The following is a 144,179-nucleotide window of genomic DNA, read 5'->3' as shown; positions in this document are numbered from 1 at the left end:
CCCGGACAGTGAGACTTGCACAAATATACATCTGTATGGGGGTCCGTTAGCTATATAACATGTTCGTTTCAGTAAACAGTGAATGGTATTCATCGTACTATAAGCCAAGGAGAAGGAGAGGGGTTAGGGAGGAGGAAAGAGTAGGGGAAGAGGGGGGTGGATAATAGGGGGGGAGGATAGTGGGTTCAACTCCGCTGCCCTTAGTCAGATGTAGGGGGTGGGGAGAACAATGCGATGGGCGGGAGGATTGTGCGATATTGTAACCCTATGTTAGTTTAAATTGGTGGAAGCTTCGGGGACAAGGGAATTCTGATATATTTCTAATGAGGGGGAATGTAGTAAAGGGAGGTTAATCAAGTTGGTGTAAAAGAAGGTCAAAGAGAATAGGACGCAAGATGAGACGTAGGGTGCGAGTCCAGTCCTGTCAGTTGAACTAGTTGGTGTGTGTTGTAATGCGGTCAAAGTCTGATGTGGTTAAGAAATGTTTCCAACATGCCCATTTTGACCCATAAGTACTTGGTTTGTCTTTGGTTATGTGAATTAGTTCTTCCATGTCCGCTATCCTTTGCATTTTCAGAAGCCAGGTGTGGACGGTAGGGACAGTGCGGGATTTCCAGTGGATCGGAATACATTGCTTAGCAGCATTGATCATATGTATTATAATGGATTTGCGATAGGTAGATTGTGACAGAGTAGTGTGGTGTAAAAGGAATTGAGCAGGGCAGTAAGGTACCTCATAGGTCGTTATGGTTTTTATCAATTGATGTATGGTTGTCCAGAATGGTTGGAGAGAGGGGCAAGTCCACCAAACGTGGAGTAGGGTGCCTTGGTTTTGTTGGCATCTCCAGCATGTTTCTGAAATGGATGAATCCCATTTGTGTAGTCTCTCTGGTGTTTTATACCAACGGGAGAGAAGTTTGTACCCCGTTTCTTGAACGGATACATTTGTGGAGCCCTTATGGATATTACGAAATATATTGTCCCAGTCATCTTCTGTAAGTGTAAGGTTTAGGTTTTGTTCCCAAGCTGTACAAGTTCGAAGGTCGTTAGATTTGCAATCACCAAATAAGAGAGAATGAGTTTGGGAGATAAGGTGTGTGTGGGGTGAATCTGCGGTGCAGAGTTGTTCAAAGGGCGTTAATTGTCTCGAAAGGTCAGTCACATTCCCCAGTTTTTTGAGGAAGTGGGATATTTGCATTTCACTAGCTAATTGGGAGGATGATTTAGGGCGTCCATTGTTATAAAAGTGTTGTAAAAGGATACGTGGTTGCGACCAATGGCCTTGGAGGAAGTTGGGGTACATTCCAGGCGGGAAGTCAGGGTTTAATTTAAGTGGAGTTAGAGGGCTCGTGATGGAAGAGATTGAGGATTGTGTGCATAGTTTACGAAAACATCGCAAAGTCGGAACTATGAGTGGGTGTAATTTGATTTCCTTTTGGGAAAGCGAAGACTGAATCCAAGGGAGGGATTCGAGTGGCAGTATAGTGCATGAGGATTCTAGGGATATCCAATCTTTGTTAGTCGACTGGGTATTCCAATCTACAATTCTAGAAAGTTGAACTGCATGATAATAGTTCAACAGGTCTGGAAGGCCTATGCCACCAAGATGTTTGGGACGGGTCAGGGAGGTGAATTTGATCCTCGGTCTGCGGGAGCCCCAGAGAAATCTGGAGCATATGCTTCTGTAGGATTGGAAGAACGATCGTGGGAGATGTATGGGGATCGTCTGAAGTATGTATAAAAGTCTCGGTAGAACATTAATTTTTAATATGGCGGCTCTGCCGAACCACGAGAATATTGGCTTATCCCAACGCTTCAGGTCGGAAATAATGTTTTGTAATATGGCATGGAAGTTTCTTATGTATAGGTCTTTTAGATGAGACGTCAGTTGTATGCCCAGGTAGGTAATGGAGTGGTCATTCCAATGGAATGGGAAGTTTGCTTTACAGTGGAGTACGTCTGCAGAGGGGAGGGAAACATTGAGGGCATATGATTTAGAGAAATTAATTTTCAGGTTGGAAAGTATGTTGAAATTTTTAAATTCGTTCAGTAAAATCGGAATTGATGTATGCGGGCGAGTAAGGAAGAGTAGGATATCGTCTGCAAAGGCAGCAAGTTTGTATTCTTTGGTAGTGGTCTTGATTCCTGATATATCGGGGTTTTGTCTAATGCTGTTAAGAAGGGGTTCAAGGGTGAGAATAAAGAGAATAGGAGACAGGGGGCATCCCTGTCTGGTTCCATTGGATATGGAGAAGGCATCCGACAGGGCACCATTAACACGGACCTTGGCCGTTGGGTTGTGGTATAGGGAGTTAACTAGGATGGAAAATTGTGGACCAAAGCCAAAGGATTGTAAGACAGCTTGCATATAGTCCCATGCTACCCTGTCGAATGCCTTCTCCGCATCAAGGGACAGGAAGAATCCCTTACTTTTGGAAGTTGTGATAATGTGATGTAAGTTTATAGCTTTGAGAGTGTTATCTCTAGCTTCACGATTGGGAACAAATCCCACTTGGTCTTTAGCAACGAGGGAGGGCAGAATGGGGAGTATCCTATTGGCCAAGATTTTGGCGAAGAGTTTGACGTCCGCATTAAGTAGGGATATTGGTCTGTAGCTAGCTGGTTGTGTGGGGTCTTTGTCATCTTTGGGTAAAACCACTATATGAGCTTCAAGCATCTCCTTATGCATGTGAGTCGTGTCAGAAAGAGAGTTGAAAGCTGATAAGAATGGTTTATGTAAAATATCTGCGAAAGTTTTGTAGTAGACTGCAGGCAATCCGTCCGGACCTGGGCTTTTACCTGATTTCGTTTGTTTAAGTGCTTTGTCCCATTCAGCTTGGGTAATGGGGCCTTCCAGGTCAGCTAGAAGGTCCTGTGTTAAGAGTTTTGGGCAATATTTATTTAGAAATTCCGTCATGTGTCGTAGTCTAGTTTGGGAAGGGGGTGGATGGTTATCAGATCCTTTTAAATTGTATAGTTTAGCATAGAATTGCTCAAACTCCCGTGCAATCTCATCATTTTTGGTGTGTTTAATTCCCGTTGGGGAGTTTAAGCAGTGAACGGTGGAGTCAGTCTTTTTAGAACGGAGTGCCCTTGCTAACATTTTACTGCTTTTGTTCCCGAATTCGTAAAAGTATCTTTGGGACAGCATGTATCGTTTCCTAATGTGCTTGCCTAGTTCCTCCTGTATTTGAGTCCTGGTAGCTTGAAGGTCTTGGAGCGTTTGAGAGGCTAGGGTACGTTTATGGGTCGCCTCTAGTATTTTGAGTTTGTCAAATAATTGTTGAAGATACTTCTGTCTGTCTCTTTTAGCTTTGGCTGATATAGAGATCATTTTCCCTCTGATAACGCACTTATGGGCAGCCCATTGTGTCAGAAAAGAGGTGTCAGGTGTGTCATTCTCTTTAAAATAGTCGTTCAAGTAAGTTCTGAGATCCGCTACGTTCCCTACGTCTGAGAGGATAGCGGGGTCTAGTCTCCAAATTTGGGTACGAGTTAGTTTGTCGGGAAGTGTCAGCGTCGCCGTAATGGGGTGATGGTCTGAGTGAGTCATCGGTTCTATTGTTGCATTTGTCAGATAGGCAAGATCAGGTTGAGTCAAGAATAAGTAGTCAATCCGTGAGTACTTGTTGTGAGGGGATGAGTAAAAGGTGAAGTCTTTCGTTGTAGGATGTGTTGTGCGCCATGTGTCATGGAGAGAAAGTTTTTGGAGGCAAAGCTTAATCTGACGAAGTGCTCTATAAGGAAGAGAAGAAGAGCCCGTGGACGTGTCCACCAAAGGGTCTAGGGGGACATTGAAGTCACCACCCAGGAGCAAAATACCTGATTGGAATTCCTGTAGTTTGGTGGAGACGGCACGAAAAAAGGATACTTGGGTTTTGTTTGGGCTATATAAATTGGCCAAAGTTATAGGTTTGTTGTGCCAAGTACCTTTGAGAAAGATGTATCTACCCTGTTCGTCCTGAAGTATATCAGAGATCTGTATAGAGGCATGTTTGGATAACAGGATAGATACACCCTTGGTTTTAGAGGTTGGGGATGTAGCGTGGTAGTGGGTAGGGTAGAAATCCGAAGCTAATTTGGGAATTTTCGGGGAGTGAAAGTGTGTTTCCTGTAGGAATACCACATCTGCTTTCAATCGTTGCATGCTTAATAATATCGATTTTCTTTTTTCTGGGATATTTAGACCTTTTACGTTAAGAGAAGCTATTTTGAGCGAGGGGAAGTTGGTTTTGGAGTTTACGGTGGTCATCATGGGAATTTTTCTAGGCATAAGTGGAGTGTCAGAATGAGGTGGTGTACCTCTGGGGCGAAGAGGGCAGCGGAGAGGAACCCAAACGTCTATAGGTGTGTGAAGAAGAGGGGAAAGGGTAAGGGTAAGAGTAGGCAAAAAAGGGGGGACGGTAAGGGGGGGGGGGGGTAGGACGGGAGAACTCTGGAAGTTAGGGCTTGTGTAGCTGCGTGTATTGGGGGGATACACAGCAAAGTTAAGTTAGAAACTTATATACTGGGGTCAGGTGTAATTCTAAATCACACCCAACTGAGGTAAATCCAGTAAAGGTCAGATCACTCTCAAAGGAGGTCTCTGTGGGTGAGGGTGGAAGGTGTCGAAGTGATATGAGATAGGATCTCGAGGTCCTGAAAGGTCTCGAAGCCTAAGATTAAAACTTACATCAAAATGAATCGTTTCTAAGAGGGGATGCTGGATAGCGTATGGAATTCAGCTAAACAATTAGAATAAAGGGCGGAAGGGCCAAGCAGGATATAAGGTTAATAACAGAGGAGTTGTGTGGTCACCAAAAGTAAGCATATCTCAATCAGGACGGAGTGAGAGGGTAAAAAATCAGACCTGTGAGTGGATGCATTCGGATATGGATTTAACAGGTAGATAACAAAGGAGGACAAGTGGGACAGCTACTACAAACGTAAGTAAATATATGTTACCGGCTGTGTTGGCGCCAATAGGCTGTTCGTCTGCAAGCGTTAGCTGACCAGTATAGCAGGAGTCTGCCTGGTGGGTCATGCAACTTAACAAGGTAAAATCAAACCGTTGAATAAAGTAATAACGAAATATAGAACAATAAAATGGGCAGGGCTGGGAGAGAAACCCCTGTGTCAGCTTGTAGTAGAACCCCGGCTCAAAAATTAAAATAGCATAATCCTAAGCAAACATCAAACATCAAACATCAACCCCCCTGTAGCGGAACATGTTCATATTATTGATTCCCAAAGGTAAGGAGTAAAATAAGGTACATAGATTATAGAGACCATGGCATATATAACATATTTGCATAACATGCTCACATGGCGATCGATCAAATTTAAAGGGGGGGGAAACAAGTGGCCTACTTTTCTATCAGGAGAGGGTATGATGCGAGGTGGGGATCAATAGATGTGGTACCAAAGAGTCTCGGAATTTGGCCTAAAACAATCAGCTAGAAAATCATGATAGGGTAATGCAAATTATTCAGGGAGGGCGGAGAATTTCTAGAAGCAGGGTATTGCGGAACTGAGGTATCGAACGCCATGGGAGTCATACTTAAAATAAGAAATAAACATGAAGACAAGGAGGGGGAAAGAAAGAGAGAAAAGAAAAAGAAAAAGAGAAGATCGAGAAAAAGAAGAAGAAGGAAGAAAAAGAGAGAAAGAAAGGGAGAAAGAGATAATAAAAGAGGGGAAGAGGAGGAGAAAAAGAGAAAGAAGAATAAAGAGGAAGGAAAGGCAGTGGGTGCAAGGAAGACAAGCGTTTAGCATGAGTATACGTAAAGTGAACCCAATAATTTGTAAAAGCATAGAAGGTGGAGTTGTGGGTATGCAGTCTGTAATGAAAGAGGATCATAGCGTTGGAAATCTAAGGCATAGTCACAATTGCTCTGCGGGGTCTGGTGGGGCGATCAACAGGGTATCCGGGTAAAGACAACAAATTCGCCGGAGCTCTGAAAGGGATGTGTGGACTCAGCAAACATAAAGATCGGTGTCCTGTAGAGGGTATAGACAGTTACTCACCAGACCCGTTGATCTCGTAAAAGCGCGTCAAGGCAGGAAGTGAGGGAAGATGACCAGTGAGACAAGAAGGGAAGCGTGTCACCACATGTAGGTTGCAATTACCAGTGAGTCTTGGAGGGGCATGTGGGGGAAACGGAACATAAAGGTTCAGTAGAAAAATAGAAAAATAAAAAGGGGTAGCGTCATGAGATCCGGGGTTCAATAAGATGATGGTCATGAGTAATTAATAGGGAAAGGTGTCAAGCCAGTCAGGCTCTTCGTTGTCTCCGGTAGTCCGGGGATGCTGTGGGGCTATTATTTCTCACATTGCCTGCTGCGCGTGGAGAAGCAGGTGCAGGAGGAGGGTACGCTCTCCGACGGCGGCTGATGCTGAAGTTCCCTGCTTCCGCTATGCCGTCCATGAGCTCCGCTCTGTGCATGGTGGGTAAACGAAATTCGCTGTACCAATCAGGTACTTCAACGATCGGTAGATTGAGTGTCGAGCAGAAATGTTCCATGTCCTCGGGAACTCTGAGGTTCGCTGTGTGCCCATTGGCAGAAGCTGAGAGACAAAACGGATATTTCCATCTGTATGTGACTGCTCTGTCACGAAGGACATCCAAGAGGGGCCTTAGTTCTCTTCTCCTCTGCAGGGTAATGGAAGAAAGGTCTTGAAAGATTTTTATCTCAGATCCTTGATAAATGATTCTTCCTTTGGCTCTCGCCCTTCTCATTATTTCCTCTTTTAAAATAAAATCTGTGAGGCAGCATATTATGTCCCTTGGTGGGTCCGCTTCTCTCCCCCTAGGGCGAAGCGCTCTATGTATTCGCTCAAAGGGTATCTCGGTGTCCAGGGGTCTGTCCAACAGATCATTAAAGATGGATGCCACGGCTTGAGCGATGTGTGGGGGATCCACAGATTCGGGGAGGCCTCTCACTCTCACATTTCGTCGTCTGCCTCTATTGTCGAGGTCCTCCAAATGACGATTTACCTCCCTGAGGTGGATCGCATGTGATTCTGAAATCTGCTGGACTTGGCATAGTGAGGCGTCGTGTCGGGCCTGCGTGTCTTCAACCTCATCTAACCGCGCTGTCATGGCTTGGAAATCCGAGCGCAGTTCCGAGATGGCTGCGGATAGCGTGTTTTTGATGTCCGCAGCTACCGCCCGTAGGTCTGCGAGGCTGAGGGCGGGAGACATCGGAGGATCGAATGCCTGGGCTGGCGGGCTGCGGCTCCGAGATCTGAGGCGTCTGCTGGCAGAGGGGGCCTCGTGCGCCGCGGCCTGGATTTGGGCCTCTTGCGAAGCTCCTCTGGCGCGAGACCGGAATATCTCCGGTATATGCGGGCTTGGCGGAGGGTCTTGGCTCCTGGGCGTACGAGCACTTGCTGGGGGGACGTTTTGTTGTGTGCTCCCCATGGTAGGTAGCTGTGGGTAAGCTTTAGCCGATGATAGCAGGACCTCTCAGGACGGGAGAGAAGGATCAGGCGTCCATCGTCTTCAGGCTCCAAGCCACGCCCCTTCTACAAACTAATGCCGCGTACACACGGGCGGACTGTATGGCCTACTTAGTCCGCCGAAACACATTTCAGCGGACAGTCCGCTCGTGTGTGGGCTTCAGCGGACTTTTTCAGCGTGCAGTCTGGCGTACTAAGTATTTCGGATTTTTGGAAATTCTGTCCGTCGTACTTTGGTTTCAGCGGACAATCCGCTCGTCAGTAGGCTAGTTCGACGGACTAAGAATGGCGCATGCTCAGAAAGGATTTACACGGCGGAAAGGTGCTTTGCTGTGTATTGGACTTCCTATTTCTAGTCCCGTCGTACGTGCTGTACACGTCATCGCGCAAGCTTTCGTCGGACTGTTTGGCTATCCGTGTGTGGTCAAGTCCGTTCAGTGGAAAGTATGACGGACTGTCCGTCGGATTGTATGACGGACTAAGTACGCCATACAATCCGCTCGTGTGTACGCGGCATAAGGTACATTTTCTGGAATTTATTTACGCAGCTTTTAGTTTATGACTATCTCATTTCTTGAGGTGCTAAAATGGCAGGGCAGTACAAACTGCCTCCAAATTACCCCGTTTTGGAAAGTAGACACTCTAAGGAAATTGATAAGAGGCATGTTGAGCCCATTGAATATTTTTTTTTTTGCCTCAAGCGATTGAATAATGACAAAAAAAAATATTTTTCTTTTACAAAAAGTTGTCACTAAATGATATATTGCTCACAAATGCCATGGTTATATGTGGAATTGTACCCCAAAATACATTCTGCTGCTTCTCCTGAGTACGGGGATACCACATGTGGTCGACTTTTTGGGAGCCTAGCCGCGTATGGGGCCCCGAAAGCCAAGCACCGCCTTCAGGATTTCTAAGGGCATACATTTGAAATTTCACTCTTCACTACCTATCACAGTTTTGAAGGTCATAAAATGCCAAGATGGCACAAAACCCCCACAAATGACCCCATTTTAGAATGTAGACACCCCAAGCTATTTGCTGAGAGGCATGTTTAGTCCATGGAAAATTTTATATTTTGCCACAAGTTGCGAGAAAAGTACAAACTTTTTTTAGTTTTTTCACAAAGTTGTCACTAAATGATATATTGCTCACACATGCTATGGGCATATGTGAAATTAAACCCCAAAATAAATTCTGCTGCTTCTCCTGAGTATGGGGATACCACATGTGTGGGACTTTTTGGGAGCCTAGCCGTGTATGGGGCCCCGAAAGCCAAGCACCGCCTTCAGGCTTTCTAAGGGCGAAAAATTTTTGATTTCACTCCTCACCACCTATTACAGTTTTGAAGGCCATAAAATGCCAAGATGGCACGACCCCCCCCCCCCCCCAAATGACCCCATTTTAGAAAGTAGACACCCCGAGCTATATGCTGAGAGGCATGTTGAGTCCATGGAATATTTTATATTTTGCCACAAGTTGCGGGAATATGACAAACGTTTTTTTTCCCAAAATGGTCACTAAATGATATATTGCTCACACATTCCGTGAGAATATGTGGAAATACACCCCAAAATAAATTCAGCTGCTTCTCCTGAGTACGGGGATACCACATGTGTGGGACTTTTTGGGAGCCTAGCCACGTATGGGGCCCCGAAAACCAAGCACTGCCTTCAGGATTTCTAAGGGCGTAAATTTTTGATTTCACGTCTCACTACCTATCACAGTTTTGAAGGCCATAAAATGCCAAGATGGCACAAACCCCCCCCCAAATTACCCTATTTTGAAAAGTAGACACCCCAAGCTATTTGCTGAGAGGCATGTTGAGTCCATGAAATATTTTATATTTTGCCACAAGTTGCGGGAATATTACAAACTTTTTTTTTTGCCCAAAATGGTCACTAAATGATATATTGCTCACACATTCCGTGGGCATATGTGGAATTACACCCCAAAATAAATTCAGCTGCTTTACCTTACCTTACCTCTTGCCAAATAGCTTGGGGTGTCTCCTTTCCAAAATGGGATCACTTGGGGGGATTTTGTGCTATCTGGGCATTCCATGGCTTCCGAAACTGTGAAAGGCAGTGAAGAATGAAATCAAAAATGTACACCCTTAGAAAGCCTGAAGGTGGTGCTTGGATTTTGGGGTACCGTACGCGGTTAGGCTCCCAAAAGGTCTCACACTTGTGGTATCCCCATACTCAGGAGAAGCAACAGAATATATTTTGGGGTGTAATTTCACATATAACCATGGCATGTTTGAGCAATATATCATTTAATGACAACTTTGTGCAAAAAAATAATAATAGTAATGTATTTTTTCCACAACTTTTGTCAAAATATAAAATATTCCATGGACTTGACATGCCTCTCAGCAAATAGCTTGGGGTGTCTACTTTCTAAAATGGGGTCATTTGGGGGGGGGGGGGGGGTTTGAACTGTCCTGGCATTTTATGCACACCATTTAGAAGCTTATATCACACATCACCCACCCTTCTAACCATTTGAAGACAAAGCCCTTTTTGTTTGAAAAAATATTTTTTTTGCAAGAAAATTACTTTGAACCCCCAAACATGAAGTATTTTTTTTAAAGCAAAGGCCCTACAGATTAAAATGGTGGGTGTTTAATTTTTTTTCACACGGTATTTGCGCAGCGATTTTTCAAACACATTTTTTGGGGAATGCACTAAAAATCACTATATTGCCCAAAATGTTTGATGAAATAAAAAATATGATCTTAGGCCGAGTACATGGATACCAAACACGACATGCTTTAAAATTGCGCAGAAACGTGCAGCGGCGACAAACTATGTGCATTTTTAAAAGCCTTTAAACACCTTTACAGATGACCACTTTAGATTTACAGAGGAGGTCTACTGCTAAAATTAGTACCCTCGATTTGACCTTCACGGTGATACCTCACATGCATGGTGCAATTGCTGTTTACATATGACGCCAGACCGACACTTGCGTTCGACGTTGCGCCTTAGCAGGGGGGGGCAGGGGTGTTTTTTTATTATTATTATTATTATTATTTATTTTGCTTTTTTTATTTTATTTTGAAACTGTTCATTTCATTTATATATATTTTTTATCATTTGTATTGTTATCTCAGGGAATGTAAATATCCCCTATGATTGCAATAGGTAGTGACAGGTACTCTTTTTTGAAAAAAATGAGGGTCTATCAGACCCTAGATCTCTCCTCTGCCCTCAAAGCATCTGACCACACCAAGATTGGTGTGATAAAATGCTTTCCCAATGGCGCTGTTTACATCCCGCAAAAATCGAAGTCATGAAATGCTCGTAGCTTCCGGTTTCTTAGGCCATAGAGATGATTGGAGCCATTCTGGTCTCTGATCAGCTCTATGGTCAGCTGGCGGAACCACTGGCTGCATTCTCAGGTTCCCTGTTGGGACAGGAGAGCCTGAGAAAACCATGGAAGACGGTGGGGGGACATTCCCTCCCACTGCTTGTAAAAGCAGTCTAGAGGCTAATTAGCCACTAGGATTGCTTTTACATAAAAGCCGACTGCTGATGAAAAGAATGATACCAAGATGATACCTAAACCTGCAGGCATCATTCTGGTATAAGCACTCAAAGTCCAGCAACATACCAATACGTTGCTGGAACTGGTTGGGCATATATTGTAATTTTTTTTTTCATGCAGCCTGTGGGCTGAACGAAAAAAAGTTATTGATCGGTGGGTATGCCCACCATTAGAATACCTCCCTTCATCCACCCACTTCTAATGGTGGACATACATGCACCATTTATATATGCCGAAGCATGGGGGCATCCTCCCGCAAAAGTTAGGAGCAAATCGCTCCTCCACCCCTTCTGCCCCCATGCTTCGGCATATATGCTCTTTTTTTTAACTGTGGTGGTGAAATCACCTCCGACAGTGCTGGAGTCACAGCTTTATGTATTGTGGGAGCAAAACGCTGTTGCTGTCAAGATAAATAAATCCGTGCTGCAGCTGAATGGCGTACCTGAAAACAAAAAATGGTTAACAATAAAACATTGCAGAATAGAATACAGTACAAAGGAGCAGAACAATAGAGAGAGAATAGAGAGAGAGAGAGAGAACAATAAAACGACAACTAATTTGTTTAGTTTTTTTTATTTATTTATTTATTTATTTTTACTTTTTTTTTTTTTTACACTTTTTTATGTAACTTTAACACTTCTGTTGTAACGTTTCCAGTGGTTTGGGTCTCTCAAAATGCGATGGCATCTTGGGAGACCCTGTGAACGTGTGCCTAGCCTGTGCAATGCTGTACCCTACGCTAATACTCAATTAGTTCATGGTAGCATTCAAAACATTCACCAATGCAAATACCAGGATTGTCAGGACAGAGGGGACAATAATGACAGGTGTCACGCCTATATCCGCGCTTTCTGCAGACACGACATTTTCTTTGGGGGGCTCGTTGGGTAGGGGTACTCGGGAGGACATAAGGATAATGTCTCTCATGCAGCCGGCTTACTGCATTTGGTTGGGGAAGGTGAGGTGGAGCACCGTCTGGATACAGAAGGGCTCTGACGATCTCTTCCTGGAATTTAAGGAAGGATCCAGTCCGTCCTGAAGCTTTGTGTAGCACATAAGCATTCAGCATAGCCAACTGGAATAAATAAACAGACACTTTTTTGTACCAGTGTCTGGCCTTATGGGCAACTAGGTACGGTGCCAACAACTGGTCATTGAGGTCCACCCCTCCCATATTAAGGTTATATTTGTGGACACAGGGGGGTTTCTCCACAACACCAGTCGCCGTAGGAATTAGGTCCGTCGTGTCTGCATGAAGGGAGGTAAGAACGAAAACATTCTTATTATCCCTCCACTTCATAGCGAGCAAATTATTACATCGCAAGCAGGCTCTCTCCCCCAGCCTAAGATGGGAATCTACAAGCCGCTGGGGAAAGCCCCGGCAATTAGGTCGCACGGTGCCACATGCTCCAATCTGCTGATCAAACAAGTGACTAAACAGTGGCACGCTCGTGTAATAATTGTCCATGTACAAGTGGTACCCCTTTCCGAATAAGGGTGACACCATGTCCCACACATCTTGCCAGCGCTTCCTATGTAGTCAGGGCAGTTCTCCGGCTCTACGTGACTATCTTTACCCTCATAAACCATAAAACTACGTGTATAGCCTGCGGCCCTGTCACAGAGCTTATACATCTTGACCCCGTATCTGGAACGCTTGTTGGGAACGTATTGTTTGAATGACAAGCGACCAGAAAACTTAATCAGGGACTCATCAACGCAGACAACTTGATGGGGAGTAAACAAGTCAGCAAAACGTTGGTTGAAGTGGTTTATGAGGGGGCGAATTTTGTAGAGCCAATCGTATGCAGGGTCTCCACGAGGACGACAGAGTTCATTGTCGCTGAAGTGCATGAACCGCAAAATCTGCTCGTATCGTTTCCTGGACATGGAAGCAGAGAACACGCGCATATGGTGAATTGGGTCAGTGGACCAATATGACCGCAACTCACTCTTTTTGGTTATGGCCATGTTGAGGGAAATGCCCAGAAAGATCTTAAATTCGGAAACCGTAATTGGTTTCCAATGTCTGGCAAGGGAGGACTGGGGAATAGGGGCGATGTGTTGACCAGCGTACAAATTGCTTCGGTCCTTAATAGATCTATAGAGATCTTCGGTGAAAAACAGTGAGTAAAAATCAAGTGGCATAAAATCAACTGTTTCCACGTTAATGCCGGGTTGGCCAGTGAATGGGGGAAGTACGGGTTCTGCAGAAGTGGTGGGCACCCAATCAGGATTGGCGAATTCTGCAGGAAGGGAACTATGGGAACAACGGGCCTGTCTTTGTCTTCTTGGTGGCAGCGGGACACTACTTGTGTTTGCCACCTCGCCAGCTTGAACTGCACTTATGGGACTCGCCACGTCACCACGTGCTACTGCAGTGCTGGATGTACGTCCAGGGTGTACTAGGCCGATGGTGCTTGCCAGTTCACCAGAAGGATGAGCGGCTCTAGTACGTCTCTGCTCCATACGAGGGACCTGCGGTTCTTGCACCTCAACAACAGAAAAAGTTCGGGATCTGGTACACCTGCCCTTAACAGGGACCTCATCTCCGTTGTCAGAGCTATCTGTCATTGAGCCACTGTCCTCTACAGGATCGTATTCTGAGCCTGAATCTGACAGATCAGTGACTTCCTCTTCACTATCTGTCATGCTCAGAATTGTGTAGGCCTCTTCACTAGTGTACCTTCGCTTTGCCATTTTGGGCTCTAAATTTAGGGGTACACTAGTGAGACTCACAGGTAAAAAAGCACCTAGGCTGTCAGCGACTGTATCAAAACGCTACAAAAAAAATGTTAGCGATCGCAGGGATCAGGCCTGATTCTGCGAATGCTGCAGTTATGTGTTTAGTGTTTTGTAAATGACAGTGATCGATCGATACTGCACTTGGGTGGGCTGGGCTGGGCGGAGGGGCTAAACGCAGGTGCTAGCAGGTATCTGGGCTGATCCCGCTAACAATGCCTTTTTGGGAAACCTAAACTGCTGAGGACGCTAATATAGATCTGATCAGATCAGATATTGATCCGTTCAGATACTATACCACTAAGGGAGGTGTATGCTTTGCGCATGGGTGTTAGCGGTACTGGCACTAACCTGACGCTGCCTGGGGTGACGCAGAGCCTATCTGACCCTAAAACCTAACTTATATCACCTGCCGGGTGATCAGGGGGTTAAACCTTTATTAGGTAATAAATGGCGGGTGCCCTGAAACTATAAAAAAATAACTAACTAACCAGCGTCACCCATAACAGTTATATGGTGATCACTGGTGAAAGGGTTAACTAGGGGGCAATAAGGGGTTTAAAACCTTTATGCGGTAGTATATGGGGGTCCCAACGCTAAAAAAAGCTGCAGCGAACCTGTGTTTACATTACAGGATAGGAAGTGATGTAATGGAAGATTTCTATTCGATCGCGAGGGGGTGGCCATGAATGAATGGCTGCCCCCTCATCCTGGATCACTCCTGAACGGAATCCGACCGCCGCTAGCACAGGGGGGGGGGGGGGGCGATCGGCATGGACGTACAGGTACGCCCATTTGCCTGTCCATGCCATTCTGCCAACGTACATCGGCGTGCGGTGGTCGGCAACTGGTTAATATCCATACAAGACCCAAAGGGCCTGGTAATGGATGGGGGGGGGTACCCATGCCGTTTGTCTCACTGATTTTCATCCATATTGCCGGGACCAGACATTACATTAAAGCTGCAAGCAGTTTTAAAAGACTTTTATTCCTTTAATAATGTCATTTTGTGCAGGGACATGGGAAACACGCGTCACTTTACATGCATACTATAGACACCCCCAAGGTACGATATTTAAAGGAATATTTCACTTTTTTCTCAATTGAAGCATCATTAAAATCAGTGCTCCCGAAAAAACGTCCATTTCTAAAACTTTTTTTTTAAATTGATTAATGTCCCCTGGGGCAGGAGTCAGATCCCCAAACCCTTTTAGGACAATAACTTGCATATTAGCCTTTAAAATTAGCATTTTTGCTATTTTCTAACGTTCGAGTCCCATAGACTTTAACAGGGTTCTAAAGTTTGCGCAAATTTTCAGTCTGTTCGCAGGTTCTGGTGCGAACCGAACCAGGGGGTGTTCGGCTCATCCCTAGTGGAAGTCTAGTGAGAGACTAGGCTCAGTGAGTGAAGATCTACAATGGGATACTGTGAGATAAGTAAAGGACTGTTCTGTGTTACCAAAAGGTATGTACAATTATGCAGAGATGGTATTCAGCTGGAGGCTATTCCCTTTATAGCTGTCTACCTATAGAAGTCTCAGAGTCCTCAATTCAGCAATGTATCTACCTAAGGGTGTCCTGGCCCTAACCCTCTCTCCCACAGTTCTGTTAAGAGACAATAAATCTCTTGTTCGCATTCAAAAATGACTGGCACCCATCATTTCTTCTTGCATCACATCCACCATGCCTTGTAACCCACTCTACAAAGAAGGATGTCAGCTATCCCTGACTCTGGAAGTCACCATTAGGCCTCTAGGGTTCGGGGCCCTTGCTACATAAATATCAACCAACCTACAACCTGACCCATATCTCATCCATAGTGCTGAGCTACACCAAAAAGTAATGTACTGAAAAAGTACCTGATGTCTGATAGACCGCTTTACCTACAAATATGAAACCCACTGCTCTACATGTACTAAAAATATAATAATAATAATACAATCCTAATATCTACAGAACTGCATAAGCTTCCCCTTCTTCGTGGTCAGGTAAAGACAAAATTAGATGACCTCCTGATTTCTCACATATTAAAAGCAGTAGACATAGTTCTACAGACAGAGATTTTACATCCTCAGACCACGATGAGGAACACGGAAGATCTGCAGATGGAGATGAGTAAGATTTACATATGTGATTTTAATACTTTAAATGAGGCGGGATACATTTTTAGATAAGGAGAAGAATGAGACTAAAGTCTGTTACTTTCATCTAGCTATTTGTAAGCATTTGTAAGCATACTGTGGAATTTTATGGTACAGCCAGACATGTTATGGGGAGGTGGGCTTGAAGGAAACAAAAACAAAGTAGCGTATTCTTTTAGCAAAAGATACCCATGTGAGATATCCTAAACTTCCATCACAGGATTAAAAAAAAAGGATGTATTTCTAATTTTAATATAATGGGTGGAACTATGCAGATCAATGAACTTGATAGATCACAGCTAAGCAGTCCTGAATGTTCTTCAGATAATCCTCCCTGGCTGCCATTCACATGGATACAAATCATGGTGTTCCTGGGTAACTCCAAGTGTATAAAGGTTTCATCTATTATCGTCTTGGATCCTGTGCTACATGTGGATGAAGTTCTAAAAATGTGTCCTCCCAATTCACAAAGGAACTTGTTGTTATGGGTGAAATCTTAATCCAACCTACCTGATTTGCTCACCCCGTGTAAATTGTTTGCAACAGTTGACGCCGAAAGGTGTTTGACTGAATTAACTGGACATTCTTAAACTTAACCCTGGAGCAGATTGGTTTAGGTCCCTGGCTGAGCTCAAAAATGCTGTCACTTATTCATCCCTGTCAACCTACCTTTTAATAAAAGTGCAAGTAAACCCTCCTATCGTGTTCAGCCAAAGAAGCTGCCATCTTGGCCTCTGTTTAATTTTCAACTGCCATGATGCTGCACATGTCAGACCATTGGATAATTTGACAGTTTGGTTGAGAGCACAACCAATGAGAGTGTTACATTTCGTTTTTTGAAACTGTTAATGGATGGGTTTACTTCTGCTTTAATGGTAACCGATCTTCATGATTTCTAATGGTACGAGGCAAGGCTGTCCCTTACCGCCTCTATTTGTTTTGGAAATTACACAGTGGCCCAAGCCATAAGAAAAAAACTATTCTGTTATAGGGATTCCCATGCCCTCTGTCCATCATTAGTGATGGACGAACTTCCGACTGGACGTTCTGCGAATGTGACCAAAAGTTTGCGAACCGCGAGGTTCGTGGTGGACCCCATTGACTTTAATGGCAGGCGAAACTTAAAAACCTCCAGGTCATATTTTCAGCCACAAAATACTTACTAGCTGTGCACACATAGTCCCACCACATGGACACTGACATAACAAAAGTATTTTTTTTTTTTTCTGTGAAATTTTGACAATTCAGGAGCGCATGAAGGCCATGGAGGAGAGGCAAGGTCAGGGCAGGCTATGAAGGGGGTGCAGGAGATGATTAGTGCCACAGTCAGGGCAGCGCAGTCCTGTGCCAATGCCCCAGTGTGCCAACCTGTGCTTGAGCCCCTCCCTCTGCCCGGTCCTTACCCCCATCTATGCAGGGCTCCTCTGTGGTGGTCCGGAGGTGCCAGTCCAGTGCTGATCCTCAGCCATGGTGCTGGCACTGCCTGCTGATTGGCTTCTCCGCTGCTATCTCCCTCACTGTCTGAAACCAGAACCGCGTTAGAGACTGAGCACTGACACCAGCACCGTGATAGAGACTAAGCACTGACACCAGCACCGAGATAGAGAGCACTGACACCAGCACTGTGATAGAGAGAACTGACACCAGCACCATGATAGAGAGCACTGACACCAGCACCGTTTGAGCACTGACACCAGCACCATGATAGAGAACACTGAGGCCACACCAGCACCAAGATAGAGAGCACTGACACCAGCCCCGTGATAGAGAGCACTGACACCAGCACTGTGAGAGCACTGACACCAGCACCGAGATAGAGAGCACTGACACCACACCAGCACTGAGATAGAGAGCACTGACACCAGCACTGACATAAAGAGCACTGACACTACATCAGCACCGTGATAGTGAGCACTGACACCACACCAGCACTGTGATAGAGAGCACTGACATAGAGAGCACTGACATCAGCGATGAGATAGAGAGCACTGACACCAGCACCGTGATAGAGAGCACTGACACCAGCACCGAGATAGAGAGAGAGCACTGACATCAGCACCTTGATAGAGAGCACTGACACCACACCAGCCCCGAGATAGAGAGCACTGACACCTGCACTGATACCAGCGACTCGCTGCGGGACCCAAAAATATGACACCACTCAACCTCTTCAAACAGGAGGGTACGGGCATATAGCACGGTGTGCTTTTTTTGTACAAGGAAGTGAGCCAAAGGTAGAAAAAAGGTCTGTGTGCGAGATCAAATAAATAGTTTATAGAGTTATGCATATACATGGTCTACTGGTCACATGTGTTGAATTCCTCTGAGATCCATGCCTCATTAATTTTTATAAATGTGAGGTAGTCAACACTGTTGTGAGCTAGGCGAGTGCGCTCATCGGTCACAATCCCCCCTGCTGCGCTAAATGTCCTTTCGGACAGGACACTGGATGAGGTTCAAGCCAACAGTTCCATTGAAAATTGGGCAAGCTCTGGCCAGAGGTCAAGCCTGCCCACCCAGTAGCCCAGGGGTTCATCACTTCTCAGAGGGTCCACATCGGCTGTTAACCTGGTGTAGTAGGGCACCTGTCGGTCTAGGCGTTCCCTGATGCTGGATCCGGATGAGACCTGTCGATGGGTCGGCTGAAAGAATGATCTCATATCAGAAGTCACCAACACATCTTCAAACCGCCCTCTTCTTGCAGGCGCTGTTGGATTGGTACCCGCAACTCTCTCTGGGAGTAGGAATTCCTCCTCTGCCACTGCACGCAAAAGCAGAATGCAGCATTTCTCAAAGCAATACCTGGAAGTGCTCCATTCTGACAGCCCTCTGTGATGGTGGTAACATTTCCGCCATTTTGTGTTTGTACTGGGGGTCTAAGTACGTTGCCACCCAGTACTGGTCCTTGACCCTTATGCTTTTTATACGGGGGTCCTTATTAAAACACTGGAGCATGAAGGCCCCCATTTGCACTAAAGTGGAAGCGGTGTGGTGGCCTGGCTCCTGCTCATCATCCAGGATAATGTCGTCCTCCTCGTTCTCCTCTCCCCATCCACGCACAACAACAGGGATCCCAGAAAGGTTTAAAGCATGCTCTTCTTGCTCCTCCTCATCCGCCCCGGCACCATCCTCCTCTGACTCCTCTTCAGACTCCTGTTGTTGACTTGTCTCAGATAGAGTAGCCCCCCCTGGGAATTCATCCAGCATTGCGACTTCCTCATCTTCCTGCTCCTGCTCCTCCACGGCTTGATCAATGACACAATGCAATGCATGCTCCATAAAGAAGGCATAAGGTACGATGTCACTGATGGCGCCATAGCTGCGACTGACCAGTTTGGTGATCTCATCAAATGGCCGCAGAAGTCTGCATGCGTCGCGCATGAGCAGCCACTGGCGCGGTGAAAAAAAAACAAGCTCCCAGAACCTGTTCTGCTGCAGGGTTCGTACAGGTAGTCGTTAACTGCACGTTTCTGCTGGAGCAGCCTATCAAGGATATAAAAAGTTGAGTTCCATTGCGTTGGGCAATCGCAAATAAGACGTCTGACTGGCAGATTGTGTTGCCGCTGAATGTCAGCAAGGCGAGCCATGGCCGTGTAAGATCTTCTGAAATGGGCCGAGATTTTCCTTGCCTGCCGCAAGATGTCCTGGACCCCAGGGTATTTGACAACGAATCTCTGCACGACCAAGTTTAAGACGTGTGCCATGCATGGCACGTGTATAATTTTACCCTGTTTCAATGCGCTAAGCAGATTGGCACCGTTTTCACACACCACTTTACCAACTGTCAAATTGAGCGGTGTTAGCCACTGATCTGCCTGTGAACGCAAAGCTGAAAGGAGTGCCGGGCCAGTGTGGCTCTTGGCTTCCAGGCACAAGAGACGCAGCACAGCATGGCAACGTCTCACCTGGCATGTCAAATAGGTTCTGGGGATCTTGGGTGGCGCAGTGGAAGAGATGCTAGCAGCGGAAAGGAGGAGTCAGCCAAGGAGGAGAGTGAGGATGGAGTAGGAGGAGGATAAGAAGAGGCAGGCCTGCATGCAATCCGTGGCGGTAAAAGCAAATCTACACGAGTGCCACGGGTTACATGCTTAAAGGCCGTCAGAAGGTTCGGCCAGTGGGCAGTAAAAGTTATATACCTTCCCTGCCCGTGTTTGCTAGACCACGTGTCTGTGGTCAGATGTATCTTGGCACCGACATTGTGTGCCAGAGATACATTCACTTGCAGCTAAACATGGCCATATAGCTCTGGGATGCCCTTCTGTGAGAAATACTTCCTTCCTGGGACCTTCCATTGTGGTGTTCCAATGGCCACAAATTTTCGAAAGGCCTCAGAGTCCACCAGTTTATATGGCAGTAGTTGGCAGGCTATCAGTTCTGACAAGCCAGCTGTCATCCATTGGGCAAGAGGGTTATCCGGTGTCATAATTTTTTTACGCTTGAACATTTGGCCCACGGAAGCCTGCCTTTTCCAGAAAAACGTGAGGACAGCATGATGGAAGGTGGAGTGGAGGACAATTGTGAGGAGAGAGGAGAAGTAGAAGTAGAAGACGAGGCTGGACGGTGAGAGCCTGGAGTGTGGCTTTGTGGGTTCCGTTGTTCCCACTGGGCTCGGTGATGGCAGCTCATGTGCCTTCTTAAGGCGGTCATCCCTAGGTGAGTTTTGGGCTTACTGCGACTTATGCGTTGACTGCAAAGGCTGCAGATGGCAACATTATTGTCAGCAGCGGACACGTTACAAAAAAGCCCACACTGCAGAGCCATGAGCCGGCGTCCTGGGAGCGCCAGATGTGACCGTACATGGTCGATGACTCGCTCCTGATACATTAGCAGTCTGCTTTGTCCCTCCTGTGCAATCTAAGTTCCACCTGCTTCTCCTCCCTATCTGCTGGTCCATATCTCCCTCTAAACTCCCCTCCTCTTCCTCTCTTGTGGACACCCACATGACATAACTAGACACATCATCATCGACCTCACCTTCCCCACCGCTATAGTTAGAGATCTCGGCATAGGCAGCAACACCAGGGAACAACCTCCTCCTTGGGCTGATCTGGGTACTGTCGTCAGACTGCTGAGTGGCGGTTGTTGCAACCTCCTCTTCCTGATCCAATGCCAAGAGTGGCTGCGCATCGGCAATGTCTTGTGATGGATCAAAAAATAATTCCTGTGACTCAAGCGGAGGGTATATGGTGGTGGTGTTGGTGGTAGTGTCTTTGGGGGTGCACATAGCAGAGAGTGAAGAAGAGGGTGCAGATCGAGAGGATGAGGAAGGTGCAGAAGAGTAAGGCTTAGTGAGCCACTCAACCAAGTCTGGTGCGTCCTTTGATGTAATCGAACCCACCTTCTGCAATTTGCCACTTTGGCTCAAGCCTGTTGCACCTGCCCTACCACTACCACCCCTGTGGAAGGGCCTGCCTCTTCCTCTGCCTGTCATTTTTTAAATGACCCTGTGACAAAAGTCTCTAGAGAAATGCAGTATGTATGTGGAAGAAGGTAAATAACACCCCGCTTCAATCTGTCATTTTGGGGGGCCACTGGTCTATCACACCAGTTATAATACTTTTTTCTAACTGTGTTTGTCACTCTTTGTAGTATCGCTGCAGAACCGCTCAGCACAGTGGAAATGCACTATACTATGCTTTCTATATTTGCAAGTATTTTATGTGCATTACACCCCTATATATTGCACATCAAATAGTACACCTATACCAGTCCTTAAAAGGACCGTTGTGGAGCTAATACCCTGTTTCCCCTAAAATAAGACCTAGTGTGATTGTCGGTGATAGCTGCAATAAAAGCCCTACCCCCCAAATAAGCCCTAGTTAAAGTCCTTGTAGGTCTTCTTTTCAGGGTAGGGCTTATTTTTGAGGAAACAGACTAGGTCTTATTTGGGTGGTAGGGCTTATATTGCAGCCAACACCGACAATCACGCTAGGTCTTATTTTAGGGGAAACAGGGTAGTAGCTAGCTAGTAGCTAGTGAATTGCAGACTGTCCCTCCTCCAAAAAACAAACTGTCCCTCCCTACACTGAGAAACGACAGCTGCAGAATTGGTCAGCAGCACAGCAGTGCAGTGCACTATAATATGCTTTCTATATTTGAAAGAAAGTATATTATACGTGTATTACAACCCTATATACCGTACACCTATACCAGTCCTTAAAAGGACCTTTGTGGACCTAGTAGCTAGTGATTTGCAGACTGTCCCTGCTCCAAACACCAAACTGTCCCTCAGTTCCTACACTGATAAAAGACAGCTGCAGAATCGGTCAGCACTCAGGAGCACAGCAGTGAGCAGTGCACCATAATATACTTTCTATATTTGAAAGACAGTATATTATACGTGTACAACCCTATATACTGTACACCTATACTAGTCCTTAAAAGCAGTGGTCATCAACCCTATCGTCAGGGCCCACTAACAGGCCAGGCTTGAAAGATAACTGAAATACATCACAGGTGATATAATTTGCTGCTCAGCAGTTGCAGAATTCTAGTCTGCATCTCCCAAGGTAATACATAAAACCTGGCCTGTTAGTGGGCCCTGAGGACAGGGTTGATGACCACTGCTTAAACGGACATTTGTGGACCTAGTAGCTAGTGATTTGCAGACTGTCTCTGCTCCAAACACCAAACTGTCTCTCAGTCCCTACACTGATAAACGACAGCTGCAGAATCGGTCAGCACTCAGCAGCACAGCAGTCAGCAGTGCACCATAATATACTTTCTATATTTGAAAGAAAGTATATTATACGTGTATTACAACCCTATATACTGTACACCTATACCAGTCCTTAAAAGGACTTTTGTGGACCTAAGAGATAATAGCTAATTAGCTAAGCTAGTGATTAGACTGACTGTCCCTGATCCACACAGCATCCTTTCCCTACACTGACAAAAGACAGAATGTAAAATGGCCGCCAGATCAGGTCTATTTATAAGGTAGGGGTTACGTCCAATTGTCCATGTGCTGAAATGTCTCAATTGGCTGTCCTGTACCCCATGATGGATGTGTCATGGGTCAAAGTTCTTCACAATGTAAACGAATATGGCTGCCACGAACAGCACCAGAAGTCCGCCGGTTTGGTGAATCACGAACGAGCAAAGTTCACCGCGGACCAACCGCCAGGCGAACCGCAAGGCCATCTCTATCCATCATAAGCTCTCGCTTTTTGTGGACAACCTACTGTTATATATTCAATTCAGTCATTTTAGTGTTGAAAATATATTTATTGAACATTTCAAGTAAAAACAATAAAAGACAGTAACCGTCATGAGGCAAATACAAGCAGGAACAGTAACAGGACTACATTTATGAATGGACGGCTAACGACTATCAACCACAGTCGGTCCCGTCGGAAAGTTTGGAAAACAGGGAAAACAGCCTGTTCCCGATCCACAAGGCCACAGTAGGGAAAAAATACTCATGGGTTACTACATGAGACAACGTGTAATTAGCATTACGAAGAAGACAGAAAGAAAGAGAGAAAAGAAAGGGAAGAGAGGAGCAAAAGAAAGAGGAACAGAGTGATACAGGAAAAAATGAATATCAAGATGAGAGGAGAGGGAAAAGGGGGGAAGGGGAAGGGATACGGGTGGGGGGGAGGAAGGGTAGGAGAGAGCCCACAGCGTCCCTATGCATTCAAAATTTGTTCCATTAGGGTGTCAGAGGAAGAGAAGTGGAGCCAGATCGACCATTGAGATATAAACTTGGTGTAAGTGTCATTGTCCAGTGCCAACATCTCCTCCATTCTCATGGTGTCATTCATAATGGATACCCACCGTGACAATGGGGGGGTAGTCGTCGTCTTCCAATAAGCAGGTATCAGCTGCCTAGCAGAGGACATAAAAAAACGAAGCAATCTTTGTCTCTGCGATTTAATAGACCCGGGCAGTATTGAGAGTAATGCAATTTTCGGAGAGATAGGAACTGGAGTATCAGCTAGAAGATTATAACATTCAAAAACCTGTGTCCAGAAGGGGCGGATCCTCTCACAGTCCCACCAGACATGTAGATAGGTTCCGACTGAGGCTTCCCAGCGCCAGCAGGTGGCTGGCGTAGACGGGAAGATTTTGTGTAAAGTAGCAGGGTCTCTGTACCATCTGGACAGCAGCTTATAGTTCTTCTCTTGAGAGTAGCAGGAGATGGTCGACTTGTGTGTGAAGTGGAAAGAAGTTTGCCAGTCCGGCACAGAGATGTCTTCACCCAAATCCGCAGACCACAGCCTAGTATAAGGTGGGAGCTGATCCAATTCAGTCATTTTAAATCAAACATGGCTAAAACAGAAGCTCTGGTCACTTCTCTATCCTTTTCTTGTTAATCACTTTTGCGCTCTAACTTCTCCTTTCAATGGAAACATTCCTATTTTACTTAAGAGGAGGTTCAGCCTCCTTCAGAAAATAAAAGTCAGCAGTTACAAATACTGACACTTACCTGTCCAGGGATCCCACAATGTCAGCACCCCAGCCGATTTTTCCATCCACTCTCAGGTGCTGCCATTGCCATTTCTTCTTAGGGAAACTGGCAGCAAAGCCTTGCAGCTTCACAGTCAGTTACCTACTGCACATGCGCGAAGTGCGCTGCGTTTTATGAATGGCCTGGCGGCAGGGAAAGGAGAAGGGGTGCTGAGCTTTTGCTGGATCTCGCTGCAGCAAGGTCTCCTGGAAGTGGGAACAGGTACCCATCAACATGGGCGTCCGCAGAACTTTTTCCAAGGGGGGGCATCATTTCAAGGCCACTCATGCTCCGCCCCTTTTCAACAATCTCATGAAAATCTTTACACTGGTAATACATATGTGTTATATAACAGATAATTCATCTTCACTTTGTATTGGAAGTTACTCTGACCGCTGTGTTCCATGCCCATATAGCCTAGAGAATGTACATCTTTTTACATTGCAATACATCTGTTGTGGCCATATTTTGATCTCATACTGTCACTGTATAGACTGTTTTCATCAAGATAAAAATATGGCAACAACAGATGCATTGCAATGTAAAAAGATGTACATTCTCTAGGCTATATGGGCATGGTACGCAGCCACCTGAGTAACCTTGCGGACGCCCATGCTTTCAAAAACCAGCCCTGGAAAAAATGTCATACCAGCCTCACAGCATTATTATACCAGCCCAAAAACGTCATTATTTTCTTGTTCATGAAAGGGAAAAACCATACATTTTAAAGCACATTTGATGAAGAGAGTATTAGATATAGATATGAAATCACATAGGGCTTTATATATATATATATATATATATATATATATATATATATATATATATATATATATATATTCAAATTCCAGTTAATAGTGGTAAGTGATCAATCATCAAGGGGGACCCCAGAAACTCAGAACGTGGGGGGGGGAATCACCTTCTGCAGAAAGAATACTCTAAGGTAAGGGGGGTGGGATTTCTAATATAAGGAGGAAACCCTTTATATCAGTGCCCCTTACATTATCGTATTCACTCCCCCCTTACATCAGTGACCCCCGACTGGCCTGGCGGTGCTTTCACTGACCTCCTCTCAGGTGCATTGTGCAGGGCTCAGTCAGTCGGCTCCAGCTTGGAGGTTTTATCCTATAGTCTCCTATCCACAGTCCACACAAGTCTGACTTCTCCCATGACCCCCATCCCGGCGGTGCTCCCACTTTTGACTCCTCTCCAGACTCCCTCAGAGACTTCAGACATGCTACAGGAGATGGACAGAGACTGCAGACTTGATGCAAGAGCTCAATGCAGCCTCACCAGTGCCCATCAAATTCAGCCTCACTGTGCCCATCAATGCAGCCTCACTGTGCCCACCAAATGCAGCCTCACTGTGCCAATCAAATGCAGCCTCACTGTGCCCACCAAATGCAGCCTCACTGTGCCCACCAAATGCAGCCTCACTGTGCCCTTCAAATGCAGCCTCACTGTGTCCATCAAATGCAGCCTCACCGTGTCTATAAAATGCAGCTTTACTGTTCCGTGAATGCAGTCTCACTGTGCACATCATTGCAGCCCCTCCTGTGCCCCATGTCCCAGTCTACAGTCCCTGCCTGTGGGAAGGTGTGTTGTTGATGCTTGGTACAGTACCTTGCATGCCAGCAGGATATCCATGACGGCCAGCAGCAGGCAGGGTCTGTTCTCGTTTTGGATGGGGACGGTGCTCCTTCCAGAGGATCTGTCTGCTGTGAGATGGAGTGGTCCCTGGCCACCTGCACCTTCAGCCGTCCTCATTTTCTGGCCCCAGTCAGCCTGCCCTCTGGTCCTGGGGAAGTGGACAGCACTGAGTGGGAGTTGGAGAGAAGGGGGAGCAAAGAGTACTGGCGGGGTTGGAGAACACATGGGTGGGGGCAAAGAGTGAGGGGGAGTGGAGATCACAGGGGTGGGGAGCGGAGAGCGCTTGGGGGGAACTTGAGAGCACTGGGGGGGGGCCAACAAGAACAGGGGTAGAGAGCACGGTAGGCTGAGAGCACTGGGGGGGCTAAGAGTGGGGGGTGGTGAAGAACATTGGGGGGGGCACAAAGAGCAGGGGTGAGTGGAGAGCAATGGGGGGGAGCTTGAGAGCACCAGTGGGGGCCAGAAAGAACAGGGGTGGAAAGCACGGGGGACTGGAGAGCACTATGGGGGGTGGAGAGCACATGGGTGGGCGCAAAATGCAGGGGGAGAGGAGAGTACAGGGGTGGGGAGTGGAGGGTGCTAAGGGGGAGCCAAAAAGAACAGGGGTGGAGAGCACGGAGGGTAGAGAGCACGGGGGGGGGGGCTGGAGAGCACCAGGGGGGCAGATAGAACAGGGGTGGGGAGTAAGGAGGGCTGGAGAGCACTGGGGTGGGGGCTAGAGAGTGATGGGGAGAGCTGAAGAGCACTGGGGGGGGGGAAAGAACAGGGGGGGAGCATTGGGGGGAGGGGAGAGCACTGAGGGGAGAGCACTGGAGGGGAAAGAACAGGGGGAGAGAGGAGAGCACTGGGGGGAGTGGAGGGCACGGGGGGGAGAGCACTGGGGGGAACAGGGGCGGAGAGCACTGGAGGGGAAAGCACTGGGATGGTGGCTAGAGAAGGATGGGGAGAGCTGGAGAGCAGCAAGAATAGGGGAGGAGAAAACTGGGGGGGAGGGGGGGCAGGAGAGTGTGGTGGTGGTGGAGGAGAGCACTGTGGGGGGGGCAGGAGAGTGTGGTGGTGGAGGAGAGCACTGGAGGGGGTGGCAGGAGAGTGTGGTGGTGATGGAGACCACTGGGGGGGGCAGGAGAGTGTGGCGGTGGAGAAGAGCACTGGGGGGAGGCAGGAGAGTGTGGTGGTGGAGGAGATCACTGGAGGGGGTGGCAGGAGAGTGTGGTGGTGGAGGAGAGCACTGGAGGGGGTGGCAGGAGAGTGTGGTGGTAGAGGAGACCACTGGGGGGGGGCAGGAGAGTGTGGTGGTGGAGGAGAGCACTGGGGGGCAGGAGAGTGCGGTGGTGGAGGAGAGCACTGGGGGGAGGCAGGAGAGTGTGGTGGAAGAGAAGAGCACTGGGGGGGGCAGGAGAGTGCGGTGGTGGAGGAGAGCACTGGGGGGGTCAGGAGAGTGCGGTGGTGGAGGAGAGCACTGGGGGGAGGCAGGAGAGTGTGGTGGAAGAGAAGAGCACTGGGGGGGGCAGGAGAGTGTGGTGGTGGAGGAGAGCACTGGGGGGAGGCAGGAGAGTGTGGTGGAAGAGAAGAGCACTGGGTGGGGCAGGAGAGTGCGGTGGTGGAGGAGAGCACTGGGGGGGTCAGGAGAGTGCGGTGGTGGAGGAGAGCACTGGGGGGGCAGGAGAGTGTGGTGGTGGAGGAGAGCACTGGGGGGGCAGGAGAGTGTGGTGGTGGAGGAGAGCACGGGGGTCAGGAGAGTGCGGTGGTGGAAGAGAAGAGCACTGGGGGGGGGGCAGGAGAGTGCGGTGGTGGAAGAGAGCACGGGGGGGGGCAGGAGAGTGTGGTGGTGGAAGAGAAGAGCACTGGGGGGGGCAGGAGAGTGCGGTGGTGGAGGAGAGCACTGGGGGGGGCAGGAGAGTGCGGTGGTGGAAGAGAAGAGCACTGGGGGGGGCAGGAGAGTGCGGTGGTGGAGGAGAGCACTGGGGGGGGCAGGAGAGTGCGGTGGTGGAGGAGAGCACTGGGGGGGCAGGAGAGTGTGGTGGTGGAGGAGAGCACGGGGGGTCAGGAGAGTGCGGTGGTGGAAGAGAAGAGCACTGGGGGGGGGCAGGAGAGTGCGGTGGTGGAAGAGAGCACGGGGGGGGGGCAGGAGAGTGTGGTGGTGGAAGAGAAGAGCACTGGGGGGGGCAGGAGAGTGCGGTGGTGGAGGAGAGCACTGGGGGGGGCAGGAGAGTGCGGTGGTGGAAGAGAAGAGCACTGGGGGGGGCAGGAGAGTGCGGTGGTGGAGGAGAGCACTGGGGGGGGCAGGAGAGTGCGGTGGTGGAAGAGAGCACGGGGGGGGGGCAGGAGAGTGTGGTGGTGGAGGAGAGCACGGGGGCAGGAGAGTGGGGTGGTGGAGGAGAGGAGCACTGGGGGGGGGGCAGGAGAGTGCGGTGGTGGAGGAGAGCACTGGGGGGGGCAGGAGAGTGCAGTGGTGGAAGAGAGCACTGGGGGGGCAGGAGAGTGCGGTGGTGGAGGAGAGCACTGGGGGGGGCAGGAGAGTGCAGTGGTGGAAGAGAGCACTGGGGGGGGGGGGTCAGGAGAGTGTGGTGGTGGAGGAGAGCACTGGGGGGGGTCAGGAGAGTGTGGTGGTGGAGGAGAGCACGGGGGTCAGGAGAGTGCGTTGGTGGAAGAGAAGAGCAGGGGGGGGGGCAGGAGAGTGCGGTGGTGGAGGAGAGCACTGGGGGGGGGGGTCAGGAGAGTGTGGTGGTGGACGAGAGCACTGGGGGGGGCAGGAGAGTGCAGTGGTGGAAGAGAGCACTGGGGGGGGGTCAGGAGAGTGCGGTGGTGGAGGAGAGCACTGCAGCTCCCCTCCCCCCCTCGATCCTCCTATCCAGGCACTGTAGCACTGATGAGCATCTACTCCTGTGTATCACAGCGCTGGATGGCTGTGTTCGGCGGCCGCTCTGTAACACAGTCCCGCCCCCCCCAGACCGGCTCATGTGATAGGCGGAGCGTTGATTCTCTCTACTATCACACGAGATGGTCTGGGGGGGCGGGACTGTATTACAGAGCGGTCGCCGAACACAGCCATCCAGCGCTGTGAAACACAGGAGAGAGCCGACTCAGAAAAAAAAATAATGCAGCATGGCAGCGGCGGCGGCAGTGGCAACACCTTGGGGATTCCAGGGGGGGGCACTTGACCCCCCTTGCCCCCTGCTGCAGACGCCCATGCCCATCAACAACATGTACATGCTCCCCCCTCCCCCCCAGAAAGGTGCCAAATGTGGCACCTGAGGGAGGGAGGGCAGATAAGAGGAGCTTACACGTTTGGATGGAACTCCGCTTTATCTGGAAACGGTCATATCAGCCCAGCTCACTGATCTTTATGCTCTAAATTACAAGCCCTAATTATTAGACGTTAGCAAGGAATTTAGCTCTTGGCACTTATTGAATAAACTCCATAGGTTGGTGGAATAAAGCAATTAAAATGGACAGGTTCTCTAAACTTTTATATATTTTTCAAACGATACCTTTCTCCCTTCCCTTCACATTTTTGCACACTCCGTTCATTGATAACACATCTATATTGCATAGATTTTTTTAAAGCTGTAATTGAATACCCTATGTGCCATGTACCAGGTGTGAGGCCGAGGTGCGGAAAGGGCTCCCATTGTGCCATTGTGGCTAAGTGCAGTCCTGCCCAGTGCCCAAACAGCCTATGTATTCCCTGTGTGAAGCATCCCAGAGAAGGCAAGGCTTCAAAGAAGGCCCTGGATGGGGGGGGGGGGGTGCAGAGAAGGCCCTGGGCTGGTGGGGTGCAGTAAAGGCCCTGTGCTGAGGGGGTTGGGGCAGAAGAAGCCCCAGACTGGTGGGGGGAGGGGGTAGAGGAGGCCCTTGACTGGTGGGTGCAGTGGAGGCCCTGGGCTGATGGGGGGTGTGGAGGAGGCCTTGTGCTGGGGAGTGCAGAGGAAGCTCTGACCCGGGTGGAGGCATAGAGGAGACCCTGGACTTGGGGGGTGCAGGGGAGGTCTTGGTGGGCTGAGGGGCACAGAGGAGGCCCTGGACTTAGGTTCTGGGCTGGGGGGTGCAGAGGAGGCCCTGGACTGGGGGGTGCAGAAGAGGTGCTTGAGTAGGGGGGTGCAGAGGAGGCGCTGGAGTGGGGGGGTACAGAGGAGGCCCTGGACTAGGAGGAGGGTACACAGGAGTCCCTTGACTGAGGGGTGCAGAGGAGGCCCTGGACTGGAAAATGGGGTTGATAAAGGACCTGGATTAGGAGAGTAGGGTGCAGGCGAGGCTCTTTTGGGGTGGGCTGTAAAGGAGGCCTTGGACTAGCAGAGGAGTGCTGAGGAGGCCCGGGACTAGAGAGGTGAGTGCAGAGGAAACCATTGACTAGCAAATGGTGGTTGGTGTAGCAAAGGTCCCTGGATAGGTGAGGGACAAGGGAGATACTGGACTAGGTGAGGGGGTGTCTGGAGGCCCTGGACTATGAGAGGGGGGTCATGGAGGCCCTCTGGACTAGGAAAGAGGGTGCCTGAAGAGGACCTTCCAGCTTCAGGGAGAGAGAGCCTGGATGTAAAACCTGGGCTAAGGAAGAGCCTGCCTGGGCCCTGGAGGGGGAGTTCACAACATAAATGGGGACATTTATCAATTGTCACAAGTAATACCAAACAGGAGCAGAGAGACAGGTCGTGTAATAGATTTATTAAAGAAGTACAGCCAAAGCCTGTTTGGTTGTACTTCTCCTATTGATTACACTTCTATGACCCATTTTCAGCTGACAGCGGGCTTAAGCCCACTCTCGGCTGATGTCACAGAATCAGTCCAGGTTGGGGAAATATTGCAACCATATGGTTGGGATCCGCTCACATGCCTGAACTGGCACCCAGCTCAGCTTCTTAGCGAGACGTTGAGAGGCAGAGCTGGTCACACCCGCCCGCTTCCATAGCCCAGTATTTCAGTGAGAACTGGGGGAGGGGGGCAGCGCAGAGCCAGAGACTGACAGCCACCATCTCTCTGCTTAGGGAGCTCTGCGGACTGAGTGATCGGCTTGGTTTGATTACTCGGTTCTCAGCCTTAGAGGCAGTGGGGAACAGATGCCGCATCTACCTAGGTAAATATGATTCAAAAATAAAATTCCCATACTTCTCTTTTAATTACCTGGCATCTCCTTTTTCCTGCTATTTGGCCCACATAACAATTAGTACATGCCTCCATGCACTGTATGATGGCCGTGCGCCGAGTGGGGATACTTGGTGTTCTGTACATCCCTGTGCAGACAGTCCACTCAAAGTCAATTGGGACGCAGCAGCTGTATGGACAGTCGAATGTCAAAATTTGACACGCAGACAGGAAGGGATGCGTGTACCCAAATGCACAGTGTCTGCATCCGGATCTGTACACCCTCTTCTATAGGTGAAGCTCTCTGGTGGATCCAGATGCAGCAAAAAATTTCTCAGCATAAAGGACCTGTCCGCTTAGAGGAATTTATCAAAATTAGAGCAGACAGAATTTGGAACAGCTGTGCATGGCACCCAATCAACTAATAGCTTTCATTTTTAAAGCTGAACAAGCTAAAAGATAGAAGCTGACTGGTTGTCATGCACAGCTGTTCCAGATTCTGACTGCATCAGTTATGATAAATTCCCCTCACTGTGTTTTACATTTCTTACTCCTGACTATTGCATTCTAAGTTCAGCACATTCTTTGTTAAAGTGGTTGTAAAGGCAGAAGGTAAAACACCTTCTGTGTGCAGCAACCCCCCCGCCCCCCAGCCCCACCTAATTCTTACCTGAGCCCCTTATCTGTCCAGCAATGTCCACGAGAGCCTTGGCTGTCTGGGGACCTGCACTCCTGATTCGCTGTTGGCAGCAGCAGGAACCATTGGCTGTCAATCACCGCCCATGAGCCAATCAGAAAACAGAGGGAGCGGAGTCGAGTCATGGCTCTGTGTGTGGATGGAAACAATCTGCTTGCTGTGGGGGGCATCCAGAAAGAGGGAGGGGCCAGGAGTGACAGCGAGGGAGCCAAGAAGAGGAGGATCGGGCCTGCTCTGTACAAAACCATTACACAGAGCAGGTAAATATAACATGTTTATTATTTAGGGAAAAAAAAACAAGACTTTACTATCACTTTACGGTTAGCTGTGTGTAGTAAAGGCTATGCAATAGAACAGTTTTATTTTATTTAAATGAGTATACTGAGGTTTGTGCTGTCTGATTAATACTCACTTGTGGCACAGTTGTTTTTTGCACGCATGTTTTAAAAAAACATTATAGACCTGGAAATTAAATAAAAACTCCAAGCATTCAATATTTTCTAAAAGCAGACACCACAGAGAATAAAATAGTGGTAGTTCCAATTTTTTATGTCATTTGAGATTACTGCAAAAATTCTTTAAAAAAAAAAACACACACATTAAAGTTAATCTTAGGGCAAACAAACGCAATTAACGACCTAAAGTTGTGGTAAAATATAAAAGACGTGGGGTCTGCTGAGGCAATCGGGCACCAGCACAGCTCCTCAGATGCATAAACCTGACAGGCAGGAGTCCGTCTGTCAGTTTTATACACAATCCCAGTGGCTGCAGCATGTGAGTGAAGCAACCCGCTGTCAGGTCTGTATGATGTACTGACCTAGCAAGCAGAAAAAGGGTTTTATTTATTCATTTTCATTCAAAACAGATATTTTTTTTTTTTTTGCCTGTGAATATTTGTATGGTGTGGCCCTCGTACTTATAATAATGGAGACCCCTGTCCTATGCTATGCTTTTGCGTGTGTTTTTAATGCAGTACGATGCAGGAAAAACCCACCAAAATATTCATTACTGTACATTAATGGCAACATGTTTCTAACTGGAAATGGAGAGAGAATGTAGGCATTGCCTAGAATTGCTTTTTCAGGTCTGTTTCTATCTTTAGGGGTCTTTGGTGAGGAAGATGTGTATGACAAAGTGTGTGATCTCAATGTACAGCAGCAGAATGAACCAAAAGCCAAAGGTAAGTCATTGCTGTACATTTACATACTCTCATGTTCTACTCTAAACATTTAAGAATATATCCCTTAATTTATGGAACATTTATCGTATAACATGAATATTTTGCAGTCTTGTCAGCTGTTCAAGCTTAGCAATTGATCAAAACTTCTATACAACAGGGCACAGAAGGTGCTAATTGATTAAAACAGTATTTAAAGGGAAATGAGGACCAAATACAGATAGTTATGGAGAAATATGTGCAACTGAAGTGAACATCACAAAAGAGTTACTAGTGCATGAGTTTGCTGGACATCTCATTTCGAAACCATGGCCATTAATATGGAGTTGCCCATCTTTATGGCTATAACATCCTTCATTCTTCTGGGAAGGCTTCCACAAGATTTTCCCATAACAACATTTGCGACTATAATATTCTTCATTCTTATGGGAATGTCGCCACAAGATTTTCCCAGAAGAACATTTGCGGTTGTAACATCTTTTGTTCTCCTGGGAAGGCTTCAACAAGATTTTCTCAGAACATGTGTGGCTATAATATTCTTTATTCTTATAGGAAGGCTTCCACATGATTTTCCCAGAAGAACATTTGCGGCTATAACATCTCTCATTCTTCTGGGAAGGCTTCCACAAGATTTTCCTAGAAGAATATTTCCAGCTATAATATCCTTCATTCTTCTGGGAAGGCTTCCACAAGATTTTCCCAGAAGAACATTTGTGACTGTAACATCTCTCATTCTTCTGGGAAGGATTCCACTTCACCTGACTTTTTCCGTCTGAATGTCCGACCAACAAAGTTTGAGAGCGGGATATAAAAATTTTCCGACAACATGATCTGATCTGAGTTTTTCCAATCGTTTGTAGGGAATTCCAGTCAGACAAAGTGCCACGCATGCTCAGATCAAATTACGAGACCAAAGATATTGGCTACTAGCCTGAACGTAGTCCCAGCATAACGAACGAACATCATCACGTTCTGAGCGATTGGATTTTCCGACAACTTTGTCCGACCGTGTGTATGCAACACCAGTTTCAGACAAAATCCGTCAGACAAAATCCGACGGATTTTGTTGTCGGAATGTCCGACCGTGTGTACAAGGGTTTAGAGTGTTTTCCATCCAATTTTGGAATCTGTCTGTAGACATTTGTGTTGATTTTTTAGGTCAGGTACTGATGTTGCATAAGAAGACCTGGATTTCTTTCCATTGATATTCATCCCTGTGGTGTCCAGTAGAGTTGGAGTCAGGGTTCTGTGCAGGAAACTGGAGTTCCTCCACCCCAAACTGGTCAAAACCATGTCTCTATGGAGTTGGCTTTGTACACAGGGGCACAGTCTTGCAGGAATGTATAATGTAGTATTAACAAAGTCCTTTACTAAAACTGCCTGAACTTCATCATTTGAATTGAGGATATCAGAGACCATGAATCAGACTGAGACAGAAGTACAGTTAAATCACACTTGTTTAATAATAATACTAAAAAGGTAAACAGAGTAAATGTAGTCAAAACATAGCCAGAGTTCAGGAACCGGATAGTCAGACACGCCAAAACGTCAGGGAGCCAGAAATGAGCGTAGTAGAACAGCAAGCAGGATCTGGAGCCAGAAGGAATGTCAGCCAAGCAAGTCTTTAACAGGAACACAGGAGAGCATCTCTAGAGATGTGACCAAAGCAAAGCCAGAGATCATCTGGACTGGACGGCTTAAGTAGGCAGGACTGATGAGCAGGATATCATCAACAGGTGAGTCACTGTGGAGAGAAAGGAGCTAGAAATTAGCCGACAGCTGAGCAGCCAGCTTTGAGAAGGAAAAGCTAAGCCCAGCCATGACAGAGGACCAATATTTTTTGCTTTAGATTATATGTTGAATCTAATTTTATTCAGTTTACAAGTATTACAAAAAAAGTATTAATCAAGTATATGTCCAAATCCAACCAAATCCAAATCCAACCATTGCATAAAAATGCATAGAAACATGGACATTAAAGACAAAACAGCACATATCCAGAATAGTAGAGTCAATTTTATGTAGGACGGTAAGGCAAGGGAACCATTGTGATAATATGCGATAATTACATTGCTGACCATGAGAAGATATAAACCCGTGGTCTCCAAACTGTGGCCCTGGGGCCAGATTTGGCCCTTTGCTTGCCCTTTTCTGACCCTTGGGGCACTATTCCACCAACTGACACCAATGATGGGGCACCTATCCCCCTATTGACACCATCAATAGTGCACTTCTCATCTCACTGACATCAACAATAGGTCACTATTCCTCCCATTAAAACCCATAATGGGGCACTGATGCCGGGGCATTTTCCACTCCCTCTGGCCACAGTCCAGCCCCCCTGAAGCCTGAAGGACAGTAAACTGTCCCTTTGCTTCACAAGTTTGGAGACCTGGTATATAAAATAGGTAGGAAAGGGCCAGTATTTTGTCACAATTCATAGTCATTGTAGTTAACTCCTGTTCCCACTTCTGTAGGAATGGTGGCAGAGCTGAATAAGATTTCTTCAATAGAATTTGATAGATTTCTGAAAAAGATTTTGCATTACATTATAGATTGCTGTAATTTTATCCTGAATGGCTTCATATATGTATAGCATTACAATATATTGTTTACACTGACTGGAGGCTTCTTTACAATTTTCTCTGTTTCCAATTCTTCTAGCTGATGATCCTACAGGTCGGGTTAGGCTGATCCTGATGGTCCTCCACTTCCTTCTATCTTGTATTTTGCTCATCCTCTTATGTGTTCTATTTATATTCTGTGAGTATAACTTCTACATTTATAACCTTCTTTTCTTTATCATTGTCATAAAGAAAAGAGAGAATTGGTCATTATGGGAATTTTGGTTTACAGCCAGCTTTTCTCTTGGAAAGCCATCATTACATGGGCTTCTCAGAAGAGTCCCTTGGAGAGGCTGATATTTGGGTCCAATGGCTTACAATATTGAGTTGAGTTTTATTAGCTCTATTATGAGTAGCTTGTATGATACCAGTCCAGAAATTATAACATCTGATATCAGACGATGACAAATTGTTAGATTTCATAGGCTCCACAGGTCAGTTCTGACTGCAGAGGTCTAAACATCTAATTTTTAATCGTGGCTTGCTGATATCTGGACACAATTTCAAAGTCTGTGGTGATCTTAACAGACAGACATCCTGACCAATAAACATTATGAAACAATTTTTGGCCACGTTGAATTGTTTCACCAAAATGAACTGCTCATGCTCTTTTCTATGTGGTGTATTTTTATTATATTATATTATATATAAGTTATCCTCCTCTTCGAACTGGCAGTAGAGTCTGGTCTGAAATTTGCCTGTTCGGTGATTTGCAAACGGGTGAACAAAATGATGTGTGTGACAGCTCTCCCACTTGTTGAGCCAAACCTTTAGCTGCAACTGGAAGTGAAGCATTTAGCATCAGTGTTAGTACTGAAAAACGTAATAGCTTCCTACTCAGGTTGGTTGTTAGGAAGCCAACAGCAGTCAACTTCCTAGCAACCAGTGACATACCTCTGCCCAGCCATTCAGCTGTTAGAATAGAATCCCTATCTAACAGTTGAATGTAAGCAAAGGGGACAGGGATGGTGGCTGACAATGTACGGTGACTGGTCATGAGCATATATGGTTATTGACATCAACCAGCATCTCCAACCCTTTGTTTACAATTCAGCGGTTAGTCGGGATCTGTCATTTGGAGCGAGTCTCTGTCAGCAGCATATGTGCTGCAGTGTTCTTTTATCAGCAGATGTTGTTTATAGATGAGGTTCATCATAGGACTTTTTCTGTTCTGTAGCATGTTCAGATAGGGGTCTGATATGAAATTTTGAGGGATCCCATGCATGGAGTTCCACTTGACATTCATACCAGAACATCATACAGAATAAGGTCTAGTACCACTAAAGTGATACTATAGTCTTGTTTTTCTTTAGTTTAAAAATAACAAACATGTTATACTTACCTGCTCTGTGTAATGGTTTTGCACAGAGCACCCCCGATCCTTCTCTTCTCTAGACCCTCACTCATAGTAGGCAAGGTTGAAAAAAGAGTCCATCAAGTAGACCCCTCATATTTTTGTAAATATTTTATTCTATCTTTTCATGTGACAACACTGAAGAAATTACACTTTGCTACAATGTAAAGTAGTGAGTGTACAGCTTGTATAACAGTGTTAATTTGCTGTCCCCTCAAGATAACTCAACACACAGCCATTAATGTCTAATTGGCAACAAAAGTGAGTACACCCCTTAGTGAAAATGTGTAAATTGGGCCCAATTAGCTATTTTCCCTCTCCGGAGTCATTTGACTCGTTAGTGTTACAAGGTCTCAGGTGTGAATGGGGAGCAGGTGTGTTAAATTTGGTGTTATAGCTCTCACTCTCTCATACTGGTCACTGGAAGTTCAACATGGCACCTCATGGCAAAGAACTCTCTGAGGATTTGAAAAACATATAATTGTTGCTCTACATAAAGATGGCCTAGGCTATAAGAAGATAACCAAGACCCTAAAACTGAGCTGCAGCATGGTGGCCAAGACCATGCAGCAGTTTAACAGGACAGGTTCCACTCAGAACAGGCCTCCTCGTGGTGAAGAAAATATGTTGAGTGCACGTGATCAACGTCATATCCAGAGGTTGTCTTTGGGAAATAGACGTATGAGTGCTGCCAGCATTGCTGCAGAGGTTGAAAGGGTGGGGGGTCAGCCTGTCAGTGCTCAGACCATACACTGCACGCTGCATCAAATTGGTCTGCATGGCTGATGTCTCAGAAGGAAGCCTCTTGTAAAGATGACGCACAAGAAAGCCCGCAAGGACATGGATTACAGGAACCATCTCCTGTGGTCTGATGAGACCAAGATAAACGTATTTGGTTCATATGATGTAAAGTATGTGTGACAGCACCCAGGTGAGGAGTACAAAGACAAGTGTGTCTTACCTACAGTCAGGCATGGTGGTGAGAGTGTCATAATCTTGGTCTGCATGAGTGTTGCCGGCGCTGAGGAGCTACAGATCATTGAGGGAACCATGAATGTCAACATGTACTTTGATATACTGAAGCAGAGCATGATCCCCTCCCTTCGGAGACTGGGCAGCAGGGCAGTATTCCAACCTAATGACCCCAAAAACACCCCCAAGATGACCACTGCCTTGCTAAAGAAGCTGAGGGTAAAGGTGATGGACTGGCCAAGCATGTCTTCAGATCTAAATCCTATTGAGCATCTGTGGGGCATCCTCAAACAAAAGGTGGAGGAGCGCAAGGTCTCTAACATCCATCAGCTCCATGATGTCGTCATGGAGGAGTGGAAGAGGACTCCAGTGGCAACCTGTGAAGCTCTTGTGAACTCCATGACCAAGAGAGTTAAGACAGTGCTTGAAAATAATGGTGGTCACACAAAATATTGACAATTTGGGCCTAATTTGGACATTTTCACTTAGGGGTGTTGTAACGACACCCTGAGTATGAAAGGGGTTAAAGTTGTTTAGGGCATTCTCTTTCTGAACACCAAGGCAGCTACCGAACACTTCAATCAGCCGAACAAGAAACCCATACAAATAATTCTCCCTCAAGTACGAGACAAGGCTCTGTCTTGAGGTTCAAACAGGAATGAATCTTTATTGAAACAAATACAGGCTCTTTTTATACATTTGAGAATACTGCAGGCCCCACAGGAAAAATGAACTGGATCCACCCACAACATCGCACAATGGTTACATAACGAGCCCCCAATACACATTATTCTGAGTGTCAATACCTCCCCTAGCAGACATCAGATGAGTTCATTAGCACACTTAATAACAGGTGAAGGGAAAACTGCCTCAGACAAGATTAACATGATTTACTTATCCAGACAAAAGCAACATCGTTAAGCAATAGACGGTCGGTCTCTTATAATGAACTTCCTGGAATGCCCATATTAGGAGTTATACTTCCTGGCCATAGACCTCACCGTGTCCAGGGGATAAAATCTTCATATTTCTTGAGAGATATTGTTAATGAATATTACTGTCTCATTTGAAGTAGTCCAATCATATTTTCGGGGTTCCCAGAGTCTGTGTATCTTGGGGGATATGGAGCTGAATCCAAAGTAGCACTACCTCAAGGGTCCCCAGGCATACAGCTCACAAAGAACACAGTTCCCCCAAATGCCAGGGCCCATAATCGGTCACCAAGAGGCTAACATTCAGTCCTCTCCAAAAGCCTCTGTCTCAGCTTGGTCTGTCACATCTCTCTCCTTTCGGCAGGAGACTAACACAGGAGGAGATGCCAGATGGATTGACTCCGAAGTTAGTCAGTGGCTCCAGTCCTCCAATGCTGGCATCCACACAGTACCCCAAATAAATTGTTCCAAACAGAGCATTACTTACCCAGCCAACCTCTGCTAGACATGGGCGCCGTCAATAAATTCGTTTTGTTCGGTTCCGTTAGGGTTCGTATTAAAATTAATTCGTACTTCATATTTTGTGTCCGAAATTCCGTTTCAATTCGTACGAAATATGAATTGTCGTTAGGTTTGTTAACTTGTTCGTATTTTGTACAGAATTCAGATGCATGGCAATTCGTATTTTGGATCCTCCCGAACGTACGAATTTAGGGAAATTCGTACGAATTTGAGATTCGTACGAAACGAATAGCACATGTCTAACCTCTGCCTCTCTCAGAGAACATGCCCTCCACTGGGGAGATGCCTGGACTGGCCCTTCTCCGTGGAGTCTTTTCAGCCTCTGGAGAGAAGACAGGGTGACTGGGCTCACTCAATCAGGCTGTTGGGGATCTGAGCCGACCGCCCAGCATCCCTAGGGTATACAAGTGGAGACTGAAGTCCCATCCACCAATATCAGCTCAAGCTGCAGTTGTGAGGTGCAGATTGCATTCTCTCCTTGGGTCCTGATCTGCTGCTCAGGAGTGAACACCACCTCCTCATCCTGGGCCTCCAGAACTGACACCGGTGTGGGGAAGAGGTCTTGGACCCTCTGTCCAGTTGCCAGCACTTTAGCTGGGTTGGTGTCATCATTCTGGGGCGCCGTCTGCTGCTTGACAGTGTGACCAATCGCCCCAGCTTCCTGAAGCTGTAGAGACATTGTAGATGCTAGGCAGAGGCCAGCGGCGCTCTGCCCTGTTGCCAGTGATTCAGCTGGGAGTAGAAGCTTTACTACCCCAGCTTGTCGCTGGAGAGAGGGGCCGACTGCCCGGCTCCCTGGACCTCCACAGTTGTTGCCTGCACTGGGCAGAGGCTGGTAGCACTCTGCCCTGGTGCCAGCACTTCTGCTGGGGCCTCCACATCCTCCGCTCCGGTTAACCATTGTGGCAGGAAGCTGGCTTCCTCCACTCCCAAACTGTGTAGATGCCATTGGGGAGGTGATCTGGCTGCTTCCTTTTCCATTCCGTCATCTGGCTGCTTCCTTTTCCATTCCCTCATCTGGCTGCTGGCATGACATTTCTCTGCCACTGTCTTCCAGGTGCATGAATCCTTGTTGAGGAGTGACGATCACCTTCTCATCATGGGCCTCTGGAACTGCCGCAGGTGTAGGGCAGAGGTCTTGGACCCTCTGTCCAGTTGTCAGCGCTTCAGCTGCATACATTTCTGGTTACTCCACCGATGCTGGCAGCAAATCCCATGTCTCTCTAAGTATTGTGGGAGAAAGGCCAACTGCCTCTTCTCTCCGGGAAGCTGAAGCTGCTGTTGGTGCTGGGCAGAGGCCAGCAGAGCTCTGCCCTGTTGTCAGCACTTGAGCTTTGCAGAGAGCAATCTCCGGACTTTCTACTGCTGATTTTCTGGCATGCTGCTGAACGCATTCTAGCAGTTTCCTGTATGCCCTTTCCAGATGCTGTTCTTTCCTTAGCAAATAGTCTAGATCAGGTTTAAAGGGGTTGTAAAGGTAAATGTTTTTTCACCTTAATGCATTCTATGCATTAAGGTGAAAAAACATCTGACACTGCCGGCGCCCCCAGTCCCCCCGTTTTACTTACCTGACCCCTCGAAAATCCCGCGCTCGCCCCCGGCGTCCTCTTCGCCGCTGAGCCTGGCCGCTGATTGGCTGGAGTGGATGGATTGAAAGCAGCGCAGCCATTGGCTCGCGCTGCTGTCAATCACATCCAATGACGCAGCGCGCCGGGGGGCGGGGCCTTGTGATACAGCGAGCGGCTATAGCCGCCGGCTGTATCACGGGAGCGCGCCCGCAGTGCTTCTCACCAATGCGAGGGAGCTCGCATTAACGTGAGAAGCACCTGCGGGAGGAAGCAGAGACAGCCGCCGAGGGACCCCAGAAGAGCAGGTTCGGGGCCACTCTGTGCAAAATGAGCTGCACAGTGGAGGTAAGTATAACATGTTTGTTATTTTTAAAAGATAAAAATTTTTACTTTACAACCCCTTTAAGCTCTGAGACCCCTGCAAGACTGAGCATAGCCTCTCTGTATTCTCGCAGGTCTTCAAGGGTAGGTTTCCCTTCAACGCCATACACAAAACAATCTGAAAGGCTCTCCCACAGCAATCCAGGGTCACCAAAGGCATATCCCTCCAGCGAACATTCTGTTGTCTCCCCTAAATATTCCTGCTCTGTGTGCCATTGCAGAGCCTGATATTGATTGTCCAGCTCTATCTCCTCCTGGACCAGCCTGTTCAACTCAATTGCCCATTGCTCCTGGGGCCGCTCTTCCAGGAATTGCATCCGCAACTTCTGTTGTTCACTAGCCTGCTGCTCTGGGGTTGGAAAGCACTTGCCCTGTTGCATACCAGCAACCTGGAGGGCTCTAATCCAGTGTCTTACCCGAATCTTCTTCCCGAGTTCCAGGTATTCATCTGCAGACACAGTCCTGGGGATTGTTGAAAGGACGATCCGCAGCAGCCCCGGGTACTTTGATGCCAGATCCATATCTCTGCTGGGGTGACTGAAGGCTGCTATCCCGATCTTGGATCCTGGTGGAGGTTTGGATGTCTTCTTGTAGATGTCCTTCTGGGCTGTGGGAATCATCCCGCTGCTTTCCCCCAGTTGTAACGACACCCCGAGTATTAAAGGGGTTAAAGTCGTTTAGGACATTCCCTTCCCGAACACCAAGGCGGCTAAGCAATAGACGGTCGGTTACTTATAATGAACTTCCTGGAGTGCCCATATTAGGAGTTATACTTCCTGGCCATAGACCTCACAGTGTCCGGGGGATAAAATCTTCATATTTCTTGAGAGATATTGTTAATGAATATTACTGTCCCATTTGAAGTGATCCAATCATATTTTCAGGGTTCCCAGAGTCTGTGTCTCTTGGGGGGGATATGGACCGGAATCCAAAGTAGCACCACCTCAAGGGTCCCCAGGCATACAGCTAATAAAGAACACTGTTTCCCCAAATGCCAGGGCCCACAATCGTTCGGCAAGAGGCTAACATTCAGTCTCCTCCAAAAGCCTCTGTCACGGCTAGGTCTGTCACAGGTGTACTCACTTTTGTTTCCAGCGGTTTAGACATTAATGGCTGTGTGTTGAGTTATTTTGAGGGGACAGCAAATTTACACTGTTATACAAGCTGTACACTCACTACTTTACATTGTAGACAAGTGTCATTTCTTCAGTGTTGTCACATGAAAAGATAGAAGAAAAGATTAACAAAAATGTGAGGGGTGTACTCACTTCTGTGAGATACTGTATGTCAGTATTACATTGTATATCCCTGTATGTTGTGGTTTTTCAGGTACTTATCTAATAGTTTTTTGAAACTGTCGATGCTCCCCGCTGAGACCACCGCCTGTGGAAGGGAATTCCACATCTTTGCTGCACTTACAGTAAAGAACCCTCTAAGCAGTTTAAGGTTAAACCTCTTTTGTTCAAATTTTAGTGAATGGTCACCAGTACGGTATTTATATATTGAAATCATATCCTCTCTCAGGCATCTTCTCTCCCAGTGCTCGCAACCTTTCCTCATAACTAAGGTCCTCCAGTCCCTTTATTAGTTTTGTTGCCCTTCTATGGACTCTCTCCAGGTCCTTTTTCCATCCTACATTTTTCTATATTAAACCTCATTTGCCATGTAGTTTCCCACCCCATTCATTTGTTCAGATCTTCTTGCAAGGCTTCCACATCCTGCAGAGAAGTTATTGCCCTGCTTAGCTTAGTATTGTCCGCAAATACAGAGATTGAGCCAATGTCATACGCCCCACAGTCCTCTTCTGTACATACTGCTCACTATCATACCCTCCACACTCTTCTCCTGTACATACTGCCCATTGTCATACCCTCCACAAACCTCCCCCGTACATACTGCCCACCGTCATACCCTCCACACTTCTCTCCTGTACTGTACATACTGCTGACTGTTATACTCTCCAAATTCCTCTCCTGTACATACTGACCACTGTCATGCCCTCAACACTCCTCTCCTGTACATACTGCCCACTGTCATGCCCTCAACACTCCTCTCCTGTACATATCGCCCTGTGTCATACCTCCACACTCCTCTTCTGTACATAATCCCAACATCAGACCCTCCACACTCCTCTCCTGTATGTACTGCTCACTGTCATGCCCTCACTCTCCTCTCCAGTACTTACTGCTCACTGTCATACCCTTCTCTCGTTCATACTCTCCACACTCCTCTCCTGTACATACTGCCAACCATCAGACCCTCCACACTCTTTCCTATACATACTGCCCACTATCATACCCATCACACACTTCTCCTTCTCCTGCCCAGTGTTATACCCTCCACAATACTTTCCTGTACATACCGCCCTCTGTCATACCTCCACACTCGTCTCCTGTACATACTGCCCACCATCATACCCTCCACACTCCTTTCCTGTACATACCACCCTCTGTAAAATCCTCCACACTAATCCCCTGTACATACTGCCCTCTGTCACACCTCCACACTCCTCTTCTGTACATGCTGCCCACTGTCACATGCTCCACACTCCTCTCCTCTACATACTGCCCACTGTCATACCTTCAACACCCCTCTTCTGTACATACTGTCCACTGTCATACCCTCCACACTCCTCTCCTGTACATTCTGCCCACTGTCAAACCTACCACTCTACTCTGCTGAACATGCTTCTCTTTTTCATACCATACACACTCCTCTCCTGTACTTACTGCTCACTGTCCTACCCTCCACACTCCTCTGCTATACATACTGCCCACTGTCATGCCCTCACACTCCTCTCCTGTACTCACTTCTCACTGTCATACCATCCACACTCCTCTCCTGTACATACCACCCTCTGTCATACCTCCACACTCCTCTTCTGTACATACTGCCCACCATCAGACCCTCCACACTCCTCTCCTATAAATACTGCTTACTGTCATACCCTTCTCTCGTTCATACCTCCACATTCCTCTCCGGTACATACTGCTCACCATCAGACCCTCCACACTCCTTTCCTATACATACTGCCCTCTGTCAAATGCTCCACACTCCTCTCCTGTACATACCGTCCTCTGTCACACCGCCACACTCCTCTTCTGTACATGCTGCCCACTAGCATACCCTCCACACTCCTCTCCAGTACATGCTGCCCACTGTCATACAATACACTCCTCTCCTCTACATACTGTAGATATTCCTCTACATTTTGCCCTCTATCATACCTTCACACTCATCTCCTGTACATAGCACCCTCTGTCATACACTCCACACTCCTCTCCTGTACATTCTGCTCACTGTCATACCCTCCACACGCTTCTCCTGTGCATACTGCCCACTGTCATACCCTCCACACTCCTCTCCAGTACATGCTGCCCACTGTCATACAATACACTCCTCTCCTCTACATACTGTAGATATTCCTCTACATTTTGCCCTCTATCATACCTTCACACTCATCTCCTGTACATAGCACCCTCTGTCATACACTCCACACTCCTCTCCTGTACATTCTGCTCACTGTCATACCCTCCACACGCTTCTCCTGTGCATACTGCCCACTGTCATACCCTCCACACTCCTCTCCAGTACATGCTGCCCACTGTCATACAATACACTCCTCTCCTCTACATACTGTAGATAGTCCTCTACATTTTGCCCTCTATCATACCTTCACACTCATCTCCTGTACATAGCACCCTCTGTCATACACTCCACACTCCTCTCCTGTACATTCTGCTCACTGTCATACCCTCCACACGCTTCTCCTGTGCATACTGCCCACTGTCATACCCTCCACACTCCTCTCCAGTACATGCTGCCCACTGTCATACAATACACTCCTCTCCTCTACATACTGTAGATATTCCTCTACATTTTGCCCTCTATCATACCTTCACACTCATCTCCTGTACATAGCACCCTCTGTCATACACTCCACACTCCTCTCCTGTACATTCTGCTCACTGTCATACCCTCCACACGCTTCTCCTGTGCATACTGCCCACTGTCATACCCTCCACACTCCTCTCCAGTACATGCTGCCCACTGTCATACAATACACTCCTCTCCTCTACATACTGTAGATAGTCCTCTACATTTTGCCCTCTATCATACCTTCACACTCATCTCCTGTACATAGCACCCTCTGTCATACACTCCACACTCCTCTCCTGTACATTCTGCTCACTGTCATACCCTCCACACTCCTCTGCTGAACATTTGTCTCCCTTTCATACCCCCCACACTCCTCTCCTGTACATACTGCCCACCATCAGACCCTCCACACTCCTTTCTTATAAATACTGCTCACTTTCATGCCCATCACACACTTCTCCTGTACATACTGCCCATTGTCATACCCTTCGCACTCCTCTCCTGTACATACTGCCCACTGTCATACCCTCCACACTCCCTTCCTATACATACTGCCCACTGGCGTGCCCATCACACACTTCTCCTGTATATACTGCCCAGTGTTATACCCTTCATACACCTCTCCTGTACATAACAACCTCTGACATACCTTCACACTCGTCTCCTGTACATACCACCCTCTGTCATACCTCCACACTCCTCTCCTGTACATACTGCACACCATCTGACCCACCACACTCCTCTCCTATAATACTGCACACTGTCATGCCCTCAACACGCCTCTTCTGTACATGGTGCCCACTGTCATACCCTCCACACTCCTCCTGTACATACTGCCCACTGTCATACCTTCCACACTCTCTCCTGTGCATACTGCCCTCTGTCATACATCCACACTCCTCTTCTGTACATACTGCCCACCATCAGACCATCCACACTCCTCTACTGTACATACCGCTCTCTGTCACATCCTTCACACTTCTCTTCTCTACATACTGCCCACTGTTGTACCCTCCACACTCCTCTCCTCTACATACTGCCCAATATCATACTCTTCACACTTCTCTCCTCTACATACTGCCCACTGTCATACCCTCAACATGCCCCTCCTATACATACTGCCAACTGTCACTCCCTCCACACTCCACTCCTCTACATACTGCCCACTGCCAAGCCCTTACAAACCTCTCCTGTAGTTACTGCTCACTGTCATACCCTCCACGTTCCTCCCCTGTACATACTGCTCACTGTCATACCCTACAGAGGCCTCTACTGTACATTTTGCCCACTGTCATACCCTCCCCACTCCTCTCCTGTACATTTTGCTCACTGTTATGCCCTCCACTCTCCTCTTATGTACATACTGCCCATTGTTATAACCCTCCACACACCTCTCCGGTACATTCTGCTCACTGTCATACCCTCCACACTCCTCTCCTTTACATATACTCCACAATCCTCTCCTGTACATACTCCTCACTGTCAAATCCTCCACACTCCTCTCCTGTACATGTTGCCCACTGTCATACCCTTCACACTCTTCTCCTGTACATGCTGCCCACTGTCATATGCTCCACACTACTCTCCTCTACATACTGCCCACTGTCATACCCTCCACATGCCTCTGCTGAACATTCTTCTCTCTTTTATACCCTACTCACTACTCTCCTGTACATTTTACCCACTGTCATACCCTCCACACTCCTCTACTGTACATTTTGCCCACTGTCATACCCTCCAAACTCCTCTACTGTACATTTGCCCACTGTCATACCCTCCACACTACTCATCTGTACTTTCTGCCCACTGTCATACCCTCCACACTCCTCTCCTGTACATACTGCTCACTGTCATACCCTCACACTTCTCTCCTGTACTTAACGCTCACTGTCATACTCCTCTCTCTTTCATACCCTCCACACTCCTCTCTTGTACATACTGCCCACCATCAGACCCTCCACACTCCTTTCCTATATATCCTGCCCATCACACACTTCTGTATATACTGCCCAGTGTTATACCCTCTACACTCCTCTCCTGTACATACCGCCCTCTGACATACCTTCACACTCGTCTCCTGTACATACCACCCTCTGTCATACCTCCACACTCCTCTCCTGTACATACTGCTGACTATCTGACCCACCACACTCCTCTCCTATACATACTGCCCACTGTCATGCCCATCACACACCTCTACTGTATATACTGACCAGTGTCATACCCTCTACACTCCTTTCCTGTACATACCACCCTCTGTCAAATCCTCCACACTCCTCTCCTGTACATGCCGCCCACTGTCATACCCTCAACACACCTCTTCTGTACATAGTGCCCACTGTCATACCCTCCAAACTCCTATCCTGTACATTCTGCTCACTGTCATACCCTCCACACTCCTCTCCTGTACTTTGTGCCCACTGTCATACCCTCCACAATCCTTTCCTATACATACTGCCCACTGTCATGCCCATCACACACCTCTACTGTATAAAATTCCCAGTGTCATACCCTCCACACTCCTCTCCTGTAAATACTGCCCACCGTCATACCCTGCACACTCCTCTCCTGTACTCCTGTACATACCACCCTCTCTCATACCTCCACATTCCTCTCCTGTACAAACCTGCCTCAGTCAAACCTCCACACTCCTCTCCTGTACATGCTGCCCACTGTCATATCCTCCACACTCCTCTCCTGAACATACCGCCCACTGTAATTCCCTCCACACTCCTCTCCTGTACATACCGCCCTCTTTCATACCCATCACACACTACTCCTGTACATACTGCTCACTGTCATACCCTCCACACTCATTTTTCTATACATACTGCCCACTGCCATGCCCATCACACAGATCTCCTGTATATACTTCCCAGTGTTATACCCTCCACACTCATCTCCAGGCCTATACTGGCCATCGGGACTACCGGGAGATTCCCGGTGGGCCGATTGGCTCAGTGGGCCGCTGGGCTGCTTGTCAGTTTGAGTCATAGTGTTTTTTTTATTTTTAGCGATGGCGGCGGCCGCGGCTCCGCTACAGCATCTGGGCCGGCCCGGCACACAGGTTCCACCCCCTCGTGATGCTGCCACTCACTAACCTTACTGGCAGCCTCCTTGTCCCAGCGCCGTGACGTCACACACGGCCGGAGGGCGGAGGCGGCCCGGGGATATGGGAGGAGTCAGAGTGTAGCAGCTGCTGCCCAAGCTTAGCTGCCTGGCCGGGGACTGAAGAGAGAGTGCTGCCGAGGAGTAAAGAGGAACCAGAACATTGCTCCACAGCTCCAGGACTCCACTCCAGACAGCAGCACAGACAGGGTCAGGGTCCATCACCTCACCAGTGTCATTAAAGTAAGTAAGATAATCAAATGCTATACTGGATGCAGGCTGCATGGCATGTCTGTGATATCTTTAAAGTGGTTGTATTTTTTTTACTTTTACCTACAGGAAAGCCTATAGTAAGGCTTACCTGTAAGTAAAAAAAAATATCTCCTAAACCTGTATGGTTTAGGAGATATTCCCCTCGGTATGCACCGCTGACTGCAGCGGCGCATGCGCACAAGGGGATTCTCAGCTGAAAGTCCGGCAGTGGCCGGACCCAGCCGGGATGAAATCTCCCGATTGCATGCGCGGGAGTGATGATATCGCGGCTCCAGCCACTCACAGCGCCGGAGCCGCGATACCCGGAAGAAATGCAGAGGGAGCATGCCAGCTCCCTCGGCGTGGGTCGGGCCAGATGTCGGGGCCTCGTTGTAAGGTAAGTATTTCATAATGAGCTAGTATGCAGTTCATACTAGCTCATTATGCCTTTTGCTTTGCAGGTGGTTAAAAAAAAAATTTGCGGGTTTACTACCACTTTAATATGCAGCATAGCGGGGGGAGGGGGTAGGGGTAAATGTACTGCCACTGACCATGGTAATTGATTAATAATTTATTGTCACTGGTCACGGTAATAGATTAATAATTTAATGTCACTGATCACGATAACTGATTAATAATTTATTGTCACTGGTCACGGTAATTGATTAATAATTTATTGTCACTGTCCACGGTAATTGATTAATAATTTATTTTTTTGCGCAATTGCGTATAGTTTATATACTGTTTTTGTGTGTGTTTGCAAAATTTAAAGTGGGCCGGTCTGGATGAAGTCCAGGGCCAAATTTTTTTCCCAGTCCAGCCCTGCTCATCTCCTGTACATTCTGCCCACTGTCAGGCCCATCACACACCTCTGCTGTATATACTGACCAGTTTCATACCCTCCACACTCCTTTCCTGTACATACCACCCTCTGTTAAATCCTCCACACTCCTCTCCTGTACATGCTGCCCATTGTCATACCCTCAACACGCCTCTTCTGTACTTTCTGCCCACTGTCATACCCTCCACAATCCTTTCCTATACATACTGCCCACTGTCATGCCCATCACACACCTTTACTGTATAAAATGCCCACTGTCATACCCTCCACATGCCTTTCCTGTAAATACTGCCCATCGTCATACCCAGCACACTCCTCTCCTGTACATACCACCCTCTCTCATACCTCCACATTCCTCTCCTGTACATATCTCCCTCTGTCAAACCTCCAAACACCTCTCCTGTACATGCAGCCCACTGTCATATCATCCACACTCCTCTCCTGAACATACTGCCCACTGTAATTCCCTCCACACTTCTCTTCTGTACATACTGCCCTCTGTCATACCTATCACACACTTCTCCTGTACATACTGCTCACTGTCATACCCTCCACACTCCTCTCCTGTACATACCACCCTCTGTCAAACCTCCACACTCCTCTCCTGTACATTCTGCCCACTGTCATATCCTCCACACTCCTCTCCTGAACATACTGCCCACTGTAATTCCCTCCACACTCCTCTTCTCTACATACCGCCCTCTGTCATACCCATCACACACTTATCCTGTACATACTGCTCACTGTCATACCCTCCACACTCCTTTCCTATACATACTGCCCACTGTCATGCCCATCACACAGTTCTCCTGTATATACTACCCAGTGTCATACCCTCTACACTCCTCTCCTGTACATATCCTCCACACTCCTCTCCTGTACATACTTCCCAATATCATACCCTTACACTCCTTCCTGTACATATTGCCCACTGTCATACCCTCCATACTTCTCGTCTGTGCAGACTGCCCAATGTCATACCCCCTACACTTCATACTCCTTACACTACTCTCCTATACATACTCTCCACACTCCTCTCATGTACATACTTGAGCTGATTTGAGTTGCATCTTGATATATTGCTGCCATTTACCTTGAAGGATTGCAACGTGCTTACAAACACTACATACTAGGGCCAATTTAATTTTTTTGTAGACAGGATCTGATTAACCTGCCAGCATGTCTTTTGGAGTGTGGGAGGAAACCCATGCAGACACAGGGAGAACATGCAAACTCCAGACAGATGGAGTCATGGTCGGGAACCAGTGGCCCTATTGCTGCTAGGTAAAAGGGCTAACCACTACACCACTGTGCTGCCTAATGTCATACCATTACACTCCTCTCCTGTACATATTGACCCCTGTCATACCATCCATACTCCTCTCCTGTACATACTGCCCACTGTCATACCCTTACACTTCTTTCTTGTACATACTTCCCACTGGCATACCCTTCATACATCTCTCCTCCACATACTGCCCAGTGTCATACCCTCCACACTCCACTCCTGTACATATTGCTCACTGTCATCCCCTCCACGCCCATCTCCTGTACATACTGCCCACTGCCATACCCTCCACACTCTATTCCTGTACATTCTGACCACTGTCATACCCCCCTCAATCCTCTCCTGCACATACTGCTTACTGTCATACCCTCCACACTCCTCTCCTGTACATACTTCCCACTGCAATACCATCCACACTCCTCTCCTGTAATATTGTCCACTGTCATACCCTCCACACTGCTCTCCTATACATTCTGCCAACTGTCATACCTTCCACACTCTTCTCCTGTACATTCTGACCACTGTCATGCCCCGCACATTCCTCTCCTGCACATACTGCTTACTGCCATGCACTCCACATCCCTCTCCTGTACATACTTTCAAATGCCATACCCTTACGCTCCTCTCCTGTACATATTGCCCACTGTCATACCCTCCATACTCCTCTCCTGTACATACTGCTCATTGTCATACCCTCCACAGTCCTCTTCTGTACATACTGCCCACTGCAATACCATTCACACTCCTCTCCTGTAATATTGCCCACTGTCATACCCTCCACACTGCTCTCCTATACATTCTGCCCACTGTCATAATCCTCTCCTGTACATATTTCTTACTGTCATACCCTCAATACTCCTCTCCTGTGCATATTGCTCACAGAGCGGGCAGTCGGCGGGAGGCCTCCCAGAAGGCAAGAGCGTTTTTCCATTTTTTTGGGGGTCTGCTGGGCAGCGTGATTGAAGATGAATCTACAATAAGGGACACAATTTTTTTTAATAAAGGAGTTTTCAAAAAAAGTTTCTTGTGGTTATTGTTTTTTTACACTTTTTTTGGTGAATGGGTATGGGTCCGCAATACCCATTTGCATGGGGGGCAGGATCTGGGGGGTCTGCTTGTTAGATTCCGATAAGCCCCCTGCCTACAGACCCTGACAATCTCTGCCCAGGGTTGTCGGGAAGAGGCCCTTGTCCCCATTAACATAGGGACAATGTGCTTTGAGGTGGGGGGGGCGCAGAGTCCCCCCTGCCCCAAAGCACCCACCCCCCATGTTGAGGGCATGTGGCCAGGTATGGTTCAGGAGGGGGGTGCTTGCTTGTCTCCCCCTTTCCTGACCTGCTGGGCTGCATGCTTGGATAAGGGTCTGGTATGAATTTTGGGGTGACCCTACGCTGTTTTCTTTTTAATTTTGGCGTTGGCCTGAAGGGCCTTGTTATGGACTGGGGAGGGAGAACCCACATCATTTTTCTTTTTTCTTTTTTTTTAATTGCCGGGCAATGATGGCATTCTTTTCTTTACATTCACCTGTCTGTGGGGAAGCCCGCTGACAGATGATGACTCATGGTTGTTAAGGACGTGGGCCGCCTTCTTCCCTGCCGGCTTCTTAACAACCAGCTATTTCTTCACACAGAATTCGGATCGTTCAATCTTTTTTTGACCAATCTGAATTCTAATCATTGGAGTTCATTGTAAAATAAATAAATGAAATGAGGTTAAACTAAAACAAAATAAAATGTAACGAAAACTAAACTAAAAGAATTCCAAAACCAAAGGAAACAAATTCCATATTGGAACAAAATTAGTACCATAACGAATTTGAAATGAAACAAATTTGTTTTTCTGTTCTGCACATGTCTATCCCCTCCACACTTTTTTTCCTGTACATACTGCAGACTGTCATGCTCTCCATACTCCTCTACTGCAGAAAACAACTGCCCAAATCTTTCCCTTTTTTGGTTTACAAAAGTTTTATTAAAATCTTGACAGACAAAATTGGTACACAATGGTCACTTTGTTACAATAAGTGTAGTCATACAAACTATTACAGATAAGAAATGGTAAAGTCAATAGATGCATTCAAAGCACTGTGAGAAAAACTATATAAAAAGGTCAGGAAAATTAGGAGGGGTCCCAGTGTGACCATTTTTTATTAAAAATATGCATATTATCTTGGAGGGTATGTTGAATTCTTTCAGTAACTTTGATGGTTTCCATTCTGAATAGAACTTGAGACCAAATAAGGTCTTTAGATTTCCAATTAAAAGCAATCATCCAATGAATGGCACTGAATAAAGAGCGAATAAGTCTGATACAGGATTTTGGGGTATTGGGAATGGAAGCAAAAAGGAGGCATGTAGAAGGTGTTATCTCAATTGTTTGACCTGAAATTTTGTTAATAACATTGTTCGCAGTTTGCCAAGTTGGTTTGAGGAGTTTACACCCCCAAAAAATGTGTAACAGTGTTCCAGGTTCGGAACAGCCCCTAAAGCAATTAGGGGAGACTGTGGGGTAGGAATTATGTAGTTTTTGGGGGGGTGAGATACCACCTGGTTAGAAGTTTTATAGGAGTTTCTCTAATTGACATAGCACAATTACTCTTGCGAAGATTATCTGACATAACATCCCAACTTTGGGTTGAAAAGGTGCAGTCAAGGTCAGATTCCCATTGAAGCATAGGACCCAATTTCTCTGGAGCAGAGATACCATTTAAATGACTATACAACAATGAGATGATGCCTTTATTACTGTGGGGAATTGATACAAATTTGTTCAAAAATTGTGTAAGAGGGTGGTAGCGTAAGGGAATAGTGATCCTCATAGAATCTCTTAATTTGATTATAGCCGGAGAGTTCGGAAGGCGGGAAACCATATTGTTCTTGAAAGTAATTGAACAAAGGGAATTTCAGATTTTTGGCAAGAGATCTAAGGGAAGTTAATTTGTTATTGGTCCATAATAAGAAACCGTTGTAATCCCTATAAGCCTGTGGGAGTCTGGGATCGCCCAAGAATGCGACCAGGGGTGGGGGATTTGAAACTTATTTAAAATTATCTTTATGTTTAGACCAGAGTTGTATAGAATGTGCAACTATAATATTGCGTTTAATTAATTTACGATATAAATTTAAGTCAGTCCAGAGGAGGCCCGGGAGGAAAAATGGGAGGATCGAGGAGTTTTAAAAGGATAACCATGGAACATTGTCCATTTGTGCTGACCATTGAGCAAGCTGAGAAAATCTGGCCGCTAAGAAATACTGCCATATGTTAGATAGCCCCAAACCTCCTTTTGACTGTGGTCTATGCATTAGTACGTAACTAAATATGTTTTTTTTTTCCTGACCATATGAATGTATTGATCTCTCTTTGAAGAGAATGCAATCTCGACTTAGAGACGTTGACCGGGAGAGCTCTGCACAAGAAAAGAAGTTTCGGTAACAGAGTCATCTTAACGGCACACAACTTGCCCATAAATGAGATGTGAAATGAAGACCATAATTTTAATAAGGAGCTAATGTGTGAGACAAGAGGGGGGTAGTTTTGTTTGTAGAATGTGTTGCATGAGGCGGTGATATGTACCCCAAGATATCTAAAGGATATGGGACACCAAATAAAAGGGAATTTTTCTCGTAGGATAGCCTTTATGATGGAAGGAATATTGATAGAAAGGGCTGAACATTTGTTTAGATTAATTTTCAAACCAGAGAGTGAGTGCAATTTTTGGAGAACATCCAATACATTAGGTAGTGATAGAAGGGGATCTGTAAAAATAAGAGAGTATCATCAGCATACAAGCTTAATTTAAATTCTCTGTGATTTTTTTCGCAGCCTTTAATATTTATATTGTTCCTAATAAAATAGGCTAGGGGTTCAATTGCCAAGGCAAATAGGAGTGGAGAAAGTGGGCAACCCTATCTGTCTCTAAAAATTAGAGTTGTTACCTGGGATTTTTATTCTTGTTTGGGGAGAATGATATAAGGCATTAAATCCATGTATAAATTTATCTGAAAGGCCAAATTTAGGAAGGAGGTAGTTTAGATATGTCCAATTTATGCTGTCGAATGCCTTGTGTATGTCAAGGCTCAATATGCAAACTTGTCTGAAGTGAAGATTGGCATCTTGAACAATTTTAGATACCAGTCTTATATTGTCTATAATTTGCCTACCTGGTATAAATCCAGTTTGGTCGGAGTGGATTAAAGGAGATACCACTGCCGCCAATCTGTCAGCTAAGATTCTACCAAATATTTTAAGATCATTATTGAGGACAGATATAGGTCGATAGTTTTGTGGTAGGGTGTGGTCCTTGTGGGGTTAGGGGATAAGGGAAAGATTAGCCAATAACATGTCATCCGGAAAATGGTTGCCCTGAAGTATATAATTGAATAATTTAGTTAAATTTGGGGCTAAAATTGACCCAATTTTTTTTTATAGTAGGAGGTGGTGAAGCCGTCTGGGCCAGGGGCAGTAGAAGGTTTTAGAGTTTTAATTATATGTGTGATCTCAAGGTCTGTAATTGTTTCATTAAGTGTGGCTATTTGTTGATTAGATAGAGAGGGGAGTTGTAGAGTATCAAGCCAGTTGAGTGAGGAATTATATGGGTGAGTTTGAGGGCCGGATTGGAGGTTCTTGTAGAAATCTGAAAAAATGTCAAGAATCTCTTGCGGGTGGGTAACTATATTACCTCTGTGATTTCTGAGCTTATAGACATGGGTTGGATTATGGTTTTGATTAAGTTTCCTAGCAAACATGGTTGTAGAGGAATTGCTGTGAAGAATAAATTTGGATTTTGAAAACCTAAGTGACTTTTCTACATCAGATGAAAGGATTGAATTTAGTTCATGGCGTTTGGTGTAGATTAGGTTATTGAGATCTTGTGTTGGGGATCGGTTAAGTTTGTTATAGACATAGTCTAAATCTTTAGTAAGGCGTTTGATATCTGCCAATCTGGATTTGTTTTTTCTAGAGGCTATGCTGATTAAGTGACCTCTCATAACTGTTTTATGTGCAGATCAGAGTGTGGCAGGGGAGGTTTCAGATAGAGAGTTATGTGTAAAGTATTCTTTTATGTGGGAGGAGATTTGAAGTGAGATGCTAGGGTCAGTAAGTAGAGAGTCGTTCAAACGCCAACTAAATGGAGTGGGGGTAAGACCTATGTGGGACGTTTCAAACGTAGAGATTTGGTGGTCTGACCATGGGCATTTGAGAATTGAGGCTTTAGATGAGTTAGCTAGTAATATAAGATACTGAAAATGTAGTCCAAGCGAGCATGGCAATTGTGCGGAAAAGAATAGTGTGTATAAGCTTTAATTCCCACATGAGCTCTCCACAAATCGACTAGTTGAAATTTATTAAGGGAATACAGAATGGTTTTAGTGAAAGCCTTTGAGGAGGGAGTGACTCTACTCCTATCTAATGCTGGATGAGCAGCTAAGTTAAAATCTCCACCTAAAATAATGTGAGTGGAGTTATACTGGTCTAAGATTTAAAAAAATTTGGAAAAAAAAGGTAGGTTGTGATTCGTTTGGTGCATATATTGAGGCGATAGTTAAATGTTTACTATTGACCAGACCTTTGATAATTATAAAGCGGCTGTCCAAATCTTTATACAATTCCTGTATATCAAAAATGATTGAGTTGCGTATAAATATAGCCACACCCCTTGCCTTCTTGGGGAATGTAGTATAATAAAATTGGTTATAAGTTTTGTCAAAGATTTGGGGATGGTTGGAGTTTGAGAAGTGGGTCTCTTGAAGTAATAGGATATCAGCTCCCAATCTTTTATAGTGTCTAAAGGCTTTTTTCCTTTTATTGGGGGAGTTGAATCCTTGAACATTATGTGAGAAAATTTTTATACCCATCACGTAATTTGGAATAGAATATCATCTGAATTAAAGACAGATGATAAAGGGAGGGGTGAGGCTATATAAGGGCTTGATCTAATAAGAGACAATGTGTATCTAATAGGATTATCACTAAGAACAAAAGCAATACAATGTAAAGAAAAATCACCAGGTACCAATGAATTGTAGAATATTGAGAACAAAATCATCAAAGCATTTTCAACGATATTTGTCAAAAACATATACCTTAGTGAAAAGGTCTTACTGAATTTTAATGCAAAGGAAGCGGAAAAATTCACAAAAAAAAAAGAAAACTAACAGAAAAAAACTGGGGGTCATGAAACAACAAGTAACATGACCACAAAATACAAAAATGAGGACACATCGATCCTCAGCCCACCTAGTGGAGTGAGTGTTTCAACCCCAAACCTAAAAAAAGAAAAGGGGGGAGTGAATCTGGCTCAGAGGGTGGATAGGGGGACAATCTAGCAGCGGCGGATGACCCAAGCTATATTTAATATAAAGTAAAACAGAAAAAATTGTAGGTGCAAGATATTGCAGCAGATGCAAAATTATATAAAAAAAAGGGGGGGGGGAACAAATAGTTGTGGGGACAAGAGCCATAGGGCCTATAGACTGACCAGGGATGGAAATAAAAAAAAAAAGTTTATTTAAAGATAAGTTATTTTTCTTCTGTTTGTGTCTTTATATCTTCTAATCTTCATCTCTGTGTAAATATTCCGCTGTATTGTTGTTCCAACAAGGCATATTGCGAATCAGCAATGATTGCAGCAAAAAGTAGAGAATAGGCAGAGGATATCAAGGTGCTTGATCTTGAAATTATTGACACCATCTCCTCTGTTCACGTTGATTTCTCCTGGAAGCTGGTGTGGACCAAATTGGGTATGATCTGGGGGTGGAGGGAAGTCTGGGTGGTTGATCTGGATTCAGCAGGCCCAGTTTGACCAGCAGTTCTTTACCTTCAATAATATTAAATACTGTGTAAGTCGAGCCATTATGCAGTACGGAGAGTTTAAAAGGAAATCCCCATCTGTACTTTATTCTAGCTGCTTGTAGGGCGGTGGTTACTTCTTTCAGCCTGTGTCTCCTTTCAAGCATAGCAGGGGAGATATCAGGGTATATCTGGATCCTGTGACCGTCAAACTCAATGTTAGGAGTGTTTCTTGAAGCACGCATGATATCCTCCTTGGTGAGGAAATCTTTCATGCATAATATTACATCACAAGGAGGTTTATCTGGAGTGGGTTTAGGTCGCAGGGTTCTGTGTATTCTGTCACAAGTAAAAGCAGAGGGGGGTTTCTCTGGAACACGCTTATGAAAGAATTTGGTAACTGCAGGGAATAGATTCAGGGATCCCTCGCAATCTGATATTATGTCTGCGATTGCGGTTGTCCAAATCCTCAATTTGGGCTTGCATGTGTGAAAAATTGTCAGCCAGAGCTTCATAGTCCTTCCTTAAATTATTATGAGCCAAAGAAAGCTTGTCATGTTTGGTCTCCAGAATATCAGTTCTGCTTCCTATGGTGGCTATTTCTTGCGATAGCAAATTTGTGGATTTATTCAGTTCTAGCTGTATTTTGTCTGCCAGTTTGTTATATATGGAGGATAGGCTAGCGTCAAGGTCAGCTTTAGAGAGAGGAGAGTTGTACTCACATTCGCCTTGTTTTTAGGAGTTCTCGGACGAAGGGCTGATTGAGGCCCCCGGGCGGTCAACGCCATTTTGAGGCATGCCTGCAATGCCTTTCTTTGCTTGGAGAAGAAAGTTAGTTAAAGAGTGTTGGAAACGGCGTCCGTGCGCCTTTCTGCTAGACGGCATGCACCGATCTGTCCCGCAGGGGTTCTTATGGTTTTCGGGTGATAAAATGCTTGAATAGCCCTGGGAATGGAGCTTGGGATTCCGAGGCTGACGGAGCTCCGATCAAGCGCGTCCGCTCCGCATCGCGCCGCGCATGCGCCCCCCATCTTTCCCTTTTTTGGCACAGGGAATATGATTGCTAGTAAAGGAAAATGTGCATAGACTGACTCTATTTATAGACTGAATAATGATTTGAGGGGACATTGTTTATAATTTGATATTTGTTTTGCTTTCTCTGCAGATTCCAGTATGATGATTAAAGTGACAGAAATGGATTCCCTTATTAATAATCATTCTATAAATGGTAAATGTGACTTCAAAAGTAAATACTCTACATTGAATGCCATTAGCTCTCATTTATGCCAATCTCTCACAGTGCCCATTTTTGGGCTTATAAAGATGCAGATGATACCTGAGATTGGCTTGTTAGTAGTAAAGCTTTGAAAAGTAACTGCACTTTTGTTTAGAAAATGTACATTGCAGGGATTTTAACCAACTTTGTAGCAGATTTCAAACTGTTTCAGCTCAGAAGAAATAGCTTTCTGTGTCATCATGTCCTTTCCTTTACAAACTTATTTTGAATGGGAGTGTCTGGTTCATTATAATCACCTGGTAAAGTCGTAGGGCCTGCATCGCTTTGTAAATTTCTATTGCAAAGGATGCCTAAAATCTGACTTATATCTTAGTGCATACTTCTAGTATAATCAGTGAGCCAATCACAGAAGCAGGAAATGGTTTGCAAAAGCAGTTGATGTACATCTAGAAAGAAATACTTTTCTGATAGAAGAGAGTCTAAGGCCGCGTACACACGGGCGGATTGTCTGCCCAACTTAGTCCGCTGAACCGTGTTTCAGCGGACAATCCGCTCGTGTGTGGGCTTCAGCGGACTTTTTCAGCGGACAGTCTGACGAACAAAGTCTTAAGGAATTTCCGTAATTTTGTCCGTCCAAACTTGGTTTTGTCCGTCCAAACTTGGTTTCAGCGGACAGTCCGCTCGTGTGTAGGCAAGTTGGACGGACTAAGTATGGCGCATGCTCAGAAAGGATTTACACGGCCGAAGGTTGCATTGCTGTGTATTGGACGTCGTTTTTCTAGTCCCGTCGTACGTGCTGTATACGTCATCGCGCAAGCTTTCAGCGGACTGTCTGTTCATCGTGTGTGGTCAAGTCCGTTCATTCAAAAGTTGGACGGACTGTCTGTCGGATTGTCTGACGAACTTAGTTGGCCAGACAATCCGCCCGTGTGTACGCGGCCTAATGCCGCGTACACACGACCAGACTTATGTCCGACAGACTTTCGAAGGAGTTCTGCCGGAGTTCTGACAGTTCTGACGGACTTTCCGAATGAGCGGACTTGGCCACACACAATCACACCAAACTCCGACGGATTCGAATGTGATGACGTACGACTGGACTCGAATAAGGAAGTTCATAGCCAGTAGCCAATAGCTGCCCTAGCGTCGGTTTTAGTCCGTCGGAATAGCATACACACGAGCAAATTTTTCGGTAGGAACTGGGTCCGGCAGAGTTCTGGTGGAAAAATTTGAAGCATGTTCAATTTCTATAGTCTGTCAGACTTTTGCGAATCAAAAGTCCGTTGCAGCCCACACACGATCGAATAGTCTGCCGGAATCATTCCGTCAGACTTTGGATGTTGAAAAGTCCGCTCGTGTGTACGGGGCTTAAGAGAGCTTAAAGCTATAAAGTTATAAATACATATAACTAGGGATCCCTAGGGATCTGGAATCCCTCTTAAAAAAACAAGGATGCGGATACCTCAAATTCCACCCCATGTGAATGAGTAAAGGGTACATAGTACCCCTACTCACTTACAAAAAAAGAATGTAATTTAGAAATAAACACACCCAAAAGTCTGACAAGTCCTTTATTGAAAAAGTCCAATGATGCACGTTGTGGAAATTTATTTTTAATAAAGCATTTCTCAAATGTTTGGGTGTGTTTATTTTTAGGTTACATCCTGCCAAGTGTGCAATAGTTTTTTTTTTTAATAGTTTCTTAACCACTTCCCACCCGGCCAATGCATATATACGGCCGGGTGGGAGCCGTCTACTCCTGATAGGACGTTCAGCAACGTCCTTCAGAAGTAGCGGGATCGCACGCGCGCGTGCCCGCGCAGTGGCGCGATCCCGATGTGCTCGTGTCACCCGGACACGGCACATCTCAGATCGGCAGGAGGGCTCTGTGATTGGCCCTCCTGATCACATGACGGCCGTGTCCAATCACAGCCGTCATGTGATGTAAACAAACAGCCGATTGCTAGGCAATCGGCTCTCCTCTCCTCACACGGAAGTCATCGCTGAGGAGAGGAGAGCAGAACGCTGCAGCCGGCTGATGATCAGTGAGTATGGGCTACTTTTTACAGCTTTTTACTCACTGATCATCAGTGTAGTGTCAACACACCACACACCACACAGTACAAACACAGTCCCCACATATGTCCCCAAAACACACATGTCCCCAAAACATACATGTCCCCAAATAATAAAAACACATGTCCCTAATAATAAAAACATGTCCCCCACATATGTCCCACTAAAATCACATGTCCCAATGATTATCTGCACACATATGTACGTGATCACCGGCACACATATGTACATGATCATTTGCGTACATATGTCCCTGATCACACAAACCAATTATTATACACTTAACGGAATGTTTTTTACCAAAAACATGTAGCAGAATACATTTTGGCTTAAATTTATGACAAAATTTGATTTTATTGGATTTCTTTTAAAATAGAAAAAAGAAAATATTGTTTTTTTTCCAAATTTCCGCTTTTTTTGCGCTTATATCGCAAAAAAAAAAAAAACGGAGTCGTGAATAAATAACACCAAAATAAAGCTCTATTTGTGCGAACAAAATGATAACAATTTCATTTGGGTACAGTGTAGCATGACCGCGCAATTGTCACTGAAAGCGCTAGATCGCTGAAAGCTGAAAATTGGGCTGGGAAGGAAGGGGGTGAAAGTGCCCTGTATTGTAGTGGTTAATTAGGATTACTGCAGTATGGTACTTTTTGTTGCTTGTTGTTTTAACCACTTCCATACAGGCCCCATATAAAATGACACTGGCACGAATATATCTCCTCCCTCTGGGCGGGCGTCATATGGCATCCTCCAGTTTTTGCCTCCCTTGCGCGCCCCTGGGGACATGCAGCGTGGCAATCGGGATAAGGCGTGTGCCCTGGGACTAGGGATGAGCTCGGTGTTCAAGTCGAACGCATGTTCAACTCGAACACCGGCTTTTCGGCTGTTCGGCGAATCCAGAACTTTGTGGGCCATTCGCGCCATATTCGTGTGGCGCTCAGGGCCCACAATGCACTGCGCCATCGCAGTGCATTTCTGGCTCATGATTGGCCAAACATGCACTGTGACCCAACATGCTTGGCCAATCATAGCACCGGCAGTGAAGAGAGCCATAATTGGCCACAGGCAGGATGCCTGTGGGCAATTATAGCTCAGGGGGACTTAGTGCACGCCCCACACTATATAAGGCCACCAGTGCGGCGAACTTGTGTAGTGTGTTGGCGTGCAGGGAGAGAGCAGGATAGGCAGGGACAGTGTCATCTTTGCTTGTTAACCTAGAGCAGTTACAGTGGGTGTAGTGTGCCTCCTGCACAGTATACACCTGAAGATACCCCTTATTGCTGGTGTTGTTCTGTTTCTCTAACACAGGCATCTGCAGCAGTTACAGTGGGTGTTGTGTGCCTCCTGCACAGTATACACCTGAAGCTAACCCTTATTGTTGGTGTTGTTCTGTTTCTATACCACAGGCAGCTGCAGCAGTTAGAGTCGGTGTATTGTGCCACCTGCACAGTATACACCTGAAGCTACCCCAATTGCTGGTGTTCTTCAGATCCTATACCACAGGCAGGCAGCTGCAGTAATTACAGTCGGTGTACTGTGTCATCTGCTCAGTGTGCACCTAAAGCTACCCCAATTTCTTGTTTTCCCATCTCCCTGCAGGCCATTAGTATGTCTGGAAGGGCAACAAGGAGAGGCAGACAGTCACGAGCCAATAAAAGAGGGCAAGCAGGCTCTGTGTCTAGAGACAACAGTGATGGTCATGGACACTGTGCATCATCATCAGCACGTGGCACACTTGTGGGACACACTTGTCCTTATTTTCGGCAGCTGGACGTGTTGAGCCACATCATGTGGAAGGTGTGGTAGAGTGGATGACCAAGCCCTCGTCATCCTCCTCATTCTCCTCATCCTCTCTAACCCAGGCTCAGGGTACTGACAAAGCAGCTGCCAATGCATCCTCTTCCCTCGTCTCAATGTCATCAGTCTCTCCTTCCCTAGACCCACCATGTCCTCCTAAGGAGTCCCCGAACTGTTTGAGCACAGTGTTGGGTACATGCTCCAGGAGGATGCCCAGCGTTTTGAAGGCTCTGATGATGATATCCAGCTAGAAGAAGGCAGTAGTTTGAGCCCAGAGAGAGGGGATGCTCAAGAAGGACAGCAATCTAGCAGTCATGTTCCACCAGCTGCAGCATACTTCCAGGTTTGCTCCAGTGATGAAGAGGGAGGGGATGATGAGGTCACTGACTCCACGTGGGTGCCTGATAGGAAAGAGGAGGAGAAGGCACATCTCCAAAGAGGCAGGATGCCCTCCAGGGGCAAGCTTAAGGGCAGCAACATATGTCTCAAGCGTATCTCGTGTCGCCAAAACATCAGCCGCTTGGGCACCACATGCTTGACCAGACATATTTTGACCTGCCATTCAGCTCGTTGGCAAGCATACCTTAACCACTTAAGGACCGCCGTATTGCCAATTTACATCATCACAATGGCATAGGCAGGCATAAGCACGTACATGTACGTGCCTGCCTTCCAGCGGGTGGGGGGTCCGATCGGACCCCCTCCCGCTGGATACGGTGGTCCGGTTCACTCCAGGAGCGATCCGTGATGAGCGGATGGCCGTTGGTTTCTGGCCACCCCCTCTGGATCGCTCCTGGCCAATGAGAAGCTTCCTCCCACTGTGTATTGTTTACACAGGAAGGAGGAAGTGTTGTCATTCTCCTCGGGGCGGTCTTTTTGACCGGACTACGAGGAGAAGACACAAAGTAAGTGTGCACCAACACTACACTGACATGTAGGTACACACAGGCACACAATTTTTTCTGATCGCTGCATTAGTATCGCTACTGTCGCTAGGTAGCTAGTTATTTTTTTAGGTTCACCGCTAGGTTTTTATAGCACTAGGTACCCCGATATACTACCCAATAATGGTTTTAACCCCCTGATTGCCCCTAGTTAACCCTTTCACCCCCTTTTGCCAATGTCACTAAGCGATCATTTTTCTGATCACTGCATTAGTATCGCTAGTGTCGCTAGGTAGCTAGTTATTTTTTTAGGTTCACCGCCTGGTTTTTATAGCGCTAGGTACCCCGATATACTACCCAATAATGGTTTTAACCCCCTGATTGCCCCTAGTTAACCCTTTCACCCCCTTTTGCCAGTGTCACTAAGCGATCATTTTTCTGATCGCTGCATTAGTGTCGCTAGTGTCGCTAGGTAGCTAGTTTTTTTTTTAGGTTCACCGCCAGGTTTTTATAGCGCTAGGTACCCCGATATACTACCCAATAATGATTTTAACCCCCTGATTGCCCCTAGTTAACCCTTTCACCCCCTTTTGCCAATGTCACTAAGCGATCATTTTTCTGATCGCTGCATTAGTGTCGCTAGTGTCGCTAGGTAGCTAGTTATTTTTTTAGGCTCACCGCCTGGTTTTTATAGCGCTAGGTACCCCGATATACTACCCAATAATGGTTTTAACCCCCTGATTGCCCCTAGTAAACCCTTTCACCCCTTTTGCCAGTGTCACTAAGCGATCATTTTTCTGATCGCTGCATTAGTGTCGCTAGTGTCGCTAGGTAGCTAGTTTTTTTTTTAGGTTCACCGCCAGGTTTTTATAGCGCTAGGTACCCCGATATACTACCCAATAATGGTTTTAACCCCCTGATTGCCCCTAGTAAACCCTTTCACCCCCTTTTGCCAGTGTCACTAAGCGATCGTTTTTCTGATCGCTGCATTAGTGTCACTAGTGTCGTTAGGTAGCTAGTTATTTTTTTAGGTTTACCGCCAGGTTTTTATAGCGTTAGGTACCCCCATATACTACCCAATAATGGTTTTAACCCCCTGATTGCCCCTAGTTAACCCTTTCACCAGCGATCACAGTATAAGTGTCACTGGTGACGCTGGTTAGCCAGTTAGTTATTTAGATTCCCCGTCAGGTTTTTATATAGTGCCAGGGACCCCCATATACTACCTAATAAAAATTTGAACCCCCCAATTGCCCCTAGTTAACACTTTCACCACTGATCACCGTATAAGTGTTACGGGGGACTCTGGTTAGTTTGCTTTTTATAGCATCAGGGCACCCACCATTTATTACCCAATAAAGGTTTAACCCCCTGATCACCCGGCGGGTGATATCAATTAGGTTTTAGGGTCAGGGTCTGCGTCGCCCCAGGCAGCGCTAGGTTAATGCCAGTACCGCTAACACCCACACGCAAAGCATAAACCTCCCGTAGTGGTATAGAATCTGAACAGATCAATATCTGATCTGATCAGATCTATACTAGCGTCCCCAGCAGTTTAGGGTTCCAAAAAAATGCATTGTTAGCGGGATCAGCCCAGATACCTGCTAGCACCTGCGTTTTGCCCCTCTGCCCAGCCCACCCAAGTACAGTATCGATCGATCACTGTCACTTACAAAACACTAAACAGATAACTGCAGCGATCGCAGAGTCAGGCCTGATCCCTGTGATCGCTAACAGTTTTTATGGTAGCATTTTATATTTAAATCCGGAAGGCAGTGCTTGGTTTTCGGGGTCCCGTGCGTGGCTAGGCTCCCAAAAAGTCCCCCACATGTGGTATCCCCGTACTCGGGAGAAGCAGCAGAATTTATTTTGGGGTGTAATTTGACTTATGCCCATAGCATGTGTGAGCAATATATCATTTAGTGACAACTTTGTGCAAAAAAAAAAAAGTTTGTAATATTCCCGCAATTTGTGGCAAAATATAAAATATTCCATGGACTCAACATGCCTCTCAGTACATAGCTTGGGGTGTCTACTTTCCAAAATGGGGTCATTTTGGGGGGTTTTGTGCTATTTTGGCATTTTATGGCCTTCGAAACTGTGATAGGTAGTGAGGAGTGAAATCAAAAATTTGCACCCTTAGAAATCCTGAAGGTGGTGATCGGGTTTCGGGGTGCCGTGCGCGACTAGACTCCCAAAAAGTCCCACACATGTGGTATCCCCATACTCGAGAGAAGTAGCGGAATATATTTTGGGGTGCAATTCCACATATAACCATGGCATGTGTGAGCAATATATCATTTAGTGACAACTTTTTGTAAAAAATTTTTTTATTTTTTTTTTTGTCATTATTCAATCCCTTGGGACAAAAAAAAAATATTCAATGGTCTCAACATGGCCCTCAGCAAATAGCTTGGGGTGTCTACTTTCCAAAATGGGGTCATTTGGGGGGGGGGGTTGTACTGCCCTGCCATTTTAGCACCTCAAGGAATTAGATAGGCAGTCATAAATTAAAAGCTGTGTAAATTCCAGAAAATGTACTCTAGTTTGTAGACGCTATAACTTTTGTGCAAACCAAAAAATATATGCTTATTGACATTTTTTTTACTAAAGACATGTGGCTGAATAAATTTTGCCCTCAATGTATGACTAAAATTTAGTTTATTCGATTTTTCTTATAACAAAAAGAAGAAAATCTTTTTTTTTCCAAATTTTCGCTCTTTTTCCATTTATATCGCAAAAAATAAAAATCGCAGAGGCAATCAAATACCATCAAAAGAAAGCTCTATTTGTGGGAAGAAAAGGACGCAAATTTTGTTTGGGTGCAATATTGCATGACCGCGCAATTACCAGTTAAAGCAGCGCAGTGCGAAATTGGAAAAAGACCTCTGGTCCTTAAGGTGTTTATTGGTCCGGGGCTGAAGTGGTTAAAGACCCACACCAAAGAACAAAGGGGACCTCTCTTTGCTCCTCATCAGCTGGGATCTCCAACCCCACTATACCTTCAGTCCTTTCTGAAACCTGCACTGAGAGGAATGAAGGTGTAGAATTAGGTGTGTCACAGCCAAGTACTTGCGGGCACTCTGCTAACAGTACACCAACGTCCGATTGTAGCAGGCAAATTCCCCTGCCCCAGCTGCTGGACCGTTGAAAGAAGTTCACTCCCAGCCATCCACATGCCCAGTGTTTGAATGCTAGCTTGGCTAAATTGCTAGAATTTCAACTGCTGCCTTTTCAGTTGGAAGACTCGGCCCCCTTCTGTGAGTTTGTGCAATGTGCGGTTCCTCAGTGGCGGGTTCCCAAACCCAACTTTTTGTCACGGAAGGCGATTCCGGCTCTCTACCGGCATGTGGAAGGCAATGTCCATGCTTCGCTGGACAGGGCGGTCAGCGGTAAGGTGCATATTACTGCTGACTCATGGTCCAGTAAGCATGGACAGGGATATTACCTATCTTTCACGGCCCATTGGATGACTCTTCTGACAGCTGGGAAGGATGCAGGACAAGGTGCAGTTGTGTTGGAGGTTGTTCCGCCACCACGCCTCCAAAATGCTACTACTGGTTGTGACACACCTCTCTCCTCCACCCCCTCCTCTTCTTCTTCCTCCATGGCCTCTTCCTGTGCTTTGTCCTCAGAACCAGGGGTGCTCCATAGGCGTTCAAGGGGCTACGCAAGTACGCAGGCAAAAAGATGCCATGCCGTGCTTGCGCTGGTGTGTTTGGAGGACAGGAGCCACACTGGGGCAGATATTTTGTCAGCTCTGCAGGGGCAGGCTGAGAGGTGATTGACGCCATGCCAGCTTAAGACAGGAATGGTGGTTTGCGACAATGGCACCAACCTCCTCTCTGCTCTCTGACAGGGACAACTGACCCATGTGCCCTGTGTGGCTGACTTCTTTAACCTGGTGGTGCAGCGGTTCTTGGGCAGGTACCCGGGATTACAGGATGTCCTGAGGCAGGCCAGGAAAGTCTGTGTGCATTTCCGCCGATCATATAATGCCAGTGCTCATCTGGTTGAGCTCCAAAAGAAGTTGAACCTGCCCAAGAACTGCCAGGTGGAACTCAATGTTGGCTATGCTGCAGTGGCTGCACAAGCAGCAGAGGGCCATCAATGAGTACCTGTGCGACTACGGCACCAGGACAGGGTCAGGGGAGCTTGTTTTTTTTCACCATGCCAGTGGGGCATGATCAGGGATGCATGCACTGTCCTGTCACCATTTGAGGAGGCCACGAGGATGGTGATCAGTGACAGTGCATGCATCAGTGACACTGTACCTCTTGTACACCTGTTGGAGCATACGCTGCATGGAATAATGGACAGGGCACTTGAGGCAGAACAGAGGCAGGAAGAGAAGGACTTCCTTGCCTCTCAAGGCCCCCTTTATCCAGACAGTGTTCCTGCTGTCCCAACCATCACACAGGAAGAGGACGAGGAGGAGGATGATTGTGTCAGCATGGAGGTGGAGCCTTGCACTCAGCATCAGCAGCAGCATTCTTTTAAGGATGATTTACAGTCCCAAGAAACCCGTGGACTTGTACATGGCTGGGAGGATGTGGCTGTGGATCATGTCGTCCTTAGTGACCCAGAGGACTCCAGACCGAATGCCTCAGCTAACCTACGCTGCATGGCCTCCCTGATCCTGCAAAGCCTGCGGAAGGATCCTCGTATTCTTCAGATCAAGGAGAGGGACCATTACTTGCTGGCAACTCTCCTTGATCCACGATACAAGGGTAAGGTTGCGGACCTTATCTTGCCATCGCAGAGGGAGCAGAGGATGAGACATCTCCGGGAGGCCTTGCAGAAAGGTCTGTGCAACAGGTACCCAGAAACTGGGAGGTTATAAACTCCTGGTCCTGGACAACATGTTGCTGAGGCTTTGGTCAGTCACAGAAGGAGTGGTGGAGAAGGTGGCCATCTGACCAATGTGTTCAGACAATTTTTTAGTCCGCAGCCCGAAGGTCAGTTCCAGCAACCATCGCTAGCGTCTGATTTACATGGTACAGGGATACCTAGGGGCAAGGTCAGACTTGGACCCCTTTCCCACCGAAAATCCTCTGGCTTACTGGGTCTTGAGGATGGATTACTGGCCAGAGCTTGCACAGTATGCAATTGAGCTACTGGCCTGTCCTGCATCCAGCGTTCTTTCGGAATGCACATTCAGTGCTGCTGGAGGCTTTGTAACAGATCACAGGGTGCGCCTGTCCACCGACTCGGTTGATCGACTGACCTTCATAAAGATGAATCAGTCTTGGATCACCACCAGCTACAAAGCACCTGAAGCTGATGTAACCAAATATTTTTTTTTTAAATGTCACATCCCTTCAAGACTGCCTATGCTGATGCTGAGTGACTGTCCATGCTATGTTGACTATCCTCTTCCTCCTCAATGATCCTGCTGATAGCTCTGAAGAACATTTTTGGTTCTGGGTGCCGCCACCAGTGGCTAAGGCCCAATTTTTCAGCCCCTGTTTAACAGGGGCATGTAATTACAATTACAATTGTAATTACAATTACAAAAAAGGGACGGCCAAAAAAATTATACAGGGGAGATAACCCTTCCCTTTTTTTTTCAAAAAGCTTAAAAATAGATTTTTTGACCGGAGCTACACTTTAAAAATGTACCAGTTCAAAATTAAAAACAGATTCTACTTAACACAACAAACCTGTCTTGTTTGCACCGCCTGTTATGCTGCTGTTCTGAGTATATAGGGCCTGGGTGCCCCACACCTTTCCTTTTTTTAATTTGGGTACAGGGTTCCCTTTAATATCCGTACAAGACCCAAAGGAGCTGGTAATGGGCAGGGGGGACTACTCATGCCATTTTTCTCAATGATTTTCATCTATATTGCCGGAACCAGACATTACATTAAAACCGCAAACAGTTTTAAATGAAATTTTTTCTGTTTAATGTCATTTTGTACAGGGACTGTTCTAAACATGGGAAACACATGCCATTTCACAGGCACACTATAGACACCCCCCAGGCACGATATTTAAAGGAATATTTCACTTTTTTCACTTTAATCATCATTAAAATCAGTGCTCCCGAAAAAACATCTGTTTTTAAAAAAAAATTGCTTTGACCCATGTCCCCTGTGGCAGAAGCTGGGTCCCCAAACCCTTTTTAGGACAATATCTTGCATATTAGCCTTTAATATTATCACTTTTGATTTTGAACATTTGAGTCCTATAGACTTTAATGGGGTTCTAAAGTTCTTACGAATTTTCGGGCCGGTGGAAGGTTCTGGTGCAAACCGAACCGGGGGGTATATTCGGCTCATTCCTACCTGGGACACACCCGATCCCTGATCAGTGTAAAGAGACAATACAAATGTTTCTTTACAATGTGATCGGCTGTGTCCAATCACATCCGGTCACAAGCATTGTCCCCATGCATGCCGCTCGTGCTCCCCAAGACTTATTGCCCCAGTAATAAAGAGTACCTGTCACCAGCCAATCAGAATACCTGTCACCAGCCCATCTGAGTACCTGCCCCCAGCCCAGAGTACCCAGGTACCTTTCCCCAGCCCAGAGTATCTGAGTACCTATCTGCAAGCCATCAGAGTACCCAAGAACCTGTCACTAGCCCAGAGTATCTAAGTACCTTTCTGCAGACCATTAGAGCACCACAGTACCGGTCTCCAGCCCAGAACACCCGACTAGCTATCTGTATCCCATCAGATTACATAAGTACCTATATCCAGCCCATCAGGGTAACCGAGTACCTATCTGCAGACCATCAGAGTACTCGAGTACCTGTCTCCAGCCCATTAGAGTACCTGAGTACCTGTCTATAGCCCATTAGAGTACCCAAGTACCTATCTGTAGCCCATTAGAGTACCTGAGTACCGGTCTCCAGCCCATTAGAGTACCTGAGTACCTGTCTATAGCCCATTAGAGTACCAGAGTACCTGTCTCCAGCCCATTGGAGTACCCAAGTACCTATCTGTAGCCCATCAGAGTACCAGAGTACCTATCTGCAGCCCATGTCTCTTAGAATATACTTTCAGGTGTTCTATTTCCAAAATAGGGTAATTTTGTGGGTAATTCCATTGCCCTAGTGCTCCAGGACCTTCAAAAGTGTGATAGGTCGTTAGGAAATTAGATGTGTAATTTATGCTCCTAGAATGCCTAAAGGTGCTCCCTGTATGTTGAGCCTCTGTATGTGTCCAGGCTGTGGAAAAGTCTCACACATGTGGTATTGCTATACTCAGGAGGAGTAGCGGAATGTTTTTTTGGGTGTACAGGTGGTCCCCAGGTTACAAACAAGATAGGGTCTGTAGGTTTGTTCTTAAGTTGAATGTGTTTGTAAGTCGGAACAGGTAAATTTTTTAAGTGTAGCTCCAGCCAAACTATTTTTAAGCTTTTTGGATAACATAGGGAAGGGTTATCACCCCTGTAATATTTGTTTTGCTGTCTGTGCCCCTATTCAGAAGATTTCACCTCAATTTCTGTCCCAATGACAATTGGATTTAGAACATTTTGGGTTGTTGTGGAAACAAGGATTGGTGATAAAGCATCAGTGGTGGTACCCTTTTCCCATAATAACTCTTAGAGGAGAGAATTTCCCTTCCTAGGGCTAGATTTCCTCTCACTTCGTGTTGGCTTCCTCAGTTTGTAAGTTGGAGTAGTTTGTAAGTCGGGTGTTTGTAACTAGGGGGCCGTCTGTAATTGGAAGTATGCATATGCTGTGTGTGAGAAATAACTTAGTTCAGAAGACACAACACACATTATCATAAACATAAACACAGGACATCTTCATGTAATAGCAGGAGTCCCCAGTAGCAGACGGACCATCTCCTACATTGTACCGAGGCCAATGTGATCAGCTCTTTCAATTAACATGTATGGTTCAGAATCAAATAAACCAGGAACAGTCTTTGTATATTTCCTGGGAGATATGGTGGATAGATATTACTGTTTCATTTTAAGTAATCCAAGCCACATTTTCTTGTTCACCTTGTGCCCCTAATAGGCACGGGGTAACTTAGACATACAGTAAGAGGTGCATGAAGAGCTGAAGCAAGGGTTTCCCAACCTCTCCAAGGGATTCTGAGTTCCACCAGCCCCCCTGACTCCTGTCACATCTCTCCAAATTTCGGCAGCAGACTAACACAGGAGGAGACCCCAGATGGGTTGACCCCAAAGTTAGTCCATATTCCCAGTCCCCCAATGCCTGTACAAACACAGTACCCCAAACACATTGTCCCAAACAGAGCATTACTCACCCAGCCAACCTCTACCTCTCTTGTAGAACATACCTCCTGGGGAGAAGTGTGGACTGGCCCTTCTCCCTGGAGTCCTTTCAGAGAGAAGACAGGGTGACTGGGCTCTCTCCGTCATGCTGTGGGGGATCTGAGCTGACTGCCCAGCATCCCTGGGGTATACAGGTGGAGACTGTAGCCCCATCCACTTTCTATGGATGAAACCCCCCCAGTGTTTGCAAATCATGGCTGACATCCTCCTGTCTCAGTGCCAGACTACTTTCTGGGTTGTGTCAGTGGAGACCGAAGTCCCATCCACTTTCACAGGAACTCCATCTTTTAGTTGAGTGCAGAGGCTAGCAGCACTCTGCCCTGTCACCAGCCCTTCTGATGGGTTGCTGGCATCATTCTGAGGTACCATCTGCTGCTGGGAAGGGAAGCTTCATCACTCTTACTCTCATCTGGCTGCTGGGACGAAATGTCTCTGGTACTGTCTCCCGGGTGCATGGATCCTTGCTGGGGAGGAAATACCGATTCCTCCACCCTGGCTGACTGTTGGGGAGGAAGGACAAACACCTCCTCTCCCTTCTCCACCTGGATCTTGATCTTCTGCTGGGGAGTGACCGCCACATTCTCATCATGGGCCTCCGGAACTGCCGGAGGTGGAGGGCAGAGGTCTTGGACCCTCTGTCCAGTTGTCACTGCTTCTACTGGAGACGTTTCTGGTAACTCCACAGATGCTGCTGGCAGAAAATCCCATGTCTCGGTCACTGTTGTGGGAGAAAGGCCAACTGCCACTTCTCTGCAGCTGAAGCTGCTGTTGATGCTGGGCAGAGCTCAGGGATGTTTGGACCTGATGCCAGCTCTTCTGCTGGAGGCTCAACAGGTTGTTCTTCCTCGGCAGTGAAGTCTATTAAATCCCCAGTCTCTGGAACTGGTGTCTGGGGATAGAGGTTCACCATCTCTTGTCCATAGAACCCAGAGGATGTTACGGTGCTGGGCAGAGGCTAGCAAAGCTCTGCCCTCTTGTCAGCAGTGCAGGTTTGGGGATGGCCGTCTTCAGAGTTTCTGCTGCTAATTCTAGGGCATGCTGCTAAACATGTTCTATCATATCCTGGTATGCCCTTTCCAGGTGCTGTTCATTCCTTAGCAAATATTTCAGTTCCAGTTTAAGCTCTGAGACTCCTGAAAGACTAAGCATAGTCATTCTGTATTCTCGTAGGTCCTCAAGGGTAGATTCCCCTTCATAGCCAAACACATCCAGGGCCGCCAACGTCATATCCATCTGGAGAGCATTCTGTTGTCTCCCTTAAATATCCCTTCTCTGCGTTCCATTGTAGAGCACAATATCGATTGTCCAGATCTATCTCCTGCTGGACCAGCCTGTCCAACCCAGACACCCATTGGTCCTGGGGCCACTCTCCCAGGAATGGCATCTGTAACTTCCATTGGTCACTGACTTGTTGCTTTGGGGTTGGAAAGCACTTGCCCCAGTGTCTACCAGCGACCTGGAGGGCTCCAATCCAGATCTGCACCTGAATCGGCTGCCTGATCTCCAGGTACTGATCTGAAGACACAGACCTGAGGATTGCTGAAAGGGCACTCCACAGCAGCCCTTGCAATTTTTATGTCAGGTACATATCTCCTCTTCTGCTATCCGGACATTGGATCTCGGTGGAGGTTTGGATGTCCCAGACTGCAGGAAGGATCCCACTGCTGCCACCAATGTCACAGAACCCCATCGCACTCCACTTGAGTGCCGTCAGTATACATCTTCCTCCAGTCTGAACATCAGATATCAGATATTATAGCCACACATTGTAACTAAAAATCAGGCAAGACTAGCTCAGTTACACAGCTTGAACATGGAATCGTTTATTGGACAAACACACAAATATACACCAGGAGGACATTTCCACGTCCCCCATTCTGATCATATTACCCTAGCAGACTGTAACCAGAAACAGAATTAATTAACTAATCATTTAAACAGTCTAGGTGACTCAGAAGTATGAACTTTCAGGGCAGACTTGCTGTCTTTTAGCTCAGAAGACACAACACACATTATCACAAACATAAACACAGGACACCTTCACATAATAGCAGGAGCCGAATAGTAGCAGATGGACCATCTCCTACATTGTACAGAGGCCAATGTGATCAGCTCTTTCAATTAACATGCATAGTTCAGAATCAATCAGGGTTACTTAGACATAAGAGGTGTATGGGGAGCTGAATCAAGGGTTTCCCAATCTCTCTAAGGGATTCTGGGTTCCACCATCCCCCCACCCAAAGTGACTCCCATCACAGTCTACTTTCCAAAAAGGAAATGTTCAAGTCGAACGTAAGTTAGAGTCTTCGCCTGTTCGCCGAACAGCGAACAATATGCAGTGTTTGCGGTAAATTCAAAAGCTGCTGGAACACTGTTAAAGTCTATGACTTGAACATGAAAAATCAAAAGTGCTAATTTAAAAAGGCTAATATGCAAGTTATTGTCATAAAAAGTGTTTGGGGACCCGGCTCCTGCCCCAGGGGACAAGTATCAATGCAAAAAAAAGTTTTAAAAACTAAAGTTTTTTCGGGAGCAGTGATTTATTTAACCACTTTCAGACCGGACCATTTTGCTGGTCAATGACCAGAGGTCTTTTTACAATTTGGCACTGCGCTGCTTTAACTGGTAATTGCGCGGTCATGCAATGTTGTACCCAAACAAAATTTGCGTCCTTTTCTTCCCACAAATAGAGCTTTCTTTTGATGGTATTTGATTGCCTCTGCGATTTTTATTTTTTGCGATATAAACGTAAAAAGACCGCAAATTTTGAAAAAAAATGATATTTTCTACTTTTTGTTATTAGAAAAATCCAATAAACTCAATTTTAGTCATACATTTAGGCCAAAATGTATTCAGCCACATGTCTTTGGTAAAAAAAAAAGTCAATAATTGTATATTTATTGGTTTGCGCAAAAGTTGTCACATCTACAAACTAAGGTACGTTTTCTGGAATTTACGCAGCTTTTAGTTTACGACTGCCTATCTCATTTCTTGAGGTGCTAAAATGGCAGGGCAGTACAAAACCCCCCCAAATGACCCCATTTTGGAAAGTAGACCCCCTAAGGAAATTGATAAGAGGCATGTTGAGCCCATTGAATATTTAATTTTTTTGCCTCAAGCGATTGAATAATGACAAAAAAAAAACATTTTATTTTTTTTTTTTACACAAAGTTGTCACTAAATTATATATTGCTCACACATGCTATGGGCATATGTGAAATGACACCCCAAAATAAATTCTGCTGCTTCTCCTGAGTACGGAGATACCACATATGTGGGACTTTTTGGGAGCCTAGCCGCGTACGGGTGTCCCGAAAACCAAGCACCGCCTTCAGGCTTTCTAAGGGCGTAAATTTTTGATTTCACTTCTCACTACCTATTACAGTTTTGAAGGCCATAAAATGCCAAGATGGCACAAAACCCCCACAAATGACCCCATTTTAGAAAGTAGACACCCCAAGCTATTTGCTGAGAGGCATGTTGAGTCCATGGAATATTTTATATTTTGCCACAAGTTGCGGGAAAATTACAAATTTTTTTTTTTTTTTTTCACAAAGTTGTCACTAAATGATATATTGCTCACGCATGCCATGGGCATATGTGAAATGACACCCCAAAATAAATTCTGCTGCTTCTCCTGAGTACGGGGATACCACATATGTGGGACTTTTTGATAGCCTAGCCGCGTACGGGGCCCCGAAAACCAAGCACCGCCTTCAGGCTTTCTAAGGGGGTTACAGTTTTGAAGGCCATAAAATGCCAAGATGGCACAACCCCCCCCCCCCCCCAAATGACCCCATTTTGGAAAGTAGACACCCCTAAATTTAGGGGTACACTAGTGAGACTAGGTAATAAATGGCGGGTGCCCTGAAACTATAAAAAAATAACTAACCAACCAGCGTCACCTGTAACAGTTATATGGTGATCACTGGTGAAAGGGTTAACTAGGGGGCAATCAGGGGGCTTTATGCGGTAGTATATGGGGGTCCCAGGTGCTATAAAAAGCTGCGGCGAACCTAAATACCTACCTGCCTAACTAGCGTCACCTGTGACACTAATACAGCGATCAGAAAAACGATCGCTTATTAGGCTGGGTTCACACTGGAGCGATGCGGGAACGCCACGAATCCGCGGCGGGTTCCCGCATCGCATGCCTCCCGGCGGCAGTTCACACTGCCCTATGCGAACTGCTGGGAGTGTCAGTGAAATGTTAATGACACCCCCAGATCAGTTCGCATATCGCAGTGCGATCTGCAAACTTGGATCGCATGGTGTGAACACCCATGTGATCCGATTCTGCTGCGGACCAAAAAAAGGGTCCCATGCGAGTTTGCGGCGGGTGCGACACGAATTCAGCCATACTATCTGTATGGCTGAACTCGAATCGCACAGAGATCGGATGTGATTTGCACTGCAGTGCGGTGCGAATCACATCCGTTCTCATAAACCGCTGCAATGTGAACCCAGCCTTAGTGACACTGGCGACGGGGGGTGATCACGGGGTTAAACCTTTATTGGGGGGGTTAGGGGGGTACCTTAGAACTAAAGGGGGCTAACCCTAACTGCCCTAACAGTTATTACAGTCACAAATGACACCCGCCGGGTGATCAGGGGGTTAAACCTTTATTAAGTAATAAATGGCGGGTGCCCTGAAACTATAAAAAAATAACTAACTAACCAGCGTCACCTGTAACAGTTATATGGTGATCACTGGTGAAAGGGTTAACTAGGGGGCAATCAGGGGGCTTTATGCGGTAGTATATGGGGGTCCCTGGCGCTATAAAAAGCTGCGGCGAACCTAAATACCTACCTGCCTAACTAGCTTCACCTGTGACACTAATACAGCGATCAGAAAAATGATCGCTTATTAGGCTGGGTTCACACTGGAGCGATGCGGGAACGCCACGAATCCGCGGCGGGTTCCCGCATCGCATGCCTCCCGGCGGCAGTTCACACTGCCCTATGCGTACTGCTGGGAGTGTCAGTGAGATGTTAATGACACCCCCAGATCAGTTTGCATATCGCAGTGCGATCTGCAAACTCGGATCGCATGGTGTAAACACCCATGCGATCCGATTCTGCTGCGGGCCAAAAAAAGGGTCCCGTGCGAATTTGCGGCGGGTGCGGCGGGTGCGGCGGGTGCGATGCGAATTCAGCCATACTATCTGTATGGCTGAACTCGAATCGCACAGAGATCGGATGTGATTTGCACTGCAGTGCGGTGCGAATCACATTCGTTCTCATAAACCGCTGCAATGTGAACCCAGCCTTAGTGACACTGGCGACGGGGGGTGATCACGGGGTTAAACCTTTATTGGGGGGGTTAGGGGGGTACATTAGAACTAAAGGGGGCTAACCCTAACTGCCCTAACAGTTATTACAGTCACAAATGACACCAATGCAAAAAAAAAATGACATTGGTGTCACTGTGACTGGGGGGGCAGGGGTAATTGGGGGGGTGATCGGGGGGGGTGTGAGTGTGCCTGGCATGTTCTACTGTGTAGTGTCGTGTTGGTGCAACTCACCGATCCTCTCTCCTCGGTGTCGGAACGAAAAATACCGACACGGAGGAGAGATTACATCACTTCCTCTCCTGTGTTTACATTACAGGAGAGGAAGTGATGTCACGGAACATTTCCATTCGTCGGGAGCGATCGCGAGGGGGTGGCCATGAATGAATGGCCGCCCCCTCATCCCGGATCGCTCCCGAACGAATACCGACCGCCGCAGGCACCGGGGGGGGGGCCCACCCGCGGGAAGGCAGGGACGTAAATGTACGCCCATATGCCTGCCCGTGCCATTCTGTCGATGTATATCGTCGTGCGGCGGTCGACAAGTGGTTAATGCTTAAAGTGAAACAATAAAAATTAAATATTCCTTTAACTTTTGTGCCGGGGGGGTGTTTATAGTATGCCTGTAAAGTGGCGCATTTTTCCAGTGTTTAGAACAGTACCACAGTAAAATTACATTTCTAAAGGAAAAATTGTTATTTAAAACTGATCACAGCTGTAATGAATTGTCTAGTCACCGCAATATAGATACAGATAATTGAAAAAATTGCATGGGATCCCCCTCTCCATTACCAGGCCCTTTGGGGCTGGAATAAATATTAAGGGGAACCCCCGAATCAAAATTAAAATAAAAATTGTGTGGGGGTCCCCCTAAAATCCATACCAGGCCCTTTGGGTCTGATATGGAAATTAAGGGGAACCCTGCATCAAATAAAAAAAATGGCGTAGGGGTCCCCTCAAAATCCATACCAGACCCTTATCTGAGCATGCAACCTGGCAAGTCGAAGGAAAATAGGGGGGGGGTGAGAGAGCAGCCCCCCTCCTGAGCCGTACCAGGCCACATGCCCTCAACATGGGGAGGGTACTTTGGTATAGTCAAAATGGTAAAAATGACAAGAGACAGCTTGGGACAAGTCCTTTATTAAAAAATAAAATAATAAAAAAAGTTCCACGGTGTAAGTTCACGCCACCCAATGGACCGGAAAAAAAAAGCAGCAACTGACCCACCTCCATGGCTCCCGCTATCTGACGCGTCTTTGCTGTGACAGCTTTTATATAACTGAGGGCCGGGCCACCCAGTGACGTAACCGGGTGACCCTTCCCCCTCTGATGCCCCAAAGTACCGTCTCCATGTTGAGGTCATGTGGCCTGGTACAGTTCAGGAGGGGGGCGCTCACTCATACCCCCTCTTTTCACGAGGCCTGCCAGGTTGCATGCTCGGGATAAGAAGGGTCTGGTATGGATCTATATACTGACAATTCATTACAGCCGCGATCAGTTTTAAATGACAATTTTTCCTTTAGAAATGTAATTTTACTGTGGTACTGTTCTTAACACGGGAAAACTGTGCCACGTTTCAGGCATACTATAGACACCCCCCAGGCACGATATTTAACCGATTGCCGACCACTCTACAGCCGAATGACGGCTGCAACGTGGTCGGATAACATACATTGACGTCCTCCAAGAATCGCGCTCCCGCGCACCCCCTGGGGAACGCACCCAGGAATATCCATGACTGCCAGATCCACAGGACCGCTGACAGCAGACGTTTACCACGTGATCACTCCGCCAAATGACAGAGTGATCAATTGTAGATCAAAGGCAGCAGTGCTGTGGGCTGGATGTGCAGTGCCCACAGCACTGATATGTGACAACTCCAGCCATCCATCCTCATCAATATTCAGCCATCCATCCTCATCAATACTCAGCCATCCATCTTCATCAATACTCAGCCATCCATCCTCATTAATACTCAGTCATCCATCCATCCTCAGCAAAACTCATCCATCCATCCATCCTCAGCAATACACATCCATCCATCCATACTCATCAATACTCATCCATGCTCAGCCATCCCTCCATACTCATCAATATTCATCCATCCATCCATGCTCAGCCATCCCAGGCATACCCAGACATACTCAGCCGTACCCAGCCGCACTCAGCTGCACCAGACATACCCAGCCATACTGGTACAGGGCGCAGGTGTAGGGCAGAGGTCTTGGACCCTCTGTCCAGTTGTCACTGCTTCTACTGGAGACGTTTCTGGTAACTCCACAGATGCTGCTGGCAGAAAATCCCATGTCTCTGCCACTGTTGTGGGAGAAAGACCGACTGCCACTTCTCTCAGGGAGGCTAACGCTGATGTTAATGCTGGGCAGAGCTCAGGGATGTTTGGCCCTGATGCCAGCTCTTCTGCTGGAGGCACAACAGGTTGTTCTTCCTCATCAGTGAAGTCTATTAAATCCCCAGTCTCTGGAACTGGTGTCTGGGAATAGAGGTTCTAGGATCTAGGATCTAGGCTTACCTGTAGGTCAAAGTTGGTTGTAAGGTTTCACAACCACTTTAAACAGAAATACTTTTACTGAAAATATAGCAAGTGGGTGGTTACAGAGTTTTCACTGTTGTTCCAACGTAGAAAGCCAGCACAACATAAGTCAACAGTCAAATACAATAAACAACATGCAAGTATGTTACTATCTAGACCTGGGAGCTCCCCTTATTTAAAGTCTACGTGAGGCCTCACTTAAAGTTTTTCCTCCTTTAACTTCTTTCGTCGCTAGCTTAAATAGTTCCTCAGATAATTGTAATCCAAAGGGGTAAGTGGAGAAAGTTAGAACTTAGAACACTCCAGGTATAACTCCAGAAACTTGTAATCACACTAAGGTACTAAAGTGAAACGGGCCTCAAGCCTATTAAGTGTCAGTTGCTCAATTACGCTTCTGTGGAACAACAGGTTCCAGCGCGGCCTATTAGTAAGTCTAAGTACGTGTAATAGATTAAACGGTGGGCCGCAACCCGCTCACCAATACTCTCTCTCTCTCCGCTACTCCAACAAGCGTCTCTGATCCCCGTCGATCTGATCACCAGCTCTTGGCTCCGTCAAGTCACCCCGCAAACAGTCCGGTTTGCACTCTGCTGCGACTATCTACTGATGCGTCCGAGAAACTTACACACAGTTCCGCACAGGCAGGCAACGTGGTTCAAATGACCAAAGTAAACACAGTCACTTCCTGTTATCTTTCCAACACCACGAAAAGGAAAATGGAAAGTCCATTTCCAGTTTTGGTCACTAGATGGCATCCAATACTAATGAATAACATTGTCCATAGGTTTACATTGTACTTCACATTAATTGCATTAATACACAATTATGTCCCCGCTACATACATATCCAGAGTCTGTGTGTCTTGGGGGGGCGGCATGGACCTGAATCCAAGTAACACCTCAGGGGCCCCCAGGCATACAGATCACAAAGAGCACTGTTCCCCCAAATGCCAGGGCCCATAATCGCAAGACAAGAGGCTGGCATTCAGTCCCCTCCAGCAGCCTCTGTCCCGGCTAGGTCTGTCACACCATACTCATCAATACTCATCCATGCTCAGCCATCCATCCTTACTCAGCAATACTCATCCATCCTTCCATGCTCAGCTATCCCAGCCGGATCCAGTCATACTCAGCTGTACCCAGCCACACTCAGCCATACCCAGTCGTACTCAGCCATACCCAGCCATACTCAGCCATACCCAGCCGCACCCAGCCGCACTCAGCCGCACTCAGCCGCATTCAGCCGCACTCAGCCGCACCCAGCCGTACTCACCCATACTCTGCACTCAGCTTCACCCAGCCGCACTCAGCCGCACCCTGCCGTAACCAGCCATACTCAACCGCACCCATCCGTACCCAGCCATACTCAGCCGCACTTAGTCATACCCAGCCTTACTCAGCTGCACCCAGTCATACCCAGCCATAGCCAGCCTCACCCAGCCGTACCCAGGCATACTCATTCATGCTCAGCCATCCCCATTCATGCTCATCCATCCCCATTCATGCTCATCCATGCCACATCCATGCCACTACAGTGCCTCACAAAAGTGTAATAGGTAGTCAAATTACACTTGACATTTATGCCCCTAAAACACCTGATGGTGCTCCTTGCATTTTGGGCCTCTCTATGTTGCCAGGCTGTGTAAAAGTATCACACATGTGGTATTGCCGTACTCAGGAGGAGTAGGAGAATCTATTTTGGGGTGTAATTTTTGGTATGTACATGCTATTTGTTAGAAATATTGTATAAATGGACAACTTTGTGTAAAAAAAAATTGGATTACATTTTCTTTACACATGTTCTAAAAACTTGTAGAAAAAAATTACATGTTCAAAAGACTTGTTATACCTCATAGATTATACGTTGGGTTGGACTGTTTTCTTTCCAAAATGGGGTCATTTTTGGGGTGTCTCCACTGTCCTGGTGCTCCAGGGCCTTCAAAAGTGTAAGAGGTAGTCAAGAAATGATATGTATAATTTATGCTCCAAGAACGTCTGACAGTGCTCCCTGCATCTTGAGCCTCTGTATGTGGCCATGCTGTGTAAAAGTTTCACACATGTGGTATCGTCGTACTCAGGAGGAGTAGCAGGATATGTTTTGGAGATGAGGGTCTGGGGTGGACTTTTGGGGTAACCTGATATTTGCTTGGGAGGTCCAGCTTTTTACAAAGTACCCCACCGTAAATGCATAGCTGCCAACAGTCCCGATTTTACCAGGATTCAGACCCTTGTCCTGGTCTGTTCGTGTCCCGGGAAAAATCACAGGAAATTGGCATTGTCTAGGGCAACCCGTCACCGGCCGACCAATGGTCGCAGCTCCCCGGCTATGAAAACATGTGTACAGTGGAGAGGGGAGGGGCCTCTGACCCAGACAGCTAACTGACTAATCGGCTTCTCTCCTCAGTGCACAAGCAGAGCAGTTCGCTTGTACACTGCAGCCAATTAGCTGACCCTCTCCACTGTACACATAGAAGAGACCTGCTAGCCATATGGACATCCCATGAGCACCACAGAGCTGCTGTCCGCCCCCCCCCCTGTACACAAGGAAGGGACCTGTCCACCCCCCTCAAGTCTCAGTGAGCTGACAGCCAGAGGTGCAGGGGGGAATGCTGCAGGTGAGTGGCCATGCTTGGGGTGACGATCTTTTAGATGTTCGCTGTGTTGGGGGGGGGGTACAGAATGCTGTGTTGGAGATGCACATCAAGTCCTGTACCATGTCTGCACCCTCTCACCCTCTCCAGTACTATGTCTGCGCACTCTCTGACAGTCTATCTCCTGTATCATCTCCACACACTCTCTGACCATCTCCTGTATAATCTCCACACACTCTCTGACCATCTCCTATATCATCTCCACACACTCTCTGACCATCTCCTGTATCATCTCCGCACACTCTCTGACTGTCTCCTGTATCATCTTTGCACACTCTCTGACCGTCTCCTGTATCATCTCCGAACACTCTCTGACCATCTCCTTTATCATCTCCGCACACTCTCTGACCATCTCTTTTTCTCCCTTTCACTCTTTCTCTCTCCTTCTCTCTCTCTCTCTTTCTCTCTCTCTTCCTTCTCCCTCCATCCCTCTTTCACCTCAGACTCTATCTACACCTGTTAAAGCGGGAGTCCGCCGGGACTCCGCGTTTTTTTTTTTTTTAAAAGCCAGCAGCTACAAATACTGCAGCTGCTGACTTTTAAAATAGTGACACTTACCTGTCCAGCGCGACCGCGATGTCGGCACCCGAAGCCGATCTCCCGATCGTCTCTCGGGTGCTGCCGCCGCCATCTTGGGTATGGGAATCAGGAAGTGGAGCCTTTCGGCTTCATTTCCCGGTTCCCTACTGCGCATGCGCGAGTCGCGCTGCGCAATAAGGACGGTCCCCGCTGCCTCTGGGATCTGTGTGTTTCCCAGCAGGCAGCGGGGGACTTTCGGAAAGGGGCGTAATCTACTCCCCTTTCCGCAGAGAGCTATCCCGGAAGTGGGTGCAGATACCTGTACTGTACAGGTACCTGCACCCCCCTCCCCCCTGAAAGGTGCCAATTGTGGCGCCGGAGGGGGGAGGGTTCCAATGAGCGGAAGGTCCACTTTAGGGTGGACCTCCGCTTTAAGCCATGCCTAATATTTAGTTTAAGTCATGCCCATTTGTCCTCATTGCTAAATGAATGCTCTGTCCAAAATTAAAATAAGACTCCGCCTACATACAAAAAAGTGTCCCTATTATTTTTTTTTTTCAGAATGTAGGCAACTATGTGAATGAGGGAATGTGGCTTATTATGGTTATAGTTAAGCCCTTTCCTGGCATTCCAGACTGCATGCTTGGATAAGGGGGACCTTACACTATCTTATTTATTTTTTTACATGGGGGTTCTCCCTTAACCTGTTCAATACTGTGCACATTCACCCCCTTCCTGCCCAGGCCATTTTCAGCATGGTCATTCTACGCTGTAACCATGTGAATTTTTGTATCATTTTATCCACACCAATGGAGCTTTCTTTTGGTGGCATTAAATCACTTCTGGGTTTTTTATTGTTTCCTAAAAAATAACTAAATAAAAGACCAACTTTTTTTTTTAAGTATTTCTTAGTTTCTGTCAGTAAATTTTTGTAAATAAGTAATTTTTCTCCTTCACTGATGGGCGCTGATGAGGCGGCACTTACGGGGACTGATTAGGTGGCACTGATGAGGAGGCACGAATATGCTACACTTATGGGCACTGATAGGTGGCACTGATATGTGGCATTGATGATGAGCACTGATGGCCAGCAGTGATGGGTGGCACTGGTGGGCACAGATAGGATGCACAGTACAAATACCCCCCAAATTATCTCTTTTTAGAAAGTAGACAGTCCAATGTATTTAGTAAGCATGGCAGTTTTTTTTTAAGTTTAATTTTTTTAGGTTTTTTTTTATTTTTTGTCACAATTTTTTGGAAAATGAAGAAATTAGAAAACTAAAAATTCTATTTTTTTTTTAACGTACTGGCACCAGTGCTAGGTCTAGGCGTTCCCTGATGCTGGATCCGGATGACACCTGTCGATTGGTCGGCTGAAAGAATGACCTCATATCAGAAGTCACCAACACATCTTCAAACCAGCCTCTTCTTGCAGGCGCTGTTGGATTGGTACCCGCAACTCCTTCTCTGGGAGTGGGAATTCCTCCTCTGCCAGCGCACGCAAAAGCAGAATGCAGCATTTCTCGAAGCAAGGCCTGGAAGTGCTCCATTCTGACAGCCCTCTGTGACGGCGGTAACATTTCCGCCATTTTGTGTTTGTACCGGGGTTTTAAGCACGTTGCCACCCAGTACTGGTCCTTGACCCTTATGCTTTTTATACGGGGGTCCCTGTTAAAACACTGAAGCATGAAGGCCCCCCATTTGCACTAAACTGGAAGCGGTGTGGTGGCCTGGCTCCTGCTCATCATCCAGGATAATGTTGTCCTCCTCGTTCTCCTCTCCCCATCCACGCACAACAGGGATCCCAGAAAGGTTTAAAGCATGCTCTTCTTGCTCCTCCTCATCTGCCCTGGCACCATCCTCCTCTGACTCCTCTTCAGACTCCTGTTGTTGATTTGTCCCAGATAGAGTAGCCCCCCCTGGAAATTCATCCAGCATTGCGACTTCCTCATCTTCCTGCTCCTGCTCCTCCACGGCTTGATCAATGACACGACGCAGTGCACACTCCATAAAGAAGGCATAAGGTACGATGTCACCGATGGCGCCATGGCTGCGAATGACCAGTTTGGTAATCTCATCAAATGGCTGCAGAAGTCTGCATGTGTTGCGCATGAGCAGCCACTGGCGCAGTGAAAAAAAACCCCAGCTCCCCAGAACCTGTTCTGCCACAGAGTTCGTACAGGTAGTCGTTAACTGCACATTTTTGCTGGAGCAGCCTATCAAGCATATAGAAAGTTGAGTTTCATTGCGTCGGGCAATCGCAAATAAGACGTCTGACTGGCAGATTGTGTCACTGCTGAATGTCAGCAAGGCGAGCCATGGTCGTGTAAGATCTTCTGAAATGGGCCAAGATTTTGGACTCCATGGTATTGGACAACGAATCGCTGCACGACCAAGTTTAAGACGTGTGCCATGCATGGCACATGTGTAATTTTGCCCTGTTTCAATGCGCTAAGCAGATTGGCACCGTTGTCACACACCACTTTACCAACTGTCAAATTGAGCGGTTTTAGCCACTAATCTGCCTGTGAACGCAAAGCTGAGAGGAGTGCAGGGCCAGTGTGGCTCTTGGCTTCCAGGCACAACAGACGCAGCACAGCATGGCAACGTCTCACCTGGCATGTCGAATAGGTTCTGGGAAGCTTGGGTGGCACAGCGGAAGAGATGCTAGCAGCGGAAAAAGAGGAGTCAGCGGAGAGGCAGGCCTGCATGCAATCCATGGCGGTAAAACCACGCCGTCAGAAGGTTCACCCAGTGGGCAGTAAAAGTGATATACCTTTTCCTTGCCCATGTTTGCTAGACCACGTGTCTGTGGTCAGATGTATCTTGGCACCGACACTGTGTGCCAGAGATACATTCACTTGCCGCTGAACATGGCCATATAGCTCTGGGATGCCCTTCTGTGAGAAATACTTCCTTCCTGGGACCTTCTATTGTGGTGTTCCAATGGCCACAAATTTTTGAAAGGCCTTCGAGTCCACCAGTTTATATGGCAGTAGTTGGCAGCTATCAATTCTGACAAGCCAGCTGTCAATCGTTGGGCAAGAGGGTTATCCGGCGTCTTCATTTTTTTATGCTCAAACATTTGGCCCACGGAAGCCTGCCTTTTTGCAGAAAAACGTGAGGACGGCATGATGGAAGGTGGAGTGGAGGACAATTGTGAGGAGAGAGGAGAAGGAGAAGTAGAAGACGAGGATGGACGGTGAGAGCCTGGAGTGTGGCTTTGTGAGTTCCGTTGCTCCCACTGAGCTTGAAGATGGCAGCTCATGTGCCTTTTTAAGGCGGTCGTCCCTAGGTGAGTGTTGGGCTTACCGCGACTTATGCGTTGACTGCAAAGATTGCAGATGGCAACACTATTGTCAGCAGCGGACACGTTAAAAAAAGCCCACACTGCGGAGCCATGTGCCGGTGCCCTGGGAGCGCCAGATGTGACCGTACATGGTTCATGCCTCGCTCCTGATACATTTGCAGTCTGCTTTGTCCCTCCTGTGCAATCTAAGTTCCGCCTGCTTCTCCTCCCTATCTGCTGGTCCATATCTCCCTCTGAACTCCCCTCCTCTTCCTCTCTTTTTGGCACCCACGTGACATCACTAGACACGTCATCATCGACGTCACCTTCCCCACTGCTATAATTAGAGATCTTGGAGTAGGCAGCAACACCGGGGGCCAACCTCCTTGGGCTGATCTGGGTACTGTCGTCAGATTACTGAGTGGCGGTTGTTGCTACCTCCTCTTCCTGATCCAATGCCAAGAGTGGCTGCGCATCAGAAATGTCTTGTGATGGATCGGAAAATAATTCCTGTGACTCAAGCGGAAGGTATATGGTGGTGGTGGGGGTGTTGTTGGTGGTAGTGTCTTTGGGGGTGCACACAGCAGAGAGTGAAGAAGAGGGTGCAGATCGAGAGGATGAGGAGGGTGCAGAAGAGTAAGCCCTTGTACACACGGTCGGAGATTCCATCGGAATGTGTCCTATCGGACCGTTTTGTCGGACCAAATTTTCCAACTTGCTGGAAATAATTTCCGACAAACTGCTCCGATCAGACATACTCCGATCATGTGTAGAGAATTCCGATCAGACAAAGTGCCACGCATGCTCAGATCAAATTCCTACATCAAAGCTATTGGCTACTAGCCTGAACATAGTCCCATCGTAACGAAATTACGTCATCACGTTCTGAAAGATCGGATTTTCCGACAACTTTGTCCGACCATGTGTATGCAACAGTTTCGGACAAGATCCGTCTGACAAAATCCGTCTGACAAAATACAACAGATTTGGTTGTCAGAATGTCCGACCGTGTGTACAAGGGTTTAGGCTGAGTGAGCCACTCAAGTCTGGTGCGTCCTTTGACGTAATCGCACGCACCTTCTGCAATTTGCCACTTTGGCTCAAGTCTGTTGCTCCTGCCCTACCCCTACCACCCCTGCGGATGGGCCTGCCTCTTCCTCTGCCTGTCATTTTTTAACCACTTAAGGACCAGGCCTCTTTTTCAGATTCAATGTTTACATGTTTAAAACTGTTTTTTTTGCTAGAAAATTACTTAGAACCCCCAAACATTTTATATTGTTTTTTTTTCTAACACCCTAGAGAATAAAATGGCGGTCATTACAATACTTTTTTTCACACCGTATTTGCGCAGCGGTCTTACAAGCGCACATTTTTTGGAAAAAAATCACCTTTTTGAATAAAAAATAAGACAAAAGTAAAATTAGCCCAATTTTTTTTTATATTGTGAAAGATAATGTTACACCGAGTAAATTGATACCCAACATGTCACGCTTCAAAATTGCGCCCGCTCGTGAATGGCGTAAAACTTTAGCCTCAAAAATCTCCATAAGTGACATTTAAAAAATTCTAAAGGTTGCATGTTTTCCGTTACAGAGGAAGTCTAGGGCTAGAGTTATTGCTCTCACTCTACTGATCGCAGCGATACCTCACATGTGTGGTTTGACCGCCGTTTTCATATGCGGGCGCTACTCACGTATGCGTTCGCTTCTGCGTGCCAGCTCATCGTGACGGGGGGGGGGTTAAATTTTTTTTCTTTCTAATTTATTTTAATTGATTTTATTTATTTTTACACTGTTTAAAAAAAAAATGGATCACTTTTATTCCTATTACAAGGAATGTAAACATTAGTGATGGACGAACTTCCGACGGGACGTTTCGCGAACGCGAAATGCGAACGGACCCAAACGTTCGCGAAACCGACCGTTCGCCGCGGGCCCCATTGACTTCAATGGGAGGCGAACTTTGCAAACCTTCATGTCGAATTTGCGGCCACGTGGTAATTATTAGGGGGTAAAACGTAGTCCCACCATCTGGACAATGACATAATACATGTATGAGGTGAATTTGGGATCGATAACTACAAGCATTTTTATTTTATTTGGGAAATTGTTCTAACAATTCAGGACTATGGAGCTAATGAAGGCAATGGAGGAGAGGGAAGGTCAGGGACCAGGGTAGGCAAAGAAGAGGGTGCAGGAGATGATCACCAGCAGCGTGACATACCGGAATGACACATGCACCGTGATAGAGGCATCTGACAGCAGCACCGTAATACAGAGCACTGACAGCAGCACCGTGACATACAGCGCTGACAGCAGCACCGTGACATACAGCGCTGACAGCAGCACCGTGACATACAGCGCTGACAGCAGCACCGTGACATACAGCGCTGACAGCAGCACCGTGACATACAGCGCTGACAGCAGCACCGTGACATACAGCGCTGACAGCAGCACCGTGACATACAGCGCTGACAGCAGCACCGTGACATACAGCGCTGACAGCAGCACCGTGACATACAGCGCTGACAGCAGCACCGTGACATACAGCGCTGACAGCAGCACCGTGACATACAGCGCTGACAGCAGCACCGTGACATACAGCACTGACAGCAGCACCGTAAGCAGCCCCAGGAGGAAGTCAGCACAGCACAGGGATGGTGTGATCCCCTCATAATAAGAACCCCCAGGAGGAAGTCAGCACAGCACAGGGATAGTGTGATCCCTTCATAATAAGAACCCCCAGGAGGAAGTCAGCACAGCACAGGGATATCATAAGCAGCCCCAGTAGAAATATGACACCGCTCAACCTCTTCAAAGAGGAGGGTAGGGGCATATAGTACGGTGTGCTTTTTTGGGTCAAGGAAGTGAGCCAAATGAATTAAGAAGGTCTGTGTGCTTGATTAAAAAAATAGTTTATAGACATATACATGGTCTACTGGTCACATGTGTTGAATTCCTCCGAGATCCATGCCTCATTCATTTTTAGAAATGTGAGGTAGTTAACACTGTGGTGAGCTAGGCGAGTACGCTTATCGGTCACAATCCCCCCTGCTGCGCTGAACGTCCTTTCGGACAGGACACTGGATGAGGGGCAAGCCAACAGTTCGATTGCAAATTGGGCAAGCTCTGGCCAGAGGTCAAGCCTGCCCACCCAGTAGTCTAGGGGTTCATCACTCCTCAGAGCGTCCACATCGGCCGTTAACCCAATGTAGTCGGACACCTGACAGTCTAGGCGTTCCCTGATGCTGGATCCGGATGACACCTGTCGATGGGTCGGCTGAAAGAATGACCTCATATCCGAAGTCACCAACACATCTTCAAACCGGCCTCTTCTTGCAGGCGCTGTTGGATTGGTACCCGCAAATCCTTCTCTGGGAGTGGGAATTGCTCCTCTGCCAGCGCACGCAAAAGCAGAATGCAGCATTTCTCGAAGCAAGGCCTGGAAGTGCTGCATTCTGACAGCCCTCTGCGACGGCGGTAACATTTCCGCCATTTTGTGTTTGTACCGGGGGTCTAAGTACGTTGCCACCCAGTACTGGTCCTTGACCCTCATGCTTTTTATACGGGGGTCCCTATTAAAACACTGGAGCATGAAGGCCCCCATTTGCACTAAAGTGGAAGCGGTGTGGTGGCCTGGCTCCTGCTCATCATCCAGGATAATGTCGTCCTCTTCATTCTCCTCTCCCCATCCTCGCACAACAGGGATCCCAGAAAGGTTTAAAGCATGCTCTTCTTGCTCCTGCTCATCCGCCCCGGCACCATCCTCCTCTGACTCCTCATCATACTCCTGTTGTTGACTTGTCTCAGATAGAGTAGCCCCCCCTGGGAATTCATCCAGCATTGCGACTTCCTCATCTTCCCGCTCCTGCTCCTCCACAGCCTGATCAATGACACGACGCAATGCACGCTCCAGAAAGAAGGCATAAGGTACCATGTCACTGATGGCGCCATGGCTGCGACTGACCAGTTTGGTGATCTCCTCAAATGGCCGCAGAAGTCTGCATGTGTCGCGCATGAGCAGCCACTGGCGCGGTGAAAAAAAACCCAGCTCCCCAGAACCGTTTCTTTCGCAGAGTTCATACAGGTAGACGTTAACTGCACGTTTCTGCTGGAGCAGCCTATCAAGCATATAGAAGGTTGAGTTCCATCGCGTCGGGCAATCGCAAATAAGACGTCTGACCGGCAGATGGTGTCGCCGCTGAATGTCAGCAAGGCGAGCCATGGCCGTGTAAGATCTTCTGAAATGGGCCGAGATTTTCCTTGCCTGCCGCAAGATGTCCTGGACCCCAGGGTATTTGACAAGGAATCGCTGCACGACCAAGTTTAAGACGTGTGCCATGCACGGCACGTGCGTGATTTTGCCCTGTTTCAATGCGCTAAGCAGATTGGCACCGTTGTCACACACCACTTTACCAACTGTCAAATTGAGCGGTGTTAGCCACTCATCTGCCTGTGAACGCAAAGCTGAAAGGAGTGCCGGGCCAGTGTGGCTCTTTGCTTCCAGGCACAACAGACGCAGCACGGCATGGCAACGTCTCACCTGGCATGTGGAATAGGTTCTGGGGAGCTTGGGCGGTGCAGTGGAAGAGACGCTAGCAGCGGAAAAGGAGGAGGCAGCTGAGGAGGAGAGGGAGGAGGATGGAGTAGGAGGAGGAGAAGAAGAGTCAGGCCTGCATGCAATCCGTGGCGGTAAAACCAAATCTACACGGGTGCCACGGGTTACATGCTTGACGGCCGTCAGAAGGTTCACCCAGTGGGCAGTAAAACTGATATACCTTCCCTGCCCGTGTTTGCTAGACCACGTGTCTGTGGTCAGATGTATCTTGGCACCGACACTGTGTGCCAGAGATACATTCACTTGCCGCTGAACATGGCCATATAGCTCTGGGATGCCCTTCTCTGAGAAATACTTCCTTCCTGGGACCTTCCATTGTGGTGTTCCAATGGCCACAAATTTGCGAAAGGCCTCCGAGTCCACCAGTTTATATGGCAGTAGTTGGCGGGCTATGAGTTCTGACAAGCCAGCCGCCAACCGTTGGGCAAGAGGGTTATCCGGCATCATCATTTTTTTACGCTCAAACATTAGGCCCACGGAAGCCTGCCTTTTTGCAGAAAAATGTGAGCTTGGCGTGATGGAAGGTGGAGTGGAGGACAATTGTGAGGAGAGAGGAGAAGGAGAAGTAGAAGACGAGGCTGGACGGTGAGAGCCTGCAGTGTGGCTTTGTGTGTTCCGTTGCTCCCACTGGGCTCGGTGATGGCTGCTCATGTGCCTTCTTAAGGCGGTCGTCCCTAGGTGAGTATTGGGCTTACCGCGACTAACGCGTTGACTGCAAAGATTGCAGATGGCAACGCTATTGTCAGCAGCGGACACGTTAAAAAAAGCCCACACTGCGGAGCCATGTGCCGGTGTCCTGGGAGCGCCAGATGTGACCGTACATGGTCGATGACTCGCTCCTGATACATTTGCAGTCTGCTTTGTCCCTGCTGTGCAATGTAAGTCATTGCTGCTTCTCCTCCCTATCTGCTGGTCCATATCTCCCTCTGAACTCCCCTCCTCTTCCTCTCTTGTGGGCACCCACGTGACATCACTAGACACGTCATCATCAACGTCACCTTCCCCACCGCTATAAGTAGAGATCTCGGAGTAGGCAGCAACACCGGGGACCAACCTCCTCCTTGGGCTGATCTGGGTACTGGCGTCAGACTGCTGAGTAGCGCTTGTTGCTACCTCCTCTTCCTGATCCAATACCAAGAGTGGCTGCGCATCAGAAATGTCCTCTTGATATGGATCGGAAAATAATTCCAGTGACTCAAGCGGAAGGTATGTGGTGGTGGTGGTGGTGGTCGTGTTGTTGGTGGTAGTGTCTTTGGGGGTGCACATAGCAGAGAGTGAAGAAGAGGGTGCAGATCGAGAGGATGAGGAGGGTGCAGAAGAGTAAGGCTGAGCGAGCCACTCAACCAAGTCTGGTGCATCCTTTAAAGTAATTGAACGCACCTTCTGCAACTTCCCACTTTGGCTCAAGCCTGTTGCTCCTGCCCTACCCCTACCACCCCTGCGGAAGGGCCTGCCTCTTCCTCTGCATGTCATTTTTTAAATGACCCTGTGACAAAACTCTTAGTCCCTATACCGCTGAAGGACTGCTGCAGTATAGGTGAGCGGTCAGCAGTGGTGCACGTCAACCCTATCTATTGTGGACCTATAGCGGTCCTTACAGAACAGCAGACTGTACCGCACTCAAGCCTATGTACCGTAGCACCCTATACCAAGTTACCAGTCCTTATAAGAACTTTTGTGGACCAAGCAGGTTGTGTATTAGTGTTTAGCAGACTGTACGTCAGTCCCTATACCGCTGAAGGACTGCTGCAGTATAGGGCAGCGGTCAGCAGTGGTGCACGTCAACCCTATCTATTGTGGACCGATAGCGGTCCTTACAGAACAGCAGACTGTACCGCACTCAAGCCTATGTACCGTAGCACCCTATACCAAGTTACCAGTCCTTATAAGAACTTTTGTGGAACAAGCAGGTTGTGTGTTAGTGATTAGCAGACTGTACGTCAGTCCCTATACCGCTGAAGGACTGCTGCAGTATAGGTGAGCGGTCAGCAGTGGTGCACGTCAACCCTATCTATTGTGGACCGATAGCGGTCCTTACAGAACAGCAGACTGTACCGCACTCAAGCCTATGTACCGTAGCACCCTATACCAAGTTACCAGTCCTTATAAGAACTTTTGTGGACCAAGCAGGTTGTGTATTAGTGTTTAGCAGACTGTACGTCAGTCCCTATACCGCTGAAGGACTGCTGCAGTATAGGGCAGCGGTCAGCAGTGGTGCACGTCAACCCTATCTATTGTGGACCGATAGCGGTCCTTACAGAACAGCAGACTGTACCGCACTCAAGCCTATGTACCGTAGCACCCTATACCAAGTTACCAGTCCTTATAAGAACTTTTGTGGACCAAGCAGGTTGTGTATTAGTGTTTAGCAGACTGTACGTCAGTCCCTATACCGCTGAAGGACTGCTGCAGTATAGGTGAGCGGTCAGCAGTGGTGCACGTCAACCCTATCTATTGTGGACCGATAGCGGTCCTTACAGAACAGCAGACTGTACCGCACTCAAGCCTATGTACCGTAGCACCCTATACCAAGTTACCAGTCCTTATAAGAACTTTTGTGGACCAAGCAGGTTGTGTATTAGTGTTTAGCAGACTGTACGTCAGTCCCTATACCGCTGAAGGACTGCTGCAGTATAGGGCAGCGGTCAGCAGTGGTGCACGTCAACCCTATCTATTGTGGACCGATAGCGGTCCTTACAGAACAGCAGACTGTACCGCACTCAAGCCTATGTACCGTAGCACCCTATACCAAGTTACCAGTCCTTATAAGAACTTTTGTGGAACAAGCAGGTTGTGTGTTAGTGATTAGCAGACTGTACGTCAGTCCCTATACCGCTGAAGGACTGCTGCAGTATAGGGCAGCGGTCAGCAGTGGTGCACGTCAACCCTATCTATTGTGGACCGATAGCGGTCCTTACAGAACAGCAGACTGTACCGCACTCAAGCCTATGTACCGTAGCACCCTATACCAAGTTACCAGTCCTTATAAGAACTTTTGTGGAACAAGCAGGTTGTGTGTTAGTGATTAGCAGACTGTACGTCAGTCCCTATACCGCTGAAGGACTGCTGCAGTATAGGTGAGCGGTCAGCAGTGGTGCACGTCAACCCTATCTATTGTGGACCGATAGCGGTCCTTACAGAACAGCAGACTGTACCGCACTCAAGCCTATGTACCGTAGCACCCTATACCAAGTTACCAGTCCTTATAAGAACTTTTGTGGACCAAGCAGGTTGTGTATTAGTGTTTAGCAGACTGTACGTCAGTCCCTATACCGCTGAAGGACTGCTGCAGTATAGGGCAGCGGTCAGCAGTGGTGCACGTCAACCCTATCTATTGTGGACCGATAGCGGTCCTTACAGAACAGCAGACTGTACCGCACTCAAGCCTATGTACCGTAGCACCCTATACCAAGTTACCAGTCCTTATAAGAACTTTTGTGGAACAAGCAGGTTGTGTGTTAGTGATTAGCAGACTGTACGTCAGTCCCTATACCGCTGAAGGACTGCTGCAGTATAGGGCAGCGGTCAGCAGTGGTGCACGTCAACCCTATCTATTGTGGACCGATAGCGGTCCTTACAGAACAGCAGACTGTACCGCACTCAAGCCTATGTACCGTAGCACCCTATACCAAGTTACCAGTCCTTATAAGAACTTTTGTGGAACAAGCAGGTTGTGTGTTAGTGATTAGCAGACTGTACGTCAGTCCCTATACCGCTGAAGGACTGCTGCAGTATAGGTGAGCGGTCAGCAGTGGTGCACGTCAACCCTATCTATTGTGGACCGATAGCGGTCCTTACAGAACAGCAGACTGTACCGCACTCAAGCCTATGTACCGTAGCACCCTATACCAAGTTACCAGTCCTTATAAGAACTTTTGTGGACCAAGCAGGTTGTGTATTAGTGTTTAGCAGACTGTACGTCAGTCCCTATACCGCTGAAGGACTGCTGCAGTATAGGGCAGCGGTCAGCAGTGGTGCACGTCAACCCTATCTATTGTGGACCGATAGCGGTCCTTACAGAACAGCAGACTGTACCGCACTCAAGCCTATGTACCGTAGCACCCTATACCAAGTTACCAGTCCTTATAAGAACTTTTGTGGAACAAGCAGGTTGTGTGTTAGTGATTAGCAGACTGTACGTCAGTCCCTATACCGCTGAAGGACTGCTGCAGTATAGGGCAGCGGTCAGCAGTGGTGCACGTCAACCCTATCTATTGTGGACCGATAGCGGTCCTTACAGAACAGCAGACTGTACCGCACTCAAGCCTATGTACCGTAGCACCCTATACCAAGTTACCAGTCCTTATAAGAACTTTTGTGGAACAAGTGAGTTGTGAATGTTTAGCAGACTGCAGCAGAAGGGCAGCAGTCAAGTATAATATCCTTTCTATATTTGGAAGAAAGAATATTATACATGTACAAGCCTATTACTGTACCACTGATACCAGTCCTGAAAAGAACCTTTGTGGAACTAATAATAACAGCAAGTCTTTAAAATTACCCTCACTGCCTGACAACACTGCTTCCTTCCTGTCCCTATACAAATTGGCAAAAAAAGAGAACGATTAGTGGTTACTGGAACAGCTCTTTTGTGGACCTTGATAGTAACAGCTAATGATGATGATGATGATGATGATGATGAAAGACTAATCTGGCTGTCCCTGTAGCATACACCGTCCTTTCCCTTTCTCTAAACTAACAAAAGACACTCAGGCTGCTGCAAGAATCAGCAGCACAGCAAACCTATCAACACCTAACACCTATACCAGTCCTGAAAAGAACTTTTGTGTACCAAATAGCTAGTGGTTTATCTCTCCCTACTCCACACAGGAACCTGTCCCTATCTTAACAGAAGAAAGAATGTAAAATGGCCACCGGATCGGGTGTATTTATAGGTTAGGGGGAATGTACAAGTGTCCATGTGCTGTCATGTCTCAATTGGCTGTCCTGTATCACATGATAAACGTGTCACCAAAGGTTAAAGTTCTTGTATACATTAAACACGTAAGTCCGCCGCGGCGAACGACGGAAAAAGGCGTTCGAACGTGCGGACCGCGAATGTCGGAAATTCGCCGCGAAACGACCGCCGGGCGAACCGTTCGGCCATCACTAGTAAACATCCCTTGTAATAGAAAAAAGCTTGACAGGTCCTCTTAAATATGAGATCTGGGGTCAAAAAGTCCTCAGATCTCATATTTGGACTTAAATGCAAAAATAAATAAAAATAAAGTCATTTTAAAAAAAAATTACATAAAAAAATATACCTTTAAGAGGTATGGGCAGAAGTGATGTTTTGACGTCGCTTCCGCTCTCCTATGGTATAGAGACGAGTGGGGGCCATCTTAGCCTCACTCGTCTCTATACTCAGCTAGGAAGATGACTCGATCGCCTCCGCCGCTACCGACAGCTCCGGTAAGCGGGGGAAGGCGTGGGAGGGCTGCGGCAGGGGGGGTGGCACCTCTCCCACCGCCGATAGCGGTGATTTTGTGGCGAACCCACCGCGAAGACCACCGTTATCGTACAGACGACTGGCGCCAGAAGAGATGGACACCTCGGTTGTGGCAGCAGCTGCTGCCGTTACCGAGATATTCCCCTTCAAAAATAGGACGTACATCGGCGTGCGCTGGTCGTTAAGTGGTTAAATGACCCTGTGACAAAAGTCTCTAGAGAAGTGCAGTATGTATGTGGAAGAAGGTATATAACACCCCGCTTCAATCTGTTGTTTTTGGGGGCCACTGGTCTATCACACCAGTTATAATACTTTTTTTTAAATTGCGTTTGTCACTCTTTGTAGTATCGCTGCAGAACCGCTCAGCAGTCACAATGCTGCACAGTGGAAATGCACTATACTATGCTTTCTATATGTGTAAGTATTTTATACGTGTATTACACCCCTATATACTGCACGCAAAATAGTACACCTATACCAGTCCTTAAAAGGACCTTTGTGGATCTAGTAGCTAGTGATTTGCAGACTGTCCCTCAGTCCCTACACTGATAAAAGACAGCTGCAGAATCGGTCAGCAGTCAAGTATAATATGCTTTCTATATTTGAAAGAAAGTATATTATATGTGTACAACCCTATATACTGTACACCTATACCAGTCCTTAAAAGGACCTTTGTGGATCTAATAGTAATAGCTAGTGATTAAACTGACTGTCCCTGCTCCACACAGCGTCCTGTCCCTACACTGACAAGAGATAGCTGCAGAATCGTCAGCAGTTCACTCAGCAATCAACAGCAGAGCACCAGAACCCTATATACTGTACACCTATACCAGTCCTTAAAAGGACTTTTGTGGACCTAATAGCTAGTGATTTGTGTCACTGCAGTCTGTCTCTGCTCCACACAGCAACCTCTCCCTACACTGACATAAGACAGAATGTAAAATGGCCACCAGATCAGGTCTATTTATAAGGTAGGGGGAATGTCCAATTGTCCATGTGCTGAAATGTCTCAATTAGCTGTCCTGTACCCCATGATGGATGTGTCATCATAGGTCAAAGTTCTTTCACAATGAATGCGATGCATAGTAGTCCATTATGCTTTACCTTTGCAGGATATCAAAGAGGAAATAAACCCATCAGGGTTTACTTCCTCTTTAAGGACATTTGTACAATCATATTGTATAGTGTATGTTTTATTGGCATCATTTAAATAGCTCCTTTAAGCAGGATAAGACCCCCACTAATCCAAGATGGAACCACTTTTATAGCCTTTTCCGTTTTCTATAATTGTAAGAATTTGATCCACCTGGGATAATGTGACAGTTCAGTCTGAGTCTCCCCGTCCTCTCCCTCTCTTTCTCTCCCTCAGGCACTGCTGGTCTATTGTGCAGTAAAGACTGGAAGTTCTATCATGTCAGTTGTTACTTGAAGTCTTCATCTAAAGTATCATGGGATTCTGCCAAAAAAGCCTGTGAGAAAATGAAAGCTCATCTGATGATCATTAATGCGGATGGTGAGATGGTAGGTGTACCCGGAATCATTATAGAGAATAGAAGGACTCATGTATGACCAGGATGTGATGGCGTCTATCAGCAAGAACAACATTGCAAATGTCACACACAGACAGCACTCATTAGACTGGGACTGCATTAGGATTGAAGACTAGACATGGCGATTTGATTTGTTTACATTCATTTCTCAGACATAAATTTAGTTTTCAGAGATCCGAATGCATACAAATTTGCGAATGAACATAGAAAAGAATGGCAACGGATCAAAAAAAAGTTATAACTAAATAACAAAGGCATTCCTTCACGTGTAGGACAATTTTCAAATTTGAATAGCTGCGACCATTAACCACTTGCTTGCTGGGCACTTAAACACCCTTCCTGCCCAGACCAATTTTCAGCTTTCGGTGCTCTCACACTTTGAATGACAATTACTCAGTCATGCAACACTGTACCCAAATGAATTTTTTGTCCTTTTTTTTCCCCACAAATAGAGCTTTCTTTTGGTGGTATTTGATCACCTCTGGGGTTTTTATTTTTTGTGCTATAAATGAAAAAAGACCGAAAATGTTTTAAAAAAAACGCATATTTCTTTGTTTCTGTGACAAAATTATGCAAATTATTAATTTTTCTTCATAAAATTTGGCCACAATTTATACTGCTACATGTCTTTGGTAAAAATAACCCAAATTAGTGGATATTATTTGGTCTTTGTGAAAGTTAGAGCGTCTACAAGCTGTGGTGCGAATCATACAAAATTGATCACATCTGATGTACTGGTGGCCGATCTCATTTCTTGTGACCCAAACAAGTCAGGAAAGTACAAAAATACCCCCCAAATGACCCCTTTTTGGAAATTAGACATTCCAAGGTATTTAGTAAGAGGCATGGTGAGCTTTTTGGTGTTGTCATTTTTTCCCACAATTCTTTGCAAAATTAAGATTTTTTATTTTATTTATTTTTTTTCCACAAAATTGTCATTGTAATAGGTTATTTCTCTCACATGGCATGTGTATACCACAAATGACACCCCCCCAAAAAATTCTGCTACTCCTCCTGAGTATTACAATACCACATGTGTGGGACTTTTTCACAGCCTGGCCACATAGAGAGGCCCAACATGCAGGGAGCGCCATCACATGTTCTAGGAGCATAAATTACACATCTAACTTGTTGACTACCCATTACACTTTTGAAGGCCCTGGAGCACCAGGACAATGACACGTGACACTGATGACAGATGGCACTGATACGTGGCACTGATGAAACTTATACGTGGCACTGATGACAGATGGCACTAATATGTGGCACTGATGACAGATGGCACTTATACGTGGCACTGATGACAGATGGCACTAATATGTGGCACTGATGACAGATGACACTTATACGTGGCACTGATGACAGATGGCACTAATATGTGGCACTGATGACAGATGGCACTTATACGTGGCACTGATGACAGATGGCCCTTATACGTGGCACTAATACGTGGCACTGATGACAGATGCACTAATACGTGGCACTAATATGTGACACCAATGACAGATGGCACTAATACGTGGCACCGATGACGCGTGACACTGATGACAGATGGCACGTGACACTGACAGGTGGCACTGATGACAAATGGCACTGATACGTGGCACTGATGACAGATGGCACTAATATGTGGCACTGATGACAGATGGCACTATGTGGCACTGATGACACGTGGCACTGATGACAGATGGCACTGGGGACAAATGGCACTCACAACAGGTGGCACTGGGGACAGATAGCACTAACAAGTGGCACTGGGGACAGATAGCACTAACAGGTGGCACTGGGGGCAGGTGGCACTGGGGAGGATGGCACTGGGGCAGATGGCACTGGGGGCGGATGGATGGCACTAGGGGAGGATGGCACTGGGGCGGATGGTACTTTTTTTTTTTTTTACTTATGGCCGCTGCAGCCATTCATCTGTCACTTCTCACACGCTGTCTGTGTGGGAAGGGAGAGCGGCGCTGAGAGATGATCTCATATGTTTACATATGAGATCATCTCTCATTGGATAGGCCGATCGCGCTGTAAACTGCCGCTGTGATTGGCCGTTTACAGCGATCTGTGACTGGCTGTGTCCGAGGGACACGGCCAGTACAGAACTTCCCCGATGAGAGCTCGCAGCAGGACATCCAGGGATGGCCTCCCGGCAGATAGCGTCCGCTCTGTAGCCGTCTTTCGGCTATAGGGCGGGCGCAAAGCGGTTAAGGAGCGGGCGGCAGCTGTGTCCTTAACAACCATGACTCATTTGCTGTCAGTGGGATTCCCCACTGAGCAGAATGTAAACAAAAGAAACAATAGTGTGGGGATCCTCCCCAATCCATTGGGGCCCTTTGGTTCTGGTATGGATACAGAAGGGAATCCTATGCTAAAATTAGCTCTCCCCCCATCAAACCCATTCCAGACCCTTATCTGAGCATGCAGCCTTGTAGGCCAGGAAGGGGGGGGCGAGCGATTGCCCCCCTCCTGAACCATGCCAGGTCAAATGCCTTCAATATGGGGGGGTGCCTTGAGGGAGGGGCCTCCCCACCATATATAGCACCTTGTCCCCATGTTGATGGGGACAAAGGCCTCTTCCCCACAACCCTGGGTTGTGGTTGTGGGTATCTGCAGAATCGGATATCGGAATCATATGTATGAGTATAAGGTACATAGTACCTGTGACGGGTACCTGTGACGGGTGTCAGCAAAGCAAGCCTTGAACAGGATCGCAGGAGATCATTTCTGTAATGCTGACCAAGGCGAAGGCAGAGCTCCTCTGGACTGAACGGCTTAAGTATTCAAAGAAGAAGAATGGAGAGAGGGCCTATGGACTTTCTAGGCACTATTACAAAGGATTTCATTGTTAAAAAGATATAATTTTATTTATAAAAAAAGCATTTACACAAATATTTTAAAAAAAGTCATAAACAGTCAAGAGTTCATCAACAAACGATGTTACCACTATTTTATAGAAAAAGCAATCTGTAGGCTATTCCAAATTTTGTGCCGCTACATCATTCTAACCTAGACTGTCCAGATGGCTTTTTCTATAAAATATGATACTGTAACATAATAATTTTTTGTTTCATATAAAATAGGTTTTAAAGATAGGGGGGAGGGATAAAGGGGCTGGAGGGTAACCAACCCCCGGGACTTTTTAACAGTACCAATTATGAAGGCAGAACAGTCACATGCCGACAGTAAAATAAATACAGTTTTATTTGAAGTACAAATGCATGATAGAAACTATTGATAAAAAAAATGTGAATACACATATCAAATACTAAAGTACAAAAAATGGTACAGAATCACAGATATCAATACATGTTACCACTTTGTACAAAGAAATGCTGCATTTTTCTCTACATGTTTCGCTCTGTTGAGCTTCCTCAGGATGTTGCAGCATTTAAAATTAAAAACAAGTGGGTCATAGCTCCATGCTTGTTGAAAAAACTCTATCAAGCTGGCTTTTGTAATTAGAGATAATCAACTGAAACTACACCACAGAGGAACATCAGCAATCCCCGGCAGTCTGAAAAAAAGGAGATCAAAAGAGCTGTAATGATCAGTCCTGGCTGCTGCAGAAAATCATATGGTCTTTCACCGTCAATTGCCGGCAATTGACGGTGAAAGACCATATGATTTTCTGCAGCAGCCAGGACTGATCGTTACAGCTCTTTTGATCTCCTTTTTTTGGAAAGGCTATCCATTTATTCAGAGGACCCAATTTCAAGTTTAATCTGATCTTTAAAGGCATATTGCCCTATTCAGCTTGCATTGGCTCTACACATTCATACTGTTGTCACTCTCCGGACTTCCGGGGATTGCTGATGTTCCTCTGTGGTGTAGTTTCAGTTGATTATCTCTAATTACAAAAGCCAGCTTGATAGAGTTTTTTCAACAAGCATGGAGCTATGACCCACTTGTTTTTAATTTTAAATGCTGCAACATCCTGAGGAAGCTCAACAGAGCGAAACATGTAGAGAAAAATGCAGCATTTCTTTGTACAAAGTGGTAACATGTATGGATATCTGTGATTCTGTACCATTTTTTGTACTTTAGTATTTGATATATGTATTCACATTTCTTTTTATCAATGGTTTCTATCATGTATTTGTACTTCAAATAAAACTGTATTTATTTTACTGTCGGCATGTGACTGTTCTGCCTTCATAATTGGTACCGTTAAGAAGTCCCAGGGGTTGGTTACCCTCCAGCCTTTTTATCCCTCCCCCCTATCTTTAAAACGTATATTCTGGGATGTGGTACCACCCCGTCTTTGATCAATTTATCTATTTAATCTTTTTTTTGCTTTTTCATATTAAATAATTCTTGTTGTTCTCTGTTTAAACAATTAGTCATAAATTTGCTCCAGAAGAAGCGTTAAGGTACACAAAACATGTCGGGCACAAATTCAGCTTCAGCACTTTGTCATCTCTGATGTCCCGCTATTTTGTCTAGTATATCAAAGTCTTGGATTACCTACTATTGAAGAAAATACCCTTTGTCTCTTAGTAACTATATTATGACTACAATATTAATAGTTTGTTGATGAACCTTGACTGTTTATGACTTTTTTTTAAATATTTATTTGTGTAAATGCTTTTTTTGTAAATAAAATTATATATTTTTAACAATGAAATCCTTTGTATTAGTGCCTAGAAAGTCCATAGGCCCTCTCTCCATTCTTCTTTTTTGAATACAATTCAGTACGCAGCACACTTAGTTACTTATTGTGTATCCACCACACCACATGGTGTACTGATACACTCAATCCCCCCCACCTTTTTTTCAGGATGGCTTAAGTAGGCAGGACTAATGAGCCAGATATCATCAACAGCTGAATAACTGGCAATTAGCCAACAGCTGAGTGGCCAGCTCTGAGAAGGAAGGGCTGTGCCCAGCCCTGACACATGGTCCCTCTACGTGGTGATCAGGCACTGAGAGAGACATGAGCGTACATCCCTCTGCAAATGCAGATAGATATAAAACTGATAATGTCTTTGCAAAGTGAACATATCCCAACCAATCAAACAAGTGTTTGTTTGGTGGGGAATGGGATATGTGATAACTAGTGTTGAGTGAACCCGAACTGTAAAGTTCGGGTTCGTACCGAACTTTTGGCTTTTTGGGTCCCGAACCCGAACAATTGACTGTATGTTCGTGTTCAGGTCCGGTGTTCGGCAATGTAATGGTGCATTTTAAAAAGCCCTGCAGCAGCCAATCAACATTCGTTTAACTGGTGTGCCCTTAGAAGCCATCACAGGCATGCCTACTAATGGCATGGCTGTGATTGGCCAGTGCAGCATGTGACCCAGCCTCTATTTAAGCTAAAGACACACAGCACAGCATGTCACTCTGCTTTAGACAGTGTAGGGAAAGGTTCCTGGCTGCTGCTGTGAGGGAGAGAATAACACAGGAGTCCTGATTCTGAAATCTATTCTAATTAGTCAGCGATTTTACACTGCACTGAGAGAAAAAATAGACAGAGTAGGACAAGGTTCCTGTTGAGAGAGAGAGAATTATCTAGGAGTCCAGATTCAGAAATCTATTCTAATAACTCAGCGATCTACATAAATTTACCTGGTTGGGTTGCAGTGCACAGTCTTTTTACACTGCCATGAGCCCTGTGCCAGAGAAAATATAACTTTTATCTGCAAGCTCAGTGCACCAGCACTGCATATGTTACTGTGACATACACCCTGTACATACTCTGGGTGTATTCTGCTATTGCAAAAACACCATTTAGTGCAAAAAAAAACAAAAAACTTTTCAGTGTTTTCTGCATATGTGGAGGTGTGTGTTACACAATTTATATATTTTTCTTCTATTGTGCTATTCCAAAAAATTTTTTTAGGGCAAAAACATTTTCTCTGAATAGCATTTTCACCATTTCTGCAGCTCTAAGATACATGTTTACATACTCTGGGTGTATTCTGCTATTGCAAAAACACCCATTTAGTGCAAAAAAACAACAACTTTGCAGTGTTTTCTGCATATGTGGAGGTGTGTATTATACAATTTATATATTTTTATTCTATTGTGCTATTCAAAAAAAAACTTTTAGGGCAAAAACTATTTTTTTAAATAGTATTTTCGCAGCTCTAAGATACACGTTTACATACTCTGGGTGTATTCTGCTATTGCAAAAACACCCATTTAGTGCAAACAAAAAATAGGATTTTTATATACAGCTTACCTGTAAAATCCTTTTCTTGAGATTACATCACGGGACACAGGAGCTTCATTACAAAGTGGGTTATATAGGCACCTCTGGTGATTGGACACTGGTTAACCCCAATTAAGGAGAATTCCTCCCCTATATAACCCCTCCCATATGAGAGGCACCTCAGTTTTGTAGCAAAGCAATAAGAAACCACGTAAAACCCAAGAGGGGCGGGAGCCCTGTGTCCCGTGATGTACTCTCAAGAAAAGGATTTTACAGGTAAGCTGTATATAAAAATCCCATTTTCTTGATCATACATCACGGGACACAGGAGCTTCATTACATAGTGGGATGTCCCAAAGCAATGCTCAGATTGAGGGGAGGGAGACACAGATCATAATTATAGACCGCCAGGGACCAGAGGACCTAAACTTCAACCTGCAGTACACTGTGCCCGAAGGCGATATCCTCTTGCCCTCTGACATCCACCTGATAGAATCTGGTGAATGTGTGGACTGATAACCAAGTTGCAGCCTTACAGATCTGAGCCAGGGAGGCCTGGTGATGCACTGCCCAAGAAGCACTTACAGCCCTAGTAGAGTGCGCTTTCACTTGAAAAGGAAGAATCTTCCCCTTTATACTATAGGCCTGAGAAATAACCTGTCTAATCCACCTTGAGAGAGTGGATTTTGACGCCGCCTGGCCCTTCCTAGGGCCTTCCGGCAAAATAAACAAGCAATCAGTTTTCCTTATCTGAGCAGTTGCTTGAAGATATATACTGATTGCTCTAACCACATCCAAAGTGTGCAAGGATTCTTCTTCTGCAAACTGTGGGTCCGGAAAAAAGCATGGTAGGATTACGTCTTGATTCAAATGGAATCCCGAAACCACCTTAGGTAGAAAGGACCTGTTGGGACGCATGACCACCTGGTCCTTATGAATAATTAGATACGGCTCCTTGCTGGAAAGAGCTGCTAGCTCTGATACTCTTCTAGCCGTAGATATGGCTACCAAGAAGACCAATTTTTTAGTCAGGAGAACTAATGAAGCCAGATGCAAAGGTTCAAATGGTTGCCCCTGCAAAGCCGATTGAACCAAATTCAGATCCCATGGGCATACCGGAGGTTTGACTGGCGGTCTTATCCACATGGCCCCCTGGATGAAAGCCCGCACCAGGGAATGCGATGCAAGTGGCTTCTGAAAAAATACTGACAGGGCCGAAATCTGCACCTTGATAGTGCTTATGGCCAAATTAATTTCTAGGCCTGACTGGAGAAAGGCCAAGATCCTGCTAATGACATACTTTCTAGGATGCTATTTCCTGAGTTCACACCAGGAAACATATGCCCTCCAGATTTTGTAATAAATAAGCCTGGAGGCCAGCTTTCTGGCATTGACCAGAGTAGAAAGGACTGGCCCCGAAAGGCCATGGTCTCTCAGAATGTGGGTCTCAGCAGCCAAACCATCAAATTCAGACTGCGTAAAGCAGGATGGTAAATTGGACCCTGTGAGAGCAGATTTGACCGGAGAGGGAGGATCCATGGCCTGCCTACTGCCAACTTCATGATCTCTGCGTACCACGGTCGCCTGGGCCAAGCCGAGGCCACCAAAAGGACCGATTTTGTCTCCCTCTTTACTCTTCCCAGGAACCGCGACAGAAGCGGGCTCGGGGGGAAGGCATAGATCAGATTGTACTGATCCCAGGGAACTGTCAGAGCATCTGACCCCTGAGCAAGTGTATCTCTTGTCCTTGACACAAGATTGTCCAGTTTCCTGTTGAACCTGGATGAAAACAGATCTACGTCTGGAGTACCCCACCTGTGACATATGTTCCGAAACACGTCAGGGGGCAGAGCCCATTCTCCTGGGCACAACTGCTGGCGGCTCAGAAAATCTGCCTGCCAATTTTCCACTCCTGGAGTGAAGACTGCAGAAAGACACGGAACATGCTTTTCTGCCCAGACAAGTATGCGATTCACCTCTTTTTGGGCCACCAGACTCCTGGTACTGCCCTGGTGATTGATATAGGCCACTGCTGTGGCATTGTCGGACTGAACCCGAACAGGGAGACCTTGTAGTCTGTAAGACCACTTTATGAGAGCCATATAAATTGCCCGGATCTCCAGGACATTTATGGGCAATAGCTTCTCGATCGTAGACCATTTCCCCTGCGAGCATGTCTCCTCCAACACTGCTCCCCAGCCTGTCAGGCTGGCATCTGTCGTGATAATCTTCCATGGAAGAGGAAGAAAAGTTTTGCCCTTCAGCAAATTCTTGGTTTGTAACCACCAGATGAGACTCCTGTGTGTCCCTGGGGATAGACGCATAGAAAGATCCAAGGATTGGGGCTTCCTGTTCCAAGCCGCAAGGATGCATCTTTGCAGAGGCCTTGAGTGGAACTGGGCGAATGGGACGGCCTCGAAGGGGGCGACCATTTTCCCTAACAGTCTCATGCACAACCGAATGGGGGAAGATCTTCTGCCCAGAATTAGGCGCACCAGATCCCCAATGGCCAAGGCCTTTGGTCTTGGAAGAAACACCTTGCTCGGAGTGGTGTGGATGATCATCCCCAGGTATTCCAACCTGGTGACAGACTGTAGGGACGACTTTTCTAGGTTTATGATCCAACCTAGGCGTTCCAGGTGTTCTAGCGTTCTGGTGACGCTGTGGTTCAGGAACGCTACTGTTTTCTCCACGAGAAGCAAATCGTCTAGATAAGCCATGACGGCTATACCCTGAGCTCTTAGGTTTGCCAAGAGAGGGTCCAGAATCTTTGTGAAGACTCGAGGGGCCGTAGCAAGCCCGAACGGCAAGACCACAAATTGAAAATGGCGCCGCTCTACCGCGAACCTTAGAAATTTCTGGTGTGCGGGAAAAATTGGCACATGGAGATATGCTTCCTTGATATCTATTGATGCCATAAACTCTCCCTCTTGCAGGGAGGAGATCACAGTGCAGACTGACTGCAATCGAAAGGACCGGATGTGTAAAAACTGGTTCAGATCCTTCAGATCTAGGATAGGTCTAACACTTCCATTTGGCTTTGGAACGGTGAAGAGATTTGAGTAAAATCCTGAACCCTGTTCTTTTGGGTCCACTTCTACTATCACCCCCTGGGATAGTAAGTGATCTAAGGCCAGAAATAGCGGTTTCTGCTTTACTGGATCCCTGGGGATCCTTGACCTTAGAAATCGAGAAGGTGGAATCTCCTGAAACTCTAGCCTGTAGCCCAGAGATACCGAAGAGATCACCCACTTGTCCCGGATCTCTTCCCGCCAGGCTCCTGAAAACTGCAGGGGCCTTCCCCCCACTCGGCCGAAGCTTTTGGGCTCTGCTTGGCAGGCCTTCGCCCCCAAGTCTTTTTCTGCCCCTGGGCCCGGCCCTGAGCCTTTCCTGTAGAGGAGGGTTGAGAAGGCCGTACCCACTGCTTAGAGCTTGATGCTCCGGGAGAGAGAGCACGCCTGAATGAAGGACGCTTGCTCCTTTTGACTGAAAGGAGAGTAGATTTACCCCCTAAAATTTTTTGGAAGAATTTATCTAATTCTTCTCCAAACAAACGTTCCCCTTTAAACGGGAACCCAATCAAATGCCTTTTGCATGACAGCTCAGCTGCCCAATTCTTTAGCCATAGGGCCCTTCGCATGTGTACCAACATGAGGGACAAACGTGATGCTTGTTGGACAGAATCCAAAATCGCATCAATCATGAAACACAGAATATGAGGAGGTTCTGCATACTTCTCTACTTCCTCGCTGGGAAGGAGCCCAAGCATCTGCTTAACCTGTTCCTTGAGGAACTGGCACAACCCCTCGGCTACGACTGTAGGTTGCACTACAGCGCTAGCCATGGAAAAGGAGGCTTTTAATAAGGTTTCCAGCTTCTTATCAGTTGGATCTTTAAATACCTGCGCATTATCCAAGGGACAAGTCAGGTTTTTATTCACGCAAGAAACAGCCGCATCGACAGATGGGACCTCCCACTTCTTGGTGAAACTTTCCTCCAGAGGATAATGCATAGAAAACCTTTTAGGAGGAGCAAACAGTTTATCGGGATGTCCCCAATCCTCATACAACAATTCATCCATTAAGGGATGAATTGGAAAGGAATAGGCAGTCTGTGGGGCTTTCCTGACTCCCAGGGAAGAAACAGAGAACGTAGCGATCTCAGCAGCAGACATTCTGAATGTGGTACGCACCAATTCAGTATAATACTGCACCTGTTTTCTGAGCGCCTGGGAGGATGGGACTCTCTCCTCTTCCTCTGATTCATCCGACTGCTCATGATCCCTGTCCCAAGACAGGGATCTCTCCTCATTTTCAGACGAATCATCTGAGAGAGGAATTTCAGCAGAGGGAGGGGATCTACCCCTTTTCCTGCTATCTTTCAGGGAAGCAGAAATAAAATTCATTATTCTCCCTTCAAAACCCTCCAATGTAGCCCTAAAGGAGTCCTCAGTGACATAAACCGGGGCTGGGACATTAGGAGAGGCTGCAAAACCTGACAGGGGCACTGACTCGTCCTGAGAGGCTGGCTCCAGTCTTGCAGGGGGGGATGGTAACTTACAGGCACTTTTAGAACCCCTGGACCTAGGCGGTGATTTACCAGTGCCTTTGCTACCTCCCCCTGAGACCCTCTTACGAGGAGACATAGTCATAAGCTACAAAGCAGAGGTACTAGTACAAGTGCAATCACTGTTGTGCTTAAAGTCTCACAATAAATATATATGCTTAAACTGCACAACCTGATGCTGAGTAGGTGTCTAAGCTTTGCCTGGATCCAATCCCCTCGGATGCTTACTGCTCACAGCTCCTGTGTCTCTCACTTACAGCCCCCTGACGCTCTGGGCTTTTTAAATCTGCCGCCTGGCGCCTGCGCAGTACAGCGCCGTGCACACTAACGTGCACAGCTCACAACCACACTCCCCCCTCCTCCATTAGGCCGGGAACGCACCCGGCGCGTGTGCACGAGGACCGCGGGATCCAGGGGGGAAAGGAGAACTCCACCGGAGCTGCGTGGGACCCCCAGACTACGTGGGACCCCTGTTTTAACTTGATGTGGCAGGGACTGCAGTGGAGATGTGAGACAGCTGGAGAACCAGGCTTCACTGAGTGTGTGTACTGAAAGGTATGTAAGTATGCATCAGGCTGCTCTTACTCCCTCTAGTGGTGGAAACCAGGTAAGACATACAACTACTCAAAATGAAGAAATCCATCATATAATTATATATATAGGATTAACTTCCCTTACCTGTCTTCACCACAGGAATTGCTGAAACAGACAAATTCCAGCCTTCACCCATCACGGCGGGCAGTGTTAGCCAACCTTCAGGTTTATTTGGGGCTCTTTCGCGGAAGAGCCTCCTACCTGGACCATGTAAAAGACTCTGCCAGAAACTTTCGTGCGCTCTGTATAAACAGTACACCAAGTCTGGTTTTCCCAGAGCCCAGTCTTCCAATAGGAGAGGACTTACAGGCCAAACCTTGTTTCTTCGGCTGACGAGACCCGGGTACCATACCATCTTGGGAGTCAAATATCGGCCCGGGGTATGGATCCGGTAGCCCTTAGGCCCCCGCAGGGACCTGCACAGAGCTAAAGTTTTACGTGACCAACCACCATAGACACTGGCGAAAAAACTGAGGTGCCTCCCATATGGGAGGGGTTATATAGGGGAGGAATTCTCCTTAATTGGGGTTAACCAGTGTCCAATCACCAGAGGTGCCTATATAACGCACTATGTAATGAAGCTCCTGTGTCCCGTGATGTATGATCAAGAAATATATATATAGTACTAGTACTTTATCCGGGGTCTTCTTTCTTCACTAGCTAAAGTCAATCCTTTGTATTTGTAATCCAAAGTTCATGGAAGATTAAGCTGAAATGCTCCTGGTGTAACTCCAGTAACTTATTTACAAACGCTTGAGGAGCCAAGGTAGATAGGCCTCAAGCCTGCTCAGTGTCAGTTGCTCTGCTACTCCTCTGTGGTACTACGGATTCCAAGGAGGCTTGTATGTGAGTCTAACTGCATGCAAAAGTTAACAAACGGTGGGCCGTAACCTGCTCACCAACTGGATTGGAGTTCCGTATGATCACTTTGGTCCGGTGACTGTGGCTTGCCTCTCAGTCAGCTGGGCCAGACGCTCTGTATCACTCCGCTGAATGAATCCGGTTCTCCGATTCTCCGCTGAGTATCTCTGGACCTTTTCAATCCAGTCCCCGTATTTCAGGCTCTGTCAGGTCACTTTACAAATGAACAGGCTGGCGTTCCGCGATGCTTGCAGGCCGCTGTCTCTGGGAAGCCTCCCCAAAGATCCGCACAGGCAGGCAACGTGATCCCAAGAGACCTAAAATGGCCGCTTGGGTCCCCTTTATCCCCTATCCAGCATGCACTGCGTAAGAGAGTGTTATGGGTAGGTCACACAGACTCCTGGGTAACAAGGTCAACCTTCTCACTCAAAACAACAGTCACTTCCTGTACAAGTCTTTGGGTTGATCTGAGGTAATAATATACATGTGCGTTACCCATATTTGGTCACTAGATGACTCTGGTATGGAACCACAATAATGTCCATTAACCTTACATTAAAGTATACATAACCACATTAATAGGCAAGGATGTCAGCTCTACATAACTAACCCATATATCCAACATAAAATGCCAAAGTTACATAAAACACAAAATTACTCCATAAAATAGTGACACCAATTACACACTCAAATCATACAGTTCCTTATACCAAGCGCTTTAGGTTGTATTGATTAGGACCTATAGAAGACTTCAGTATAGGTTGCCTTCCTAATCAATAGACCTATCTACAATAGTAAAATTATAACATACAATTAAAATCCTGTCATTATGCAAAAGCGGAAAAACAAAACCATTCTTTAACTAAGCAGAACCTACTTGACACTGCGGACAGAGACAACAAACTCCTGGCCTCGGGACAATGAAAGATTTCAAAAACTGAAATAAAATTGGTCTTACCAATGGCTGTCAGTTTTGTTGCCCTGGACCCTGGATCTGCTCCCTCCTCTCGGTCCACTGGGAAAGAAGTTATGTTGGCTCCGGAAATCCTGGCTCACTATGCTGTTGTGGAAATCAATGTACGCTATTGCACAATTAACTATTTGTTTAGGGTGTAGGGGCAGGTAGGGGGTTATTGATTAGGGTGGAGAGGCAGGGAGGGGGTTATTTGTTTAGGGTGCAAAGGCAGGGGGCTTGTTTAAGGTGGAGAGGCAGAGAAGTGGGGTTATTTGTTTAGGGTGGAGGGGGGTTATTGTTTATGGTGGAGAGGCAGGGAAGGAGAGTTATTTGTTTAAGGTGGAGAAGCAAGGGGGTTATTGTTTAGGGTGGAGAGGCAGGGAGGTAGTTTATTCTGTTTAGTGTGGAGAGGGAGGTATTGTTTAGGGTGTAGAGGCATGAAGGAGGGTTATTTATTTAGGGTGCTGAGGCACGGAAGGGGGGTTTTGTTAGGGGGAGAGGCAGTGAGGGGGGTTATTTATTTGGTGTGGAAAAGCAGGGAAGGGAAGTTATTTGTTTAGGGTGGAGAAGCGGGGGTATTGTTTAGGGTGGAGAGGCATGTAGGAGGGATATTTGTTTAGGGTGGAGAGGCAGGGAAGGAGTTATTGTTTAGGGTGGAGAGGCAGGGAGGGGGTTATTGTCTAGGGTGGAGAGGCGGGGAAGGGGTTATTGTTTAGGGTGGAGAGGCAGGGAGGGGGTTAATGTTTAGGGTGGAGAGGCAGGGAGGGGGTTATTGTTTAGGGTGGAGAGGCAGAGAGGGGGTTATTGTTTAGGGTGGAGAGGGAGGGAGGAGGTTATTGTGTAGGGTGCAGAGGCGGGGGTTTGTTTAGGGTGGAGAGGCGGGGGGAAATGTAGGAAGGTAGATACCCAAAGAAAGTAATCAGAGGTGAAGGGAGGGGATGCCTGACTCATGGCAGGACACACTCCTTACCAGGTAGAGCAGTCACTCGGCAGCCACCCGCAAAGGAGTCCGAGGAGAGGAAGCATGTAGTCATGACCAGTGTAGTTCAGAGGTACCCAACCTGCCTCTTACTGCTATACCACTTGTACACCGAAACCCCCATTTCTTACCCCTTCTAAAATGATGAGACCACACCTTATTTTGGAGTATAAATGGCCATAGCAGCCTGTGACAGACCTAGCTGGGACAGAGGCTCTTGGAGGGGACTGAATGCGAGCCTCTTGCCTTGTGATTATGGGCCCTCGCATTTGGGGGAACGGTGCTCTTTGTGAGCTGTATGCCTGGGGACCCCGGAGGTGGTGTTACTTGGATTCAGATCCATGTCCCCCCCAAGACACACAGACTCTGGATATGTATTTGCCATATTAGCAATAGACTTAATTACACTGTTGGGACACAAACTGTTAGATGCTAATGTCATCAACTCCAGCCACCTGTCTGTAATGTAAATGAGTCTAGTCTGGCTTGACACAGATTCTAAAGAGTATTTCACCTATTGTTGTTTTGTTGTTTGTGCTAATTAACCTGCAATTGAATTGTTAGTGAGCTAGGAGCCAAAAAGTCTTATCCCTCAGTCAACTAGTCTGAGTGTTGATTTAGATAATTAGCTCATGCTAATTAGGTTAGGTTTTAGTCTTCTACTGTATTATAAATACTTGTCATTTTGGTTCTAATAAATGAGTCCATGTTAGCACTAAGCAAGTCTCGTCTTGTTTTGTGCTTGTGAGCGGTTGGAATATCTGATATCTATATTCAGACTTAGGAAGCAGTATACTGACGCACTCAATCGGAGTGTGGGATCGGTACCGTCACACAGCCTATTTATTATTCACACCATATAAATAACTGCAATATCAAATATATAGCAAAATATCACCTCCGTAACAACTTGTTTAACTCCAGTCTGTTGGTCTTTGACGGCACCCCGGAACTCCAACAGATATTCCACCAATACACTGCGGGACCTTTTTCCACATGATAGGCCTCCCACGGATAATCAGCTCAGAGACAACCTCCTTCCCGCAGTGCAACCATTACAGTATTCCAGCTAATCTTTCGCTGCAATACACTGGAGGGGCACATACTACTGATGAGCCCCCCCACCCCTTTCCATCACATATGTTTACTGCCGCCGTCAAAGACCAACAAAACACCGCCAATCCACAGCTGCCATGATGACCATCTGCCATGCTCCTGAAAGAAAGAAAACACATAAACCAACAAACACAGACAACATATAGGGAGGGCAGGTGGGAAAAACTGCCTCCTCCTTTCTTTCTCCACAACTTTCTGTTCCCCAGCCAAGTCCCACCTCTTTCTTATATATTACCACTCCCCCTTGGACTTTACTCACTGTCCCCTCCCCTCTTATCTCTTATTAACCCATGCATTGTCTCCCCTAAACACACTGTCATGCCTGGCCCTGCACTACTTTTTCTTTTCTGTCTTTTCTGTTCCGGGCCTCACTGGATGAGTCAAGCACTGAGCTAAGGGGGGGTCGGGGCCAGTAGAGGGGACATTGTATGTGGAGACTCTTGACCCCACACTGTAGCGCATGACACCTATCATCCATGTATGCAGTGTCGGGAGAGGCTGGGAGGCATTAAGCAGGAGCCAGAGTCGGGCGGCAGAGTGAACACCTACAAACCACATCATCGGTTGCTAGGACACCGGTGGTCCTAGCAACCAGGGACTGAGAGAAAGATTGAAGTAGAGGAGGAGAATTGGAGAGCACAGGCATGTAGGAATCCTCACTAGGAATGAGCCGAACACCCCCCGGTTCAGTTCACATCCAGAACATGTGAACAGGCAAAAAATTTGTCCGAACACATGAACACCTCTAAAGACTATGGGACACAAACATGAAAAATCAAAAGTGCTAATTTTAAAGACTTATATGCAAGTTATTGTCATAAAAAGTGTTTGGGGACCTGGGTCAATGCAACAAAAAAGTTTTAAAAACGTCAGTTTTTTCGGGAGCAGTGATTTTAATAATGCTTAAAGTGAACCAATAAAAGTTTAAAATTCCTTTACATTTCATACCTGGGGGGTGTCTATAGTATGCCTGTAAAGGGGCGCATGTTTCCCGTGTTTAGAACAGTGTGACAGCAAAATTACATTTCTAAAGGAAAAAAAGTCATTTGAAACTGATTGCGTTTATTAATTGTTGGGTCCCACAATACAGATGAAAGTCATTGAAAAAAACAGCACAGGGATTCCTCCCAGTCCATTACCAGGCCCTGCGGGTCTGATATGAATATTAAGGGGAACCCCGAACCAAAATTTAAAAGAAAATTGCGTGGGGGTCCCCCCAAATTCCATTACCAGGCCCTTCAGGTCTGGTATGGATATTAAGGGGAACCAAATTTTAAAAAAATGGCGTAAGGGGTCCCCCCTCAAAATCCATACCAGACCCTTATCCGAGCACGCAACCTGGCAGGCCACAGCAAAAGAAGATAAAGAGAACTCCCAGATCCCACCCCCCCCCCCCGTGTGGTAATGGGGTACATTGTACTCTTACCATTTCACCCAAAAAAGTGACAAAAAAGGTAAAAAAAAAACACACACACAGCTTGGCACAAGTCCTTTAATAAAAAGAAAGCAAAAAAAATTCCAGCGATGTAATCCTTCTACGATCCATGAACGATACAGCCTCCTCCATAGGAGCCGCCCGGCAGAATGATGCGCGACTCGCATGACAGTTCTTAAATAACTGAGGACAGGGCCACCCGTGACATGTGGACAGGTGACCCCACCCCCCTCTGACACAAGGGGGAATGCTGGCATTACCCAGTTACATGTACGGGTGACCCTGCCCCTCTGACACAATGGGGGATTCTCGTGACATGTACGGGTGACCCTGCCCCTCTGACACAATGAGGGATTCTTGTGACATGTACGGGTGACCCTGCCCCTCTGACACAATGGGGGATTCTCGTGACATGTATGGGTGACCCCTGCCCCCTCTGGCGCAACGGGGGTTTCTCATGATGCGTCAGAGGGGGTGGGGTCACCCGTACTAGTCACTGGGTAACCACAGGATTCCCCCTTGCGTCAGAGAGGGGCAGGGTCACCCGTCCACACGTCACAGGTGGCCCCATCCTCACTTATTTAAGAACTGTCATCTGAGCCATGCGTCATTCTGCCGGGCGGCTCCTACGGAGGAGGCTGTACCATTTATGGATCGTAGGATTACATCGCCGGAATTTTTTTTTTTTTTTTTATTAAGAACTTGTGCCAAGCTGTGTGTGTGTGTGGTTTTTTTTACCTTTTTTGTCTCTTTTTTGGGTGAGATGGTAGGAGTACAATTTACCCCATCACCATTTCACACGGGGGACGGGATCTGGGAGTTCCCTTTGTTAAAGGGGGCTTCCAGAATTTGATAAGCCCCCCGCCCGCAGACCCCCACAACAACCAGGCAAGGGTAGTGGGGATGAGGCCCTTCTCCCCACTACCCTTGCCCCATCAACATGGGCACAAGGTGCTTTGAAGGGCTGCCCCAAAGCACCCTCCCAATGTTGAGGGCATGTTCCTGCGGCTTGCCAGGTTGCGTGCTCGGATAAGGGTCTGGTATGGATTTTTTTTTAATATTGGCGCGGGGTTCCCCTTAAAATCCATACCAGACCTGTAGGGTCTGGTATGGATTTTGAGGGGGACCCCTACACCGTTTTTTTTTTATTTGGTGCGGGGTACCTCTTAATATCCATGCCAGACCAGAAGGGCCTGGTAATGGAATTTGGGGGGACCCCCACACAATTTTTTTTTTATTTCGGTTCAGGGTTCCCCTTAAAGAGGAAGTAAACCCTGATGAGTTTACTTCCTCTTTCATTCCCTGCAAAGGCAAAGCATAATGGACTACTATGCATCGCATAGTAGCCCATTATGTGTCACTTACCTGACACAGGAGCCAGCGATGTCAACGCTGTCCCCTGTAGTCCGGCGCATCCATCTTCTCTGTGGGGTCTCGCAGCTCCACCGCTGTCATTCGGCGAAGCCGCGATGACGTCACTCCTGCGCATGCGCACGGGAGCCGAGACGTGCGGCATTGCGCGGCATCTTCGTCATCGACGATGCCACGCTCAGTGCGCCTGCGCACTGCTGTCTACGGTGCATGCGCCGTAGACAGCGGTGCCTGTCTTCGAGCAAATATCTCCTAAACCGTATAGGTTTGGGAGATATTTCTTGGACCTACAGGTAAGCCTTAATCCAAGCGTACCTGTAGGTCAAAGTGGTTTGTCACAACCACTTTAATATTCATACCAGACACAAAGGACCTGGTAATGGACTGGGAGGAATCCCCATGCAGTTTTTTTCAATGACTTTCATCTGTATTGCCAAGACCCGACAATTCATTGTAGCCGCGAGTACTTTTGAATGACTTTTTTTTCCTTTAGAAATGTAATTTTGCTCTTGGACTTTTCTAAACACGGGAAACATGCGCCCCTTTACAGGCATACTATATACACCCCCCAGGTACCAAATTCAAAAGAATATTTCACTTTTATTGTTTCACTTTAAGCATTATTAAAATCACTGCTCCTGAAAAAACAGCAGTTTTTAAAACTTTTTTTTGCATTGATACATGTCCCCTGGGGCAGGACCCGGGTCCCCAAATACTTTTTATGATAATACCATGCATATAAACCTTTAAAATTAGCACTTTTGATTTCTCCCATAGACTTTTAAAGGGTTTTCCACGGCTTTCAAATTTGCCGCAAACACCCCAAATTGTTCGCTATTCGGCGAACGGGCGAACAGCCAATATTCGACTCGAACAGACAGCCCATCCCTAATCCTCACTGGGTACAAGGTGTGAGTGCATTGAGGATATTCCACTGAGTGGAGCCCACTGCTGAAACTTGCACGGACAGTGGGCTATGGGACTTCAGTTAAAATCCACGAGACCCTGAGACTTGCTTGACAGCTCAGGATGGTCCCACGGAATGAATGAATGAATAATTTGTATAGCGCTACATATACAAACTAAATTGCAAACTAAATTGCCTCAGGGCGCTTTTGCCGCCAGTGTCCATCTGGGTCATCTGCAGGGGCATTGCTAGGTGGCAAAAAGACCAGGGGCTTCTGGCACAGGGGGGTCCAGGGTGGTCATGGCACGGGGCATTTTGGCTGGGTGGTAGGGTTGTGTGGCGGGGGGTAAGCTCACTTGCTGGTTGCTGCCTGGATCTTACCAGTGCCCATCAATTTTGATCACTAATCTCAGCTACCTGACACACTGACCATTACACTGACCTCACCTACATACCTCACTGACCTCACCTACCTGACATACATACACTGACCTACCTGACATACATACACCTACCTGAACATACATTGACTTACCTGACATACATACACCTACCTAACATACACTGACCTACCTAACATACATACACTGACCTACCTGACATACATACACCTACCTAACATACACTGACCTACCTGACATACAAACACCTACCTAACATACATACACTGACCTACCTGACAAACATACACCTACATAACATATACTGACTTACCTGACATACATACATCTACATAACATATACTGACTTACCTGACATACATACATCTACCTAACATACACCAGCCTACCTAACATACACTGACCTACCTGACATACAAACACCGACTTAACATACACTGACCTACCTAACATACATATACCTACCTAACATACACTGACCTACCTGACAAACATACACCTACCTAACATACACTGACCTTCCTGACATACATATATCTACCTAACATAAACTGACCTACCTGACATACATATACCTACCTAACATACATACACTGACCTACCTGACAAACATACACCTACATAACATATACTGACTTACCTGACATACATACATCTACCTAACATACACCAACCTACCTAACATACACTGACCTACCTGAAAAACATACACCTACCTAACATACATACACCTACCTAACATACACTGATCTACCTAACATACATACACTGACCTCACCTACCTGACCAGGAGACAGACTTCATGGTTCCAGGTGACGGTGTCCTGCAGTTCAGTTCAGCCTCAACCACAGTGTGTGGTGTGCAGCACGCCCATCATGTGTCACAGCAGTCACTCTGCCATCCGCCCCCAGCACAGCTCAGGTCATCAACACACCCCTGCGGGCTCCTCTTCCGGTTATCCTCATCTCCTCCTCTACAATCATCGGTGCAGTCACTGGCAGATCTCACCCAATCGCTCCTCCACTGCCCAGATCTCTCCAAGCGGGGATCGGGGATCTCAGTGATGTGGTGAGGCGCCATTGTAATTCCTGCCTTCTGGAGATTGCAGCACCTATGATAGATGTCACACGTCCAGCGGTCCCGGCATTGGACCAGTGGGTCTGTGACGGAACCGATCCCACACTCCAGCTGAGTGCTTCCGTCAGTATACCGCTTCCTAAGTCCTGGAACACAAGTCCAATGGATCTGGCTATAGGAACCCCCAAAAACTAGACGACACCAGTCTTGGAGGACATCAGGAATGACCTTTATTTGAGATCTCACACAAAATATATACAGCGGGGTGACTAAAACCTAACTTAATTAGCATGAGCTAATTATCTAATCAACACTCTGACTAGTTGACTGAAGGATAAGACTTTTCGGCTCCTAGCTCACTAACAATTCAATAAACATTGCCATAAACATAAACACAGGGTTAATTAGCACAAACAACAACGTTTGGAATGTCCTTAGGCTCGATTCACACAGGACGCGGCACAACTTGCCGCGCCGCGACCTGACAAGTTGCCCCCGTTCTGTACTACGGAACCGTTCTAAGAGGAGCGACTCGAGTCGCTCCGATTTAGAAAAAAGGTTCCTGTACTACTTTTGGGCGACCTCGGGCGACTTGCATTGACTTGTATACAGAAGTCATTTGCAAGTCGCCGCTGAGGTCGCGGCAGGTCACGGCGCGGCAAGTCGTGCTGCTTCCTGTGTGAACCGAGCCTTACAAGCCAGACTAGACTCATTTACACAACATACAGGTGGCTGGAATTAATGACATTAGTATCTGACAGTGTGTGTCCCAACTGCATGAGACAACACACATCATATATACATATATACAGCATTGAATCTGACTAGCACAGATTATAGTGGGGTTCTCATTCACCCTGTGCCCCTTACAATCCAGGGCCCATAATCGATCGGCAAGAGGCTCGCATTCAGTAGTCTCAAAAAGCCTGTGTCCCGGCTAGGTCTGTCACAGTTACGTTCATGACCTATGCATTTGGTAATTACACCCCTTCCCGGAAATATTCCATTTCTTTACCCCATATCTTTACCTTTCCCATTTACCTTACCCCTTCCCCAATAAATAGACCACACCGGAGTTTGGAGTATAAAATTGGCCATAGCAGCCTTTATTTAACCACTTGCCGACCGCCGCACGACGATATACGTCGACAGAATGGCACGGGCAGGCATATGGGCGTATATATACGTCCCTGCCTTCCCGCGGGTGGGGGGCCCGATCGGGCCCCCCTGGTGCCTGCAGCGGTCGGTATTCGTTCGGGATGAGGGGGTGGCCATTCATTCATGGCCACCCCCTTGCGATCGCTCCCGACGAATGGAAATGCTCCGTGACATCACTTCCTCTCCTGTAATGTAAACACAGGCAGAGGAAGTGATGTAATCTCTCCTCCGTGTCGGTATTTTTCGTTCCGGCACCGAGGAGAGAGGATCGGTGAGTTGCACCAACACGACACTACACAGTAGAACATGCCAGGCACACTCACACCCCCCCTTCAACCCCGATCACCCCCCCCCCAATTACCCCTGCCCCCCAGTCACAGTGACACCAATTGCATTTTTTTTTTTTTTTTGCATTGGTGTCATTTGTGACTGTAATAACTGTTAGGGCAGTTAGGGTTAGCCCCCTTTAGTTCTAATGTACCCCCCTAACCCCCCCAATAAAGGTTTAACCCCGTGATCACCCCCCGTCGCCAGTGTCACTAAGGCTGGGTTCACATTGCAGCGGTTTATGGGAACAGATGTGATTCGCACCGCACTGCAGTGCAAAACACATCCGATCTCTGTGCGATTCGAGTTCAGCCATACAGATAGTATGGCTGAATTTGCGCCGCACCCACCGCACCCGCCGCAAATTCGCACGGGACCCGTTTTTTGGTCCGCAGCAGAATCGGATCGCATGGGTGTTCACACCATGCGATCCGAGTTTGCAGATCGCACTGCGATATGCGAACTGATCTGGGGGTGTCATTAACATTTCACTGACACTCCCAGCAGTTCGCATAGGGCAGTGTGAACTGCCGCCGGGAGGCATGCGATGCGGGAACCCGCCGCGGATTCGTGGCGTTCCCGCATCGCTCCAGTGTGAACCCAGCCTAATAAGCGATCGTTTTTCTGATCGCTGTATTAGTGTCACAGGTGACGCTAGTTAGGCAGGTAGGTATTTAGGTTCGCCGCAGCTTTTTATAGCGCCAGGGACCCCCATATACTACCGCATAAAGCCCCCTGATTGCCCCCTAGTTAACCCTTTCACCAGTGATCACCATATAACTGTTACAGGTGACGCTGGTTGGTTAGTTAATTTTTTATAGTTTCAGGGCACCCGCCATTTATTACCTAATAAAGGTTTAACCCCCTGATCACCCGGCGGGTGTCATTTGTGACTGTAATAACTGTTAGGGCAGTTAGAGTTAGCCCCCTTTAGTTCTAAGGTACCCCCCTAACCCCCCCAATAAAGGTTTAACCCCGTGATCACCCCCCGTCGCCAGTGTCACTAAGGCTGGGTTCACATTGCAGCGGTTTATGAGAACGGATGTGATTCGCACCGCACTGCAGTGCAAATCACATCCGATCTCTGTGCGATTCGAGCTCAGCCATACAGATAGTATGGCTGAATTTGCGTCGCACCCGCCGCACCCGCCGCACCCGCCGCAAACTCGCACGGGACCCTTTTTTTGGTCCGCAGCAGAATCGGATCGCATGGGTGTTCACACCATGCGATCCGAGTTTGCAGATCGCACTGCAATATGCGAACTGATCTGGGGGTGTCATTAACATTTCACTGACACTCCCAGCAGTTCGCATAGGGCAGTGTGAACTGCCGCCGGGAGGCATGCGATGCGGGAACCCGCCGCGGATTTGTGGCGTTCCCGCATCGCTCCAGTGTGAACCCAGCCTAATAAGCGATCGTTTTTCTGATCGCTGTATTAGTGTCGCAGGTGACGCTAGTTAGGCAGGTAGGTATTTAGGTTCGCCGCAGCTTTTTATAGCGCCAGGGACCCCCATATACTACCGCATAAAGCCCCCTGATTGCCCCCTAGTTAACCCTTTCACCAGTGATCACCATATAACTGTTACAGGTGATGCTGGTTGGTTAGTTATTTTTTTAGAGTTTCAGGGCACCCGCCATTTATTACCTAGTCTCACTAGTGTACCCCTAAATTTAGGGGTGTCTACTTTCCAAAATGGGGTCATTTGGGGGGGGGGTTTGTGCCATCTTGGCATTTTGTGGCCTTCAAAACTGTAACGCCCTTAGAAAGCCTGAAGGCGGTGCTTGGTTTTCGGGGCTACGCGGCTAGGCTCCCAAAAAGTCCCACATATGTGGTATCCCCGTACTCAGGAGAAGCAGCAGAATTTATTTGGGGGTGTCATTTCACATATGCCCATGGAATGCGTGAGCAATATATCATTTAGTGACAACTTTGTGAAAAAAAAAAAGTTTGTAATTTTCCCGCAACTTGTGGCAAAATATAAAATATTCCATGGACTCAACATGCCTCTCAGCAAATAGCTTGGGGTGTCTACTTTCTAAAATGGGGTCATTTGTGGGGGTTTTGTGTCATCTTGGCATTTTATGGCCTTCAAAACTGTAATAGGTAGTGAGAAGTGAAATCAAAAATTTACGCCCTTAGAAAGCCTGAAGGCGGTGCTTGGTTTTCGGGGCCCCGTACGCGGCTAGGCTCCCAAAAAGTCCCACATATGTGGTATCCCCGTACTCAGGAGAAGCAGCAAAATTTATTTTGGGGTGTCATTTCACATATGCCCATAGCATGTGTGAGCAATATATAATTTAGTGACAACTTTGTGAAAAAAAAATAATAATAATAAAAGTTTGTAATTTTCCCGCAACTTGTGGCAAAATATAAAATATTCCATGGAATCAACATGCCTCTCAGCAAATAGCTTGGGGTGTCTACTTTCTAAAATGGGGTCATTTGTGGGGGTTTTGTGCCATCTTGGCATTTTATGGCCTTCAAAACTGTAATAGGTAGTGAGAAGTGAAATCAAAAATTTACGCCCTTAGAAAGCCTGAAGGCGGTGCTTGGTTTTCGGGGCCCCGTACGCGGCTAGGCTCACAAAAAGTCCCACATATGTGGTATCTTCGTACTCAGGAGAAGCAGCAAAATTTATTTTGAGGTGTCATTTTACATATGCCCATAGCATGTGTGAGCAATATATCATTTAGTGACAACTTTGTGTAAAAAAAAAAAAAAAAATTTTTTTTTGTCATTATTCAATCGCTTGAGGCAAAAAAATAAAATATTCAATGGGCTCAACATGCCACTTATCAATTTCCTTAGGGGGTCTACTTTCCAAAATGGGGTCATTTGGGGGGGGGGTTGTACTGCCCTGCCATTTTAGCACCTCAAGAAATGAGATAGGCAGTCATAAACTAAAAGCTGCGTAAATTCCAGAAAACGTACCTTAGTTTGTAGATGTGACAACTTTTGCGCAAACCAATAAATATACAATTATTGACTTTTTTTTTTACCAAAGACATGTGGCTGAATACATTTTGGCCTAAATGTATGACTAAAATTGAGTTTATTGGATTTTTCTAATAACAAAAAGTAGAAAATATCATTTATATCGCAAAAAATAAAAATCGCAGAGTCAGTCAAATACCTTTAAAAGAAAGCTCTATTTGTGGGAAAAAAAGGACGCAAATTTTGTTTGGGTACAACATTGCATGACTGCGCAATTACCAGTTAAAGCAGCGCAGTGCCAAATTGTAAAAAGACCTCTGGTCATTGACCAGCAAAATGGTCCGGTCTGAAAGTGGTTAACCAAACTTCAACCAAAATAAAATAAATATCTTTATTGCTATAATAGAAAATACTTATATTGCAACAGCAATTACAACTCCCAGTTGTTTGGTCTTTGACGGTACCTCGGTTCTCCATTTAACGTTACCTTTTTACCAATACACTGCGGGACCAAAATTTTACCATACCAGGCCTCTGGCCGTTTATCAGCCCGGAGACAACCCACTTTCCCGCAGTGTCACCAAACCCGTATCCCAGCCTACCCTTCCGCTGGGATACACCAAAAGGGGGCACATACCACCTATGAGCCCCCCACACACTTCCATCACATCATTTTCTTTACCCCGTCAAAGACCAAAGACACCGCCTTCCACTGCTATGACGACCTTCATCACCGAACCTGCAAGAAAAAGGAAACATTGACAACAGCCAGAAATCCAAATAGCACATCAAGCTAACTTAAGGGCGGGTGGGTGGGCAACTTCACTAATCTTGTGACCCACGCTTGATGTTTTGACTCCTCCCCCTGTTTATATAGCGCTCCGCCCCCCTTCTCTTCCTGACTCTCAGCTCCACCCCCTTCTCTTCCTCTATCTCAAAAGTTAACCCTACAGGGGTTTACCAAGCATTAGTCATGCCAGCCCTGCACCTCCGTCTTTGCCTGCGTTTCCGTGACTCCCTTCATAGCTCCAGAAGGTGGAACCATGTCACTCGGCAGATCAGATAGGTCCCCGCTCGGGGCCAGCCGGCGGTGCTCAGGGCTAACAATTTGACGGTGCCTTCCTGAGACTCTGGGCTTTTCTAGGTCACATTTGGGGCTTCAGCCCCCCCCAGCCACCCCCTCCCGATGCCCCTGGTCATCTGAGATGGGTCTTGAGCTTCTTCCTGAAGGCCAGATGGTTTTCATCCGAGCGGATGTCCGTGGGTAGAGCGCTCCATAGCCGTGGTCCTTGGACTGGGAACCTTCATTCGCCTTTTAATTTATAACGGGTCTTGGGGATGTGAAGGAGGTTCTGGTTAGTTGACCGGAGAGGGCGACCTGGGGTGTAGTGCTTTATTTTGACAGAGATATTGTGGGGCTTTTCCTTGTGTACATTTGTGAGTGAGGCAAATGTAAAAATGTAAAATCTTAAATGTAACTCGGTCTTTCACGGCTAGCCAATGGAGGGTCCTCAGGGACGGGGTGATTGATTCCCAGGGAATCCTGGATGGTTGGGAGGTATGTGTAAGCATTACAAAACATGCCAGCAATTTTAAAACACTTTTCTAATAAATAACTTGATAAATAACTTGACAATCACTGTGGTATACCAATTTTTATCTTTTGTTTTTCTCAAGGAATTCCTACGGAAGTTTTCAGGATCAAAGGACAGGCCTTGGGTCGGCCTAAAAATTGAGAAGAAAATATGGAAATGGGTGGACGGAACTTCTCATAAATCGAGAAAGTAAGATACCAACCCTCCTTTTTTTAGACATAGAAATGGCAAGTTATATACTTGTCATCTGTCTCATTTTCTGTGTGGAGTTTGGAGATTTATACAACCCCCGTTTCACAACTTTTGGAAAATATTCATTCAATTGTTTAATTGTGTAAAAAAAATAAAAATGATTTGCATTTAACATTCCAACCCTCTGGCTTTAAGAAATAGTTAAAAAATTTTAAAAAAGAAAACTGTAGTTAGTTGCAACTGTTTTTGCAGATCAAGCAGAGGAAAAAAATATGGAATTCTGAGGAAAATATTTTGGAATCACCACGTATATTGCAGTTCTAAAACAAACATCTTCATCAGATTACATCCTGAAAAATGATGTCATCATCACCAAACATCCTTTTAATTGATGGAATAGAGAAAGTGTCCAAAATCTCAAAATAAACTTGTGAATTTATTGAAGATTTAATGACTGTCATCTTCCCCCGTACCTTTACTTGACAAGCACCCCCAGATCATCAATGATTGTGGATATTTGCAAGTTTATATTGAGATTTTGGACACTTTTCTTATTCCATTAATTGAAAGGATGTTTGGTGATGATCACATAATATCATCTTTATGACCAGGCCATTTTATGTGATGCGGCACTACATTAATTTATCAGATAATTGTGCGATAGTGCGACACTGTACACAAATAAAATTGACGTCCTTTTTTTCCCATAAATAGAGCTTCTTTTGGTGGTATTTGATCACTTCTGCGGTTTTTATTTCTTGCGCTATAAACAAAAAAAGAGTGACCATTCTGGAAAAAAAATATATAAAAATTTACTTTCTGCATTAAAATAAAATAAAATAAGATAATTAAAAAAATAAAATTTCTTCATCAATTTAGGCCAATAGGTGTAAAAAAAAAAGCAACACACATAACCGGACGTTCGACAGATTTAACTCCGGAGGACTTTTTGACGGACTTTCGACGGAGTTCCGACGAATCAGACTTGGCCACACACAACCACACCAAAGTCCGACTGATTCAAATGTGATGACGTACGACCGGACTAGAATAAGGAAGTTCATAATTCAGTCCTCGCCTCCGGTCTCCCGCTCCGGTCCACCCTCCGTGTCCTCTGCTCCGGTCTAACAGGCGTGTTCTCTAATTCTGTCCTCCCTTCCGTGTCCTCTGCTCCGGTCCCCCCTCCATGTCCGCTCCAGTCCCCCTCCGTATACTCCTCTATGGTCCTCCTCTCTGGTCTCCCGCTCCGGTCCTCCTCGCTGATCTCCTGCTCTGGTCCACCCTCCGTGTCCTCCGGTCCTCCCTCCGTGTCCTCTGCTCTGGTCCCCCTCCGTATACTCATCTCCGGTCCTCCTCTCTGGTCTCCCACTCCAGTCCTCCTCTCCGGTCTCCCGCTCCAGTCCTCCTCTCCGGTCTCCTGCTCCAGTCCTCCGCTCTGGTCCCCCCTCTATGTCCTCCGCTCCGGTCCCCCCTCCGTGTCCTCCACTTTGATCCCCCTCCATATACTCCGCTTTGGTCTCCCCTCCATGTCCTCCACTCTGGTCCCCCGATCCGGTCCCCCCTCCGTGTCCTCCACTCCAGTCCCCGCTTCGGTCACCCCTCCTCTGTGTCCTCCACTCTGATCCCCCTCCATCTCCTCCGCTCCGGTCCCCTCTCCGTGCCCTCCATTCCGGCCCCCCCTCTGTGTCCTCCGCTCCGGTCCTCTGCTCCGATCCCCCTGCCATGTCCTCCGCTCCGGTCCCCCACCATATATTCTGGTCCTCCTCTTCGGTCTCCCGCTCCAGTCCCCCCTTCGTGTCCTCTGCTCCGGTCCCCCTGCCGTGTCCTCTGCTCCGGGCCCCCCTCCGTGTCCTCTGCTCCGGTCCTCCCTCCGTGTCCTCCACTCCAGTCCCCGCTTCAGTCACCCCTCCTCTGTGTCCTCCACTCTGGTCCCCCTCCATATACTTCGCTCCGGTTCCCCCTCCATCTCCTCCGCTCCGGTCCCCTCTCCGTGCCATCCATTCCGGCCCCCCCTCTGTGTCCTCTGCTCCGGTCCTCTGCTCCGATCCCCCCGCCGTGTCCTCCGCTCCGGTCCCCCACCATATATTCTGGTCCTCCTCTTCGGTCTCCCGCTCCAGTCCCCCCTCTGTGTCCTCTGCTCCGGTCCCCCCTCTGTGTCCTCTGCTCCGGTCCCCCCTCCGTGTCCTCTGCTCCGGTCCCCCTGCTGTGTCCTCTGCTCCGGGCCCCCCTCCGTGTCCTCTGCTCCGGTCCTCCATCTGTGTCCTCCACTCTGGTCCGCCCTCTGTGTCCACTCCGGTCCCCCTCCATATACTCCTCTCCGGTCCTCCTCTCTGGTCTCCCACTCTGGTCCTCCTCTCTGGTCTCCCGCTCCAGTCCCCCCTCCTTGTCCTCCGCTCCGGTCCTCCCTCCATATACTGCCCTCCGGTCCCCCTCCGTGTCCTCCACTCTGGTACCCCGCTCCGGTCCCCCCTCCTTGTCCTCCGCTCTGGTCCCCCGCTCCGGTCCCCCCTCTGTGTCCTCCGCTCCTGTCCCCTTCCGCATACTCCGCTCCAGTCTTCCACTCCGGCCTCCCACTCCGGTCCCCCCTCCATGTCCTCCGGTCCCCTTCCGTATACTCCACTCCGGTCCTCCTCTCCGGTCTCCCGCTACGGTCCCTCCTCTGTGTCCTCCGCTCCTTTCCCCCTCCATATACTCTGCTCCAGTCTTCAGCTCTGGTCTCCCACTCCGGTCCCCCCTTCTGTGTCCTCCGTTCCAGTCCCCCTTCTGTGTCCTCCGTTCCGGTCCCCCCTCCGTGTCCTCTGCTCCGGTCCCCCCTCTGTGTCCTCCGCTCCAGGCCCCCTCCATATACTCCGCTCCAGGCCCCCTCCATATACTCCGCTCCAGTCCTCCTCTCTGGTCCCTCCTCTGTGTCCTCCTCTCCTGTCCCCCTCCATATACTCCGCTCCGGTCTCCCTTCCATGTCCTCCGCTCCGGTATCCCCTCCTTGTCCTATGCTCCGGTCCCCCATCGTGTCTTCTGCTCCGGTCACCGTCTGTACACTCCGGTCCTCCTCTCCGGTCTCCCGCTCCGGTCCACCCTCCGTGTCCTCCGCTCCGGTCCAACATCCATGTTCTCCACTCCTGTCCACTCTGGTCCCCCTCCATATACTTCGTTCCGGTTTCCCCTCCATCTCCTCCGCTCCGGTCCCCCCTCCGTGCCCTCCATTCCGATCCCCCCTCTGTGTCCTCCGCTCTGGTCCTCTGCTCCGGTTCCCCCGCTGTGTCCTCCGTTCTGGTCCCCCACCATATAGTCTGGTCTTCCTCTTCGGTCTCCTGCTCCGGTACCCCCTCCATGTCCTCTGCTCTGGTCCCCCATCCGTGTCCTCCGCTCCGGTCCTACCTCCATACACTCCCCTCCGGTCCCCTCTCTGTGTCCTCCACTCTGGTCCCCCGCTCCGGTCCCCCCTCCGTTTCCTCCGCTCTGGTCCCCCGCTCCGGTCCCCCCTCTGTGTCCTCCGCTCCTGTCCCCATCCGCATACTCCCCTCCAGTCTTCCGCTCCGGCCTCCCACTCCGGTCCCCCTTCCATGTCCTCCCCTCCGGTCCCCCCTCCGTGTCCTCCGGTCCCCCTCCGTATACTCAGCTCTGGTCCTCCTCTCCGGTCTCCCACTCCGGCCCCTCCTCCGTGTCCTCCGCTCCTTTCCCCCTCCATATACTCCGCTCCTGTCTTCCGCTCCGGTTTCCCACTCCGGTTCCCCCTCCAGTCCTCTGCTCCGGTCCCCCCATGTCCTCCATTCTGGTACCCCCTCCGTGTCCTCTGCTCTGGTCCTCTCTCCATGTCCTCTGCTCCGGTCCCCCCTCCGTGTCCTCTGCTCCGGTCCCCCCTCCGTGTCCTCTGCTCCGGTCCCCCTGCTGTGTCCTCTGCTCTGGGCCCCCCTCCGTGTCCTCTGCTCCGGTCCTCCATCCGTGTCCTCCACTCCGGTCCGCCCTCTGTGTCCACTCCTGTCCCCCTCCATATACTCCTCTCCGGTCCTCCTCTCTGGTCTCCCACTCTGGTCCTCCTCTCTGGTCTCCCGCTCCAGTCCCCCCTCCTTGTCCTCCGCTCCGGTCCTCCCTCCATATACTCCCCTCCGGTCCCCCTCCGTGTCCTCCACTCTGGTACCCCGCTCCGGTCCCCCCTCCGTGTCCTCCGTTCTGGTCCCCCGCTCCGGTCCCCCCTCTGTGTCCTCCGCTCCTGTCCCCTTCCACATGCTCCGCTCCAGTCTTCCACTCCGGCCTCCCACTCCGGACCCCCCTCCATGTCCTCCGGTCCCCTTCCGTATACTCCACTCTGGTCCTCCTCTCCGGTCTCCCGCTACGGTCCCTCCTCCGTGTCCTCCGCTCCTTTCCCCCTCCATATACTCCGCTCCAGTCTTCAGCTCTGGTCTCCCACTCCGGTCCCCCCTTCTGTGTCCTCCGTTCCAGTCCCCCTTCTGTGTCCTCCGTTCCGGTCCCCCCTCCGTGTCCTCTGCTCCGGTCCCCCCTCCGTGTCCTCCGCTCCAGGCCCCCTCCATATACTCCGCTCCAGGCCCCCTCCATATACTCCGCTCCAGTCCTCCTCTCTGGTCCCTCCTCCGTGTCCTCCGCTCCTGTCCCCCTCCATATACTCCGCTCCGGTCTCCCTTCCATGTCCTCCGCTCCGGTATCCCCTCCTTGTCCTATGCTCCGGTCCCCCATCGTGTCCTCTGCTCCGGTCACCCTCTGTACACTCCGGTCCTCCTCTCCGGTCTCCCGCTTCGGTCCACCCTCCGTGTCCTCCGCTCCGGTCCAACATCCATGTTCTCCACTCCTGTCCACTCTGGTCCCCCTCCATATACCTCGTTCCGGTTTCCCCTCCATCTCCTCCGCTCCGGTCCCCCCTCCGTGCCCTCCATTCCGGTCCCCCCTCTGTGTCCTCCGCTCTGGTCCTCTGCTCCGGTTCCCCCGCCGTGTCCTCTGTTCTGGTCCTCCACCATATACTCTGGTCTTCCTCTTCGGTCTCCTGCTCCGGTACCCCCTCCATGTCCTCTGCTCTGGTCCCCCATCCGTGTCCTCCGCTCCGGTCCTACCTCCATACACTCCCTTCCGGTCCCCTCTCTGTGTCCTCCACTCTGGTCCCCCGCTCCGGTCCCCCCTCCGTTTCTTCCGCTCTGGTCCCCGCTTCGGCCCCCCCTCTGTGTCCTCCGCTCCTGTCCCCATCCGCATACTCCCCTCCAGTCTTCCGCTCCGGCCTCCCACTCCGGTCCCCCTTCCATGTCCTCCCCTCCGGTCCCCCCTCCGTGTCCTCCGGTCCCCCTCCGTATACTCAGCTCTGGTCCTCCTCTCCGGTCTCCCACTCCGGTCCCTCCTCCGTGTCCTCCGCTCCTTTCCCCCTCCATATACTCCGCTCCTGTCTTCCGCTCCGGTTTCCCACTCCGGTTCCCCCTCCAGTCCTCTGCTCCGGTCCCCCCATGTCCTCCATTCTGGTACCCCCTCCGTGTCCTCTGCTCTGGTCCTCTCTCCATGTCCTCTGCTCCGGTCCCCCCTCCGTGTCCTCTGCTCCGGTCCCCCCTCCGTTTCCTCTGCTCCGGTCCCCCTGCTGTGTCCTCTGCTCCGGTCCTCCATCCGTGTCCTCCACTCCGGTCCGCCCTCTGTGTCCACTCCTGTCCCCCTCCATATACTCCTCTCCGGGCCTCCTCTCTGGTCTCCCGCTCTGGTCCTCCTCTCTGGTCTCCCGCTCCAGTCCCCCCTCCTTGTCCTCCGCTCCGGTCCTCCCTCCATATACTCCCCTCCGGTCCCCCTCCGTGTCCTCCACTCTGGTACCCCGCTCCGGTCCCCCCTCCGTGTCCTCCGTTCTGGTCCCCCGCTCCGGTCCCCCCTCTGTGTCCTCCGCTCCTGTCCCCTTCCACATGCTCCGCTCCAGTCTTCCACTCCGGCCTCCCACTCCGGTCCCCCCTCCATGTCCTCCGGTCCCCTTCCGTATACTCCACTCTGGTCCTCCTCTCCGGTCTCCCGCTACGGTCCCTCCTCCGTGTCCTCCGCTCCTTTCCCCCTCCATATACTCTGCTCCAGTCTTCAGCTCTGGTCTCCCACTCCGGTCCCCCCTTCTGTGTCCTCCGTTCCAGTCCCCCTTCTGTGTCCTCCGTTCCGGTCCCCCCTCCGTGTCCTCTGCTCCGGTCCCCCCTCCGTGTCCTCCGCTCCAGGCCCCCTCCATATACTCCGCTCCAGGCCCCCTCCATATACTCCGCTCCAGTCCTCCTCTCTGGTCCCTCCTCCGTGTCCTCCGCTCCTGTCCCCCTCCATATACTCCGCTCCGGTCTCCCTTCCATGTCCTCCGCTCCGGTATCCCCTCCTTGTCCTATGCTCCGGTCCCCCATCGTGTCCTCTGCTCCGGTCACCCTCTGTACACTCCGGTCCTCCTCTCCGGTCTCCCGCTTCGGTCCACCCTCCGTGTCCTCCGCTCCGGTCCAACATCCATGTTCTCCACTCCTGTCCACTCTGGTCCCCCTCCATATACCTCGTTCCGGTTTCCCCTCCATCTCCTCCGCTCCGGTCCCCCCTCCGTGCCCTCCATTCCGGTCCCCCCTCTGTGTCCTCCGCTCTGGTCCTCTGCTCCGGTTCCCCCGCCGTGTCCTCTGTTCTGGTCCTCCACCATATACTCTGGTCTTCCTCTTCGGTCTCCTGCTCCGGTACCCCCTCCATGTCCTCTGCTCTGGTCCCCCATCCGTGTCCTCCGCTCCGGTCCTACCTCCATACACTCCCTTCCGGTCCCCTCTCTGTGTCCTCCACTCTGGTCCCCCGCTCCGGTCCCCCCTCCGTTTCCTCCGCTCTGGTCCCCGCTTCGGCCCCCCCTCTGTGTCCTCCGCTCCTGTCCCCATCCGCATACTCCCCTCCAGTCTTCCGCTCCGGCCTCCCACTCCGGTCCCCCTTCCATGTCCTCCCCTCCGGTCCCCCCTCCGTGTCCTCCGGTCCCCCTCCGTATACTCAGCTCTGGTCCTCCTCTCCGGTCTCCCACTCCGGCCCCTCCTCCGTGTCCTCCGCTCCTTTCCCCCTCCATATACTCCGCTCCTGTCTTCCGCTCCGGTTTCCCACTCCGGTTCCCCCTCCAGTCCTCTGCTCCGGTCCCCCCATGTCCTCCATTCTGGTACCCCCTCCGTGTCCTCTGCTCTGGTCCTCTCTCCATGTCCTCTGCTCCGGTCCCCCCTCCGTGTCCTCTGCTCCGGTCCCCCCTCCGTGTCCTCTGCTCCGGTCCCCCTGCTGTGTCCTCTGCTCTGGGCCCCCCTCCGTGTCCTCTGCTCCGGTCCTCCATCCGTGTCCTCCACTCCGGTCCGCCCTCTGTGTCCACTCCTGTCCCCCTCCATATACTCCTCTCCGGGCCTCCTCTCTGGTCTCCCGCTCTGGTCCTCCTCTCTGGTCTCCCGCTCCAGTCCCCCCTCCTTGTCCTCCGCTCCGGTCCTCCCTCCATATACTCCCCTCCGGTCCCCCTCCGTGTCCTCCACTCTGGTACCCCGCTCCGGTCCCCCCTCCGTGTCCTCCGTTCTGGTCCCCCGCTCCGGTCCCCCCTCTGTGTCCTCCGCTCTTGTCCCCTTCCACATGCTCCGCTCCAGTCTTCCACTCCGGCCTCCCACTCCGGTCCCCCCTCCATGTCCTCCGGTCCCCTTCCGTATACTCCACTCTGGTCCTCCTCTCCGGTCTCCCGCTACGGTCCCTCCTCCGTGTCCTCCGCTCCTTTCCCCCGCCATATACTCTGCTCCAGTCTTCAGCTCTGGTCTCCCACTCCGGTCCCCCCTTCTGTGTCCTCCGTTCCAGTCCCCCTTCTGTGTCCTCCGTTCCGGTCCCCCCTCCGTGTCCTCTGCTCCGGTCCCCCCTCCGTGTCCTCCGCTCCAGGCCCCCTCCATATACTCCGCTCCAGGCCCCCTCCATATACTCCGCTCCAGTCCTCCTCTCTGGTCCCTCCTCCGTGTCCTCCGCTCCTGTCCCCCTCCATATACTCTGCTCCGGTCTCCCTTCCATGTCCTCCGCTCCGGTATCCCCTCCTTGTCCTATGCTCCGGTCCCCCATCGTGTCCTCTGCTCCGGTCACCCTCTGTACACTCCGGTCCTCCTCTCCGGTCTCCCGCTCCGGTCCACCCTCCGTGTCCTCCGCTCCGGTCCAACATCCATGTTCTCCACTCCTGTCCACTCTGGTCCCCCTCCATATACTTCGTTCCGGTTTCCCCTCCATCTCCTCCGCTCCGGTCCCCCCTCCGTGCCCTCCATTCCGGTCCCCCCTCTGTGTCCTCCGCTCTGGTCCTCTGCTCCGGTTCCCCCGCCGTGTCCTCTGTTCTGGTCCTCCACCATATACTCTGGTCTTCCTCTTCGGTCTCCTGCTCCGGTACCCCCTCCATGTCCTCTGCTCTGGTCCCCCATCCGTGTCCTCCGCTCCGGTCCTACCTCCATACACTCCCTTCCGGTCCCCTCTCTGTGTCCTCCACTCTGGTCCCCCGCTCCGGTCCCCCCTCCGTTTCCTCCGCTCTGGTCCCTGCTTCGGCCCCCCCTCTGTGTCCTCCGCTCCTGTCCCCATCCGCATACTCCCCTCCAGTCTTCCGCTCCGGCCTCCCACTCCGGTCCCCCTTCCATGTCCTCCCCTCCGGTCCCTCCTCCATGTCCTCCGGTCCCCCTCCGCATACTCAGCTCTGGTCCTCCTCTCCGGTCTCCCACTCCGGTCCCTCCTCCGTGTCCTCCGCTCCTTTCCCCCTCCATATACTCCGCTCCTGTCTTTCGCTCCGGTCTCCCACTCCGGTTCCCCCTCCAGTCCTCTGCTCCGGTCCCCCCATGTCCTCAATTCTGGTACCCCCTCTGTGTCCTCCGCTCTGGTCCTCTCTCCATGTCCTCTGCTCCGGTCCCCCCTCCGTGTCCTCTGCTCCGGTCCCTCCTCCGTGTCCTCTGCTCTGGTCCTCCCTCCATGTCCTCCACTCTGGTCCACCCTCCGTGTCCACAACGGTCCCCCTCCATATACTCCTCTCCTCCTGTCCTCCTCTCTGGTCTCCCACTCTGGTCCTCCTCTCTGGTCTCCCACTCCAGTCCCCCCTCCTTGTCCTCCGCTCCGGTCCTCCCTCCATATACTCCCCTCCGGTCCCCCCTCCGTGTCCTCCACTCTGGTAGCCCGCTCCGGTCCCCCCTCCGTGTCCTCCACTCTGGTCCCCCGCTCCGGTCCCCCCTCCGTGTCCTCCACTCTGGTCCCCGGCTCCAGTCCCCCCTCTGTGTCCTCCGCTCCTGTCCCCTTCCGCATACTCCGCTCCAGTCTTCCGCTCCGGCCTCCCACTCCGGTCCTCCCTTCATGTCCTCCGGTCCCCTTCTGTATACTCCACTCCGGTCCTCCTCTCTGGTCTCCCACTCCGGTCCCTCCTCCGTGTCCTCCGCTCCTTTCCCCCTCCATATACTCTGCTCCAGTCTTCCGCTTTGGTCTCCCACTCCGGTCCCCCCTCCGCTCCTCCGCTCCAGTCCCCCCTCTGTGTCCTCCGTTCCGGTCCCCCCTCTGTGTCCTCCGTTCTGGTCCCCCCTCTGTGTCCTGCGCTCTGGTCCTCTCTGCATGTCCTCTGCTTCGGCCCCCCGTCGTGTCCACTGCTCCGGTCCCCCCTCCGTGTCCTCCGCACCAGGCCCCCTCCATATACTCGGCTCCGTTCCTCCTCTCTGGTCCCTCCTCCGTGTCCTCCGCTCCTGTCCCCCTCCATATACTCCGCTCTGGTCTCCCACTCCGGTCTCCCTTCCATGTCCTCTGCTCCGGTCTCCCCTCCATGTCCTATGCTCTGGTCCCCCATCGTGTCCTCCGCTCCGGTCACCCTCTGTACACTCCAGTCACCCTCTCCGGTCTCCCGCTCCGGTCCACCCTCCGTGTCCTCCGCTCCGGTCCAACATCCGTGTTCTCCACTCCTGTCCACTCTGGTCCCCCTCCATATACTTCGCTCCGGTTTCCCCTCCATCTCCTCCGCTCCGGTCCCCCCTCCGTGCCCTCCATTCCGGTCCCCCCTCTGTGTCCTCCTCTCTGGTCCTCTGCTCCGGTCCCCCCGCCGCGTCCTCCGTTCTGGTCCCCCACCATATACTCTGGTCCTCCTCTTCGGTCTCCCGCTCCAGTCCCCCCTCCATGTCCTCTGCTCTGGTCCCCCCTCCATGTCCTCCGCTCTGGTCCTACCTCCATATATTCCCCTCCGGTCCCCCCTCCGTGTCCTCCACTCTGGTCCCTCGCTCCGGTCCCACCTCCGCGTCCTCTGCTCTGGTCCCCCGCTCCAGTCCCCCCTCTGTGTCCTCCGCTCCTGTCCCCTCCGGCATACTCCCCTCCAGTCTTCCGCTCCGGCCTCCCACTCCGGTCCCCCTTCCATGTCCTCCCCTCCAGTCCCCCCTCCGAGTCCTCCGGTCCCCCTCCATATACTCCGCTCCGGTCCTCCTCTCAGGTCTCCTGCTCCGGTCCCTCCTTCTGTGTCCTCCGTTCCAGTCCCCCTTCTGTGTCCTCCGTTCCGGTCCCCCCTCCGTGTCCTCTGCTCCGGTCCCCCCTCCGTGTCCTCCGCTCCAGGCCCCCTCCATATACTCCGCTCCAGGCCCCCTCCATATACTCCGCTCCAGTCCTCCTCTCTGGTCCCTCCTCCGTGTCCTCCGCTCCTGTCCCCCTCCATATACTCCGCTCCGGTCTCCCTTCCATGTCCTCCGCTCCGGTATCCCCTCCTTGTCCTATGCTCCGGTCCCCCATCGTGTCCTCTGCTCCGGTCACCCTCTGTACACTCCGGTCCTCCTCTCCGGTCTCCCGCTTCGGTCCACCCTCCGTGTCCTCCGCTCCGGTCCAACATCCATGTTCTCCACTCCTGTCCACTCTGGTCCCCCTCCATATACCTCGTTCCGGTTTCCCCTCCATCTCCTCCGCTCCGGTCCCCCCTCCGTGCCCTCCATTCCGGTCCCCCCTCTGTGTCCTCCGCTCTGGTCCTCTGCTCCGGTTCCCCCGCCGTGTCCTCTGTTCTGGTCCTCCACCATATACTCTGGTCTTCCTCTTCGGTCTCCTGCTCCGGTACCCCCTCCATGTCCTCTGCTCTGGTCCCCCATCCGTGTCCTCCGCTCCGGTCCTACCTCCATACACTCCCTTCCGGTCCCCTCTCTGTGTCCTCCACTCTGGTCCCCCGCTCCGGTCCCCCCTCCGTTTCTTCCGCTCTGGTCCCCGCTTCGGCCCCCCCTCTGTGTCCTCCGCTCCTGTCCCCATCCGCATACTCCCCTCCAGTCTTCCGCTCCGGCCTCCCACTCCGGTCCCCCTTCCATGTCCTCCCCTCCGGTCCCCCCTCCGTGTCCTCCGGTCCCCCTCCGTATACTCAGCTCTGGTCCTCCTCTCCGGTCTCCCACTCCGGTCCCTCCTCCGTGTCCTCCGCTCCTTTCCCCCTCCATATACTCCGCTCCTGTCTTCCGCTCCGGTTTCCCACTCCGGTTCCCCCTCCAGTCCTCTGCTCCGGTCCCCCCATGTCCTCCATTCTGGTACCCCCTCCGTGTCCTCTGCTCTGGTCCTCTCTCCATGTCCTCTGCTCCGGTCCCCCCTCCGTGTCCTTTGCTCCGGTCCCCCCTCCGTTTCCTCTGCTCCGGTCCCCCTGCTGTGTCCTCTGCTCTGGGCCCCCCTCCGTGTCCTCTGCTCCGGTCCTCCATCCGTGTCCTCCACTCCGGTCCGCCCTCTGTGTCCACTCCTGTCCCCCTCCATATACTCCTCTCCGGGCCTCCTCTCTGGTCTCCCGCTCTGGTCCTCCTCTCTGGTCTCCCGCTCCAGTCCCCCCTCCTTGTCCTCCGCTCCGGTCCTCCCTCCATATACTCCCCTCCGGTCCCCCTCCGTGTCCTCCACTCTGGTACCCCGCTCCGGTCCCCCCTCCGTGTCCTCCGTTCTGGTCCCCCGCTCCGGTCCCCCCTCTGTGTCCTCCGCTCCTGTCCCCTTCCACATGCTCCGCTCCAGTCTTCCACTCCGGCCTCCCACTCCGGTCCCCCCTCCATGTCCTCCGGTCCCCTTCCGTATACTCCACTCTGGTCCTCCTCTCCGGTCTCCCGCTACGGTCCCTCCTCCGTGTCCTCCGCTCCTTTCCCCCTCCATATACTCTGCTCCAGTCTTCAGCTCTGGTCTCCCACTCCGGTCCCCCCTTCTGTGTCCTCCGTTCCAGTCCCCCTTCTGTGTCCTCCGTTCCGGTCCCCCCTCCGTGTCCTCTGCTCCGGTCCCCCCTCCGTGTCCTCCGCTCCAGGCCCCCTCCATATACTCCGCTCCAGGCCCCCTCCATATACTCCGCTCCAGTCCTCCTCTCTGGTCCCTCCTCCGTGTCCTCCGCTCCTGTCCCCCTCCATATACTCCGCTCCGGTCTCCCTTCCATGTCCTCCGCTCCGGTATCCCCTCCTTGTCCTATGCTCCGGTCCCCCATCGTGTCCTCTGCTCCGGTCACCCTCTGTACACTCCGGTCCTCCTCTCCGGTCTCCCGCTTCGGTCCACCCTCCGTGTCCTCCGCTCCGGTCCAACATCCATGTTCTCCACTCCTGTCCACTCTGGTCCCCCTCCATATACCTCGTTCCGGTTTCCCCTCCATCTCCTCCGCTCCGGTCCCCCCTCCGTGCCCTCCATTCCGGTCCCCCCTCTGTGTCCTCCGCTCTGGTCCTCTGCTCCGGTTCCCCCGCCGTGTCCTCTGTTCTGGTCCTCCACCATATACTCTGGTCTTCCTCTTCGGTCTCCTGCTCCGGTACCCCCTCCATGTCCTCTGCTCTGGTCCCCCATCCGTGTCCTCCGCTCCGGTCCTACCTCCATACACTCCCTTCCGGTCCCCTCTCTGTGTCCTCCACTCTGGTCCCCCGCTCCGGTCCCCCCTCCGTTTCCTCCGCTCTGGTCCCCGCTTCGGCCCCCCCTCTGTGTCCTCCGCTCCTGTCCCCATCCGCATACTCCCCTCCAGTCTTCCGCTCCGGCCTCCCACTCCGGTCCCCCTTCCATGTCCTCCCCTCCGGTCCCCCCTCCGTGTCCTCCGGTCCCCCTCCGTATACTCAGCTCTGGTCCTCCTCTCCGGTCTCCCACTCCGGCCCCTCCTCCGTGTCCTCCGCTCCTTTCCCCCTCCATATACTCCGCTCCTGTCTTCCGCTCCGGTTTCCCACTCCGGTTCCCCCTCCAGTCCTCTGCTCCGGTCCCCCCATGTCCTCCATTCTGGTACCCCCTCCGTGTCCTCTGCTCTGGTCCTCTCTCCATGTCCTCTGCTCCGGTCCCCCCTCCGTGTCCTCTGCTCCGGTCCCCCCTCCGTGTCCTCTGCTCCGGTCCCCCTGCTGTGTCCTCTGCTCTGGGCCCCCCTCCGTGTCCTCTGCTCCGGTCCTCCATCCGTGTCCTCCACTCCGGTCCGCCCTCTGTGTCCACTCCTGTCCCCCTCCATATACTCCTCTCCGGGCCTCCTCTCTGGTCTCCCGCTCTGGTCCTCCTCTCTGGTCTCCCGCTCCAGTCCCCCCTCCTTGTCCTCCGCTCCGGTCCTCCCTCCATATACTCCCCTCCGGTCCCCCTCCGTGTCCTCCACTCTGGTACCCCGCTCCGGTCCCCCCTCCGTGTCCTCCGTTCTGGTCCCCCGCTCCGGTCCCCCCTCTGTGTCCTCCGCTCCTGTCCCCTTCCACATGCTCCGCTCCAGTCTTCCACTCCGGCCTCCCACTCCGGTCCCCCCTCCATGTCCTCCGGTCCCCTTCCGTATACTCCACTCTGGTCCTCCTCTCCGGTCTCCCGCTACGGTCCCTCCTCCGTGTCCTCCGCTCCTTTCCCCCGCCATATACTCTGCTCCAGTCTTCAGCTCTGGTCTCCCACTCCGGTCCCCCCTTCTGTGTCCTCCGTTCCAGTCCCCCTTCTGTGTCCTCCGTTCCGGTCCCCCCTCCGTGTCCTCTGCTCCGGTCCCCCCTCCGTGTCCTCCGCTCCAGGCCCCCTCCATATACTCCGCTCCAGGCCCCCTCCATATACTCCGCTCCAGTCCTCCTCTCTGGTCCCTCCTCCGTGTCCTCCGCTCCTGTCCCCCTCCATATACTCTGCTCCGGTCTCCCTTCCATGTCCTCCGCTCCGGTATCCCCTCCTTGTCCTATGCTCCGGTCCCCCATCGTGTCCTCTGCTCCGGTCACCCTCTGTACACTCCGGTCCTCCTCTCCGGTCTCCCGCTCCGGTCCACCCTCCGTGTCCTCCGCTCCGGTCCAACATCCATGTTCTCCACTCCTGTCCACTCTGGTCCCCCTCCATATACTTCGTTCCGGTTTCCCCTCCATCTCCTCCGCTCCGGTCCCCCCTCCGTGCCCTCCATTCCGGTCCCCCCTCTGTGTCCTCCGCTCTGGTCCTCTGCTCCGGTTCCCCCGCCGTGTCCTCTGTTCTGGTCCTCCACCATATACTCTGGTCTTCCTCTTCGGTCTCCTGCTCCGGTACCCCCTCCATGTCCTCTGCTCTGGTCCCCCATCCGTGTCCTCCGCTCCGGTCCTACCTCCATACACTCCCTTCCGGTCCCCTCTCTGTGTCCTCCACTCTGGTCCCCCGCTCCGGTCCCCCCTCCGTTTCCTCCGCTCTGGTCCCTGCTTCGGCCCCCCCTCTGTGTCCTCCGCTCCTGTCCCCATCCGCATACTCCCCTCCAGTCTTCCGCTCCGGCCTCCCACTCCGGTCCCCCTTCCATGTCCTCCCCTCCGGTCCCTCCTCCATGTCCTCCGGTCCCCCTCCGCATACTCAGCTCTGGTCCTCCTCTCCGGTCTCCCACTCCGGTCCCTCCTCCGTGTCCTCCGCTCCTTTCCCCCTCCATATACTCCGCTCCTGTCTTTCGCTCCGGTCTCCCACTCCGGTTCCCCCTCCAGTCCTCTGCTCCGGTCCCCCCATGTCCTCAATTCTGGTACCCCCTCTGTGTCCTCCGCTCTGGTCCTCTCTCCATGTCCTCTGCTCCGGTCCCCCCTCCGTGTCCTCTGCTCCGGTCCCTCCTCCGTGTCCTCTGCTCTGGTCCTCCCTCCATGTCCTCCACTCTGGTCCACCCTCCGTGTCCACAACGGTCCCCCTCCATATACTCCTCTCCTCCTGTCCTCCTCTCTGGTCTCCCACTCTGGTCCTCCTCTCTGGTCTCCCACTCCAGTCCCCCCTCCTTGTCCTCCGCTCCGGTCCTCCCTCCATATACTCCCCTCCGGTCCCCCCTCCGTGTCCTCCACTCTGGTAGCCCGCTCCGGTCCCCCCTCCGTGTCCTCCACTCTGGTCCCCCGCTCCGGTCCCCCCTCCGTGTCCTCCACTCTGGTCCCCGGCTCCAGTCCCCCCTCTGTGTCCTCCGCTCCTGTCCCCTTCCGCATACTCCGCTCCAGTCTTCCGCTCCGGCCTCCCACTCCGGTCCTCCCTTCATGTCCTCCGGTCCCCTTCTGTATACTCCACTCCGGTCCTCCTCTCTGGTCTCCCACTCCGGTCCCTCCTCCGTGTCCTCCGCTCCTTTCCCCCTCCATATACTCTGCTCCAGTCTTCCGCTTTGGTCTCCCACTCCGGTCCCCCCTCCGCTCCTCCGCTCCAGTCCCCCCTCTGTGTCCTCCGTTCCGGTCCCCCCTCTGTGTCCTCCGTTCTGGTCCCCCCTCTGTGTCCTGCGCTCTGGTCCTCTCTGCATGTCCTCTGCTTCGGCCCCCCGTCGTGTCCACTGCTCCGGTCCCCCCTCCGTGTCCTCCGCACCAGGCCCCCTCCATATACTCGGCTCCGTTCCTCCTCTCTGGTCCCTCCTCCGTGTCCTCCGCTCCTGTCCCCCTCCATATACTCCGCTCTGGTCTCCCACTCCGGTCTCCCTTCCATGTCCTCTGCTCCGGTCTCCCCTCCATGTCCTATGCTCTGGTCCCCCATCGTGTCCTCCGCTCCGGTCACCCTCTGTACACTCCAGTCACCCTCTCCGGTCTCCCGCTCCGGTCCACCCTCCGTGTCCTCCGCTCCGGTCCAACATCCGTGTTCTCCACTCCTGTCCACTCTGGTCCCCCTCCATATACTTCGCTCCGGTTTCCCCTCCATCTCCTCCGCTCCGGTCCCCCCTCCGTGCCCTCCATTCCGGTCCCCCCTCTGTGTCCTCCTCTCTGGTCCTCTGCTCCGGTCCCCCCGCCGCGTCCTCCGTTCTGGTCCCCCACCATATACTCTGGTCCTCCTCTTCGGTCTCCCGCTCCAGTCCCCCCTCCATGTCCTCTGCTCTGGTCCCCCCTCCATGTCCTCCGCTCTGGTCCTACCTCCATATATTCCCCTCCGGTCCCCCCTCCGTGTCCTCCACTCTGGTCCCTCGCTCCGGTCCCACCTCCGCGTCCTCTGCTCTGGTCCCCCGCTCCAGTCCCCCCTCTGTGTCCTCCGCTCCTGTCCCCTCCGGCATACTCCCCTCCAGTCTTCCGCTCCGGCCTCCCACTCCGGTCCCCCTTCCATGTCCTCCCCTCCAGTCCCCCCTCCGAGTCCTCCGGTCCCCCTCCATATACTCCGCTCCGGTCCTCCTCTCAGGTCTCCTGCTCCGGTCCCTCCTCCGTGTCCTCCGCTCCTGTCCCCCTCCATATACTCCGCTCTAGTCTTCCGCTCCGGTCTCCCACTCCGGTCCCCCCTCCAGTCCTCTGCTCCGGTCCCCCCATGTCCTCCGTTCTGGTTCCCCCTCTGTGTCCTCCGCTCCTGTCCCCTTCCATATACTCCGCTCCAGTCTTCCGCTCTGGTCTCCCACTCAGGTCCCCCTTCCATGTCCTCTGCTCCGGTCTCCCCTCCGTGTCCTACGCTCCGGTCCCCCATTGTTTCCTCCGGTCCCCCTCCGTATACTCCCTTCCTCCTCTCTGGTCTCCCACTCCGGTCCACCCTCCATGTCCTCCGCTCCGGTCCAGCATCCACGTTCTCCACTCCTGTCCTCCCTTCCGTGTCCTCTGCTCCGGTCCCCCCTCCGTGTCAACTCCGGTCCTGTCCCCCTCCATATACTCCGCTCCAGTCTTCCGCTCTGGTCTCCCACTCAGGTCCCCCATCCTGTCCTCTGCTCCAGTCCAGTCTTCCGCTCCAGTCTCCTGCTCCGGTCCACCCTCTGTGTTCTCTGCTCCGGTCCAACATCCGTGTTCTCCACTCCTGGCCTCTCTTCCGTGTCCTCTGCTCCGGTCCCCCCTCCGTGTCCGCTCCGGTCTCCCTCCGTATACTCTTCTATGGTCCTCCCCTCCGATCTCCTGCTCCGGTCCTCCTCTCCGGTCTCCCGCTCCGCTCCTCCTCTCCAGTCTCCCGCTCCGATTCCTCCTTCGTGTCCTCCACTCTGGCCCCCCTCCATATACTCCGCTCCGGTCTCCCCTCTGTGTCCTCCACTCTGGTCCCCCATCCGTATACTCCGCTCTGGTCCTCCTCTCTAGTCTCCCGCTCTGGTCCCCCACCGTGTTCTCCGCTCCAGTCCCCCCTCCGTGTCCTCTACTCCTGTCCTCCCTCTGTGTCCTCCTCCTCCGGTCCCCCTCCATGTCCTCCACTCTGGTCCCCCTCCATATACTCCACTCTGGTAAACTCCAATCCGGTCCCCCCTCCGTGTCCTCCACTCCAGCCCCCCGCTTCGGTCCCCCCTCCTCTGTGTCCTCCACTCTGGTCCCCCTCCATATACTTCGCTCCGTTCCCCCCTCCATCTCCTCCGTTCCGGTCCCCCCTCCGTGTCTTCCGTTCCGGTCCCCCCTCCGTGTCCTCCGTTCCGGTCCCCCCGCCGTGTCCTCCGCTCCTGTCCCCCACCGTATACTCTGGTCCTCCTCTCCGGTCTCCCGCTCCAATCCCCCCTCTGTGTCCTCTGCTCCGATCCCCCCTCTGTGCCCTCTGCTCCGGTCCCCCCTCCGTGTCCTCCAGTCCTCCCTCCGTGTTCTCCGCTCCAGTCCGCCCTCCGTGTCCACTCTGGTCCCCCTCCATATACTCCTCTCCAGTCCTCCTCTCCAGTCTCCCACCCTGGTCCTCCTCTCTGGTCTCCCACTCTGGTCCTCCTCTCTGGTCTCCCGCTCCTGTCCCCCCTCTGTGTCCTTTGCTCCGGTCCCCCCTCCGTGTCCTCCAGTCCTCCCTCCATGTCCTCCGCTCCAGTCCGCCCTCCGTGTCCACTCTGGTCCCCCATCCATGTACTCCTCTCCAGTCCTCCTCTCCAGTCTCCCACCCTGGTCCTCCTCTCTGGTCTCCCACTCTGGTCCTCCTCTCTGGTCTCCCGCTCCGATCCCCCCTCCGTGTCCTCCGCTCTGGTCCCCCGCTCTGGTCCCCCCTCCCTGTCCTCCGCTCTTGTCCCCACTTTTCCTCTACGTTATCCCGCTCCGGTCGCTCCTCCATGTCCTCCACTCCTTTCCCTCTCCATATACTCCGCTCCTGTCTTCCGCTCCGGTCTCCCACTCAGGTCCCCCTTCCCTGTCCTCCGCTCCGGTCCCCCCTCCGTGTCCTCCGCTCTGGTCCCCCGCTCCGGTCCCCCCTCCAGTCCTGCGCTCTGGTCCCCCCGTGTCCACCGGTCTGGTACCCCCTCTGTGTCCTCCGCTCTGGTACTCCCCCCATGTCCTCCGCTCTGGTCCTCCTTCCATGTCCTCTGCTCCGGTCCCCCCTCTGTGTCCTCTGCTCCGGTCCCCCCTCCGTGTCCTCTGCTCCGGTCCCCCTCCGTGTCCTCTGCTCCGGTCCCCCTTCGTGTCCTCCGCTCCGGTCCCCCTCTGTATACTCCGCTCTGCTCCTCCTCTCAGGTCTCCCGCTCCGGTCCCTCCTCCGTGTCCTTCGCTCCTGTCCCCCTCCATATACTCCGCTCCAGTCTTCCGCTCCGGTCTCCCACTCAGGTCCCCCTTCCCTGTCCTCTGCTCTGGTCTCCCCTCCGTGTCCTACGCTCCAGTCCCCCATGGTGTCCTCCGGTCCCCCTCCGTATACTCCGGTCCTCCTCTCTGGTCTCCCACTCCGGTCCCCTCCGTGTCCTCCGCTTCAGTCCAACATCTGCGTTCTCCACTCCTGTCCCCCCTTCCGTGTCCTCTGCTACGGTCCCCCCTCCGTGTCCGCTCCGCTCCCCCTCCGTATACTCCGCTATGGTCCTCCTCTCTGGTCTCCCGCTCCGGTCCTCCTCTCTGATCTCCTGCTCTGGTCCCCCCACTGTGTCCTCAGCTCCAGTCCTCCCTCCGTGTCCTCTGCTCCGGTCCCCCTCCGTTTCTGCTCTGGTCTCCTCCGTATACTCCTCTCCAGTCCTCCTCTCCGGTCTCCTGCTCCGGTCTCCCCTCCGCGTCCTACGCTCCGGTCCCCCATCATGTCCTCTGCTCCGGTCCCCCTCCGTGTACTCTGGTCCAGTCTTCCGCTCCGGTCCACCCTCCGTATACTCTTCTACAGTCCTCCCCTCCGGTCCTCCTCTTTGCTCTCCCGCTCCGGTCCTCCTCTCCGGTCTCCCGCTCTGGTTCCTCCTCCATGTCCTCCACTCTGGCCCCCCTCCATATACTCCGCTCCAGTCTGCCCTCCATATCCTCCACTCTGGTCCCCTACTCCGGTCCCCCTCCGTATACTCCGCTCCGGTCCTCCTCTCCGGTCTCCCGCTCTGGCCCCCCCTCTGTGTCCTCCACTCCGGTCCCCCCTCCGTGTCCTCCGCTCTGGTCTCCCTCTGTGTCCGCTCCGGTCCCCCTCCGTATACTCCTCTCTGGTCCTCCACTCCGGTCTCCCGCTCCGGTCCTCCTCTCCGGTCTCCCGCTCCGGTCCCCCCTCCATGTCCTCTGCTCCGGTCCCCCCTCCTCCGTGTCCTCCACTTTGGTCCCCCTCCATATACTCCGCTCCGGTCCCCCCTCCATGTCCTCCACTCTGTTCCCCATCTCCGGTCCCCCCTCTGTGTCCTCCACTTTGGTCCCCCGCTCTGGTCCCCCCTCCTCTGTGTCCTCCACTCTGGTCCCCCTCCATATACTCCACTCCAGTTCCCCCTCCATGTCCTCCAATCTGGTACCCAGCTCCGGTCCCCCCTCTGTGTTCTCCACTCTGGTCCCCCATCATGTCCTCTGCTCCGGTCCCCCTCCGTATACTCTTGTCCAGTCTTCCGCTC

The sequence above is a fragment of the Lithobates pipiens genome, unplaced genomic scaffold (genome assembly GCF_037356315.1).
Source record: "Lithobates pipiens isolate NorthernLeopardFrog02 unplaced genomic scaffold, aLitPip1_a1.2 Scaffold_8, whole genome shotgun sequence".
NCBI classification, from domain to species: Eukaryota; Metazoa; Chordata; class Amphibia; order Anura; family Ranidae; genus Lithobates; species Lithobates pipiens.
Note: the sequence above shows the minus strand (reverse complement) of the source record.